The sequence below is a fragment of the Apium graveolens genome, chromosome 7, assembly GCF_009905375.1.
Source record: "Apium graveolens cultivar Ventura chromosome 7, ASM990537v1, whole genome shotgun sequence".
In the NCBI taxonomy this organism is placed as follows: domain Eukaryota; kingdom Viridiplantae; phylum Streptophyta; class Magnoliopsida; order Apiales; family Apiaceae; genus Apium; species Apium graveolens.
Window position 1 is genome coordinate 71,724,914 of NC_133653.1, and position 144,179 is coordinate 71,869,092.

The window sequence follows — 144,179 nt, forward strand, 5'->3', positions numbered from 1 at the left end:
TTGTCCTTTCTCCAGATAGTTCATGCTCATCTCATTCACATTGATTGGCTTGACATGAGAGTGATGGATTGCTGACTGATCTGGTTCCTTGACTAATTGAAACTTTCTCTGTATTTCCTCATCAATCTTTTTCCAGTTGATCAGAGTCAACTCTTCTTTATCAACATCTTTCAAACTTGCTGCTGCTACATTTATAAGATCTATACCATCTGCAACTGGTGGCTTGGAGATAGTAATTCAAGGTACAATTACTTTGCTGATTTGAACTACAATGTTCTCCCCCTTAGTTGGTCCTTTCTCCCCCTTACTTGATTCTCTCTCCCCCTTTTTGTTATCATCAAGTGAATGAGTTAGGCCTTGTGCTTTAGCCAGTTGCATGAGAAGATTTGTCTGAGTCTGTTGATTTTGAAGAAGTAGGGCCACTGAATTCTCAATAACTTGAACTCTGGTCTCCAGCTTGGCTATCTTCTTTTCAGAATCTGATTCTCTTCTCAACCTTTGTAATAAATCATGCATGGTACCATATGGCATTATTGAATCCAGTTTCTCAGAGTTGTATGTCTTTAAGTCAGCTATCTCCTTTTTCAATTCATCCACACTGATATTCTGTCTAGAGTGTTGAATCTTCATTAAGTGCAAGGAGTCTAGATGAGCTTTAAGAACAGCCTTGGTACCAGCATCTAAAACTTCCTGAAGGGCTTGCTGAATAGCTTTTACTTGTCTTACCAAAGACACCTCAAATTGTCCTGGTGTAAAGTCCTTTGCCCATGCCCATTCAAGTAAACTTAAAGCAGAACTTTGGCCTTCAGCTCCCCCTAAGTTCATGCTTCCATTCAAAGAACTAGAGTCATCATCATCAGAATTTACTCCAAATTCTTCAGATGGCTCTCCAGCTTGAGGAGGCATCCTGTTGACAGCAGCTTTATCTCTTTGAAGAGATTCTGTGGTGTGCACTAAGTGTAAAGTCTGCTCTGCCTCCACATTACCCTGAGCAGCCAACAGTTGATAGGCTGAAACAGGGTGAGTAAAAGTGTCAGCATCCAAGGAAATGTTATCAATTACAGCTTTGTAATGTTGCTGAAATTGTCTTTCCTTTTCAGCATCATCCACAATCATTGACTCACTAGCAATGGCTGGCTCCATCCTTATTGCTCCAGTGCCTGCTTTTCTCTCATGTTCTCTCTTTTGTTGCATCAGAGTCTCACCCTGGCTCCCCACCCTCACACCCTCACCTTTACCTACTAAGGTGGGACTCCTCTCACTCACTTTTGCCAATCCTGAATGAATGGATTGCTGAGATTCACTCTTTTCCTCTCCTTTTGCCTGGGAGCAACCCAGCCTCTCACTCAATACACTCTCCTCTCTCAGTCCTAAGAGTGATTGTATTACCACCAAATCTTCTGCACTTGAAATTATTGAAGTTTAAAGTTGTGCAGAGACACTCGACGGATAAATGATATCCGTCGGGTGAGTGGTAAAGCTATCTGACGGATAACTGCTGTTAAGCTTATCCGTCGGGATACAATCACTACTCGACGGATGAGCAATATCCATCGAGAGAGTAGAAATGAATGAGGTGGGAAGAGAAACTATTGTTGACTCTGTGTTGATTGAAGTTATTTGAGGCACAGATGTCACAATAGAATCAGAAAGAATTGGCAAGTGAGCCAACAAATCATCTAAAAGATGATGCTCACTTGCACTAGATTTTGGCTTCCCCAACAGAGTTAAAGAAGGGGAATCAGGAATTAAAGTGTTTATCATGTCCACTTCCAGTGAGTTGGTTGGTGAGTATTATGTTTCAGTGGCTTCTATCAAGAGAGATTTTGGCTGTGACTCCACATTTATTGGAGCCACATCAATCTGAATTTGAGAAGGTGCAGGGACTGTGTCTTTAGCACCAGTTTGCACTAAGTGTGTGTCCTGTGCATCCCCAGTTGTTTTGGATTTCTTCTTTCTAGTGTAAGTTTGGTGTAGGCTTGTGTCCCTAACCCTCTTGGCCTGTGCTCTTGGATGAGAGCTTTGTTCAATAGCCACATCCTTTTGGGAGGATGCAGCTAGAAGTGAGCTTCTGTCCTTTTTAAGCACTGCAGTTTGTTGGGAAACTGCAGTGTGGCTAGGCTGGGATTCACTTATCTCTCCAACCTTATCCTTGGGGTTTCTTTGATGTTCACCCCTTCCCTCACCTATCTTACCCTCCTTCACACTCCCCTCTTTGTGTTTGGTAGAATTTTCAACTGGTAACTTTTGAGAGATACCACAGGGGGTTTTCTTTGATTTGGATTTAAGAATTGCAGTTGTTTTGGCAGCTTTGGTAGGCAACTGTTTGGTCATTGTCATAGTTTCCATAGCTATGCCTGAAGTCAAAGAAATAGAAGGGATTGGAATAGTTGAGAGTGTAGATGAACTTACCTCACTTACCTGAGGTGCCAGCATTACAGGAAAATAGAACATTGGCACATCCTTGTGATGGTTGGCTCTGTTCAAATCTGCAATGATTCTTCTCTCTTGAACCCAACACGCTAATTTGTTGGTTGGGTTCTCAAGTACAATCTCTTCACAAAGATGGTTAGCCAAAAGCATAAAAAATCTAGCATAGTAAATATTCTTTCCTCTTTTGGCTAAGTCACCTAGTTTATAACCTAACTCATACACAACCAGATCACTTAAGTTGTAATATTTGTCTGTAACTAGCATGTATAGCATGTTAAGCGTGGAAATGTTCACAGAATCAAAATTACTGATTTTTCCAGAAAAGACCTTAGTTACTACATCACACAAGTAACTCCATTCCTTCCTAAGACCTAGTCTTCTAATTTCACTTAGTTTTGCAGTAGGAAGTGCATAATGAATGGAATTTAGCATATTGACAATATCAGTGTCAGTGTGTGGTGCAGTAACATTGTCATCAGGAATCTTGAAACATGCTTTTATGACATCACTATTGATACAGAAAACATTACCTTTGATGGTCAGAGTGATGGTTTTGTCAGTAGAGTTATAGATTGCTGTTGTCCACATCTCCTCAATAACTTCACAATAAATTGTGGGTGATTCCAGCATAGCAAAACTTAACTTGCAGTTCTTCACGAAGTCCATCATCTTATGATAGTCTTCAGATTGCTGAATCCCCTTATTGACCAAGACAGTGAAGTTGTTCTTCTCATAGATGAACCCAGTTTGTGACATGATCTTTACTACGGGTGCCATTGTTAGGGAAGAAAAACTTGAAGAGAAAGAGGATTTTTGCTTGAGAGAGAATGAAATAAGACAGTTGAATTTGAGAATGATAAAAAAAATGATTAGAATGAAATAGGCTTTTATACTTTGCTCAAACTCAACGGATAAAAATAATAAAGAGAAATAAATTACCCAATAGAAACTGCCTAAAATTACCGTTTTAAAATAAACTTTAAAAATTCCACCCATTATCCGTCGTGTAATGCTTATAAACTGTAAGTATACTCGATGGATAATGTTCAGGGAATTAACGGTTAAGATTTAGACACTTCGACGGATGAGGATAAAATGTTATCCGTCGAGCTTTAAAATATTCCAGAAAAGTAATTGATTTTTATTTACAATTTGTATATCGACGGATGACTCAACCCGATGGATAATGGTCATCCGTCGAGAGACAAATTTTGACTTAGCCAAAATTTCATCCAAGACTAAAAATCAACTAAATTTCTGGCTTCTTTTCAACTTGCAAAAATAATTCAGATAAATTCAAGAGTAATTAAGCATACCTAACTCACTTACCAACCTAGAAAAGGTGGATTCATCCAGTGGCTTGGTAAAAATATCTGCAAGTTGCTTCTCACTTGGAACAAAATGTAACTCTACAGTACCATTCATTACATGTTCCCTTATGAAATGGTACTTGATGTCTATATGCTTTGTCCTTGAATGTTGCACTGGATTTTCAGTGATGGCAATTGCACTTGTGTTGTCACAGAAAATAGGAATCCTTTCAACTTGCAAACCATAGTCTAGCAATTGATTTTTCATCCATAAAATCTGTGCACAGCAACTGCCAGTAGCAATATATTCAGCTTCAGCTGTAGAAGTAGAATCTGAATTTTACTTTTTACTGAACCAGGACACAAGCTTGTCTCCTAAAAATTGACAGGTTCCTGTTGTGCTTTTTCTATCAATTCTGCAACCTGCATAATCTGCATCTGAATAACCAGTTAGATCAAAACCAGAATCTCTAGGATACCAAATGCCAAGGTTTGGTGTTCCTTTGAGATATCTGAAAATTCTTTTAATAGCTATCAAATGAGACTCTCTAGGATCAGCCTGAAATCTAGTACACAAACATGTAGCAAATATTATATCTGGCCTACTGGCTGTTAAGTACAGAAGTGAGCCAACCATGCCTCTATAACTTGAAATATCCACAGACTTTTCAGTAGTGTTTAGTTCAAGCTTAGTTGCAGTGGCCATGGGAGTTTTTGCAGATGTGCAATCCATTAGATCAAACTTCTTTAAAAGATCAAAAATATATTTAGTTTGACTAATGAATATTCCATCACTAACTTGCTTAACTTGTAAACCAAGAAAGTAAGTTAGTTCTCCCATCATACTCATTTCATACTTGCTTTGCATCAGTTTGGCAAACTTTTTACAAAGTTTCTCATCTGTAGAGCCAAAAATAATATCATCTACATAAATTTGAACAAGTATGCTAGAGCCATTCACATTTCTGAAAAATAAAGTTTTATCTACAGTACCTCTTGTGAAGTGATTTTCCAAAAGGAACTTTGATAAAGTGTCATACCAGGCTCTAGGTGCTTGCTTCAGTCCATAAAGTGCTTTCAATAGATAGTAGACATACTCTGGGAAATTTGGATCTTCAAAGCCAGGAGGTTGACTTACATACACTTCTTCCTCCAAATCTCCATTCAGAAAGGCACTTTTGACATCCATTTGATAGACCTTGAAATTGGCATGGGCTGCATAGGCTAAGAAGATTCTGATGGATTCAAGTCTTGCAATAGGAGCAAATGTTTCATCAAAATCTATCCCTTCTTGCTGACAATAGCCTTTAGCAACCAATCTTTCTTTGTTCCTTACTACTATGCCATTTTCATCCATCTTATTTTGAATACCCATTTGGTGTCTATTGGATTCTTTCCTTTAGGCTTGGGTACCAGCTTCCATACTTTATTCCTTTCAAATTGGTTTAGCTCCTCCTGCATAGCTAAAATCCAATCAGGATCTAATAAGGCTTCTTCTACCTTCTTTGGTTCTTCCTTAGACAGGAAGCTGCTGTATAGACTTTCTTCTTGAGTTGCTCTCTTGGTTTGAACTCTGGAAGAAACATCACCAATAATCAGTTCAAAGGGGTGATCTTTTGTCCATTTTCTTGGTTGAGGTAGATTAGCCCTAGATGAAGAGACCTCAATGTTGTCTTGATGTGTGATTGAGTTTTGATTGCTAGAAACTTCCCCTGAGTTTGTGGATCTTTGATTTGAAATTGGGGTGCTTTCTATGCGTGATCTGCCTTGACTTCCTACTCCTTTTGATAACCCGACGGATGGTGAATTTTGAGTACCGACGGATGAGGCAGGTTGTCTTCCGACGGATAATACAGATTGCCTTCCGACGGATGAAGCATTATGAAACTCGACGGATGTTGAGTTTTGTGCTTCATTTGTAGTAAATTTGTCTGCATTATCTTTAGACACTGTTTTTTGATCACTTTCATCATCACTTTCTTCACTGACCATCTCAACATTGTCGAATTTGAGGCTCTCATGGTAATCTCCATCTTTTAGTCCTTCAATCTTTTTATCATCAAACACAACATGTATAGATTCAACAACAATGTTGGTTCTTAGATTGTAGACTCTATATGCTTTACCAACAGCATATCCAACAAAAATTCCTTCATCTGCTTTAGCATCAAACTTCCCATTTTGATCAGTTTGATTTCTCAGAATATAGCATTTACAGCCAAAGACATGAAGAAAGTTTAGAGTTGGCTTCTTGTTCTTGAACAATTGATAAGGTGTCTTGCATTTTGCTTGATTAATCAGAGAGATGTTCTGAGTGTAGCATGCAGTGTTGACAGCTTCAGCCCAGAAATATGTTGGTAATTTTGATTCTTCAAGCATTGTCCTTGCAGCTTCAATAAGAGATCTATTCTTTCTTTCCACTACTCCATTCTGTTGTGGAGTCCTTGCTGCTGAAAACTCATGCAGGATCCCATTTTCCTCACAGAATGCTCTCATGACATAGTTCTTGAATTCAGTTCCATTGTCACTCTTGATTCTTCTAACTTTGAAATCAGGATGATTGTTAACTTGCCTTATGTGATTGATGATGATTTCACTAGCTTCATCTTTGGACTTTAGGAAATAGGTCCAAGAGAACTTTGAGAAATCATCTACAATTACTAGGCAAAATCTTTTCTTTGAGATTGACAATACATTGACTGGTCCAAACAAATCCATGTGCAACAGTTGCAGAGGTTCTTCAATTGCTGAATCAAGTTTCTTCCTGGATGATGCTTTAATTTGCTTCCCTTTTTGGCAGGTGATAAGTGGCATTTTATACCACTTAGAACGTCTTAAAATGGCTTAAATTGGTGTCTTGAAATCAAGTATTTTGTGTATTTGATGCGTTTTTCTAGTGTTTATGCATTTCAGGGTATTAGTTGCATTTCGGAGGAGGAATCATCAAGAATAATCCTTGGCATGTGTTCACCATTGCGAGAGGAAAAGAACGGGCAGATTACGGCGAAGAAACGGAGCAAACCTGGAAATTTTCCAGTAGGGTCCTGCGCGCCCGCGCAGCAATGCTGAGCGGCCGCGCAGCAGCCTTGCGCGCCCGCGCAGAAATGCTGAGCGGCCGCGCAGGGTCGGGGAAAATAATATATTGTTTTAGACTTCTACCTCTGTTTGGCTTCCAACTTCTATGTAATCTGAGTTTTATGGGACTATTATATAAGTAGATTTGAGACGTTTTTCACAGAGTATTAAGAGGGGATTATGTTTTAGATTGTGTTTTGCAAGAAGCGAAGGAGATAAGGAAGAAGACCGATTTAGCACACAGCAACGAAGAGGAAGCATATATTCTTGTGATTCTTGTTTCGTTGTAACGTTGGATGCTAGTTTTCTTGCTTTGACTTATTTACTCTTGTGACGTACTCTGTTTTAATATAATTAGTTTAGTTGTTATTATCTTGTGTTCATTTATCATGATTTCATATGAACCCATGATGGCGATAAGTTCTATTATGGGCTAATCGTGATCATGGGGTTGCAACGGATTTATTATGGAATTCTTTAGTTAATTGTTTAATACTTTAGTGTGTGATGATTGCATGATATCTAGTATTGGTTGTGCGTATTCGTCTTATGTACGTCGCGAACATATAAGATAGGGTGTTAATCTCTTGTGAAGCGACAGTGAATCTTGAGATTTAGAACTTGCCATGCTAGCATAGGTTCATGTACGTTGTGCATGATTAGTGGGTAACTCTAACAGTTTTATTTGTCCTATGTAATCAAAAGTAATAACTTGTGCTTAAATCGTTGTGTTGTCAATTTCTGTAGACATATAGGAACTCAACATAATTGATGACTATTCAATTTCTATCTTAATTGTGGATGTTTCGTAGAATGGTATTGGTACAATGAAAGTTGGCTTTTATCAGTTTTGTGTTATTCGATTAATATCATCACTGTCACATGCTAAAGGTAATAACTATGGCTATAGAAGGAAGTAATAATGAAGTTGTGATCTCATGAGTGTTTTATTATTGATAAATTGCAGTGTTAGTTAAGTGGTTAATTAAGTAGTTAATTATAGTTAATATTTAATCAACAATTTTAAGTGTTATTATCTTAACATTGAGAAGTAATCATACATTAGTGAGTGAGTTAAATTAGACAATAACTTAGTCTGAGTCTCTGAGGGAACGAACTAGAAAGTATTCTATATTACTTGCGAACGCGTATACTTGCGTGAATATTAGTGCGTGATTTCGCCCTAACAAGTTGTTGGCGCCGCTGCCGGGGACTCGGCGTATTTGTTTAGTTTATGTACTTACCATCATTGGTCATTAGGACTCAGTGATTAGGACGTAGTAGTTAATTACTCTTTTCGGTTGTGTTTCAGGTACTTTAGTGCGTTTATGCAAACTCGTTCTCATGCTCGCAAGAGGACCTTAGATACAGCTGAGGAGAAAGACGAAGTTCTTGATACACCGGAGAAGTTAGATTTTGAGGATTCGGATTCAGGAACTGAGCAGAAAGAACCAGTAAACATGGGAGATCATATTGTTCAAGCTGATCCAGCTCTTATAGATTTTTCTCGGCCTAAAATTGATGACATTCAGTCAAGCATCCTTCATCCGGCTATTCAAGCTAACACCTTTGAAATCAAGCCGAGCACTATTCAGATGGTGCAGAATTCTGTTTCTTTTGGAGGAGCGGCAACTGAAGACCCCAACATGCACATAAGGAGTTTTGTCGAGATCTGCAGCACTTTTAAGTATAATGGCGTGACTGATGAGGCTATCAAGTTGAGGATTTTCCCATTCTCACTGAGGGATAAGGCTAAAGACTGGTTACATTCTGAACCAGCTGGGTCAATCACTACGTGGCAAGATCTTGCGCAAAAGTTTCTGGTGAAGTTTTATCCAATGGCAAAAACTGCTGCTATGAGGAGTGCACTTACTCAGTTTGCGCAGCAACCTACAGAATCAATGTGCGAGGCTTGGGAACGCTACAAGGAAATGTTGAGAAAATGTCCACATCATGGAATGCCGGATTGGATGGTAATCACTGGTTTTTATAATGGTTTGGGGGCTCAATCTCGGCCCATGCTCGATGCAGCAGCTGGAGGCGCCTTATGGGCTAAAAGCTATACTGAGGCGTACAATCTTATTGAGACGATGGCTGCAAATGAGCATCAAAACCCAACTCATAGGATGACATCAGGCAAGGTAGCAGGTATTCTGGAAGTTGATGCAGCCACCGTTATTGCAGCCCAGCTCCAAGCGCTATCAATGAAGGTTGATTCTTTGGCTACGTATGGAGTTAATCAAATAACTATGGTTTGTGAGCTTTGTGCAGGTTCTCATGCTACGGATCAGTGTTCTCTTGTCAACGAATCTGTTCAGTATGTGAATAATTATCAGCGACAACAGCAGCCTGTGCCAGCAACCTATCATCCTAACAACAGAAATCATCCAAATTTCAGCTGGGGAAATAATCAGAATGCTATTCAGCCACCATATCAGCAAGGAGTGAGTAAACAGTTTAACCCACCTGGATTCCAGCAACCACAGCAGTATGCTACAAGACAATCATATCCTCAACAGGGAAGTGCAGCTGCACCTACTAGTGCTGATTTTGAGGAACTTAAGCTGTTGTGCAAGAGTCAGGCGGTTTCTATCAAGACCTTGGAAAATCAAATCGGTCAATTAGCCAATGCAGTGCTCAATCGTCAACCTGGCACTCTTCCCAGTGACACGGAAGTACCAGGCAGGAAGGAAGCTAAAGAGCAAGTCAAGGCTATTACCTTAAGGTCTGGAAAAGTAGCTGATGCTGAAAAGGCAAAAGAAGTCGAAGCTGAAGTTCGAGATGAAGAATCTAAGCAAAGGGAGAAAGCGGCGGAACCAAGGAAGACTACTGTTGAACACACTCTGCCTGATGCTAATACAGGGGAGAAACAGCTCTATCCTCCACCACCTTTTCCTAAAAGATTGCAGCAACAAAAGCTGGATAGACAGTTCGGGAAGTTTCTAGAGGTGTTCAAGAAACTTCACATCAATATACCTTTCGCTGAGGCTCTGGAACAAATGCCTAGTTATGCGAAGTTTATGAAGAATATTCTTTCAAGGAAGGTGAAACTGGATGACCTTGAAACCGTTGCTCTCACGGAAGAATGCAGCGCAGTTCTGCAACAAAAGTTACCACCAAAACTGAAAGATCCAGGAAGCTTCACCATTCCTTGCACCATTGGCAATCTAACTTTTGACAAGTGCCTTTGTGATTTAGGAGCAAGCATTAATCTGATGCCGTTGTCGATCTTTAAAAAGCTGGACCTACCTGATCCAAAACCACATACATGTCGCTACAATTGGCGGACCGTTCCATTACTTACCCAAGGGGCATAGTTGAGGATGTGCTCGTCAAGGTGGATAAGCTCTTCTTTCCTGCTGATTTTGTTATTCTGGATTTTGAGGAAGATAAAAAGATTCCCATAATCTTGGGGAGGCCTTTCTTGGCAACTGGCCGTACCTTGATAGATGTGCAAAAAGGAGAACTTACTATGCGGGTTCAAGATCAGGATGTGACCTTCAACGTATTCAAGGCAATGAAATTCCCTACAGAAGATGAGGAGTGCTTAAAAGTGGATGTGATTGATTCTGCGGTTACTTCGGAACTCGATCACATGCTAATGTCTGATGCATTGGAAAAGGCCTTAGTGGGGGAATTTGACAGTGATGATGAAGATAGCAACGAGCAATTACAATATCTGAACACTTCTCCCTGGAAGCGAAAGCTAGATATACCATTTGAATCTCTTGGTACTTCTGACCTCAAGAACGCTGAAGGGAAGCTCAAACCATCAATAGAGGAAGCGCCTACCTTAGAGCTCAAACCATTACCTGAACACTTAAGGTATGCCTTTTTAGGTGATTCATCTACGTTACCTGTTATTATTTCAGCTGACCTTTCAGGTAGTGAGGAAGACAAGCTCTTAAGGATTTTGAGAGAATTCAAATCGGCTATAGGATGGACTATAGCAGACATCAAGGGGATAAGTCCCTCATATTGTATGCATAAAATTCTGTTAGAGGAAGGTAGTAAGCCAACTGTGGAACAGCAGCGAAGACTGAACCCAATCATGAAGGAGGTGGTGAAGAAAGAAATTCTGAAATGGCTAGATGCAGGCATCATTTATCCGATTTCTGACAGCTCGTGGGTGAGCCCTGTACAATGTGTTCCTAAGAAGGGAGGTATCACTGTGGTCGCAAATGAAAAGAATGAGCTCATCCCTACTCGAACAGTTACAGGATGGAGAGTATGCATGGATTATAGAAAATTGAACAAAGCCACAAGAAAGGATCACTTCCCTCTCCCATTCATTGATCAAATGCTTGACAGATTGGCGGGACATGAGTATTTTTGTCTTCTGGATGGGTATTCCGGGTATAATCAGATTTGTATTGCACCAGAGGATCAGGAAAAGACTACCTTCACTTGTCCATTTGGCACATTTGCTTTTCATAGAGTTTCGTTTGGGTTATGTGGCGCCCCGGCCACCTTTCAGAGATGTATGATGGCTATATTCTCTGACATGATTGGAAATAACGTCGAAGTGTTCATGGATGACTTCTCCGTCTTTGGACACTCATATGATGAATGCTTGAATAATCTGCGCGCCGTACTCAAAAGATGCGTGGAAACTAATTTGGTGCTTAATTGGGAGAAATGTCATTTTATGGTGCGTGAAGGCATTATCCTTGGGCATAAGGTCTCTAGCAAAGGTCTGGAGGTGGACAAGGCCAAGGTGGGAGTCATTGAAAATCTTCCCCCACCTAATTCAGTGAAAGGAATCCGTAGTTTTCTCGGTCATGCGGGTTTTTATCGGTGATTCATCAAGGACTTTTCAAAGATATCTAAGCCATTGTGCAATTTACTTGAGAAAGATGTGCCTTTCAAATTTGATGATGAATGTTTGGCAGCATTCGAGACTCTCAAGGAGAGTTTGATCACGGCACCAGTTATTACAGCACCAGATTGGACATAACCGTTTGAGATGATGTGTGATGCGATTGACTATGCGGTAGGTGCAGTTCTGGGACAGCGCAAGAAAAATCTCTTCCATGTGGTCTACTATGCGAGTAAGACTTTAAATGGGGCCCAATTGAACTACACCACTACTGAGAAGGAGCTTTTGGCTATAGTCTTTGGCTTTGAGAAATTTCGATCTTATCTGCTTGGTACGAAAGTGACAGTATTCACTGATCATGCAGCTATTCGCTATCTGGTTTCTAAGAAGGATTCGAAGCCGAGACTCATTCGTTGGGTGCTTTTACTTCAGGAATTTGAGTTAGAGATCAAAGATAGAAAAGGTATCGAGAATCAAGTAGCTGACCATCTCTCTAGGTTGGAGAATCCCGATTCTACTTCACAAGATAGGACGTTAATCAATGAATCTTTTCCGGATGAGCAGTTGTTTGCAATTCAGGAGGAAGAACCATGGTTTGCAGATATTGTAAACTATCTTGTCAGCAATATAATGCCTCCCAATTTGACATCCGCGCAAAAGAAGAAGTTTCTGCATGAGGTGAAGTGGTATATGTGGGATGAACCATATTTGTTTAGACAGGGAGCTGACCAGATCATCAGGAGATGTATCCCGTTCTGTGAGACGGAGGGGATATTACGAGACTGCCATTCCACGGTTTATGGTGGACACTATGGAGGTGAGAAAACGGCAGCTCGTATTCTGCAAGCAGGTTTTTTCTGGCCCACCTTATTCAAGGATGCTCATTAGTTTGTTTTAAGGTGTGATCGTTGCCAAAGAGTGGGAAATTTGTCAAGGAAGGATGAGATGCCATTAAATGTGATGCTTGAAGTCGAGGTCTTTGATGTATGGGGAATCGATTTCATGGGGCCTTTTATCTCGTCTTGCAATAATCGGTACATTTTGCTGGCAGTCGATTATGTCTCAAAATGGGTCGAAGTTAAAGCTTTACTAACAAATGATGCAAAGGCAGTGCTAAATTTTCTTCATAAGCAAATTTTCACAAGGTTTGGAACACCTTGGGTAATCATAAGTGATGAAGGATCGCATTTTTGCAACCGTAAGTTCACTTCTATGATGCAGCGTTATAATGTGAATCATCGAGTAGCTACTGCCTATCATCCGCAAACAAATGGTCAAGCGGAAGTGTCTAACAGAGAGATAAAGTGCATTCTAGAGAAGGTTGTTTGTCCATCAAGGAAGGATTGGTCTTTAAAGCTCGATGAAGCTGTTTGGGCTTACAGAACAGCATACAAAACTCCACTTGGGATGTCACCGTTTCAGTTGGTGTACGGTAAGGGATGTCATCTACCGGCGGAGCTTGAGCATAAGGCCTACTGGGCATTGAAGAAATTGAACCTGGATTTAGATGCAGCTGGTAAGAAAAGAATGCTTCAGCTTAATGAACTTGATGAATTTCGACTTCAAGCGTACGAGAATAACAAAATGTATAAGGAAAAGGTGAAAATGTGGCACGATAGGAAGCTACATCCTAAGTTGTTTGTGCCAGGGCAACAAGTTCTGTTATTCAACTCTCGGCTCCGACTTTTTCCTGGGAAGTTGAAATCAAGGTGGTCTGGACCTTTTATTGTCAAAATTGTGTTTCCACATGGAGCGGTGGAAATTTTTGAGAATGATTCGGACCAAGCATTCAAGGTTAACGGTCAGCGGTTGAAGCACTACTATGGGGACATGGCAAACCGAGAGGTGGTTAGTGCCATTTTGTTGACTACGTGAGAAAGGAACGGAACGTCAAGCTAATGACGAAAAAGAAGCGCTGCGTGGGAGGCAACCCATGAATTGTTGTTACAGGAACCCTTAGAAGTTAATAACCTATCCAAAAACACAAAAAAATCAGAAAACAGGGGCTGAAAAAAAAAAATTTCCAGAGACCCTCTGCGCGCCCGCGCATAAATGCTGAGCGGCCGCGCAGGGGTCGAGTTCCAGAATTTTTTTTTTACAGTTCAGAAAAAAAAAAACAAAAACACAAAAACCCATTACAGCCCATAAACCCACGAATTCTTTTCCCATTACCCCATGATTTTATCCCTCAACCCCACTCCTAATCTAATTTAACCTACTCCACACCCTATATATACATACACCTATCCTACATATCTCCCACAACTTCCTACACTTAAACCCTCTCATAAACATCAAAAATCAGTTCTTACACACTTTTATTCACAAATCAATGGTACCCAAGAGAGCACGCACTATTGACAGCAGCAGCACAGTTCCTACTGCTGATTCATCAAGGGGTACTGCTGCGAGGCCTCGGTTAACTGACAGAGCCGCGGAGGAGGAGTACACTAGGCTGTTGGGGAAGCCGATTCTGAAGGAGAGGGGGTTTTTACCATCAGGGAGGGATGGTGAGTTGTTGCCCATGATTGCAGAGAAGGGGTGGATAGCTTTTTGTGAGTCACCCGAAGCAGTACCGATGAGTGTTGTTCGCGAGTTTTACGCGAACGCGAAGGCTGAAAAGAATGGGTTTTCTGTAGTTCGGGGGCTGACGGTTGATTATCATCCTGTGGCGATTCGCCGAGTGATTGGAAAGCGAGAGAGGAAGCCCGAGGAGGAGAACTGGAATGAAAAGACTGCTGAGGATTTTGACTTGGATTTGATTTGTGCGACTCTCTGTCAACCGGGCACAGTTTGGAACCGCAGTCCAGCCAATAATGAGTATCGTCACTTTCCGGCGATCGCCATGAACAGGTATGCCCGTGCATGGAACGCATTTATATGTGCTAATATTTTGCCTTCTTCACATGCACACGAGGTCACAGTTGAGAGAGCACAGTTGTTGTGGGGAATTCTGAATGAGGAATACTATGTGGACCTTGGTGAGTTTATCTACCAAGGAATTCTGAAGTTTTTGAGGGGAGCAAAGCATATGAACATCCCTTATGCATCCACGGTTACAAAGCTATGCCGTGCAGTAGGAGTGAACTGGCCGGCTCATGAGCAGTTGCAGTTGCCAGCAGCTCCTATAGATTCTGGCACTCTGAATGGGATGCAGGAGTGGACCGGTGGTGAGCCTGAGGAGCATGGGCTGGGTTATCGTCTTCCAGGAGGGCGTCCAGCACGAGGTGCTACTATGGCCAGGCCAGGGCGTGGTGAGGCTAGTTCTTCGAGAGCTCAGGAGGGTGCTGGGATGGGTGATGCCCAGTATAGGAGGCTTTCACGGCGGATGGATGCCATGTATGAGACGCAGAGCAGGTTTGCTCAGGAGCTCACCCTTGCGTTAGGGACTGCTTTTCGAGGCCTTGGAGCTGATATCCAGTGGCCAGTTTTTGGTGATGACTCTGCATACCCGCCGCCTGATACTCCACCCACTGAGGGTGATGATGATGATGACTCCGAGTAGGTATACCCTGTGTTCCTTTCTACTACCTTCACTGGGGACAGTGAAGATTTTAAGTTTGGGGGTGGTAGTTAAGGAATATTTTGTGTGTGTCATATAGTTACATATTCATGATAGTTAGTTCATATAGTTGCATAATTTTTGCCATATAGTTTTTTTTATATAGCTTTATTTGTTGTCATATCATATAGCTCATGCATATACCATGATCCCTTTTGTAATGATTTATCGACTGAATTGTGATATTGATGCGAGTGTAGTGATAGCATTAAAGTGATATTAAGTTGTGTAGGTTGATATGCATGCTAGAAGCACTTGTACTGTCACTAAGTCTTAGATAATGCTGAAGGACTAGATTGTTGTTATGATCTGATTATTTTCGAGGATAATCTATTTATTATGCTTAGAATTTGATAATAGGTTCTTAGTGGTAAAGGCATGAAAAAGAAAAAAAATGGAGTAAAAATGGAATTTGTTGCTAGTTGTGGCTAGGCGTCAAATGGCTAGTAGCCGGCTCGCATGTTATGCGAGTAGTCTAGGGTTGAGCAAGATGGAGCGAAACGCACTTGCTCAGAGTTAAAAAAAAAAAATTGCGTAATTGATCAAGAGTGGGCTCTTTGGTATTCGAGTTATTAAGTTCTTAGGGGACTTTGTGCCTAGTGACCTAAGGCTTTTAGAGTCTGGGATCCGCTAACCTAACGCTCGTTACATGGATACCATTGTATAAGTCTTTTGTGGACCTCACTCACTGCACGGTCAAATAAGCATTTGCGTTGTAAATAAAAAGCACGATTCCGTAGTAAGCTCTAAAGTTCTTGTAGTGTTGTATATCACTTTGTGCCTAGAATTTTTATTCTTTGTATAATCGTAGGATTGCCTTCAGGAAAGTCTAGTCATAGTAATTGGTCTAGTTCCGAAGCATATCTGTTAAGCATTTGCACACACCACGTTTCTGGCGGTATGTCCGTTTGCATGAGTTTCTTGATCTTTAGTGTCTAACTGCATTCGTTGAGACGTGACAATTTGGTTGGTTAATTGTAGTAAGGGGGATCGTTGCATTTTCATATAGATTGCATTCATGCATATTTTTATTTGTTTTTGAGTCTGTGACGCTTGAGGACAAGCATCGATTTAAGTTTGGGGGTGTGATAAGTGGCATTTTATACCACTTAGAACGTCTTAAAATGGCTTAAATTGGTGTCTTGAAATCAAGTATTTTGTGTATTTGATGCGTTTTTCTAGTGTTTATGCATTTCAGGGTATTAGTTGCATTTCGGAGGAGGAATCATCAAGAATAAGCCTTGGCATGTGTTCACCATTGCGAGAGGAAAAGAACGGGCAGATTACGGCGAAGAAACGGAGCAAACCTGGAAATTTTCCAGTAGGGTCCTGCGCGCCCGCACAGCAATGCTGAGCGGCCGCGCAGCAGCCTTGCGCGCCCGCGCAGAAATGCTGAGCGGCCGCGCAGGGTCGGGGAAAATAATATATTATTTTAGACTTCTACTTCTGTTTGGCTTCCAACTTCTATGTAATCTGAGTTTTATGGGACTATTATATAAGTAGATTTGAGACGTTTTTCACAGAGTATTAAGAGGGGATTATGTTTTAGATTGTGTTTTGCAAGAAGCGAAGGAGATAAGGAAGAAGACCGATTTAGCACACAGCAACGAAGAGGAAGCATATATTCTTGTGATTCTTGTTTCGTTGTAACGTTGGATGCTAGTTTTCTTGCTTTGACTTATTTACTCTTGTGACGTACTCTGTTTTAATATAATTAGTTTAGTTGTTATTATCTTGTGTTCGTTTATCATGATTTCATATGAACCCATGATGGCGATAAGTTCTATTATGGGCTAATCGTGATCATGGGGTTGCAACGGATTTATTATAGAATTCTTTAGTTAATTGTTTAATACTTTAGTGTGTGATGATTGCATGATATCTAGTATTGGTTGTGCGTATTCGTCTTATGTGCGTCGCGAACATATAAGATAGGGTGTTAATCTCTTGTGAAGCGACAGTGGATCTTGAGATTTAGAACTTGCCATGCTAGCATAGGTTCATGTACGTTGTGCATGATTAGTGGGTAACTCTAAAAGTTTTATTTGCCCTATGTAATCAAAAGGAATAACTTGTGCTTAAATCGTTGTGTTGTCAATTTCTGTAGACATATAGGAACTCAACATAATTGATGACTATTCAATTTCTATCTTAATTGTGGATGTTTCGTAGAATGGTATTGGTACAATGAAAGTTGGCTTTTATCAGTTTTGTGTTATTCGATTAATATCATCACTGTCACATGCTAAAGGTAATAACTATGGCTATAGAAGGAAGTAATAATGAAGTTGTGATCTCATGAGTGTTTTATTATTGATAAATTGCAGTGTTAGTTAAGTGGTTAATTAAGTAGTTAATTATAGTTAATATTTAATCAACAATTTTAAGTGTTATTATCTTAACATTGAGAAGTAATCATACATTGGTGAGTGAGTTAAATTAGACAATAACTTAGTCTGTCTCTGAGGGAACGAACTAGAAAGTATTCTATATTACTTGTGAACGCGTATACTTGCGTGAATATTAGTGCGTGATTTCGCCCTAACAGCAGGCATCACACAGTCCATCCTTTGTAAACTCCACCAGAGGAATGCCTCTAACTAGCTCTCTCTTTACCAGCTCATTCATGGTCTTGAAGTTCAAATGGGATAGCTTCTTGTGCCATAGCCAACTTTCATCTTGACTTGCTTTACCAGAGAAGACAAGTTACAGATTCTGCTTTATTTGAGTTGAAGTCAGCTAGATACACATTTCCTCTTCTCACACCAGTGAGAACCACTTTGTTGTTTTGATTATTAATCACAACACATGTTTCTTTGTTGAAGGTTACTGAGTTGCCTTTATCACAAAGCTGGCTGATACTCAACAGATTGTGTTTGAGACCATCCACTAAGGCAACCTCTTCAATGATGACATTGTCCTTTGAAATCAAGCCATATCCCACAGTATAACCTTTGCTGTCATCTCCAAAAGTGATACTTGGGCCAGCTCTCTCTTCAAACTCTGTGAGCAGGGTAGAATCACCAGTCATGTGTCTTGAACAACCACTATCCAAGTACCAAAGATTCCTTCTGTTTCCCTGCACACATCAAAATCAAATCAAGTTGATTTTGGTACCCAAGTTTCCTTGGGTCCTGCCTTGTTAGCTTTCTTCTTCTGTTTCTTAGGTTTTAACTCATTTGACTTAGGAATTTCAGATTCTTCCTTAGTCATTTGGGTTGGGCCTTTGAAACCACTAGATGCTACAAAATTATTATGTATGTTATGGTTAACAGGAAATGGCATGCTTGGTGCAAACATGTTATTCCAGTAAGACATGCTAAATGGCATTTGAGGCATATTGTATGCAGCATAATATGGATTAGGTGCAAATGGCATATTAGCAAACTGTGCATTCATGTTCTGTGTAGGCATAACATTAACAGGCATAGGAGGCATGGCATTCATGTTAGAGAATTGAGGCTGAACAGACATGGGAGTAGGCATGGAAGATTTGCAATTAACAGACAAATGATTTACACTACCACATTTGACACAGATTTTTCTAGGAGCATATTTGTCAGGTGTGTAGTTGTTATGTTTGTTAATCCCTACTTTACCATTCCTATTGTTTTTCCTTTTAGTTTCTGTTTTTACCTCTATCTTCTCAAGTCTGTCACTCAACTGTTTGACAGTCATGTGACCAACATTAGCCTTCTTCCCTTTCTTGGCTTGACTTGACTCCCCTGAAACAAAGTTCTTGGAAACAGACCCATACTTTTCATTTAGCTTGGTTAATTTGGCTTTACTAATGGGTTTGTTCACAGCCGACGGATGAGGATTTTTATCATTCGACGGATAACACATTTTGTTATCCGACGGATAGTCCTCATCATCCGTCGAGTCTACATCTGTCAGCAATCCATCTACCAAAATAGGTTCTAGTTTCTCCTTATTCTTTTTCCAGGCTTCATCACAAAAGGACTCAATTCCTTGAACCTTGGTGATTTGAGCATGAACATCTCTGGATGTTTTCCATGCTTTAATCACCTCCTGTTCACGATCGAGCTGCTTCTTTAAAATTTCTTCCTTTTTCAAGGACTCAGTTAATTCCTCCTTAGCAATTCTACACTCAATTTTTAGTTTCTCAAACTCAACAAACTGAGACTCAAGCACATTATTCCTCTCACTCAAAAGCAAGTTGTTTTCTTTGATTTTAGCATTTTCTTTAGTGATGGACTTAAGTGTAACACGCAAATGATACAATTCTGTAGACATGTCATTTATTGCATCATTACACTCAACTTTAGATAAATGTGCAAGGTTTGTAGTAATTACCTGATTGCTTGAGGAACTTGTCTCTGTTTCATCAGACTTGGTCATAAGGGCTAGATTGACATAGCTGATCTCCTCATCTTCATCCAAACCATCAGCTGCCCAGTCATTCTCTTGTGTAATAAAAGCCCTTTCCTTCTGTTTGAGTAGATCAAAGTATTTTTGCTTATAATCCACAGACTCAAATCTCTTCTTACTGGAATCTGACTTTCTACACTCATTTGCAAAATGCCCTGCCAAGCCACATTTGAAACACTTGAATTTTGACTTATCCACCATGTTTCTATTTGGCTTGGCAGCTCCAAAGTTCTTCTTGAACTTGAGCTTGGCAAATCTTCTTGAAAGGAATGCTAGGTGCTCATCAATGTCCTCCATGTCATCTTGACTCAAAGAATCTTCACTTTCTGCAGCTAGCCCTTTACCCTTGCTTTCACAGGCCTTTGAAGTTGATTCCACAGCTTCCATCTTCACTTCCTTCTCCTTTTCCAGTTCAGCAACTAGTGCAATGGATCCTCCTTTCTTCTTTCCTTTCTCCATTCTTTCATCCTGCTCTATTTCAAGCTCATAGGTCTTCAGAATGCCATACAGTCTCTCCAAAGTAAACTCCTTATAATCTTGTGAGTTTCTCAATGAGACTGTCATTGGTTTCCATTCCTTTGGAAGAGATCTGAAAAATTTCAGATTGGAGTCTTTAGTCTGATAGACTCTTCCATGCAATTTAAGAGCATTTAGTAGCTTTTGGAATCTACTAAAAATGTCAGTGTGTGACTCACTTTCTTCATTGTGAAAATGCTCATATTGCTGAATCAGGAGCTGCATTTTATTTTCTCTTACTTGCTCAGTACCATCACAGATTATCTGTATTGTGTCCCAAACTTCCTTGGCAGTCTTGCAGTTGATGATGTTATCAAACATATCTGCATCAACACCATTGAACAGAATGTTCATGGCCTTTTTATCTTTCCTGACTTGTTCAAGATCAGGATCAGACCATTCATGCCTTGGCTTTGGAACTGATGGTTCATTTCCTGTTGCAGCTCTCATTGGAACATGAGGGCCTCTTTCTATGCAGTCCACATAGGCCTCATCTTGAGAAAGCATATGAAGATGCATCTTTACCTTCCAATGATGGTAATTATCTTTATCCAGAAAAGGAATCTTGACTCCAACGTCTTTCTTGTTCATCTTGCTGAATTGTTTTGATCTTTAAACTCTTTGTAGATTAAGAGCTTGCTCTGATACCAATTGTTAGTCCCTTAACAATATAGCAAGAATTACAGAAGGGGGGTTGAATGGAATTCTTTACCTTTTTCTTGAAATAAAAATGTTCAACTCGATTATAGATATATCTATTTTGATTAGCACAATGCGGAATATAAACTTTAATGAATCAAAACAAGAGTAATTAAAAACAAGAGTCTTTAAAAACTTTCTGGTGGATTTAAACAATTCCACCAGAGATATATATTAATATATCGAGAGAACTCTGTGTGCAGAAATGCTCACATCTGCTTTTACAAGATAGAACAACTAAGAACACAGGAAATGCTAAAGATAGTGCTTACAAAGATTTCTCTGTGTTTGTTTCTAAGCTCACTTAGTTTTCTTAGTTATCTTTTTTTTATTTGCTACTCTATTGGTTTATATATATTACCAAGATTACAAAGTCAAAAGAACTGAATAAATATAAAATCTAACAGTCTTGATCTTTGCTGCTTTTCGTCCTCTATTACCCAGTTAATGGGCTTCCACAGTGTTTATATCCAATCTCGACGGTTGTGTGTCAGCTTTCACTGTTCAACTGATGTTTGAATCTTGATATTATCATCCGTCGACTTTCAGATCATCCGTCGATGACTAACTTGATCATCCATCGACTGCTATTTTGAACATCCGTTGAAAGTCATTTGATCATCCGTCGAAGCTTTGTTAAGCATCCGTTGATAGCTATTTTGGCACTTGACTTCATTTCACTTATACAGAATTACAAGACATTGCTTATGTACAGTTAATCAACCTATTTTGCATATCTAGTTAAAGTCAACATGACTTATATGCTACTACAAATTCTATACAAAGGTGCATACAACACTGTGCTACAAACTTATCATTATATAAGCTACTCACTCGATGGATAATAAATTACTCATCCGTCGGTACTCAAACTGAGTTATCCGTCGGGACTATAATTCTTATCCGTCGAGTGCTACATTATTTCACTAAGTAAAATCTACTTAGATGTTTTGTTTAGGTAATCATCAAGTGCACAACATATTCATAACACTTATTTCTTCTAGCTGAGAATGAAACATGTGCTGAACAAAATGCTTACCAGAAGCAAATTAATTATGCAAATGATGTTTCATGTCTCATGCTTGTAATTATGAGTGCAGAGCTTTAGAAGCAACAAGAGCATAATGATGTTTATGATATGATTGAGCACCTTCAAAAGATGTTTGAAGGATAGGCTCGTCAGAAAGATTTGACAATAATATGGCACCATACTTTTTCATTAATGGGAGAATTATATTCAGTTGGACCACATGTTCTAGAGGTGATAGGCATATGTACCTTGATATTTTGGGTTTCAAGAATGGTCTAGAGACTCAGCTTGATTTGATCAAACGATCTTTGAACAACTTCTATTCTCGGTTTGTTAAGAACAAAAGGAATGAGATAGATAGAACACTCACTGACTTGTTAAGCATGTTTAGAACTGCTGAAAATAACACGATAAATGCATGAATTACGTCCATATTGATGATGTACACATGGAATGCAAATGGGAAAGGAAAGTGGACAGACAAGGTGAAGATTTGATCTTATTCGGTGCAAAACAAAGTCCAATCCCAAAGGGATTTTGAAGCCAGATAGCGGTGTTGCTAAAGGAGATGATTGTCATTACTGTGGAAATAACTGGATGATTGGAAGTTAAATTGTCGAGCTTGTTTGGAAGATCTAAAGAAGAAGACTAGCAATGGTCAAGTTTCAGGTATAGGGTTAGAATTGAAGCAAAAGTTGTTGCTCTAGTTGAAGGAACTCGATACCTAATGTTGCCCATAAGGCGAGATTGAGAACTTGATAAATTGTTATTACGTGCCTGCCTTTAGCGGATACATTAAGTCAATTTCTTGTCAGGACAAGAAAGGTTTTCATTTTAATTAAATAAACAATAGTTATTTATTCTATTTCAATATAAGACTTATAATGTTGCACAATTAGTTAACAATTTATATGTTCTAAGTTGACTCAAATCAAACATTACCTCTAGCATTGTCGTTAAGTCATATTAATGAGAAACGCATTTCTGAGTTACATATAGATGAATACTTGGATAAGTTTGATTTTTAATCATACGAAAGATGTGAACTTTGTCTCATTGGCAAAATGACTAAAGCTTCTTTTACCTGATCAGGTGAAAGGGCCACCGAACGATTATGACTTATACATAATGATGTATGTGGTCGAATACGTATGATGGCAGGGGGGCTTATACTACTTCATAACATTTACTGATGATTTTAGTATATATAGATATGTGGTTCTTATGAAGAATAAATCTGATTCTTTTGAAATGTTCAAAGAATATTAGGCCGAAGTAGAAAAAAAACAAGGGAAAAGTATAAAAGTATACGATCAGATCGTGGAGGACAATACTTGAACCTCAATTTCAAAAGTTTCTTGAAGGAGTGTGATAGTGTATCATAACTTACTCCTTCTGGAACACCTCAATGGAATAGAGATTATGAGAGGATAAATCGTATCTTGTTGGATATAGTACGATCGATGATGAGTCAAGCGGATCTTCCATTTAATTTCTAGGGATATGCTCTAGAAACGGCTGCATATACACTTAACCAAGTTCCGACTAAAGCGGTTCAAAATACTCTGTATGAGATATAGAGTGATAAATGTCATAGCATGTCATTTATGAAAATTTGGGGACGTGAAGCGTTTGTAAAATGTTTAGCCTCTGACAAGCTTGGACCAAAATTAGATAGATGTTATTTCATGGGATACCCAAGTGAGACTAGGTTATAGTTTTTATAATCCTTCCGAGAACAAAGTGTTTGTTGCTCGGGATGGTGTATTTCTTGAGGGAGAACTACTTTCTAAGAAAATCAGTGGGAGCATAATACATCTCGATGAAGATCGAGAACCACATGATAATATTGAACCAGAGTTGGAATAAGATCAGGATGTACATCAAAATGTTGAAAGTAATATTGTCTAAGAAACACAGGTTATTCGTAGATCTAGTAGGATTCACCATGAGCCCCGGAGAAATTATGAATTTATTTTGACTCAAAATGGTGATGTGATGCTTATGGATAATGATAAGCCTCTCACCTACCAAGATGCTATGAACAGTTCAAACTCCAAGAGATGGCTAGAGACCATGAAATCCGAGATGGAATCAATATATCAAAATAAAGTTCTGACTTTAGTTGATCCACTCGAAGGGGTAAAACCTATAGGGTGCAAGTGGGTTTTCAAGAAGAAAACTGACATGGATGGTAAAGTACAGACTTATAAGACGCGACTAGTGGCAAAAAGTTTCAAACAAATTCATGGTATAGACTATGATGAGACTTTTTCATCGGTTACTATGGTCAAGTCCATCAGGATTTTGTTAGCAATAGTTGCTTACTTTGACTATGAGATTTGGCAAATGGATGTCAAAACTGCTTTCTTATATGGGAGCCTTAAAGATGATGTATATATGATACAACCTGAGGGTTTTGTCGATCCAAAGTTTACTAAGATAGTTTGTAAGTTGCTTCTATCTATTTATAGATTGAAGCAATCCCCAAGAAGAATGAATATTCATTTTGATGAAACGGTCAAAGAGTTTGGTTTTATTCAAAATGAAGATGAACCATGTGTTTGCAAGAAGATTAGTGGGAGTCATGTGATATTCCTAGTATTATATGTAGATGACATATAACAAATAAGGAATGACATACCTTCTCTACAGGCTTTTAAGATTTGGTTGAGAAATAGTTTCTCGGTGAAAGACTTAGGCGATGCTACCTAAATATTAGGGATCAAGATCTATAGAGATAGATTGAAAAGATTAATCGACCTAGTCGGAGTACATACATTGATAAAGTATTACATCATTTTATGATGCAAGAGACAAAGAAAGGATATGTTTCGATGTCTCATGGGATAGTGATCTCAAAAGATAATTGCCCCCAAAATCATTAGATGATAAGGGCCGTTTGAGAAAGTTCTAGATGCGTCAGCAATTGGATCTATAATGTGTACAGTGATATGTATTTATCCTGATGTTTCGTATGCTTTGAGCATGACGATCAGATACCAGTCTAATCCATGTGAGGGTCACTTGATAGTTTTCAAGAATATTCTTAAGTACTTAAAGAGGACTAAAGTTTATTTTTGGTGTGTGGAGAAGATAGAGAACTGATTGTAAAGGGTTACACTGATACTAGTTTCTGAACCTAATTTTTGGACAGACAAGGATGATTATGAGTTTATGTCTGTTTTGTGTTTTGTCTAAATATAATTGATGTTAGCTTGAATATTTCACATTAAGAACATTGATGATTCTATGGAAGCCGAATATATTGATATTTTTTTGAAACAACCAGGGAAACTGTTTAGGCATGTCCTTCAGAAATATCGCCTTATTAATGAGATTAATGATTAAGGAGATATAAATGTAAAGTGCATAGTAATGATAGTGTTGCAGACGCACTGACTAAGACTTTGTTGCAGAAGAAGTACGATGGTCATACTAGTTCCATGAGTATTAGATACATGGGTGATTGGCTCTAGTGCAAGTGGGAGATTGTTAGTGTTTGTGCCCTAGAGACAACACTATGATGTTTTAGTTTAAGACATTAGGATTATTAATGTTTTATGTTCTATCGATTATTTTCTTTATAATTTATTAATTCTTAATTTACTGCGATATAAATGTTAGATTAATAAATGTCCTTCGAATATGATATACAATTCTATATCTCTAAGTACGTGACTTAGAAATAAGATTATGAGAATAGTATCAATATTCCTAAAGGTCCCTAGTCGAGTATTATTATTAAGGGATAATAATAATGCATTAAGACTGGTGTGTTTGTTAACTGATGATCACATCTCATTGATCATAGGTATAGTGATACTAAAGTCAAAAACACAGGCAGCTGTATATGCACATGATGCTGGACAGACCCAATGTGAGATTCTACATGTCTGTTGTGTCATAAGTAATTCTTACAGTGATAATGATGTAATGGTCCTTAGACCTAAAGTCATTATATTTCTATACAAGAATTAATATACATTGATTTCATTAAAAGTTATCCTTGACCGGGTAATGATAAAAGTGGACATTGGGTATATTATGAATCGTATGAGAAATATGAATGATCTAGATGGGATTTAACCCTGCTATTTTAGGAGTGATATTATTGGCCTCTTGTGTGAGCTGGACTATGAAATGCGTGGCCACGCTCAAATGTTGATTTGATATGATAGTCTACTTATTGATCAAGGAAACTTTGATTAAACTATGATGAGGATGACACATTACAAGCCTCTAGTTTAATCTATAATATATGGTTAAAGGGATTATATTACATTATACATTATTCACGAAAGGTTTAATCGATCACCGATTCAATTATTATTACTTGGGTAGCAATGATGTATTACTAGATGCCGCTCATTGTTTACGATTTTAAATTCGTTGCCAATGTAATAATAACCTATAGGGTCACACACTAAGAATGCTTGAAGGATTATTTAATTTAAATTGGATTTAAATTATATTAAAGTAATTCAAATTATTTATAATATTAATTAAGTATGACTTAATTAATTAGATAAATATTGATATTCGAATTTACTAATATTAGTTATGAAATTTATTTGTTAATTATGTGAGACTTAATTATAATACAAATAGGAATTTCGAATTAATAATAAGAGTTATAATTCATTTTTCTACTCTCTATATAATATCTCTTGTGTGGCTGATTTTTTGGTGTGCAAGAATTTTACTAAAACCCTAGCCACCAAGAGAGAAGATGGAGAGAGTAAGAAGAAACCGGTTTATGCTAGTACACATCCAATCCTTGAGTTCAAGAATTCGTGTGGATAGCGATAGAGCGTAGATCGCGAGAGCGCGATGTGTGGTGATTGAACAAGCTTTGGATCTCCATTATTCAACCAATCGGTAAAGCTTCTTAAGGTAAACAATCTGATCTATGAATTAAATATATGTTTTTCGCATGGATCCTGCGATGGGTATCGAAAATTCTGATTTTTCACGTTTTTAGTTACTGTTTCCGTTGCGTTTATGTGCTCGAAACCCAACAAACACAACACAAAAATAGAGTTACACATTTAAGAAAGTACATCAAATCTAAATGAGTCGATTTTGTATTTAGCGTTTGAGTACACAATAATATATGACCCGAATGAATTGCTAGGTTTGATTATAACGATGGTTCATTACGAAATATTTACAAAATTTTAAGAGTTTAGTTCATTCTATTTGCCTCATACAATCATACTTTTTATTAATGTTGGACCAATTGTACGCACAACAAAGAGTAATGCTAGGTATCCCGAATCTGTTTTCAATTTTTTTCTCGAATTAAGTGACATGATATTTGTCACGTTTTAATTTATGAGCGCATATATGTAAACATGAGGTCCCATTTTATTATTGGGATGTTACCAAATATGTATCTTATAGATTAACTAGTTTATTAAGCCGCGCTTCGCAGCGGCCTTCTAAAATAATGATTCATTTTTTTTATTTCTTGTATTTCTTATATGATCTTTATTATTATGAAATTATGAATAATAAATAAATATAATAAATCAAAAATTTCAAAAAGTCGTTCTCTCGTTAAACATGTTTACTCCAATGAGTAGCTCTCTCGTTATTCATAAATATAATATCATAAAATTATATTATTTATTAGTCAATAATCAATATAATATTTTTTCTATTTAATAATATAAAAATTTGAAAAATTAATAAAATATACATGAGAGGCGCCATCCCTCATGTTCTCCTTTACTATAACATATATAATATGTAATATACTTATATGACAATTTTAAAAAATATTAAGAAAATATATTTATGGATACTTGTCTTTATAATATTTCATAGGCTAAAAATTAAAAGAAAATTTTAGGGAAAATATAATATGATAAGTTGATTTTAAGAAAAATAGGAAAAATGGTAATAAAAAAGAAATTAGAGCCCGCAAGGGTTGGCTCAGTTGGTTAAATAGGGGATAATTATTCTCTTGGTCACATGTTCGAATCCCATAAGAGGAGAATTTATGATTATGTCTCCTGAGCCCGAGCCTGTCGCTTTAATGCGGTTTACCTTGGTTCATGTGGTTTGCAAGCTATTGCGTGAGCTCGTAAGGTTTACCCAGTGCGCACCCGAAGGGTAGCGGCTGCGGGTTACCAACGATAAAAAAAATAGAAAAATATGAAGATGGTAAGTTTATTTAGATAAAACGTACAATTTTTAGGAGATTATTATGATTACAAAGTTGATTTTAAAGAAGTGGAAGTTTTAGGAGAATATTATGATTACAAAGTTGATTTTAAAAATCTTAATGGAAGACATTGTATAAACTTTAGGAGAATATCATGAATGATGATATATATTTATTGATATCCGTATTTTTAATATTTCGGAGGTCAAAAAACTGAATATAGTAAGTTAATTTTAGGAGAAACATGAGAAATTGTAGTAAAACAAAATTTATGAGAATATCATATGGTAAGTTGATTTAAATAAAAAGTAGAAGTTTTAGTAGAATATAATGATAAATTGATTTCAGAATATTACGGACGATGATAATATATTTAGGAGAATATAAGGTAATTGTAGTATTTGATATTTATTATTTCAAAAAATTGAGAAAATTTGAATAATAGAATGAGACAATCTGAGAGACGCATCTAAACGCCCCGTCTTCTCCTTTATATAAGTATATTGATGATTGATTGATATTTGAGAACGATTTGAGAATCATTTTCGAGTTCTACCATTTCTCATACATAAAAATTACATCAATTAACGAGCTTAATTTACAATTTTCAGATTAGCACGTGCATATAGGATTATATGTATATGCGTGAAAAACACTTGATTAATCATCGATTTTTAGACTAAATATAATGGGTCCATGACGCCAGTATTCTAAAAATTTTCAATTTAATCGATTAATTTCCGATTAATCTTTTGCAAGGTACCCAGTAGATTTAATTTTTTAAATCTGATTAATCCTTACGTATTTTCTTTATTGGAATATATATAATTATTTATCAAAATTAAAATATTATATTCATTTAAATATGAATAAATATAGAAATTATAATATAATAAATATATATTTGTTAATAAATAACTAATTATAATTATAATAATATATTAAATTATATTTAATATTATAATACATCCGATTTTTACTTCGATTAATACTTCTGAGTAATCCCTGATTTTCAATTAATTTAAAATTGATAGATCGACCGATTTTACCCGATTCCGGGATTTAATGACACCACACGACGGTAATTCAAAACAATACAGTATCTTAATCAAATCATGACGGATATCTCTGGATAATGAACCGGGACTAGAGATGCACAAAAAACCCGGGCCCGAAAATCTGGCCCGGCCCAATCCGGTCAAAACCCGGTCAAGCCCGGCCCGGTCAAAGCACGGCCCGGTCCCGGCCCGGGCTTCGGGCCTCGACGGGCCCTATATTTTTAGGCAAAGCCCGGCCCGGCCCGGTTAAAAACCCGGGCTTCGGCCCGGCCCGACCCGATTAAAAGCCCGAAAAAGCCCGGTTATAATCTGATTATTCTAATATATTTTCTTATATATTTATAAATTCACATTTACTATAAATATAAATAATACTTTAAACACATATATATTTACATATTTGTGAGTAATAATATTATGTATATACTTCGTTGCATAAATAATGAAAGAAGATATAATAAGTACACTATATATATTTGGATATCATTGTTATGAATATTTGGATATCATTGTTATCATAACAATGATATCATTGTTATCATAACAATGATAAAATATATTATATAAACATGTTTATTTTTTTCCGAACTTAAATGTTTTCAACGAAGTAATGTTTTCATAAAATATTTCATGTAAATTAATACATTTTTATGATGATCTAGTTGCTAACACATGTATTCTTCGGAATCTCTAATAATACTCAATCCGATTTAAATTAGAAAAAAGCTCGGCCCGATCCGATCCGGCCCGAAAAAAAGCCCGATTAGGCCCGTCTCGAGGTCCCAAACGGGTTTTGACATTTCCGGAAAGCCCGTTCCAACCCGGCCCGGTCAAAGTCCAAAAAGCCCGATCCGGTCAAAGCCCGGATTTTTAAAGACCCGGTCAAAGCCCGGCCTAGTGGGCCTTTTGTGCATCTCTAAACGGGACAAGCAAGTAGCAAGATTCATCAGCTTCGGATTTTATAAACATGGCTAATGAGTATTCCAATATGTACAGTGTGAAATTGCACTATAGTCTATATATAATATAACATAAATTTAGAATTTTCAGTAATTTAGCATCTGCTTCATCAGAAAGAATCTTATTAATTAATCATCGATTTTGGGGCAAATATACTGGGCTAATGATGTAATTCAAAACAATACAGTATCTTATATCAAATCATGATGGATTATCTCTACACAGACATTTGCTCAAATGAAAATAATGTTTAAAATAAAAATTAGAAACTAATTTATATTCTTATATCAATATAATTTAATGGGCCGCTACATACAGACATAATTAATCTACATTCTCCAACATATAATCTCTCACTTTTTCTCTACGTTTTTAATTTGTTTTTTTCTGTCAAATGATAGTGTTTTTTTAAATCCGACTTCAGTGTATTTTTATCCATCTCTCAACGATCGATTCGCATACCGCATGTACTATATTTTGATGTAATTTAAAAGAAAAATTATTTTAAATTTTAATTTTCATTATAAAAATATTTCTAGTGAAATATCACTCTCTCTAAATATTAGATAAATGAAACGGGACTATGAAGATTCATCGGCTTCAGATTTAATAACACATGGCTGATGACTATTCCAATAATATCAAATTGCACTATTATTTTATCACTGTACTTTTGACTTCTCTCTGCAGAAAATTTAACCGGTTAAAGAAAAATAACTTTACAGAGGCATGTTCCTCAAAACATGCAAATTAAAGATTGTTTTAGCAAAATTGACAACCCCTGATCCCATTCACCTATATAGAAAGGTGACAGGAAATATAGCTTCTATTAATAATACTTCCGCGTGCTGCTCTATGTTATCACAATTTTGTAATAATTCTTGGAATTTAATATGTAAAAATTTAGAATTTTTAAAATTTATATATTAAATTATAGAATAAACTATATATTAAACGTGCACCAACGTTATTAATAGGTATAATTCTAAGTAGAATTAACACTACGCGCAACAATGAAACAGTTATATATAACAAATTAACAAAAACATGCAAATTCAACCAAGTAACGAAACAAATACGAAGGCACAGACAATCTATAATTAGAGACCGAATGGACAAGAAATTAGAGAAAATCATTTAACTCTATGAAGCTTTATCAGAATTAAAGAAGCAGCTGAGTCGCCAAGCCATCGAGAAGACTTGACTGTTCTTGAAGAGATTATTGCCCCACTTACGTTGTGATGGGTTGCCGCATTATCACTTGCAAGATAAAATAGCTCACAACGATTCGTTCACAGATACGAGAAGACTCAACAACGATCAGCACCTCAATTCATCAAGAAAATCAATGAATATATGTATGTATATGTGGGAGAGAGCCAGAGAGATAATGTTCTGGGGTTTCTTTCGATTTTCCCCAATCTATCTCCCTCTCAGATTTTCACACACTTCAACTGTTGCTCTTCTCTACAAAAGTAACGTATGTAATCTGATCTATTATATATTGTATAAGAGTCTAATTATTATTATTATTAAAATAATAATAATCTTCACTCAAATATTAATATATAATATATTTATTTATACAAAACATGTTTATATAGTTTTAGCAATTGGCTTCCAGTTCAGGCCCTGAGCATAAGCCTCAGGCCGTAAACAAACCAAAACTTTTCAGCACCTCAGGACCTGAACATCTAGCATCAGGCCCTGAACATTCCACAAACGTTTTCAGCATACCATCACATCTTGAGCTTCCAACCTCAGGCCCTAAACATTGCAGAAACTTATTTCAGCAAATCATCAAGCCCTAAATCTCTAGTCTCAGGTCCTGAACATTGTATAAATTTCATAATATGCTTCTCAGCTAAACCCGAAACAACTCTTATACAAATAAGTATTCTTGCTCTTATTTCTACATGGATTTCACTAAGAAAATGTCTTAGATCCAAATATGAAAGTTTATTTCCTTATAGCAAGAAACAACCTCCACTTGTTATTAACCGGAAATTAAATCAAGAAGACATATTACATGTGTTCTCAAATTTCCATTTTCTAACAGTTACTTATTAAAATAATCATTATCAATCATGTTATTGACGTCAATTTGAAATTTATAGGAGACTGAATTTTTTTAAACCCATGTTTCATTGTTAATTTTTTTTCTAGAAATTTCAAATACCTAAAAAATACCATAATTTTGAAAGAAAAATTATAAATACTTACCATTAACATTCAAAATGATTTTCAAATATACATGTAACAATTTGGTATCATATAGGTCATATATATCTAACACATTACTCCACAATCCTTACATCATTATTTTAAGAGATTAGATTTAAAAAAAATTTTGTGCCCTTGAAATATAAATTCAAAGTCAACAACTTTCCAACAATGAGTTAGATAAAATTTAACCGTCCTATTAGAGCATCTTCAATGGTGTTGGTTATAATTGGTTGGTTAAAGTGGACATGCAGGCACAATATGTAAAATTTGTTGAACCTGTAAGACATTGTACTATTGACTATATTAGTTAGCTATATTTTTAAAATAATATGTTATTAAAATTTTATGTTGTTATAAATAGAATATATTACTTCATTATGTTAATAAATGATTAGAATTTTTTTATAATTTTTTTTATAATTTTTTTACAGTTCGTTCAACAAATATAGCTAACATCAAGGTTGGCTATATTTGTAAATAAGGGGATTGTATCATTGGAGATGAATTTTTTTTACATAATCTCTATATTTTTTATTTATAGTATATATTAAGAGTATCCACAACCACATAAAACTCTTACCTAAAAATCATTAATACATATTATAAATAGAAAATATAGAGATTACATAAAAAAAAATTCATCTCCAATGGTACATTCCCCTTATTTATAAATATAGCCAACACATTCCTCTTTTTTATAAATATAAAGTTGACTATATTGTTAAACCACTTAGGAAATATGTAAAAAAATTAATTATTTATTACCATATTAAAATAATATTTTTTATTTATAACAACATAAAATTTTAATAGCATACTATTTTTAAAATATAGATAACAAATATAGTCAATATCATCAAAATACAATGTCAGATTCAACAAATTTTACAAATTATCATATAGGTCCAATTTATCCAACAAATTATAAGTAATATAATTGCATATCTAAGGGTTCTATATGATTGCATATAATGTCGCCGGGAACATGACCGTTTTTACATATATCATGTCTAGCTAGTATTTTATAACTCAAATTAAGGGTGTACACTGATCGGGTTGGGCGGGTTGGGAGAATTTAGCAACCCAACCCAATTAGTTCGGGTTTTCAAAATTTCAACCCAACCCAAACCGTTTAAATTTATAACCCAAACCAATTTGTATACTTCGGTTTGGTTCGGTTTGGATCAGTTTGATCGGTTTATTAAATATACAAAATTAATATAAAAAATTATAATAAAATATAAGGTTTCAAAATTTAAAACACCTGAAAATAGTTCAAAACAATATTACAATCCTCCATATTGAATAGTCTTAAGCATCTAATTTTCGACATCAAAAGTACTAATAATATTGCTTATGCTTTAAATATTGGAATGAATCATTAATGCAAAAAATATAATACTAATCAAACATATATTGTTGTTACGAAATGAACTATGAACACGGAGGTTATAAGTTACATTTAGAGTTAGATATATATGAATCTATGTAAACGGCCTAAACATAATTTTGGATTAACTTATTAGCATGTACATATATAATTTAATCGGGTTAGGTTGGATTGGTTTAAAATTATCGAAAACCATATCCAACCCAATTAAATCGGGTTGATATTTTTTCAACCCAATTATATATCGGGTTGAAAAAAATCGGTTTGGTTCGACCGAAATAGGGTCGGTTCGGTTTGGATTGGTCCGGTTGACCAAACCGTGTACACCCCTAACTCAAATTACTGTGGCCAAGTACTCAGACTCGTCATCATGATCGACTTTGATATTTTTTAATCATAACTACTCGATTGTTTGTTTGACTTTTATCAAACTTATAAAATAATCAATTTTAGAGTTTTTTTTTTAAAATATGAATAATGATTTTAATTTTTTTTTTGAAAATGAGTACTATTTTATAATTAAAAAGATAATTTTAAATATTTTTAGTGTTAAAATGATAATAAAATGTTAGTCAAAATTTAAAAAATAGTTATGTTGCATGTCATTTATAAATTATTAGAAGTAAAATACGTATTAAAATCAAAAGTTGATAGTTTAAATTTTGGAGTTTTATATTAAGCATTATTTCGAAACAATATGTTGTATATTATTTATAAATACTTTAATTTAAATAAATATTAAAATTAAAAATTAATATTTTATCTTTTCCGGATATATTTTTTACAAATATACCCAAACCGCTGCGAGTATTTATTATTTCATAACTTTGTGGAGTAGAATACCTGTATAATTTATAACGTTACTAATAATAAGATGTTATGTCACATACATGCCTATACAAATTAAAAGTCAAGTAACATTATTTGAGAAATAATTTGAAAATCATTTTGGTATCCGACGCTCAGTCTAGAAAAGATCACCATGACACTAGATAAATAAGCCATATCTGTGAGTTACTTGTAAGTGTTATAAACAGCTACCTTTCAGTTAAATAAAACAATTTACTTCTTAAGAATTTCAAGTAAAAATTTAAATTATTTCTACCCTAATCTTAGTTCACTTTGTATCAATAATATAAATTATTGGCAGGCTTGTAGTGATTTGATATATGTTTATCTCTAACAATTCTTAAATATATTACATATAATTTAATATATTATATATATATTTTGTTTATAATACATTATAACGACACTACAAGAAAACAAGGTTAAATATAACCGTTTAAATACAACCGGGGTCAAATTCAACCCCTTTTTGTTGAATTTAAGGGGTGCGGCTAAATTCAACCGCATGCGGTCGTATTTATTTACGGTCGTAATTACGCGGTCGAATTTAGCAACAAATGCGACCGTGTACTCCTAAATTCAACCGCATTCGGTCGAATTTAGCCTTACCAAAAAAATGGGGGAAATGTTACATTCGACTGTGTACGGTTGAATTTAGCGGTACTCCTAAATTCAACCGCATCTAGCCGAATTTAGCCTTTCCAAAAAAAATGAGGGAAATTTTCCTGCCAACCAATTTTTTGACACTCCTAAATTCAACTGTTTTCGGTCGAATTTGATATCTTGAAATGGTGGGAAATTTCCAGCACTTTTAAAACATTGGTTGCAAAAGTGGGGGAAATTTTTCGTTTTTTTTAAATTGTAATTTTAAATCAATTATATTTATCTATTATGAATGCATTCGGTAATATTAATTATTTTCAGAATTTAATTTTTTTAAAATAAATTATTTAAGAAACTTATTAACTTTGTACAAGTTATTTGCGAACCGAGCTGTTCACGAAACAAACATTAAAATTTATATATATTTTAGTGATATAATATACATTTTAGAAAAAAATTAAATTATTTTGTTTGCTATTTTAACAGTCAATCAGTAGTTTGACCACTACTTCTTGCTAGTGTTTAGTCACAAACTAATTTTTTGATTTTTTTAGAAAAATATTTATGAATGGTCCAACCTAAAGATATCAAAATTTATATATTTTAGTAATCTGATAAAGGTTTAGAAAAAAAATAATATATTTGGTTTACTATTTTAATAATCAACTAGTAGTTTCACCAGTACTTCTTACTAGTATTTATCACATACAGATGTTCAATTTTTAAAAAAATGTTTATGAATGATCCAACCGTAAAGATGTCAAGATCTATATATTTTAGTGATATGATAAAAAATTTAGAAAAAAAAATATTTGGTTTGTTATTTTAACAGTCAACAAGTAGTTTGACCAATACTTCTTACTTGTATTTAGTCACATACTGATGTTCAATTTTTTAAAATATGTTTATGAATGATCCAACCGTAAGGATGTCAAGATATATATATTTTAGTGATATCATAAAAATTTTAGAAAAAAAATAAATGTATTTGGTTTGCTATTTTAATAGTCAACTACTAGTTTGAGCAGTTATTCTTACTAGTATTTAGTCCAGTAACGATATTTCGATTTTTTAAAAAATATTTATGAATGATCCAACTGTAAGAATGTCAAGATATATATATTTTATTGATATAATACAAAATTTAGAAAAAAATAAATGAATTTGATTTGATATTTTAACAGTCAACTAGTAGTTTGACCAGTTATTCTTACTAGTGTTTAGTCCAGTACCGATATTTCGATTTTTTAAAAATTGTTTATGAATGATCCAACCATAAGGATGTCAAGATATATATATATTTTAGTGATATAATAAAAAATTTAGAAAAAAATAAATGAATTTGATTTGATATTTTAACAGTCAACTAGTAGTTTGACCAGTTATTCTTACTAGTGTTTAGTCCCATACTGATATTTCGATTTTTTAAAAAATGTTTATCAATGATCCAACCATAAGGATGTCAAGATCTATATATTTTAGTGATATGATAAAAATTTTAGAAAAAAATAAATGTATTTGGTTTGCTATTTTAACAGTACTCTACTAGTAGTTTGACTAGTTATTCTTAAATGTGTTTAGTCCCGTACCGATGTTTCAATTTTTAAAAAAATGTTTATAAATGATCCAACCATAAGGATGTCAAGATATATATATTTTAGTGATATAATAAAAAATTTAGAAAAAAATAAATGAATTTGATTTGCTATTTTAACAGTACTCTACTAGTAGTTTGACTAGTTATTCTTAAATGTGTTTAGTCCCGTACCGATGTTTCAATTTTTAAAAAAATGTTTATGAATGATCCAACCATAAGGATGTCAAGATATATATATTTTAGTGATATAATAAAAAATTTAGAAAAAAATAAATGAATTTGATTTGATATTTTAACAGTCAACTAGTAGTTTGACCAGTTATTCTTACTAGTGTTTAGTCCCGTACTGATATTTCGATTTTTTAAAAAATGTTTATGAATGATCCAACCGTAAGGATGTCAAGATCCATATATTTTAGTAATATGATAAAAAATTTAGAAAAAAAATAAATGTATTTGGTTTGCTATTTTAACAGTATTCTACTAGTAGTTTGACTAGTTATTCTTACAGGTGTTTAGTCCTGTACCGATGTTTCAATTTTTTTAAAAATGTTTATGAATGATCCAACCGTAAGGATGTCAAGATCTATATATTTTAGTGATAGATAAAATTTTTAGAAAAAAAATAAATGTATTTGGTTTGCTATTTTAAGAGTCTACTAGTAGGTTAGTTATTCTTACTAGTGTTTAGTCCCGTACCGCTGTTTCGATTTTTTAAAAAATGTTTATGAATGATCCAACCGTAAGGATGTCAAGATATATATATTTTAGTGATATAATAAAAAATTTAGAAAAAACTAAATGCATTTTATTTGATATTTTAACAGTCAACTAGTAGTTGACCAGTACTTCTTACTAGTTTTAGTCCAATATCGATGTTTCGATTTTTTAAAAAAATGTTTATGAATGATCCAACCTTAAAAATGTCAATATTTAAATATTGTAGTGATATGATAAAATTTTTAGAAAAAAATAAATGCATTTGATTTGATATTTTAACAGTCAACTAGGAGTTGACCAATACTTCTTACTAGTGATAGTCTCATACCGATGTTTTGATTTTTTAAAAAGTGTTTATGAATGATCTAATCTTACAGATTTCAATATTTATATATTTTAGTGATATGATAAAAAAATTAGGATAAAATAAATGTATTTGGTTTGATATTTTAACAGGCAAGTAGTAGTTTGACCCGTACTTTTTACTAGTGTTTAGTCCCATAATGATGTTTTATTTTTTTAAATATGTTTATGAATGATCCAACATTATAGATATTAAGATCTATATATTTTAGTAATATGATAAAAAAATATAAAAAATAAATATATTTTAATCATTAGATCTCGATTATTTTTACAAATAAAGTATAAATAAACATTATTATAAATTTCACCGCACACTCTTGTTAATGGAATTTATCATAAAATTGATCAAAATCATAATTTTAATTTTTAATAAAAAAACGAGTTGTTAAAATAAATTATAAAATTATAATATTTTAAGAAAAAGATTAACAAATTACAATATATTTTTAGAGAAATTATTCGGATTTTAATTTTATAACAGAAAATACGTAATATATGAATTTATAAACTGACACTCCTAAATTCAACCGATTGCGGTCATATTTAGCATGTCCATGTCAGCGATCCGCGTGATTTAGATCCAACGTGCCAAATTCAATCACTAAACTATAATCCAACGGCTGATTTTACTTTTTAAAAAAAACTAAAATTCAATATCCACCCCCTTTTTCTCCGACCACCTCTTTTTATTTTCTATTCGGACAAACATCCGCCCCCAACACCCATCTTTTATCTTTATTTTCTTGAACAAAATATTAAACGGGTCCTCAAAATTTTGTGTTTTTATATCATTTTTGATTGTGGGTTTGAATTTAGGAAAATTGTAGGAGTATATATGTGAAAATTTCGAATTGAAAACTTGATATTTGTGATTTGGTATTATTTTTGAATCATTTGTTGTGTTCTTGATTGGGTTATATGTTAATATAATTATTGATAATTGATTGTATAGGTTATTGACTTTGTTTTGTGATATTGAGTGTTGAATTTGGCCGAGTTTTACATTATTTCGAGTTTGGCCGGAAAATTGTCATTTTGATCGGAAAATGGATTGTATTGTTGGTGATGTTAGTTTTAGATTTTGGAAATGATTTATTGTGTGAAATTGAACCGAAAAAATCTCATTTTTGGCAATATCAGAGCTATCAGAATGGTTGCCGGATTTTTTGAAGCTCGTCGGAATCTGAGAATTTTCCGGCGAGATTTTTTTTTTCAAATCTGGTGCTCGTAAATTCGACCGCATTTGGTCGAATTTAGAACAACATTTTTAACCATATACGGTCGAATTTATAGTTTAGGCGGACTTTTTATTTTTTTTAAAAAATTCAAATTTTTGGGCGGGATTTTCAAATTTTAGGTGAAAAACAAATTCGACCGCTTTCGGTCGCATTTAAGCGGTCGAATTTAGCCGCGCGTATACTAAATACGACCGATTTACTAAATATGACTCGAGCGAATGCGACCGGTCCAAAAACTGGTCGTATTTAGTTAAATACGACCGAAAACGGTCGAATTTAACTAAATACAACCGATTTTTAATCGGTCGTATTTACCCGTTATTCTTGTAGTGCGAGTAATTTCATGAGATGATGTTGAATTTAAATTATTTATACATTTTAGGTATATATCGCACATGTATATAGTTATGAATTGTAAAATCTTATATATTATATAATTTTAAATGCATAATAAATTTTATATGGGGTTTTGATGTTTTGGGATCTACCTTAAACTTGTAAGTAAATTTTTATTCGACCCAAATCTATATTGTTTATTAAAAAAAGAAACCTCTATGGTATGCATGCATACGCGCATGCTTTTAAAAGTATTAGTATTACTATATATAGAAAGAGAATATATATATATATATATATATTGTATTTTAATTAGTTTCACTTAAAATTCGGGATCAATTACCTACAATTATAGAATTATTCAAATTGATTTCTTTAATTTAACTTATTTGATTTCACGAATTCAAGTTCAATTATCTAACTATATAATTAATGTGTATATATATATATATTAGATGTTATATAAGTTCAAGTTCATAATTTTTAAAACTACAAATCTAAATGATAATTATACTAGATAATAACATGTGTGAAGTACATCCCCAAAAAATTAATAAAAATAATGCAATCATTGTGCTACATTTTATATATGATATCATAAAGAAATAATAACATAACATTGATTTCTAATTTAAAGATAAAAATGAAAATGAAAAATATCAAATAATTATTTTATTAAACTATAAAATTACGTAATTTGAGCAATTCAGCCGGGTTAAAAATAATTGCAATTACATCCGAATTCCAACAATTATATTTTTTTATTAGTAAATATAGAATTTTAGATAAAATATAAATCTAGAGATGAAATAAAAGTAGGGTTTAAACGAACTTAGGTAAAATTTCGTCAAAAAAAGATTTCACTTTTAATAAGGATTATTTTATTTAATGTATTTAAGGTTATTTTATGAAAAATTTGAAAATATAATTATATAATTTTGATGTCAGCAACGATAACGCTCATCATCCTTTAATCTCTCAATTATATCAGGATGATTTTATAATTCTACATTAACGTTGGGGATAACTATTTTCACAAGAATTGCTACTCTCGTTGTCATCCATAAACTTAATTAGAACACACTTTTTTCCATTTAAAACAATGTAAGGGAATTTTAAAAACAACACCTATGAATTTCTAGAAAATAAATAAAAGATATAACATTCGGAAAATGAAATTTTGAAGGTATAAATGCACAGACCACAAAAGATAAGCAACTTAAATTTGCATCCATTACCAAAATAATTGCTAATTTATTTAACGACTGATACAGACTAGATATATATAAATTGGTTTTTAAGATATCGGAGAAGCAAGTTTACGACTTATAATACTGGCAGGTACAGTGATTACTTCAAGTAGGATTGGAGTGTCATCGATCTTATTAATGTCAAATCAGATTCATGGTATAAGAGCCCTCACAATGATTATGACGTTTCCCACTTTATCTCCCAACCACCTGTATGCCACGTGAATTGAAATGGACAAGAGAAGCAAATGGCCCGCTTGGTCCAATGATATCCACTTTTGGACCTTTAAGTTTATTGTATTATATAATATGAAATGTTATTTCATAATTTAATTTTAGTTTGATGAATAATGTTTAATTTTAATAATTAAATTAAATAATTATAATTTTAAAAATATTATCAAAATAAAAATATGTTCCATAATTAAAATACATCATAATATTAAAAAATAATTTAAAACAAAATATTACATTAAAAACATCAAACGAGAAAGCATTAAATTAAAAATATTATAATATGAAAAATTTAACGATTATTGTGAAACTGCGAGATATGCTCAACCAAATCATTTTGCAACTGACGATGTGCCCTTTTATCACGCATCTATATAGTATTTTGAATTTACGTCTCATAAGGTAAAAAGGGTTCCTCGCCTAAATCTAGATTAGATAAACCATTTGTTGCATCATCATAAATTGGTAAGGGACCAAATTGAGTGGCGTATGTGTCCCTATTGTCTTCAACTATCATATTATGTATTATGATATTATGATGTATGCTCTCATAATTCTTCAAAGATCTCCTTTGTCCCAAAAGCGTGCAGGACCACGTACAATCGCGAAACGAGATTGTAACACACCAAATGCCCGTTCGACATCTTTTCGCTGACTTTCTTGATATTTTGAAAATAATTTTCTTTTTCCACTTTGTGGACGTGGTATTTTTTTGACGAATGTTGCCCATTCAGGATATATTCCATCTGTTAGGTAATATCCCATACTATAATTATTGCCATTGATAGTATAATTTACCTCTGGAGTACGACCTTGTAGCACATCATCAAATACTGGTGATCGATCTAAAACATTTATGTCATTATTTGATTCAGCAACTCCGAAAAAAGCATGCCATATCCATAGATCAGATGAAGCTAGTAAAATAGTTGCTACTCCGTTGTGACCACTCATGAACATTCCCTTCCATGCTTTAGGATAATTTTTCCATTACCAGTGCATGCAATCAATACTACCCATCATACCAGGAAAGCCACGAGCCCCACCCATCTGTAGTAGACGTTGTACGTCATTAGAGTTCGGCTTTCGCAAGTATTCACCTTTGAATAACATAATGACATCAGAAACAAATTTTTTTAAACATTCAACCGCAATACTCTCTCCAATACGAACGTAATCATCAACAGCGTCAGCTGAAACTCCATACGCCAACATACGAACGGCTGCAATGCATTTTTGTAAAGGGGATAGGTCTTTTCTTCCCGCCGCATCCACCCGTTGTTGAAAGTAGGGATCGACATTTGAAAGGGCATCCACAATACGTAGAAAAACATGCCTTCCCATACGAAATCTTTGTCGAAAAATATGATCGGGATAAACTGGATTCGATGAAAAGTAATCATTTTCTAGACGTCAGTGACCTGCTTCACGATCTCGGAATATACTTTTCCGAGGCATGAACCTTGAGCTTTGTCCATGTCTTTCATGATATAGCTCGAGACGACGATTGTCTTCAGTATCATCAGAACAAAACTCATCAATAAATTCATCAAAAAAAGTGTCTAATGTATGTGTTTCATCCATACGGAATTGATTTGAAAGAACTGGTACAGGTAGTTTAAATAGAAGGTAAAAATGAATATAATGCAAGACATATAATAACTTCCAACGGGAACAAGACAAATAAGTAAAACAAACACTAGCTTCCAACGGTTACAAGACAAATAAATAAAATAAACATTAACTTCCAACGACTACAAGACAAACAAATAAAACAAACACTAGCTTCCAACAGGTACAAGACAAACAAATAAAAATAATTACTTATTTCTTGCCATAATTTTCTCCAGCGGTAATGAATGAGCCCTCTGCTGAACATCATTCATTCGAGTAGTGTCTACCATAATGACTTGTAAATCCATCTCACTTTGCCTTGCCTCAACCTCTTGTCGCCGAGTCTCAATTTCTTTTTTTTTTGGTTTCATTGATTGCCTCCATTAGATCCAATTTTCTGCGTGTGCTAACTTGTAATTCTTCCCATTCTTCTTGAGATTGTACCATCTTCGCCTTCCCTTTTCCATTTCTTTTAGCCGTTTTTGTACCTTTCGGACGAACAGGAGATTGAACATCCTCATTTGTTGGCGTATCGTTATTTCTCGATGATGAGTAAGCTCCAGAATTGCTTAGTTTAGTTCTTTTTGAACTATTAGTACTTGAAGGGGTTCTCCACTTGGGCTGTCTACGAAGCTCAAAGTAATGCGGTTCAAAATTAGACTTCTTTTTATATCTCTTCAAATGAGTTTCACGAGCTTTCTCATTTATATTATCCAAATTTGAACCACTCCCAGAATTTCGTCGAGTGTCGTCATAGCACACTCCAAATTTTTGAGCACCTTCATTTATTCTTTGCCACCTTTTTCTCATAGCGACAACCCCTCTCTTGATTACACCGGGATTATCTTCTTCACAATATTGCTTGATATGGTCCCAAAATGCTTCACCTTTTTGATCAGTACCAATAGTGGATCAGTCGATACATTCAACTATGCACTTATTAAGAGTTTATCTTCAACCCATTTCCACTGGCCAGTAATTTCACGTATATCTTCATTTTCCTCAAAATCGTTATTTAGATCAAAATTGTTGTTGCTATTAAAAGTAGGTACTTGTGAACATGGAGAATTTTCGAAACTAGTAGGTGATTGTTGGCTTTCAAATTATGAACTCGAAAATGGTGGAAATGGAAAATGATATGAAGAATTTTGAGGGTATGAAAATGGAAATTGAGAATTCTGAGAATGTGGAAATTGATATTGAGAATTTGGAGTTTGAGAATTAGAATTAAAATTTTGTGAGTTTGGAAAATAAGAATTTGGATATGGATATGGATATGAAAATTGAGGGTTTGGATTTTGAGAATTTGTAGGATAGAGATTGTTTGGGTTCATCTTTTGAGTGAAAAAATAAAAAATTTAGAGAAGTAGAGAATATGAATGAGATTGATATGAATATTAGGTATATATAGAAGTAAACTTATTACCGTTAATAATTCGAACGTTACTAATATAAATGTTGGAATGTATACGTTAGTCATAGGCATGCATGTGATAAAGTGAAAAACAGATGCGATAAAGTAACATTGTTCCACTGGCCTGTTAATTCAGTTAATAAAAAAATGAAAAAGCATGTCAAGTGGGTAAGGCCACAACCCCGGTCACAACCTCTTTTCCCTCATTCAATACAATGATAAAAGTGTTGCCCATGTCACTTTACGTGGACCGAGGCAGTGAAATGGCCACCATTGTGGCTGCTCTAAGAGTCTCTTTCCTCGTTTCGGATTGATTGAGTACATCATTAGTTTAAAATGTACTATTATTCCACTGTTGAAGTATTCATAAATATAGTAATTCACATAACTACAATAATATTTTATTAAGTGACCTGACAATTCAAATTTATTGCGATTCACCTAAATTACAGAACATACAGTACACCATCATTACATCATTAACTAATTTAGAAGCCTAATGAATTAGAGGTTATAAGTATTGTGCGGTAAAATCAGTCCCTAAAACCAATCAATAATGCCAATATCTCAAATTCTTCATCTTAGACAAACTAAACAATCCAACACTTTGATTAATTATTACTGAATATTGTTATAACCTCCCATTTAAAAAATTGTGTCAATAGAAATATCAACAATTTAAATTATTTATCAAATTAAATTCATCATAATATCTAGTTAAGTACTATAATCACACAAAAGTTAACCTTCATTACATATCAGTCCCCAAAATTAAGAACCTTAGAATATGAAAAGAAAAAAATTTAAAATTTAAAACTAAAAATTAACAAATTGAATACTCATAAATTGAGATAAAGGTAGAGATTGTCAAAGTGGTTGATAAAATTTCAAGACCCATAAAATTAATTAAGAGAATTCGACACCTAGAACTCTCTATGAAGCCCAGAAAATCAAATTGAGTTTGTCCCGATACAGAGATATCCGATGTCAGCAACTTTTTTGATGATATTGGTGATGAATTTGTTTTGTTGTGGGTTTTCAATGTACATATGTTGGTGAATACAAGGGGGTGTATGTGATTACGGATAGTATTATACTTTTAAACATATTCACTGTATAGCACTTAGTTTAGCACTATATTAATATTTAAAGGTAAATAAAAATGAAAAAATGACTTAAAATATACCATCTTCTACAACACTTTCCTAACTATTATGTATTATCTAAGTTATATTAAAAATTACATAAAATACGCTATCTTCCATAGCCCATGTTGAAACGCCATTTAAGTTGTTACTAGGGGTGTTCATGGCCGGGTTGGCCGGGTTGAAGGCATTTTTACAACCCACTCCAATTAAATCGGTTTGAAATTTTTCGACCAACCCGTAAAATATAAAATCGTAACCCAATCGGGTTGAGTTGGTTTGAACGGATTGAATGATTATATAAAGAAAGTTTTAATACTATATATAATTGCTAATTTCGAATAGTAGAACTTACTATTATAGGACTATTCTTTAAATTTGATTAAATTGAAATTTTAGTAATGTATATCATGTCGTAAATCATATACACATACATGAAATTTAACTATAAATGAAAATATTTATATTGTATAATGTATAATTGCATATAATATATAGATTGTATTTAAATTATCGAAAAAGGCTTAAGTTAAATCAGGTTGGGTTGGTTTGGCCGAAAAAATCTTGAACCCGTACTGTTAAGTGGCATTTATGTCCACTTCAAATGCTTTATAAAGGCTTGAATTGGTGTTTTATACTCCAGTTATTTGTGTATTTGATGTGTTTTTGTAGTGTTTTTGCATTTCAAGCATAAATAAAATACTCAGAAAATTTAGCATTGTTTTGGTGCTAAATTGGTGTTAGGATGGTGTTCAGGAAGATTGCTCGAGGATTGCCAACTCAAACCAGCCAAGACAATAAGAAAATAAAGATTTTACAGAAAGTCAGCGCTCCCGCGCTATAGTAGCGCGCGACCGCGCCAAAGATGCAGAATTGCAGCGCGCCCACGCTGGTGAAGCGTGCGGCTGCGCCGGGTCGATTTCCAGGAATCCTGTTTCTATTAAAATTCTGATTTTATGGACTTCTAATCTGCACGGACTGCTATGTAATGTTAACTTAAGATCATTTTTCAATAACAAGACGTACCAGAGCTTAAGGAGAAGGCGTAAGAAGACCGTATAACACAATTTAACAAAGGCGAAGAGGATCTAGTTTATTCTTGTGATTCTTTGTTTTAAGTTGTAATATTGGATACTAGTTTTCTTACTTGTGAACCTATACTCTTGTTACATACTTAGTTTATTATTTATTTAGTATAAAGACTACGTTTATTATACCATGCTTTCATTGGAACCCACGTTGATGATGAGTCTGATTATGGGCTAATCGTTATCGTGGGGTTCTAGCGGATTATCTTATGGATTTCTTTAGTTAATATGTTTTGATGCCTTAGTGTGTGGTGATTGTATGATATCCTAGTATTGGTTGTGCTTATTCATCTTATGAGCGTCATGAACTTATAAGATAGCGTGTTAATCTCTATTCAAGCGAAAATGAATATAGGGGTTTTAGAACTTGCCATGCTAGCATAGGTTCATGTAATTGATATACATGATTTGTAGGTAATTTTAACCATCTTACTTGCCCTATGTAATCATGATAGATAACTTGTGCATTAAACCGTTATGTTGTCAAATTCTATAGACATATATGTTAGGTCACACACACTGTAGAGGGGGTGAATATAGTGTAAAATACAATCAAATCGAACTTTAATATCTTAAGTAACATAAAATAAACTTTATTGAAACAATAAACTCTGTTACAGTATGGAACTATTACCTCTCAGTGATGAACAAATATCACGAGAGCTGCTAGGGTTACAATGAATAATCTTCTCGAATAATGATAACACTTATAGTGTAAACCCTATGTCTGTGTTTATATATTACATAGTTACAAGATAATCGTTAATTGATATGGAATATAATTCTGCTTCCTAAAATATATCAATCAGATATCTTTTCTTCCAAGTATTCCATTCTTCACGGAACTCCTTCTTCATGCATATCTCTTCTTATGTTTATCTCGATCTTCTTTCCTTTAATCAGCTACTATCCTTATCTGATCGTCCTTCAGCACTTAAGTTCTGATATCCAACTTCTGATGATTATCTCCTGATAATATAAGTACTGATATCCTTAAGTCCTGACTTCCAGTATAAGTACTGATTCCCAGTTAAGTACTGATTTGTCATGTTAAGTAAGATCTGAAAACTAAATATAAATCATATTAGCCATGACATTATCAAATATATCTAACAATCTCCCCCAACTTGTAAATTAGCATAATATACAAGTTTAACAGATATTTGATGATGTCAAAAATATTAAGTACAAATGCATGGGAATTAGACTAGATAACTACAACTTACAGTCCTTAAAGCTTTACCAATATTTAACTTCTGATAACAACTTCAGTCTGTACAAATATCAGAATTTAAGCAGTTGTCGATCTTCGACTTGGCTTCATCTTCTGATCTCTCTAATGTCAGGAGTTGTTCTGAGATAGTTCTTCAACAAACATCTCTCAGCATATCTAAGTTCATCAATCATCCTCCTTTTAACATCTTTAAGCTCTGCAGTATCTTCACCAATTTAAAAGATTGCAGCCCTGAGATCATTAATCTTTGCTTTTCTTATATCCTGATCCAGTCTGATCAAATAAGCTTTATCAGACTCAAGATTGAATTCCACAGCCCTGTAACCTAGAAAGGTAGTTATAATTTTAGCAGTGTTGGGCTTCATTTCAACTATATCACCCTTGTGATCTCTGTACTTTGGAACATATGTGCTGTCAGACTTAACAGAATAAAGCCTTTTCTGTCTCTGAATCTGATCCTTCAAATAGTTTGCAGCAGTTCCTGTCAATCTGTCATCCACTTGAAGTAAGAATAGTACATGCTCCAATTCTTCAAAATACTTCAATGGAATGGCATTTTGCCTTATATGATAAACCCTACCATCTGTCATGAAATACAACAAGATGTATTCTTTCAAGTAGGTATGGTAAACCATTTGTACAGATTCCAGTTGATTCAATCTCTCAGGAGTTGCTCCAATACCTGGTTCACTCAAGGAAGTTGGATCATTGGTAGTGTTTTGTATTCTTCTTTCATCAGCACTTCCCAATCCAGTTTTATCTCTTGCTTCCTTTCCAGTAACTACTCTTGCTTCAAAACCACTTGCAGCAGTCTTCAAAGGTTGAGTCTGTTTTGCTTTAGTGAATCCTGGTAGGAGTGTCTTTGGTCTAACTTCTGATATCAAGTTAACTTGAGCTGTGTCAGAGGTTACTTGCTTCTTTGAAATATCAGAACTTACTTTATCTTGACTCTGAACAACTTGAGCAATGTCAGAGGTTGTTTTAAGAACTTTTCTTGAAGTCAGAGCAAGATCATCCTTTTCATCAGTAATTTTTTCATCCTCAGGAGGCACATAAACCTTGATAGGTTCACCAACCTTTTCTTTACCCTTGGATCTTGGATCTATCTGCGGTTGTGATTTAGCCAATGTTGCTTCAGCATTTGTCCTTTCTTTTATCACAATGCCTTTGAGTTTTGGAAGTGGCTTTTTACCAGAAGCTTCAGATTTAGATGTGACTTTCTCTGATTTAAGTCTGGCTTCTTCTTCCATTAAACTCTCCAAGTCCATTCCTGGATTTTCCTGAAGAAATAACTGTCTTGACATTTCCTCATCAAGATCTAAAAGTTCATCAGAACTTATCCTTTTACCAGTAGCAGAACTTATTCTTTTCCCAGTATCAAGACTTGTCCTGTGACTTGTGATTTCAGTTTTTCTTGATGTGAAACCTCTACCTTGACTATGACCTCTACCCATTCCAGAGCGTCCTTGATCATCCTTTTCATTATCCTTCCCTTTCAGTGTCTTGTCAGTCTTGCATTTGGACTTAATTACTTTCTCCCCCTTTTTGGCATCAGCAGGAAGTAGAAGAGAGACAAGCAATTCCACTGAGGCTTGGATTTCAGTAAGTTGAGATTGCTGAGAAGCTTGATTTGTCAGAATATCATTAATCTGAGCTTGTTGTTTCTCTTGAGTCTTCTCAATATAAGCAATCCTGTCAAAGGTAGGTTGGAAGAACTTTTTCTTATCAATCTTTTGAACTTGTTCCTGTTTGATGAATTCTTCCTGAATCTTGTGTAGCTCTGCATGAGTAATTGAATGAAGACCTTGTAGATATTTAGTACTCAATGCAGTGACTCTAAGCTGGGTTTTGAAATCATCAGAATTTAACATTTCATCAGCTTTAGTCAAGTGCTCAGCAAGATGCTTTTCAGTTGGAACACAGGAAACTGAGTTCCACTCCTTAGTCCACTCCTGTCCTGCAGGAGTTTCACTCCAAGGCACTGGTGCTTCTCTGGTAACAAACTTCTTAACAAGTTCAGACTTAAGATTAGTTTGTTGAGGAGCATGTCCTGAAGGACCTGCTACATTAGCATCTGCATTTGGAGCAGCATCACCAGTATCTCCAGCGTTTGCAGCATCAGAACTTACAGAATCAGTATCTTCGGATAAGACAACAGTGTGAGTAACAATGGAGGCTTCAACATCCTCTAATTGCTGATCTGGTTCTAAGTTCTGATCAACAGCCATATCCTGATGCTCACCTAAATTCTGATCATCAGCATCTAGATGCAGAGAAGGTGTAGTAGATAACTCTGGAGTTTGAACAACATCAGTAATAGGTGTTGTTGATGGATTATATGCTGTTGGAGCTTCTAATAGAATTACTTCAGGCACAACCAAGTTGTGAACATCAATATCAGCATTTGTGCCTGGATCAACAAGAGATACAGATGGTGTGTTGACCTTTTCAGAAACAGCTTCCTGAGATGGAGTTGATGGAGAAGAAGTGACTTTAGCAAATTCCTTTTCTTGTGAGATCAGAGATTTCTGATCCCCTTCCTTAGCTGCTTCCTCTTCATCATCTGAAACTGGCCTATTTGCCCTCTGTTTCTTGTATCTCTGTGTAGATTTGGATTCCTTGGGAGTTTCAGGAACTGTCATTCTTCTAAGCCTCTTGAGAAGCCTAGATCCCCCAATTCCAGAATCCTTCTGAGAAGTCTCTTTCTCAGCTTCATCAATAACAGGTTCTGAAGAAGGAACCTGGTCCTCGGTATCAGATTCATCTCTCAAGGCAGTCCTCCTTCTCTTTTGAGGTGTTTGAGGAACAGTCTTTGTCCTCTTTGGCTTGGAAGATGAAGGCTTCACAGTAGGTACTGAGGTTGAGGGTTGAACTGTCTGTGAAGTGGAGAGATAGGATTTGATATATTGCCTGAGGGTTGGTTGAGTAGAATGGGTGGTAGGTGCTGATGGTTGTTGTGGTGTTTGGGAGGTTGTTGTTGGTTGGACATCAGAATAAACAGATCTATAAGTATCAGGATCAGCATTTACTAAGATCTGTTTTACAGATTGAGGAATCTGTAAAGGTCTAACCACTGATTTCTTAGTGTCAGTATTTATCAGGTCATTAAAGTAACGTTTTGCAACCTTAAAAGGTGGAGTTGAAGAACTGACTAATTGAGGTTCATCAGTACAAAAAGTATATATAAGTTGACATGATCTAGCAAAGTAAACAACATTCCTATCTTCTGTCATCCTATCCCCAATAAAACCAATTATAGCAGTTGCAAAATCAAAATGAGTTTGGTTAATAATAGCATACCCGATGTGCTGACTCATTATAGGAAGAGCATCAAAATTCGAACACTTGTTCCCAAAAGCTTTCGTGATGCAGTCAAAGAAGAAGCTCCATTCTCTTCTGATATGAGCCCGTTTCAACTGCCCAAGCTTTGCCAAACTCTGTTCATACCCCAAATGGGCCATTAAATCCTGAAGAGCTGATTCCTCTAGAATTGAAAAGGTACATCCTTCTAGGAGATGTAGAGCCTTGCGTATTGTACCAGGAGTGACTACATATGAAGAATCACCCACTTCGAAAACAATACTGGGAGTGCCATGTGTACCACCATTATCAAAGTGCCCAGTCCGCCAAAATGTCAGAACTTGTTGGCTCGAAAAGACTGAAGGCTGGGTCAATGCATACCCAATCTCACTATGTGCAAGAAGATCTTGCACAAAATGCAATTCAGATGGAGCTTCAGCATGATCAAGAATTGCAGCATAGTTATTTGGAACAAACTTAGCTCCATCAATGATTAAATCCTTAGGTGCCATGTGAAAAATTGAGATTTAAGAGTGCCTGTGAGGTGTTTGAGAAAATGTCTGTATGAAAAACCAACGTGAGAAGAAGAAAGAGAGTAAAAGCAAGTAGAGAAAAAGTATGAAAGGAAATAAAAGATTTAAAAAATCTTCTCCCTGTCTTACTTATACTCCTTTTTTTTTGAAAAAAAAATGTAACCGTTGGACACCTGTCAGACATGCAGTAATAACGGATAGTTACTGGGCACGAGAAAACAGTAATCATTACTTACCCACTTGCCGTTTTTCAAGGAAAAACCGTTCCACTTACCCAGATATTCCATTAATCAAGGTGAAACAGTTTTAATTCAAAATTGAAATCGTTCCCACTTATTTAATTATTTTTCACTGCAACATTAATATTCTGAAAATAAATCAAGTGAAAATGACCAAAATAAATCAGATGAGTAAGTACTGATAAAGTAAAATTAGAACTTAAATTAAAACAGAATTTATATGGTCATTAGAATATGAATATTTATCAGAATTTATCAATGCATTACAAAATATCTCAGAGACAAAATCTTGAAACAAAAACAAATTTCATTAATATATCAAGAGAATACATTCATGAAATTGAAAGTACATCAGAATTTATACAAGATTTCCCTAAACTGCTAAACCTAACATCAACAGCCTTAGTCCTAGCTCAAGAAGCAGGGCAAGGCTGATGATGAAGAAAAACAGGAAGAAGAAAATAAATCATTGGGCAAGGCTGATGATGAAGAAAAACAGGAAGAAGAAAATAAATCATTTCTTCTTCCTACTCTCGACAAACAGAATGGCGAGTCGAATGATTCACTCTTGCTAGCGGAGAGCTTCCAGCCTTTCCTCCTCCAATCGCTCCAGATGGCGATGGTAATCCATATAGAAGAATAGGAGGTGGGTGAGTACCTCCTGTGGGACAGAGTCCCATATCTCATCAAGAATGGCAGTGACGTGCCATTCCTGCCGCCAATCGGCACAACTTAGCTCCATATTGAAGGTTTCGTAGTTCAAAAACATGTTGTATCTGACCATGGTGTTTTTGATAGAAAAAGTATGAAGGTAAGTTTGTGAGAAAAGATTTGATGGGAAGGCTGATGTGAAGTGGTTGCTTATATAGGCAGGAGAATGCCAGGAGACGCAAAGAAATTTAATGTTGACAGGTAGAATTAATTCTACCTCATCTCCCCAGACTTGAAAAAAGAAAAACATTCATTGGAAAGAGAAAACTTGGTTTAATGCGCACAAGAAGCAAGTAAAAGTTGACTGTTCAAGTACGAATATCACTAACCCTAACCATAGTGACTATTAATCTTCCACTTCACATATTTTAGTTTGAACTGAGACTGTTATTAAATTTTATCCACAGATAAGTCAAGTAAAGAATTAGACTGTAATATCAGAACTTAGACTTATATCAGAACTTAACAGTCATCAGAACATAATTTCTTAACTCGAAAAAGGAATGCCTATCTTAGGAAGTCCTCACACAAATTCTGATTTATATTCTTCACAACTTAATCATCAGAATATGTAATCAGAACTTGTCCTCAGAATTTGTGCAATGAAACATAATGACTGTTCATCTAAAACAACATAGATCACCACAATAATTTTCATCATTCATATAGAGTGATTAGTGTGTTCATTAAGCTAAATATCAGACAAAGAGTAAAGTCTGATTCACTTCAGTACATCTTAGAAATAAGGCATAACTAAAACTTTGCTAAAGAGCTGTCATTATCCTGAAACCTACTGATGAATGAGTTCATGCTTGAGTTCACCTCAACTATTTTGTGCTAATTTTATGCATCTTTTTAAATTCCATTTCACAGTGTAAGTGAGTCACGATTGCTTATCAGAATTTATGCTATTATCAGAATATTTCTCCAGTAATCATAGAGTGTGAAAAGTCAACAAGAAAATATTTTAGTTGCTTTTCTGATGCATATTACTTAATACCAGCAATGCACTTGGGTCGTCCCTTCCACATTTTTACTCTAGATCTCAAAGGAGTACCTGATTTTATTCTTTGATCCTTTTGCTTTTTCTTTTAATAAGTGAGGTTTATCAGCACTTAGTGCATTCAACAGATTTACTAGTATCAGAACTTAACAGATGAGTAGCATTATTCTAATTTGTGACTTAGTAATAAGATAGACAAAGTAAACTCAACTAAGCTCAATTATCAGAATTTGCTTGTGTCAATAGATTTCCACAGAAATAATTACTTCTTACATGTGATCCTTTGTTTATTGAAGACTACTAGGTCAACATCTAGCACAGTTATCCTCATAGGATTGAATAGTTACTTAAACAGACATATCACTTATAAGAGTTTAGAAACATATATCAGACAACAGTCAGTACTTAAACACATTTGTCAATTAAGCACAGAATACACAAAGAGATTAAATTCTGTAAATACTGATCATAAAGTCTGATATAACAGAACAAAACTAAGCAGATTTAGAGAAAGAACCTGAAACCATTCCAAGTTCATTTACCAATCTTGTAAAAGTGGCTTCACACAATAGTTTTGTGAAGATATCTGCTAGTTGTTGATCTGTTGGAACAAAGTGCAATTCCATTGTACCTTCATCCACATATTCCCTTATGAAGTGGTACCTGATACTGATGTGCTTTGTCATAGAGTGTTGAACTGGATTACCTGTCATAGCAATAGAACTTTGATTATCACAGTAAATAGGGATTTTGAAATATGTTAACCCATAATCCAGTAACTGATTCTTCATCCAAAGAATCTGTGCACAACAGCTTCCTGCAGCAATATACTCTGCTTCTGCAGTTGATGTGGAAATTGACTTTTGTTTCTTACTGAACCAAAAAACCAATCTGCCTCCAAGAAATTGGCAGCTTCCACTTGTGTTTTTCCTGTCAATTTTGCAACCTGCAAAATCTGCATCTGAGTAACCTATTAGTTTAAAATCTGATTCTCTAGGATACCACAATCCCAGATCAGCTATTCCTTTAAGATACTTGAAAATTCTTTTCACAGCTGTTAAGTGAGGTTCTCTTGGATCTGCTTGAAATCTTGCACAAAGACAGGTAGCATACATGATATCAGGTCTACTAGCAGTTAGATAGAGTAGAGAGCCAATCATACCTCTGTAATTAATAACATCTACTGATTTACCAGTATCCTTATCCAGTTTTGTTGCAGTGGCCATGGGAGTGGATGTACTTGAACAATCTTGCATTCCAAATTTCTTCAGCAAGTTTCTGGTGTACTTAGTTTGACAAATAAAAGTGCCTTCTTCATTCTTCTTGACTTGAAGGCCCAGAAAATAGCTAAGTTCCCCCATCATACTCATCTGATACCCTGACTGCATCAGTTTGGCAAACTTCTTGCAAAGTCTATCATTTGTAGACCCAAAAATGATATCATCAACATAAATCTGGACCAGAAGTAAGTCATTTCCATGGTTGAGGTAGAACAGTGTTTTGTCTATTGTTCCTCTGTTGAATCCACTTTCCAGAAGAAACTGAGCTAAAGTCTCATACCATGCTCTAGGAGCTTGCTTAAGTCCATAAAGTGCTTTATCAAGCCTGTAGACATAATCTGGATGTTTGGAGTTTACAAAGCCTGGAGGTTGTTCAACATATACTTCCTCCTCCAATTCTCCATTGAGAAAAGCACTTTTCACATCCATTTGAAAGACAGTAAACTTTTTGTGAGCAGCATAAGCTAAAAATATCCTTATGGCTTCTAACCTAGCAACTGGTGCAAATGTTTCATCATAATCAATTCCCTCCTGTTGAGAATATCCTTTTGCAACCAGCCTTGCCTTATTCCTTATAATTATGCCATCACTTTCAGTTTTGTTTCTGAATACCCACTTTGTACCAACAACAGATCTATTCTTTGGTCTTGGCACTAGGGTCCAGACTTTGTTTCTTTCAAATTCATTTAACTCTTCCTGCATTACTTGCACCCAATCAGCATCTTGAAGAGCTTCTTCCACTTTCTTTGGCTCAGTCTGAGAGAGAAAAGAATTGTAAAGACATTCGTTTGAAGTACCTGTTCTAGTTCTGACACCTGCATCAGGATTTCCAATTATCAAATCAGGTGTATGTGATTTTGTCCACTTCCTTGCAGATGGAGGGTTTTCTATAGAACTGGATGCTCCCCCATGATCCATGCTGTCTTCATTTTCATTTTCTGATGCTCCCCCTGAAACTATGCTCTCTGAGTTGGATTCTTCAGAATTTTGATTTTCAGCACTATCAGAACTTGGCTTATCAGAACTTGACGAATCAGAACTTGAAGAGCCAGATGTATGTTCTGATGTTTCTTGAGATGTGGTAAGATCTTGAGTATGCTCCCCCTGCATAGGTGCATCTTCCTTTGGCGTAGTCACCACAGTTTCAATAACATCAGAGTTTAATCCATCAGAGTTTACAGTATCAGGACTTAGACTATCAGGATTTTCAGTATCAGAATTTGAGTCTTCATTTTCAAATCTCAGCTGAACATGGTCAATAAAATCTTCAAGACCAGTAATCTTCTTGTCATCAAAAGAGACATTGATAGATTCCATGACCACTTTTATTCTCAAATTATAGACTCTGAAGGCTTTTATGGAAAGTGGATATCCAACAAAGATTCCTTCATCAGCTTTTAGATCAAACTTGGATAGCTGTTCAGGATGAGTCTTGAGAACAAAACACTTGCATCCAAATACATGAAAGTACTTCAGATTTGGCTTCTTTTTCTTCACCATCTCATATGGTGTTTTTCCTTGCTTGTTAATGAGTGTTGCATTTTGAGTAAAACAAGCAGTCTGCACAGCTTCAACCCAGAAATAGGTTGGAAGCTTTGCTTCTTCAAGCATTGTACGTGCAGCTTCAATGAGAGTTCTATTCTTCCTTTCAACAACTCCATTTTGCTATGGAGTTCCAGGAGCAGAAAATTCCTGCTTTTTGCAGAACTCTTCCATTATCAAATTCTTGAACTCAGTGCCATTATCACTCCTTATGGATTTCACAGAATCTTTGACCAATTTATCCAGATGTTTGACATGATCAATCAAGATAGATGCAGTTTCACTTTTTGTGTGCAAGAAATACACCCATGTGTATCTGGTGAACTCATCCACTATGACCAACGCATATTTCTTCTTTGCAATAGACATGACATTCACTGGACCAAATAGATCAACATGTAATAGATGATAAGGCTCAAGAATTGATGATTCAGTCTTGCTCTTAAATGAAGATTTTCTTTGTTTGGCCTTCTGACAAGAATCATAAAGGCCATCAGGAGCAAATACTGACTTTGGCAGTCCTCTCACAAGATCTTTCTTGACCAGCTCATTTATATTGTTGAAATTTAAATGAGAGAGTTTCTTGTGCCAATTCCAGCTTTCTTCAATTGATGCTCTAATCATCAGACAGATTGCAGAACCATCAGTACTTGTTGAAAGCTTAGCTTCATAAATGTTACCACGCCTGTATCCTTTTAGAACAACTTTGCCTTCGGATTTACTCACAACTTCACAGTGTTCTTCAAAGAAATCAACATGATAACCTCTGTCACAGATTTGACTTATACTCAGCAGATTATGTTTAAGTCCTGAGACCAGAGCTATATCTTTAATGATGACATTCCCAAGATTGATATTGCCATATCCCAATATTTTTCCAATGTTGCCATCTCCATAAGAAACACTTGGGCCAGCTTTCTCCACAAAGTCTGATAGCAGGGCTTTATTTCCAGTCATATGTCCTGAACATCCACTGTCCAGAACTAGAATATTTTTCGTGTTGCCCTGCAATCACAAAGACCACTAATGATTAGTTTTAAGGACCCAGACTTGCTTGGATCCTTTGGCCTTATCAAGTTTGTTAACATTTGCAGCTGATTTAGCATCAGAGTTTATGTTAACATTTTTCTTATCAGAACTTACACTATTAGACTTTGAATCAGAATTTACACTAGAAGGAACAATGGAAACTTTCTTCAAAGAAGGTTTTAATTGATAATAATCATAGTACAAGCTATGATATTCCTTACAAGTATAAATGGAATGCCATAAACTACCACAATGAAAACAAGGATTCTGTGGTTTATATCTAACATACTGACTCTTAACTCCTGATTTTGGAGGTAAGGAGTTAATGTTCTTATTCTTACTGCAAAAAGAAGCCAGATGGTTAGAACTTCCACAGTTATGACATGTTTTCCTAGGAGCATCAGGAACAGGTTTATAATCATTGCTTTTGTTCACACCTTCCTTTCCATTCCTATTTTTCCTAGGTGATTTTACCTTGTTTACATTCTTAACATCTTTCAGCTTATGCTTAAACTGCTTCTTAGTCATTAAGCCTATGTTTACTTCAGCTGTCTTTTCCTGTTTTAGTTTGTCAGAAGTTAATCCCTCTCTAACTTCTGATTTATCATTATCAAACTTTACAGTTACAAACTTAACAGGTTTTAACTTTGGCTTTTGCTTAACAACAGGCTTAATTTCTACAGTTCCTTTATCATTCTTATCATCTCCATAACCTAAGCCCTCTTTCCAATTTTCACTACTTAGCAAATTTTGAGTTGTTCTGCCAGAGTTAGTCCAAGTCCTGATTATCTCTCTTTCTTTTTCTAACTCAGTTTTTAGAGATTCATTCATTTTTAGCACTTCATCCCTAACATAAAAAGCATCATCTCTATCCTTCTGAGTTTGATGGAACATAACTAACTCTGTTTCTAAGAAATCATTTCTTTTCTTAAAAGCAAGATTTTCAGAAGTTAATCTTTCACATGTTAAAGTTTGATTTCTATAACTAACAAACATGGTTTTTAGATATCTTCTCAACTCATTAATATCATCAGTATGAAAAGCATAAGTAGTCTGAGGTACCTTTGTTTCAGCAGCTTCAGAACTGCTCTCAGCACTTTCTTTATCAGCATTTGCCATCAACGCATAGTTCTCCTCACTTTCAGAGTCTGAGGTGTCTGTCCAGCTTTTCTGCTTTGTGACAAGAGCCTTGCCTTTGTCACCCTTTACCTTCTTGCAATCAGGAGATATGTGGCCTTTCTCACCACAGTTATAGCATTTGACATTGGTATAATCTCCTCTATCAGACTTTCCTCCTCTGCCTTCAGATCTTCTGAAATTCTTCTTATCAGAACTTATGCCTTTCCTGGAAAACTTCTTTCCCTTCCTGAACTTCCTGTATGCAATCTTTGTGATCCCTTTCACCATAAGAGCACACAACTTCATCATCTCCTCATCAGCATCAGTCTCAGGCAAGCTTTCAGAATCTGAGTCATCATCACTTTCAGAACTTGATGACTCAGTATCAGACTTTGTGAAAAGAGCTTTACCCTTGTCTTTCCTTGAGGTAGCTGCCTTGGGGGATTCTTCTTCAGCCTTAAGAGCAACTGTCCTTGACTTTCCTCCTTTCTTCTTGCTTCTATGTTCCATCTCAAGTTCATGAGTCTTGAGCATTCCATAAATTTCATCAAGAGTTGTTTCATCAAGATTGTAATTGTCTCTTATTGTTGTTGCCTTCAAATCCCAACATTCAGGAAGAGCTAACAGGAATTTAAGGTTTGAATCTTCAAGATCATACTCCTTATTAACCAGTGACAGATCATTCAAGAGTTTAACAAATCTATCATATAAATCAGTCAATGATTCATTAGCCTTTGAGTCAAAGTGTTCATACTCTTGAGTGAGTATTGTCTTCCTGTTCTTTTTAATCGTATCAGTTCCCTGACACCTTATTTCCAGAGCATCCCATATCTCTTTAGCAGTCTTGCAGTTAATTACCCTGTTTGACATTACATTATCAATGGCACTATGCAGTAAGTGTCGTACCTTAGCATCCTTAGCAATTGATGCGATATCTTCAGCAGTATAATCACTCTTTTCCTTTGGTACAGTCTTTGCTGCCTCACCTGCAACTGCAACAGTGAGCTTGGTTGGTTTGTGAGGCCCTTCCTTGATTCTATCAAGATATTCTGGATCTGTAGCTTCCAGAAACATGGTCATCCTCATCTTCCATATGGCATATTCAGATGGTCTCAGTATGGGAACTCTGATGGTTTTATACCGACTTTGGATTTGTGTCTTTGGAGGTTCTTCAGTTTTGGTAGGCTTAGTTGGAGTTTCTGTGTCAGACATGATTGTGTTTGAATCTTTAACTGTATGTGTGTTAACAGATAGGCTCTGATACCACTTGTTAGGTCACACACACTGTAGAGGGGGTGAATACAGTGTAAAATACAATCAAATCGAACTTTAATATCTTAAGTAACAAAAAACAAACTTTAATGAAACAATAAACTCTGTTACAGTATGGAACTGTTACCTCTCAGTGATGAACAAATATCACGAGAGCTGCTAGGGTTACAATGAATAATCTTCTCGAATAATGATAATACTTATAGTGTAAACCCTATGTCTGTGTTTATATATTACACAGTTACAAGATAATCGTTAATTGATATGGAATATAATTCTGCTTTCTAAAATATATCAATCAGATATCTTTTCTTCCAAGTATTCCATTCTTCACGGAACTCCTTCTTCATGCATATCTCTTCTTATGTTTATCTCGATCTTCTTTCCTTTAATCAGCTACTATCCTTATCTGATCGTCCTTCAGCACTTAAGTTCTGATATCGAACTTCTGATGATTATCTCCTGATAATATAAGTACTGATATCCTTAAGTCCTGACTTCCAGTATAAGTACTGATTCCCAGTTAAGTACTGATTTGTCCTGTTAAGTAAGATTTGAAAACTAAACATAAATCATATTAGCCATGACATTATCAAATATATCTAACAATATAGGGTCTCAATATAATTGGTGTCTATTCAGATCTCTCTTTTGTGGATGTCTGATAGTTGGTAATCGTACAACGAAATTTGGCGTTTACTAGTTTCGTGTTATCTGATTAGAGTCATCACCATTACATGCTAAGATTGAGAACAAAGAGGCTATTGAATGAAGTAAGTAATGAAGTTAGAATCCCATGTTTGTGACATTTAGTAATCAATCCCTTTTAATCTCTTAGTTAATGTTCTTTAGTATAATCTCTTAGTTAATCATAGTTATAAACAATCTCCATTTGTTAATCATCTTAACATTGAATAATAACCATACCATTGTTGCATAAGTGCATTGATTAAAATTAACCTAAACCAGTCTCTGTGGGAACGAACTAGAAATAAATCTATATTACTTGCGATCGCGTATACTTGCGTGAATATTAGCGCGTGTTTTCGTCCTAACAAGTTTTTGGCGCCGCTGCCGGGGACTCGGTGTTAATTTTTAGTTTATGTGTTTTTCATCAGTGGTCGTAATAGTTTATTGACTCAGATATTGTTACTTATTTATTTACTTGTCGTGTTTCAGGTACTCTAGCGAGCGTGTATGTATACACATTCTCGGTCTCGTAAGAGAACACTGGATCAAGATGAGGAAGAAGTTGTAGTAGCTAAGGAAGTTTTTGAGGAAGTTCTTGTCGAGAAGAAAGTTGAAGAAGAAGCTCTTATTGCAATGGGAGAACCAGAAGCGGATACGAAGGCTTTGATGGATTACTCTCAGCCGAAGATTTATGATATTCAGTCTAGTATTGTCCGACCAGCCATCTCCGTTAATACCTTTGAGATCAAGTCGAGCATGATTCAGATGATATAGAACTCAGTTCAGTTTGGGGGTTCTTCGACAGAAGACCCCAACATGCACATCAGATATTTCACCGATATCTGTGATACTTTCAAGTTCAATGGAGTTTCTGAAGATGCTATTAAGTTGAGGATTTTCCCATTCTCTCTGCGGGATAAAGATAAGTGCTGGTTACATTCTCTACCACCAGGGTCTATCACCAAATGGGAGGATCTTGCTCAAAAGTTCCTAACTAAATTCTTTCCTATGTCGAAGTCTGCTGCAATCAGAAACGCACTTACTCAATTTGTTCAGCAATAGGGAGAATCTTTATGTGAGGCTTAGGATCACTACAAAGAGATGCTTAGAAAGTATCCTCACCATGGGATGCCTAACTGGATGATCATTAACTGCTTTTATAATGGATTGGGTGCTACTTCGAGACCCATGCTTGATGCAGCATCATGAGGAGCCTTATGGGTTAAAAGCTATGATGAAGCTTATGAATTGATTGAGCTGATGGCTGCCAATGAATACCAGAATCCAAATCATAGATTACCTCAGGGCAAGGTAGCAGGAATTCTGGAGGTAGATGCAGCTACTGCTATAGCTGCTCAACTTAAGTTTGACGATGAAGGTGGATTCTTTGGCTAATTATGGAGTTAATCAGATCACTAGTGTCTGTGAGCTTTGTACTGGTGCCCATGAGACAGAGCAGTGTGCTATTTCTAGTGAATCAACTCAGTTTGTGAGCAACTTTGAGAGGTCGCAGCAGCCTGTTCCAGCCACCTATCATCCTAACAACTGCAATCATCCTAACTTCAGCTAAAGCAATACTCAGGATGCAGTTCAGCAACCTTATCAGCAGTATGCAGTGAAGCAATACAACCCCCTGGTTTTCAGCAACCGCAATATGCACCAAGACAACAACTCCAGCTGCAATAGTCTAATGAAAAATCTGAATTGGAGGAGTTAAAGCTCATGTGCAAGAGCCAAGCGGTTTCTATCAAGACCTTGGAGAATCAAATTGGGCAAATTACCAATACTTTGCTAAATCGTCAACCTGGTACACTTCCTAATGACACTGAAGTGTCAGAAAAGAGGGAAGCTAAGGAGCATGTGAAGGCAATTACATTGAGGTCTGAGAAGATTGCAAATTCCGAAAAATCTCCAATTTCGGAAGAAGAAGCTGTGGCTGAAGAAGAAGTGTAGAAGGAAGCAGAGGTGGAACCAATGAAGACTACTGTGGAACACACTCCTCCTGAGGGTAATACAGGGGATAAACAAATCTATCCTCCACCACCTTTTCCTAAGAGGCTACAGAAGAAAAAGCTGGATAAGCAGTTTGAGAACTTTTTGGAGGTGTTCAAGAAACTTCATATCAACATACCTTTCGCTGAAGCTCTTGAACAGATGCCTAGCTATGCGAGGTTTATGAAAGGTATTCTCTCTCGGAAAGTGAAGCTTGATGACTTAGAGACAGTTGCTCTTATGGAGGAATGCAGTGCTGTGCTGCAACAAAAGTTGCCTCTGAAGCTTAAAGATCCTGGAAGCTTCACTATTCCTTGTACCATTGGAAAAGTTTCATTTGACAAATGTTTATGTGACTTGGGAGCTAGAATCAATCTAATTCCCTTGTCAATCTTCAAGAAATTGAACTTACCTGATCCAAAGCCTACTAATATGACCTTGTAGTTGGCCGATCGATCTATTACATATCCATGAGGCATTGTGGAGGATGTCTTGGTCAAGGTGGATAAACTCATATTTCCTGCTGATTTTGTAATTCTTGATTTCGAGGAGGATAAGAAAATTCCCATAATCTTGGGAAGACCATTCTTGGCTACTGGCCGAGCCTTGATTGATGTGTAGAAGGGTGAGCTTACTATGCGAGTGCTGGATCATGATTTAACGTTCAATGTTTTTAATGCCATAAAATTCCCGACTGAAAATGAGGAGTGCTTAAAAGTAGAGTTGGTCGATTCTGTGGTTACTTCAGAACTTGATCAAATGCTAAGGTCTGATGCCTTAGAGAAGGCCTTGTTGGGGAATTCAGATAGTGAAGATGATGAAGGTGATGAACAGTTGCAGTATTTGAACGCTTCTCCTTGGAAGTGAAGGTTAGATATGCCTTTTGAATCTCTTGGATTGGAGGAGTTGAACAAATCTCTAAAGCGCCTCAAACCATCTATTGAGGAAGCTCTTACACTTGAGTTTAAACCATTTCATGAATATTTAAGGTATGCTTTTTAGGTGATGCATCTACATTGCCTATTATTATTGCATCTGACCTTTCAGGTAGTGATGAGGAAAAGCTCTTAAAAATTCTGAGAGAGTTCAAGTCGATAATTGGATGGACTATAGCAGATATCAAGGGAATCAACCCTTCTTATTGTATGCATAAAATTCTCCTAGAGGAAGGTAGCAAGCATACTGTTGAGCAACAGAGAAGGCTTAATCCGATCATGAAAGAAGTTGTGAAGAAAGAAATCCTCAAATGTCTAGATGCAGGGATCATCTATCCCATCTCTGACAGTTCTTGGGTAAGTCCAGTTCAGTGTGTGCCGAATAAAAGAGGTATCACCGTTGTTGCTAATGAAAAGAATGAGCTCATTCCTACTCGAACAGTTACAGGGTGGAGAGTTTGCATGGATTACAGGAAGCTGAACAAAGCCACAAGGAAGGATCACTTTCCTCTTCCGTTTATTGATCAGATGCTTGATAGGTTGGCTGGGCATGATTACTACTGTCTTCTGGATGGCTATTCGGGTTATAATCAGATTTGTATTGCTCCAAAAGATTAGAAAAAGACTACCTTCACTTGTCCGTTTGGTACTTTTGCCTTTAGAAGAGTTTCTTTTGGGTTGTATGATGCACCTGCCACATTTTAGAGATGTATGATGGCTATCTTCTCTGACATGATTGGTCAAAATGTGGAGGTGTTCATGGACGATTTCTCTGTGTTTGGTGATTCTTTTGACGAATGCTTGCAAAATCTTGGTGTCGTTCTTAAAAGGTGTGTTGAGGCCAATCTGGTTCTCAACTGGGAAAAAATTCATTTTATGGTGCGACAGGGCATTATTCTTGGGCACAAGGTCTCTAGTAAAGGTCTTGAGGTGGATAAAGCCAAGGTGGGGGTTATCGAAAACCTTCCTCCACCAATTTCTGTTAAGGGAGTTTACAGCTTTCTTGGTCATGCGGGTTTCTATCAGCGATTCATCAAGGACTTCTCTAAAATCTCTAAACCCTTGTGCAATCTTCTAGAGAAATATGTCTTTTTCAAGTTTGATGATGAGTGCCTTGCTGCTTTTGAGATCTTAAAGAAGAGTTTGATCACGGCACCGGTCATAACTGCACCTAATTGGGATGAACCTTTTGAGATGATGTGCGATGCAAGTGACTATGCAGTTGGAGCAGTTCTTGGACAGAGAAAGAACAACATATTTCATGTGGTCTACTATGCTAATAAGACCCTCAATGGTGCTCACTTGAACTATACTACTACTGAGAAAGAGCTATTGGCCATTGTCTACGGTTTTGAGAAGTTTCGATCTTATTTACTTGGGATGAAGGTGACAGTTTTCACTGATCACGCTGCTATTCGATATCTCATCTCAAAGAAGGACTCGAAGCCTAGACTGATTCGCTGAGTTCTTTTACTTCAGGAATTTGAGTTAGAGATCAAGGACATAAAGGGTACTGAGAATCAAGTCGATGATCATCTCTATCATTTGGAAGATCCAAGTGTAACTTTATAGGATAAGACATTAATAAATGAGTCTTTTTCTGATAAGCAGTTTTTTGGGTACAAGAGGAAGAACCGTGGTTCGCAGACATTGTGAACTACCTTATGAGCAATATGATGCCTCCAGACTTGTCTTCTGCTCAAAGGAAGAAGTTTCTTCATGAGGTGAAGTGGTACATGTGGGATGAACCATTCTTGTTTAGGCAAGGGGCTGACCAAATCATCAGGAGATGTATTCCGTACAATGAAACGGGGGGGGGATCTTGAGAGATTGCCATTCGACTACTTACGGAGGCCACTACGGTGGAGAAAAAACAGCAGCTCGTATCCTTCAAGCGGGATTTTTCTGGCCTACATTATTTAAGGATGCACATCAATTTTTTTGAAGTGCGATCGATGCCAGCGTGTGGGTAATATGTCTAAGAGGGATGATATGCCTCTTTATGTGCTTCTCGAGATTGAAGTCTTCGATGTTTGGGGAATTGACTTCATGGGGCCATTTGTCTCATCTTGCAATAATTAGTATATCTTGTTGGCGGTTGATTATTAATAAGTGGATTTTATATCCATTTGGAACGCTTTATTACAAGCTTAAATTAGTGTTTTGGACTCAAGTTGTTGGTATTTTGATGTGTTTTTGTGTTATTGCATTTCAGGTATCAGTTAAATGAAGAAAGGAGCTTTTAAAGGAAATATGATGAAAAGTGATCAGATTTGAACGCCAAGTCCATTGTCAAGTTGTAGAGAATCTCGTTATCTTTGCGTGGACAGTTGAATAGCCTAATTCTAGCGAGTAGAACTCAAGTTATGGGCAAAATAAGATTCATCAGAAGTTTCGAGAAAGGCTGCAGGCGCCCATCTGCTGGTGCCAGGCGACCGCGTGCTAGCAGGCGCCCGCCTGCTGGTGCCAGGCGCCCGCGTGCTGATGCGCGGCTGATTTCGCTGAAAAGGCCTTTTTGAGTGAAATTTGACGATTTTAAGGGTCCAGGTCCAATATGGGATTATATATACTTAAAAAAAGGGTTTACATCATACGGGAAGATTGAGATACCAAGGCGAAGACCTAGAAGCACAAAACAACTCTGAAAAAGAAGATCTTGTTTTCAACTTGTGATTCTTTGAATTAGTTGTACCTTTAGATGCTCGTTTTCTTTCTTGTTGAACCTAGATCTTGTTTATTCGTACTTTAATTATTATTCAATTTATTAAGATCTTGTTTATACCATGCTTTCATTGGAATCCATGGTGATGATGAGTTCGATTATGAACTAATCGTTGTCATGGGATTCTAACGGATTTACTTATAGATTTCAATAATTAATTTATTTCGATATCTTGGTGTGTGGTGATTGATTGATATCCTAGTATTGGTTGTGCTTATTCGTCTTATGTGCTTAGCTAATATATAAGATAGCGTATTAATATCTATTGAAGCGACAGTGAATATAGAGGTTTAGAACTTGCCATGCTAGCATAGGTTCATGTATTTGTTATGCATGATTCGTAGGTAATTTTAACCATCTTACTTACCCTATGTAATCACGATAGATAACTTGTGCATTAAACCGTTATGTTTTCAATTCTTATAGTCATATAAGGACTAAGCATAATTGGTGTTTATTCAACTTCTATCTCTTTTGTGGATGCTTGGTAGTAGGGTATTCGTACAACGAAAGTCGGCGTTTACTAGTTTCGTGTTATCTGATTAGTGTCATCACCATTACATGCTAAGGTTAAGAACAAAAAGGCTATTGAATGAAGTATTTAATGAAGTTAGAATCCCATATTTGTCTCATATAATATACAACCCTCTTTACTCTCTTAGTTATAATTGTTAGTTTAATTCTTAATTATAAACAACCCCAATTTGTTATTTGTCTTAGCATTGAGCGATAACCATACATTGTTGCATAGGTGCATAAATTGAACTTAACCTAAACCCGTCTCTGTGGGAAAGCATCTAATTTATAACTTATACTACTTGTGAACATGTATACTTGTGTGAATATCAACGCGTGTTTTCATCCTAACAAGTTTTTGGCGCCGCTGCCGGGGACTCGGTGTTAATTTTTAGTTTATGTGCTTGTCATTAGTGGTCGTTAAAGTTCACTGACTCGGATTCTTTTACTTTCACGGTTTATTTTTTGTGTTTCAGGTACTCATTACAATGGGAGATCCAGCAGCACAAACGAAAGCCTTAATGGATTTTTCTCAACCCAAGAACAATGACATTCAATCTAGCGTTGTCCGACAAGCTATCACAGCTCATACCTTTGAGATCAAGCCTGGCATAATTTAATGGGTGCAGAATTTAATCCAGTTTGGGGGTTCTCCAACTGAAGATCCCAATATGCATATTAGGGATTTCATTGAGATCTGCGACACCTTCAAGTTCAACGGTGTTTCTGAAGATGTTGTGAAGCTGAGACTATTCCCATTCTCTCTTAGGGACAAGGCTAAGAGCTGGTTACACTCTCTACCAGTTGGTTCGATTACTAACTGGGAAGATCTTGCTCAGAAGTTTCTTACTAAATTCTTCCCTATGGCAAAGACAGCTACACTCAGGAATACTATTACTCAATTTACGCAGCAAACGGGAGAATCACTATGTGAAGCTTGGGAGCGCTACAAGGAGATGCTTAGGAAGTGTCCTCATCATGGAATGCCTGATTGGATGATCATTAATTGTTTTTACAATGGGTTGGGAGCACAGTCCAGACCCATGCTCGATGCAGCATCAGGCGGAGCATTATAGACAAAGAGCTATGAGGAAGCTTATGATCTAATTGAACTGATGGCTGCTAATGAATATCAGCATCCAACCCAGAGATGTCCACAGGGCAAGGTAGCAGGAGTTCTTGAAGTGAATACAGCTACGGCTATCACTGCTCAACTAAAGGCGTTGTCTATGAAGATCGATTCTCTGGCTAACTATGGTGTTAAGCAGATAATTAGTGTTTGTGAGCTGTGTACAGGTCCATATTTGACGGAGCAATGCGCTATATCTAGTGACTCAGCTCAGTTTTTGAGCAACTTTCAGAGATCACAGCAACCAGTTCTAGACACTTATCATCCTGACAACTGGAATCATCCTAACTTCAGCTGGAGCAATAATCAGAATGCGATGTAACAACCGTTCCAGCAGTTTGGAAATAAGCTATTCAACCCTCCTAGTTTTCAGCAACAAATTATACCAAAACAACAAACTCTTGGTGCATGTCTATCCTAGAATGAAAAATCTGAATTGGAGGAGTTGCGGCTTATGTGCAAAAACCAGGCTCTTATATGCCAAAGCCAGGTATCAAGACTCTGGAGAACCAAATAGGGCAAATTGCTAATGCCTTATTGAATCGACCACCAGGAACGCTTCCTGGTGATACGGAAACAAATCCAGGAAAGAGGGAAGTTGAATAGCAAGTGAACGCCATCACCTTGAGGTCTGAAAAGGTCACAAGCCCCCAAATTCAGCAAGACAAAGAGCCTAAAAAATCTCAAGTTTTAAAAAATGCAGTTATGGCTGAAGAAGAAGTGTAGAAGGAAGTAGAGGTGGAACCAAGGAAGACTACTATAGAACACACTCCTCCTGAGGGTAATACAGGGGATAAACAAATCTATCCTCCACCTCCTTTTCCTAAGAGGCTGCAGAAGAAAAAGCTGGATAAGCAGTTTGAGAAGTTTTTGGAGGTGTTCAAGAAACTTCATATCAACATACCTTTCGCTGAACCTCTTGAACAGATGCCTAGCTATGCGAGGTTTATGAAAGGTATTCTCTCTCGGAAAGTGAAGCTCGATGACTTAGAGACAGTTGCTCTTATAGAGGAATGCAGTGCTGTGCTGCAACATAAGTTGCCTCCGAAGCTTAAAGATCCTGGAAGCTTCACTATTCCTTGCACCATCGGAAACTTGTCATTTGACAAGTGTTTATGTGATTTAGGAGCTAGCATCAATCTGATGCCCTTATCTATCTTCAAGAAGCTTGGTCTACCTGATCCGAAACCAACATACATGTCATTGTAACTAGCTGATCGTTCCATCGCTTATCCACAAGGTATAGTGGAGGATGTCTTGGTCAAGGTGGATAAACTCATCTTTCCTGCTGACTTTGTAATTCTTGACTTTGAGGAAGATAAGAAGATTCACATTATCTTGGGAAGACCGATCTTGGCTACAGGCCGAACTATGATTGATGTACAAAAAGGAGAGCTTACGATGAAGGTTCATGATCAGAAGGTCACTTTTAATGTGTTCAAGGCAATAAAGTTACCCACAGCTAAAGAGAAGTCCTTTAAAGTAGAGTGGGTAGACTCTGTCGTGAATTCGGAACTTGAGCAATTGCCAAAGTTAGAGACCTTAGAGAGATCCTTAATGGGGAAATCACTTATTGATGACAAGGAAAGAGCAGAGCAACTGCAGGTTTTGAATGCACTTCCGTGGAAGAGGAAGTTGGATATGCCATTCGATTCTCTTGGGTTAGTAGAGCTGAAAATTTCTCAGGAGCGTCTCGAGCCATCAATTGAAGATGTTTCCACACTTGAGCTTCACCCACTACCAGATCACTTGAGTTATGCATTCTTAGGTGCACCCCATGATAAGGGATTGAGATATATTTTTGATGATGTAGAGGGTAGCCGAACGAATCCTACAGTGCCTAGAGAGGGTTCTTCTCATGTGCAGCAGGTAGTTGATAGGACTGGTATTGGTGATGAGCAGTACATGCGAGTAATTAGGCGTATGGAGGCCATGCACGACATTCACCGTCATTTTGCTGCAGATTTAACACAGGCTCTGGGCACTATTTTCCGAGCCACTGGTGTCAAGGTTGATTGGCCACCTGATCCTCCACCCGAGAAAGGTGATCTTTCCGACGACTAGGTATGCCTGAAATCCTTATTATTAGCTTCAATGAGGATATTGAAAATTTTAAGTTTGGGGGTGATAATATAAGGATTAGTAGTGTGTGTGTCCATATAGATTCATATAGATTCATATTGCATGTTTAGTTGTAGTTCATTCATATTTTTGCATGATTTATTCATTTAGGCCATAGTTGTTTTTTTATGTGATTTCATATAGTTGCATTTGCATGCATATTTAGCATGATCCCTTAAGATGAACTATGATATTTGATAAGTTGATGTTGATTTGAGTGTGGTGATGACGAATAGAGGGATGTTTTAAGTCCTAATGAATTGATTTGCATGCCAGAAATAAATATTTTCACAAAGTCTTATAGGGTTGCTTTTGATCTAGATCATGATCATACTTGTTTGTTGTTGAGATTTAATCACTTGGTTATATTTAGAATTTGTGCTATTCTCGTAATAACGTAAAAATACTGATTTTTAAACTGGAGAAAAGCTTGGATTTCATTGCTAGTTGTTGTAAGGCTAGGCGTCAAATGGCTAGTAGCCGGCTCATATTTTTATGAGTAGTCTAGGGTTGAATGAGATGGAGCAAAACACACTCATTCAGAAATTATTGAAAAAGAAAAAAGAAAAAGGAAAAAAGAGAAAAAAAGAAGAAAAAAGTATGTGTTTATGCATAGTTGATCAAGAGTGAGCTCTTTAATACTCGAGTTATTAAGTTCTAGGGGACTTTGTGCTTAGTGACCTAAGGCTTTTATAGTGTGGGATCCGCTAACCTAACGCTCGATACATGGGTATTATTGCATAAATCTTTTGGGACCTCATTCATTGCACGGTCAAATAAGCATCTTTGTTATGTGTTCAATAATAGTGTGAATCCTTGTATAACTCTAGTAGAAAGGAGGTGTTATGAGTCATAATGCGTTTATTGTCTATTATGTTTATAAACTTTTGATTGTTTCGATGATAGATAAGTTATGGTTATTGATCTAGTATCGAGAGATATCTGTTAAGCATTCCACACACGCACGTTTCTGCTTTGTGAGTTAGTTTGTGGGATTTATTCGAACTCTGTTTTAAGTCATTGCATTCTTAGGGGCATTGGCTTATTCATTTGGTTATGGTTATTTTGAGGGGATCGATTACATTATCATTTAGTTGCATTCACATAGTTGCATTCATGCATTAGGTTTGTTTTGTAGTTTTGAGTCTGTTTATGCTTGAGGACAATCATCGATTCGAGTTTGGGGGTGTGATAAGTGGCTTTTATATCCACTTGGAACGCTTTATTACAAGCTTAAATTGGTGTTTTGGACTCAAGTTGTTGGTATTTTGATGTGTTTTGTGTTATTGCATTTTAGTTATCAGTTAAATGAAGAAAGGAGCTTTTAAAGGAAATATGATGAAAAGTGATCAGATTTGGACGCCAAGGCCATTGTCAAGTTGTATAGAATCTCGCTATCTTCGTGGGGAAAGTTGAATCGCCTAATTCTGGCGAGTAGAACTCAAGTTAGGGGCAAAATAAGATTCATCAGAATTTTCCAAAAAGGCTGCAGGCGCCCGTCTACTGGTGCCAGGCGACCGCGTGCTAGCAGGCGCCCGCCTGCTGGTGCCAGGCGCCCGCGTGCTGATGCGCGGCTGATTTCGCTGAAAAAGCCTTTTTGAGTGGAATTTGACGATTTTAAGGGTCCAGGTCCAATATAGCCTTATATATACTTAAAAAAAGGGTTTTCATCATCCGAGAAGATTGGGATACCAAGGCAAAGACCTAGAAGCACAAAACAACTCTGAAAAAGAAGATCTTGTTTTCAACTTGTGATTCTTTGAATTAGTTGTAACTTTGGATGCTCGTTTTCGTTCTTGTTGAACCTAGATCTCGTTTATTCATACTTTAATTATTATTCAGTTTAATAAGACCTTGTTTATACCATGCTTTTATTGGAACCCATGGTGATGATGAGTTCGATTATGAACTAATCATTGTCATGGGATTCTAATGGATTTACTTATGGATTTCAATAATTAATTTGTTTTGATATCTTGGTGTGTGGTGATTGATTGATATCCTAGTATTGGTTGTGCTTATTTGTCTTATGTGCGTAGCTAACATATAAGATAGCGTATTAATCTCTATTGAAGCGACAGTGAATATAGAGGTTTAGAACTTGCCATGCTAGCATAGGTTCATGTATTTGTTATGCATTATTCGTAGGTAATTTTAACCATCTTACTTACCCTATGTAATCACGATAGATAACTTGCGCATTAAACCGTTATATTTTTAATTCTTATAGACATATAAGGACTAAACATAATTGGTGTCTATTCAACTTCTATCTCTTTTGTAGATGCTTGGTAGTAGGGTATTCATACAACGAAAGTTGGCGTTTATTAGTTTCGTGTTATCTGATTAGTGTCATCACCATTATATGCTAAGGTTAAGAACAAAAAGGCTATTGAATGAAGTATTTAATGAAGTTAGAATCTCATATTTGTCTCATATAATATACAACCCTCTTTACTCTCTTAGTTATAATTGTTAGTTTAATTCTTAATTATAAACAACCTCAATTTGTTATTTGTCTTAGCATTGAGCGATAACCATACATTGTTGCATAGGTGCATAAATTGAACTTAACCTAAACCAGTCTCTGTGGGAACGCATCTGATTTATTTTTTATACTACTTGCGAACGCGTATAATTGCATGAATATTAGCGCGTATTTTGGCCCTAACAAGTTTTGGGCGCCGCTGCCGGGGACTCGGTGTTAATTTTTAGTTTATGTGCTTGTCATCAGTGGTCGTTAAAGTTCACTGACTCAGATTCTTTTACTTTCACGGTTTATTTGTTTGTGTTTCAGGTACTCATTACAATAGGAGATCCAGCAGCACGAATGAAAGCCTTAATGGATTTTTCTCAACCCAAGATTAATGACATTCAATCTAGCATTATCCGGCAAGTTATCACAGCTAATACCTTTGAGATCAAGCCTGGAATAATTCAATGGGTGCATAATTCAATCCAGTTTGAGGGTTCTCCAACTGAAGATCCCATATGCACATTAGGGATTTCATTGAGATCTGCGACACCTTCTAGTTCAACGGTGTTTCTGAAGATGCTGTGAAGCTGAGACTATTCCCATTCTCTCTGAGGGACAAGGCTAAGAGCTGGTTACACTCTCTACTAGCTGGTTCTATTACTAATTAGGAAGATCTTGCTCAGAAGTTTCTTACTAAATTCTTCCATATAGCAAAGACAGCTGCACTCAGGAATGCTATTACTCAATTTACGCAGCAAACGGGAGAATCGCAATGTGAAGCTTGGGAGCGCTACAAGGAGATGCTTAGGAAGTGTCCTCATCATGGAATGCCTGATTGGATGATCATCAATTGTTTTTACAATGGGTTGGGAGCACAGTCCAGACCCATGCTCGATGTAGCATCAGGCGGAGCATTATAGGCAAAGAGCTATGAGGAAGCTTATGGTATAATTGAACTGATGGCTGCTAATGAATATCAGCATCCAACCTAGAGATGTCCACAGGGCAAGGTAGCAGGAGTTCTTGAAGTGGATGCAGCTACGACTATCACTGCTCAACTAAAAGCGTTGTCTATGAAGATCGATTCTCTGGCTAACTATGGTGTTAAGCAGATAATTAGTGTTTGTGAGCTGTGTACAGGTCTGCATTTGACGGAGCAATGCGCTATATCTAGTGACTCAGCTCAGTTTTTGAGCAACTTTCAGAGATCGCAGCAACCAGTTTCAGACACTTATCATCCTGACAACTGGAATCATCCTAACTTCAGCTGGAGCAACAATCAGAATGCGATGCAACAGCCATTCCAGCAGTTTGGAAATAAGCTATTCAACCCTCCTGGTTTTCAGCAACAAATTACACCAAAACAACAAACTCTTGGTGCATGTCTATCCTCGAATAAAAAATCTGAATTGGAGGAGTTGCGGCTTATGTGCAAAAACCAGGCTCTTATATGCCAAAGCTAGGCTATTTCTATCAAGACTCTGGAGAACCAAATAGGGCAAATTGCTAATGTCTTATTGAATCGACCACCAGGAACGCTTCCTAGTGATACGGAAACAAATCCAGGCAAGAGGGAAGTTGAAGAGCAAGTGAACGCCATCACCTTGAGGTCTGGAAAGGTTGCAAGCCCCCAAATTCAGCAAGACGAAGAGCCTGAAAAATCTCAAGTTTCAGAAAATGCAGTTATGGCTGAAGAAGAAGTGCAGAAGGAAGCAGAGGTGGAACCAAGGAAGACTACTATAGAACATACTCCTCCTGAGGGTAATACAGGGGATAAACAGATCTATCCTCCACCTCCTTTTCCTAAGAGGCTGCAGAAGAAAAAGTTGGATAAGCAGTTTGAGAAGTTTTTGGAGGTGTTCAAGAAACTTCATATCAACATACCTTTCGCTGAAGCTCTTGAATAGATGCCTAGCTATGCGAGGTTTATGAAAGGTATTCTCTCTCAGAAAGTGAAGCTCGATGACTTAGAGACTGTTGCTCTAACAGAGGAATGCAGTGTTGTGCTACAACAGAAGTTGCCTCCGAAGCTTAAAGATCCTGGAAGCTTCACTATTCCTAGTGAAAGAGATATGTCCTAAATCCAATCATGTATGAGGAATTAGGAATAACTTTTATGTAATCTATTTTGATTTCATTGATATTAATAAAAGACTTGTTTTGTTTTTATTACGGGCTCTATCTATTTAAATGTTTAAATAAGATATACCACAGTTTAGAGTAAAGCTTTTTATGGATTGTGATGAGATCATAATAATGTGACCTAAAAGATGATAACTCTAAACTTAAATAGTTCCTGGTCGTAGGATTACAAACTGGTAATTAATAATCCGTAAAGATCGGTACATACTATGCTTGCTTCATTATGAAGGATGTCTGTTCTCATAGACATTTGTGTGGTGACACTATAGCTAGTATGTAGGTGCTTATTATAGAATAAGTTCGTTGAACATGACTCACACAGCTGAACAACTGATGGAGTTCACTCACGTGTCAGCAGTTATTCACATAATGATAATTGTACAAGTATTCTTAGACTTGAGGTCATCATAGTCATCTTGTGTACACTGAACTATGCTTTGGTTTAGTTCTTAGTCTCAAGGGACAATTATAAGGGCTCTACTGGGTATAGGAATTTGTACACGAAGATAGTGCATGATCAATAAAGGATCTACCCCTTCCAGTGAAGGAAGAGAATGTTCAATCCTGATCCACTTATGCTAGTTCAGGAATCTCGACCAGAGTGAATGAAATTAGAAAGGAGTTTCTAATTTACATTAAATAGAACTAAGCATAGTGAATGGGAAAGCAAATGATTAAATAAGATAGGCTTGACACAAGTTCCATGCCTTGTATTTAATCGTGACATTGCAGGGTAGAAGGAATTGATTGTACGGTAACTTCTCAATGAATAGGTTCTTGGTATTCTAAGTAGTGAATTCGTATTATCCGGATAGTCGCGATATGCTGAGAAGTATCCCTCACGATGTAGAATAAATATGATTAATTAATTAATCATATTTAATGAATTAGAGAATTTATATAAATAATGATAAAATAGTTTTATTATTATTTATTTCTACTACCGGCTTAATATTGAACCTACAGGGTCACACCATAAAAGAGAATGATTTAATAGTGGAGGAATTAATTAATAATGGCTGATAATTATTTATTTATGAAATAAATAATTAATTGGCAAATTTAATAATTGATTAAATGAGATTTAATTGATTATAAATTAATTAAGAAAAGGTTTTTAATATTATTAATTAAGAATTTAATTTTTGGAAATTAAATCAAGTGAGAGAATTATTTCTAAAGAGTTTAGAAAAAGGATTAATAATTAAAAGGTGTTTTAATTATTAGTGAGAATAATAAAAGGTTATAATAATAATATTTTATGAAAAAATTTTCAGCTGAAAATTTGCCTATAAATATACTATTATAGACCCTATTTTTGAAAAAACCCAAAAAGATTTACAAAACCCTAATTCTCTCCATCTCCTCCTTCATTACATCGTTTTCTTGGTGGATACCGGTGGAGTGCTTCACACTTGAGGAGCAGCTGCTAAGGATCTCCGTTCATCGTTTTTGGATCGCCATTAAAGACGTCCATCTTTCCATTAACGTAAAGCTTCTTAAGGTAAACATACTGAACTACGAATTAAATATTATTTTTCGCATGGATCCTGCGGAGGGTTTCGGTTTTTTTTAAGATTTAAATTTACGTTTTTGCTGCGTTTATGTGCTAAAAACCCTTCAATGGCGTTAAAGCTACTTGTGAAAAGTTTTTAATTCGTTTATGTGTTTAACTGTTTTCGATATATGAGCATGTACGTGATTCGCCATGATTTGATGTTGATATAATATGCTTATATATGTATGGTTTTGAATATATGATATTAATGTGAGTTGTATAATCATAAGATGATTATGTAATCTGTATATATACTGATATATACATGATTTATGTTTGTTCTAATTATGGGAATCATATTAGATACGGATTCTGAATTGGCTGTTGCAGATTTGCTGAAATCCGGGTCTGGTGTCCGATTTACGCAAACGAATACTCTATTCTATAGGTAAACGAGCGTCTGAACAAAACTGATAGCAAAAGCTATCAACGACTTGTCTGTAAGGCGTTTGACGTCGTTTACTTCCCGTAAACAGTGATTCTTGTTTTTCTGATTTGATTCTGATTTTTCTGATTTTTGTCATATTTTCTTTTTATGATTAGATCATGGATAATATGATATGTTAAGATCAGATTATGTGTTTTAACATGCTTTTATGTGTTGTATGAGCATGGTGGATGGTTATGGCCTTTCGACCTTAGTGTAATGATTTTGGTTTTGGTTTTGGTTTTAAATACGACTTGCATGTCGTCAATCTTTGTAATCATAAATCTCGAATGTAACTCGAGTTATTCTTGTAAGTTCATTAGATTGGTTTTACTTTCAATCATGCAATGTAATTGAAGACTCAATAAGGCTATCCAATGGAGGTGATACAAAGAAGAAGACGAGGCATATAAGAAGTCTAAACAAAGAAGAAGACTTATGTAATAAGTAGTTGTATTTATTTCCTTCACCATATTAGATTGACCTTGATCTTTATCATGAGCTTGATAAAGATCATATAGGATGGGGTCATAACCAAACACATTTACTTTATTGCACTTTACATTTACTTGTTTATTTAATTTTATATATGAGATATATGCCTATGTTTACCATGCGATGATAGATTTAGGTGAACTTAAATCAATATAAGGCATGCTCTAGAAAATCTAGAATATGAATCGTTTCTTGCCTTAACAATAAATATTATGAATACGATCATGAGATTCTTGTGTTTATGAAACACGTAATTGAATGTGAATTTTCAATATTGAGAGAAAGGATGATTCTGTCAATAACAGATTTCTATCTGTAAGAAAGGGTTATGAAGTGATGCCTCTTGACAATGCTCCACCCGATCTGGGAATCATCTGATTATCGATTATTGATTTGAAATATTTAATTTAAAAGGAAGAATCTCTTTATAATATGATTATGATTGTAACGTAATATAACCCCTCTAAAATTAAATAATATCAAGTAGTAACTGGCCAATGACACAACGGGCTTGTGTCGGTCATAGCCTTCCAATATTGTAGAAAGTGGTTCTTATTTTTAAATCATTGTCGTTTTGTGCTACAGCCGAGGGCTTTGATTTCGAAATAAGAAATACTTGTCTATTACATAGAGATGTGTACATTGAATTAGAATCTAAAGGTCGGTACGTGCTACAGCCGTGGGCCGTTGGAGACTGATTCAATTTTACGAAATGTTGGGTTAGACTTGACTTAGAATATTGAGTTTGTCGTGCCACAGCCGTGACTCAATTATTCAAGAGGCTAAACTTATATTAGGGAATAACATAAGATGTAATTGACAAGAGTTGTCTGCCTATTGAACATCACATGACGTTTCGTGCCACAGCCAAGGTTGTGTGATGGAATGTAGGATCCCTATTCCCACTAGCATTATGAATGCTTAATTTTCGCTTAGGGGTTGAAAAAAATTAGATAAACTAGTGGGAGACACTTATGAATAAAGACCCGATTCATATAGTGTTTTGAAATGAAATTGAATATTTGCTAAGTGTTGTTATGTGTTTATCATTTACAGATTTACTATATTCGTCATGTCTTCTGCACTATCACTCCGAAACATACTAGATGCTCACAAGTTGACTGGTCCTAATTTAGCTGTTTGTTTTCACTGTAACAAGTTGGGGCACTGGAAGAGGAACTGCAAGGTTTACCTTGCAGAAGTGAAGAAGAAGGGTAGTGAGACTACCGCTTCTGATTCAGGCATGTTCATGATCGAAGTTAATATGTCACTAGGTCAAATTTCTACTTGGGTATTAGATACCGCCTGTGGTTCTCATATTTGCAATTCGCTGCAAGGACTAAAGGGAAGTAGGACTCTTGAAAAAGATGAGTTGATTCTACGTATGGGCAATGGAGAAAGGGTTGCAGCCATATCTGTAGGATCATTTAGTTTACATATGCCTACGGGCAAGACTATTATTTTGAATAATTGTTATTACGTTCCCTCTGTGAGAAATATTGTTTCTATTCCTATGTTGGATGTGGATGGTTTTTCATTTATTATTAGGAATAATGAATGTTCTATCCTTAGAGATAATGTTCTTTTTGGACGTGGCATTTTAAATAATGGTCTGTATGTACGTGACGTAGAGCATGATTTACTTCAAATTGAACAAACTAATAAAAGAAAATGAGATGATGAAAATCTGACCTATTTATGGCACTGTAGGCTAGGTCATATTAGTGAAAATAGACTGCGGACATTGCATAAGGAAGGGTTACTTGACCCCTTTGATTTTGAATCATATCCTACATGCGAGTCTTGTCTATTGGGTAAAATGACCAAATCTCCATTTAGTGGATATGGAGAGAGGGCTGCAGATTTGATAGGATTGGTACACACATATGTATGTGGACCAATGTCTACGCAAGCCATGGGTGGATTTTCGTACTTCATTACTTTCATAGATGATAGATTTAGATTCGGATATGTGTATTTGATGTAACACAAGTCTGAAGCCTTTGAAACAAACCAAACACAGTATTATAACTCTTCGATCAGATTGAGGTGGTGAATACTTGAATGGAGAGTTTCTAGATTATCTCAAAGAAAATGGTATAGTCTCCCAGTGGACTCCTCCATATACTCCACAGTTAAATGGGGTATCTGAAAGGAGAAATCGAACTTTGTTAGACATGGTTCGGTCCATGATGAGCTATGCGAATCTTCCAGTATTCCTATGGGGTTATGCATTGGAAACCTCAGCATATTTACTGAATAAGGTGCCTTCCAAATCTGTTCCTCAAACACCATATGAGATATGGAAAGAAAGGAAACCGAGTCTGAAACACGTTAAGATTTGGGGATGTCCAGCTTATGTCAAGAAAATTGACCTAGATAAGCTGGAATCTCGATCCGTAAAATGTAATTTTATGGGATATCCTAAAGAGACTTTGGGGTATTACTTTTATACCGATCATCAGGTGTTTGTCTCCAGACATGCTACCTTCTTGGAAAAGGAGTTTATCCTTGAAGGAAACAGTGGGAGCAAAATTGAACTTGATGAAGTTCAAGAAGCACAAACTACTACGGATCAAGTGGAAACACCTGTTCAGACTGAACAACCTTCTGTGGAACAGCCCATTCGTAGGACAGGGAGAGTGTCTCGCCAACCTGAGAGGTATTATGGCCTTGTCATTGAGAATGACAATGAGTTGTCAATCATTGATGATGACGACCCTGTGTCCTATAATGAGGCTATGAGTAGTGTTGACTCAGAGAAATGGCATAGTGCCATGAAATCCGAAATGGAATCTATGTATACCAACCAAGTATGGACTCTGGTTGAGGCGCCTGAAGGTGTTAAGCCTATTGGGTGCAAGTGGGTATACAAAAGAAAGATTGGAGCAGATGGCCAGGTGGAGACCTATAAGGCCAGGCTCGTGGCAAAAGGATTCAAACAAAGGCAAGGGATTGACTTTGATGAAACTTTTTCGCCTGTTGTCCTGTTAAAATCAATTCGGATTTTGCTTGCGATTGCTGCTTACTACGACTATAAGATCTGGCAAATGGACGTGAAAACGGCCTTCCTCAATGGGGAACTTGAGGAGGAAGTGTATATGACACAACCAGAGGGTTTTCTTTCCAAGGGAAATGAACACCTAGTATGTAAGATGCTGCGAATCATATGTGGTTTAAGGCAAGCTTCTCGTAGATGGAACATCCGTTTTGATGAGACAATCAAAGAGTTTGGTTTTATCAAAAACATAGATGAACCAGGTGTCTACAAGAAGGTTAGTGGGAGCGCGGTAACATTTCTTGTATTGTATGTGGATGATATACTTCTTATAGGAAATAATATACCGATGCTACAATCAGTCAAAGTATGGCTATCAAAGAACTTCACCATGAAGGACTTGGGAGAAACATCCTTCATTCTCGGTATGAAGATCCATAGAGATAGATCTAGAAGAATGATAGGTCTTACCCAGGGTACATAAATCCAGAAAGTGCTTAAAAGGTTTAGCATGGAAAACTCCAAAAGAGGTCTCATACCGATGAGCCTTGGAGTGTCCCTTTCCGAAAAAATGTCTCCTAAGACACCTGAGGAAAGAGAGCGTATGAGTAAGATTCCTTATGCTTCAGCAATAGGATCAATCATGTACACGATGTTGTGTACAAGGCCTGATGTTGCTTACTCAATTAGTGTGACGAGCAGATATCAGTCCAATCCAGGTGAAGACCACTAGAAAGCAGTGAAAAATATCCTTAAGTACTTGCGAATGACTCAGGACATTTTTCTTGTTTTTGGTGGTGAATCTGAGTTGAAAATAGAGGGTTATACTGACTCTAGTTTTCAATCAGAAAGTGATAGCAAATCCATGTCAGGGTACGTGTTTACTCTGAATGGTGGTGTGATTAGTTGGAAGAGTTCCAAACAGTCTACAACGGCTGACTCCACAGCGGAAGCAGAATATATAGCTGCAAGTGAGGCTACAAAAGAAGCCGTTTGGATGAGGAAATTTGTTTCTGAGTTGGGAGTTGTTCCTAGCATTGAAGAGCCTATTGTGTTGTATTGTGATAACAACGCAGCAATAGCACAAGCCAAGGAACCTAGGTCTCATAGAAATTCCAAACATGTCCTGCGGCGCTTTCATCTGATTAGGGAGATTATTGAAAGAGGAGATGTCAACGTCGAGAGAGTTGACACACATAACAACGTAGTAGACCCTCTCATAAAGCCACTTTCTCAGAGTCACTTTGATCGTCATAAAGACAAGATGGGTATTAGATACCAGAGTGACTGGCTTTAGTACAAGTGGGAAATTGAAAGAGATATGTCCTACGTCCAATCATGTATGAGGATTTAGGAATAACTTTTATGTAATCTGTTTTGATTTCATTGATATTAATAAAAGACTTGTTTTGTTTTTATTGTGTGCTCTATCTATTTAAATGTTTAAATAAGATATACCACAGTTTAGAGTAAAGCTTTTTATGGATTGTGATGAGATCATAATAATGAGACCTAAAAGATGATAACTCTAAACTTAAATAGTTCCTGGTCGTAGGATTACAAACTGGTAATTAATAATCCACAAAGATCGGTACATACTATGCTTGCTTCATTATGAAGGATGTCTGTTCTCATAGACATTTGTGTGGTGACACTATAGCTAGTATGTAGGTGCTTATTATAGAATAAGTTCACTGAACATGACTCACACAGCTGAACAACTGACGGAGTTCATTCACGTGTCAGCAGTTGTTCACATAGTGATAGTTGTACAAGTATCCTTAGACCTGAGGTCATCATAGTCATCTTGTGTACACTGAACTATGCTTTGGTTTAGTTCTTAGTCTCAAGGGACAATTATAAGGGCTCTACTGGGTATAGGAATTTGTACACGAAGATAGTGCATGATCAATAAAGGATCTACCCCTTCCAGTGAAGGAAGAGAATGTTCAATCCTGATCCACTTATGCTAGTTCAGGAATCTCGACCAGAGTGAATGAAATTAGAAAGGAGTTTCTAATTTACATTAAATAGAACTAAGCATAGTGAATGGGAAAGCAAGTGATTAAATAAGATAGGCTTGACACAAGTTACATGCCTTGTATTTAATCGTGACATTGCAGGGTAGAAGGAATTGATTGTACGGTAACTTCTCAATGAATAGGTTCTTGGTATTCTAAGTAGTGAATTCGTATTATCCGGATAGTCGCGATATGCTGAGAAGTATCCCTCACGATGTAGAATAAATATGATTAATTAATTAATCATATTTAATGAATTAGAGAATTTATATAAATAATGATAAAATAGTTTTATTATTATTTATTTCTACTACCGGCTTAATATTGAACCTACAGGGTCACACCATAAAAGAGAATGATTTAATAGTGGAGGAATTAATTAATAATGGCTGATAATTATTTATTTATGAAATAAATAATTAATTGGCAAATTTAATAATTGATTAAATGAGATTTAATTGATTATAAATTAATTAAGAAAAGGTTCTTAATATTATTAATTAAGAATTTAATTTTTGGAAATTAAATCAAGTGAGAGAATTATTTCTAAAGAGTTTAGAAAACGGATTAATAATTAAAAGGTGTTTTAATTATTAGTGAGAATAATAAAGGGTTATAATAATAATATTTTATGGGAAAATTTTCAGCTGAAAATTTTGCCTATAAATATACTATTATAGACCCTATTTTTGAAAAAAACCAAAAAGATTTATAAATCCCTAATTCTCTCCATCTCCTCCTCCTTCATTACATCATTTTCTTGGTGGATACCGGTGGAGTGCTTCACACTTGAGGAGCAGCTGCTAAGGATCTCCGTTCATCGTTTTTGGATCGCCATTAAAGACCTCCATCTTTCCATTAACGTAAAGCTTCTTAAGGTAAACATACTGAACTACGAATTAAATATTATTTTTCGCATGGATCCTGCGGAGGGTTTCAGTTTTTTTTAAGATTTAAATTTACATTTTCACTGCGTTTATGTGCTAAAAACCCTTCAATGGCGTCAAAGCTACTTGCGAAAAGTTTTTAATTCATTTACGTGTTTAACTGTTTTCGATATATGAGCATGTACGTGATTTGCCATGATTTGATGTTGATATAATATGCTTATATATGTATGGTGTTGAATATATGATATTCATGTGAGTTGTATAATTTCGCTGAAAAAGCCTTTATTTGAGTGTAATTTGACGATTTTAAGGGTCCAGGTCCAATATGGGCTTATATATACTTAAAGAAAAGGGTTTTCATCATCCGGGAAGATTGAGATACCACGGAGAAGACCTAGAAGCACAAAACAACTTCGAAAAAGAAGATCTTGTTTTCAACTTGTGATTCTTTGAATTAGTTGTAACTTTGGATGCTCGTTTTCGTTCTTGTTGAACCTAGATCTCGTTCATTCGTACTTTAATTATTATTCAGTTAATTAAGACCTTGCTTATACCATGCTTTCATTGGAAACCCATGGTGACGATGAGTTCAATTATGAACTAATCGTTGTCATGGGATTCTAACGGATTTACTTATGGATTTCAATAATTAATTTATTTCGATATCTTGGTGTGTGGTGATTGATTGATATCCTAGTATTGGTTGTGCTTATTCGTCTTATGTGCATAGCTAACATATAAGATAGCGTATTAATCTCTATTGAAGCGACAATGAATATAGAGGTTTAGAACTTGCCATGCTAGCATAGGTTCATGTATTTGTTATGCATTATTCGTAGGTAATTTTAACCATCTTACTTGCCCTATGTAATCACGATAGATAACTTGCACATTAAACCGTTATATTTTCAATTCTTATAGACATATAAGGACCAAACATAATTGGTGTCTATTCAACTTTTATCTCTTTTGTGGATGCTTGGTAGTAGGGTATTCGTACAACGAAAGTTGGCGTTTACTAGTTTCGTGTTATCTGATTAGTGTCATCACCATTACATGCTAAGGTTAAGAACAAAAAGGCTATTGAATGAAGTATTTAATGAAGTTAGAATCCCATGTTTGTCTCATATAATATACAACCCTCTTTACTCTCTTAGTTATAATTGTTAGTTTAATTCTTAATTATAAACAACCCCAATTTTTTATTTGTCTTAGCATTGAGCGATAACCATACATTGTTGCATAGGTGCATAAATTGAACTCAACCTAAACCAGTCTCTGTAGGAACGAATCTGATTTACATCTTATACTACTTGCGAACGCATATACTCGCGTGAATATTAGCGCGTGTTTTCGCCCTAACATGTTTTTGTTTTGAAATGGGTTGAAGTCAAGGCTTTTCCAACAAATGATGCGAAGATAGTTCTAAATTTTCTTCATAAGAAGATATTCACAAGGTTTGGGACTCCAAGAGTCATAATCAGTGATGAGGGATCACATTTCGGCAATTGCAAGTTCACTGCTATGATGCAAGGATATAATATGAATCATCACATTGTTATAACCTACCATCCTCAGACTAATGGTCAAGCTGAGGTGTCTAATAGAGAGGTCAAGCGTATTCTAGAGAAAGTTGTGTATCCATAGAGGAAGGATTGGTCTTTGAAGCTAGATGAAGCTGTTTGGGCGTATCGAACAACATTTAAGACTCCGTTAGGTACGCCGCCGTTTCAGTTGGTCTATGGTAAGGGGTGTCATTTGCCTCTGGAACTCGAGCACAAAGCATATTGGGCTTTAAATAAGCTAAACCTTGATTTGGATGCAGATGGTAAGAAAAGAATGCTTCAATTGAATGAACTCGACGAGTTTCGGCTTCAAGCGTTTGAGAACAACAAAATGTATAAGGAAAAAGTCAAGAGGTGGAATGATATGGGTCTAGTACTCAAATCATTTGTGCCGGGGAAACAAGTTCTGTTATTCAACTCTCGTCTCCGTCTTTTTCCTGGAAAGTTGAAGTCGGGGTGGTCAGGGCCGTTTAATATCAAAACTGTGTTTCCACATGGAGCGGTGGAGATTTTTGAAAATTATCCAGGCCAAGCATTCAAGGTGAATGGACAGAGGTTGAATCATTACTATGGGGATACGGAAAACCATGAGGAATTTAGTGCCGTTTTATTGTCTACTCGATCTCGAGTTTCTACGTCAAGCTAACGACGTAAAACAAGCGCTTCTTGGGAGGCAACCCAAGTTTCTTGTACATTAGTAGGTAGAGGAAGAAGAAAGGAGAAAAACAAAAAAAAATAAAAAAAAAAGAGAAAAAAATTCAGTGTCAACTACAGTAGCACGGCGCGGCCGCGCTGAGAAGCGGGGCGGCCGCGCTGATTTTCCAAAGACCGCGCGCGCCCGCGATGCCTGACGGGGCGGCCGCACTGGATTGACAGAAGCACGGCGCGCCCGCACTAGGGTAGCGCGCGACCGCGCTGGCTCCCTAAAGCTGAAAAAAACATAAAAAATCAAAAATAAAAAACAATAAAAGCTTGCACACGAATTTTACTCTTCCACTTCCCATATTTCCCTCTCCAAATCAATTTCAATCAACTCCATTACCACCATTATTCCCAAAATTAATTCTCACTTCTTTTCTATGACTAATTCTCTCCCGAATTCCTATATATACACACACACACTTATACATAAACTCTTTCATCACTTCTCAAATTCTCAAACACAAATCTCTTTTATACACTTGTATTCTCTCAAACTTATTCACTTTCAATGGCACCCAAAAGACAATGAACCCAAGTTAGCAGCAACACTACTGATTCTTCAAGTGTTGTTGGTGTGAGGCCTAGGTTTTCAACTCTGGAGGCTGAGGCGGAGTATGCGAGGCTGCTTTCGAAGCCCATAGCCAAGGTGCAAGGTTTTCTATCATCCGGGAGGGATGGTAAGTTGCTGGAGATGATCGTAGAGATGGGTTAGATAGCTTTTTGTGAGGCACCCGCAGCGGTACCGATGAGTGCGGTTCACGAGTTTTATGCGAATACAAAGAAGGTGAAGAACGGTTTTGTAAAGCATAATGTAATGTAACATGTAATCAAGGATTTATAACTCAACATGAAAACAGAAACAGATAAACAATATTAAACTGTGAAGCACAGGAACCCTACAGATGAAGACAGGATAAACACAAAGAACCAAATGGTGTGATTGACACTTTAAGTCCTCTAACAAATCATGGGAAGAAGTTCATTGTCATGTTCAAGCAGCCATGAAGAATAAGACAACAAGGGACTTTAAGCATCAGTTTCATAAATTGATTTCAAGTGTTACAGATCAAGGGTTCAGTGAGAGAAGCAATGTATAAACACCAATTTGTATCAGCTCAGAAACACAAGACAAATTGAATTAGGATTCTCTCAATGCTAGTTGTTTGTGAACCAGACCAGTGCACCAAACATCAGTATTCAAGAAAGAATTTTGATTCAGTTACAGAAGGAAATGTTGAAACATTGAATAATGGGTTGACAAGAGCAAGAATATTCTAAGCCAGGACAGTCCTCTCCCAGGTCGCCAAAGAAGTACAAAGATTATGGTCGCCACAGAACTGGTTGCCATAGAGATTATCTAAGGCACCAATGGTCGCCATAGACTCTAGTCACCACAGAAGAAACCCCTGTCACTACCTGGTCACCATAGATCCTTAACGGATATACAGGACTTCAAGTAGATCTCTTGGTCGCCATAGAATTCATATGGTTGCCATAGAGGTTCTCTTGGTCACCATAGAATTGATATGGTCGCCATAGGAGTTCACTGGTCGCCATAGAGCATATGCAGTCATGATAGAGCTCTACAGAGACACTGGTCGCCATAGAAGCTTGCCCTGGTCACCATAGGAGAGTTGTATTCATTGATTTTAATTGCAGCAAAGTTAAATAGAATATGTGGACACAAACATGCCACCTATCCATTGAATTTGGAAGTCTACAACAGAAGCTGAATGAATGTAATTCATTATCAGTCATCTTCTTCAGCAACACAATTCAGTTTATGAGAGCTCCATTAAAACCCCTTATTTATTAAGCTTGCAAACATATTATTATGCTTCTGAATTTATTGTAGCTAATCAATTTATTGATTAGATTATAGCAACCTCAAGGATTGTATTAATAAAACAATATCTTCCTCGAATTGTTTTGTGTCCTATTTGATTCCGTACTTTTAACGAAGAACTTGTAAACGAATCGAAAAGATTGTAGGTATCGTATTCAATCCCCCTTCTACGATACTTTGGGATTAACAATTGGTATCAGAGCTTGTTGATTGACATACAAATCAAGATTCGGAGAAAGAAACAAGTTCTTGAATTTTTTAATTTTCAAAAATTCTCATTTCTTGAAATTTTTGAACTTTAAATAATTTAATTCCACCAAGATGATGAACAACCAAAGAATTGGAAGTATAAAGGTTCCCCCATTCAATAGAGATAATTACAACTTATGGAAGAAAAAGATGATGCTGTTTATGAAAGCTTCGAATCCACTTTACATTGAGATACTACTAAATGGCCCTTATGTTCCGATGGAAGTAGTTGCTGAATCCACATCCACAACTGGTATGAGAATTCCTTCCTCATCCACTCTCAGGGATCCGTCTAGATATACAGAAACTGACAAGGAGTTGATAAATCTGGACACAAGCCTTCAACTCATAATTGTGGAATCGACCGATAAAGATATGAGTCATCAACTTCTAGGATGTAACTGTACAAAAGATATGTGGAATACCATTGAGCTTTTAATGGAAGGTACAGAAAAAGCCAAAGAAAATAGGATGGATATTCTAACGACTCAGTATGAGGCATTCAAACTTCAACCTGGAGAAGCACTGTCTTCACTCTTTGAGAGATATACAAGAATGTTAAGTGAATTAAAGCTGCAAGGAAAAGTTTACCCTATACGAGAGTCTAACAAAAAATTTATGCTGACGCTCCCAGTTCACCTAGAACAAAAGAACACTTCAATAAGGGAAAGGGCATATTTTATTACTATATCCCTGGATGTGATCTATGGAAAGCTAAGAACACATGAGCTGGAGCAAGAGTAGAGAGCTATTATCTATGGACCTGGTTCTATTGACAGTAAGAGTACGACACTTGCAAAAACCACTGCACTTGTATTTCATGAACCTGAAATCCAAGAAAGTAAGGTTGCACCCTCCTCACCAATTAAAGAAATTGTCGTAGCTGAAATTGCTCATGGTGAGCCAGAGGATGAAAATAAGTTTTACACTCAGGAAGAACTTGAACAGTTGGAGGACAAATCTATGGCATACATGGCTGCAAAATTTAGTCATGTTAGATTCAAAAGAAAGCCCAACTATAAACCAAGGGGTTCATCAGGAAGATTTCAGAAAGGAAGCTACTCATCAGGGTCAAGCTCTAGAGGAGGCTACAAGTCAAGTTGGATAGACAAGAGCAAAATTAGATGCTACAACTACAATGAGTTAGGGCACTTTCCATCTGATTGAAGAAAGCCCAAAGAAGCAAAATCAAATGACTCCTATGAAAAGAAGGAAACTTATGAAGATTTGAAAAGGAAGAATGAGAAGCTAAAATAAGAGCTGAATGCTTATGTGGTGAAGGAAAAGGGAAGAGCATACATTGCTGAAGGAAAAAGATGGGATGATACTGATTCGGATGAAGAGGAAGAGTACGTGAATCTGGCTCTTAAGGAAGACTTTGCAGAGGAATCATTACAATCATCTTAGGGTAAGGTAAGAAAGGAAAAGATCATGTGGATTCTGGACAGTGGGTGTTCTAGGCACATGACAGGAGAAAAGTCCTTGCTCACAGGAGTGGTTGAGAAAGCTGGCCCTATAGTTACTTTTGGAGATGACAACAAAGGATTTACTAAGGGATATGGCAATTTGGAAATTGGGAATGTCATCATTGAAAACATCTCTCTTGTGGAAGGAACAAAGCATAATCTTTTGAGCATAAGTTAGTTTTTTGACAGGGGATACAATGTTGATTTCAGATCAGAAAGATGTTTGATCTCTCACAGGAAAGATGAGAAGCTTGCTTTACAGGGAGTAAGGAAAGGTAATTTGTATGTAGCTGACTTGAAGTCTACCTGTGATGGAGTAATCAGATGTTTCTATAACAAAGCTTCATCAGAACTAAGTTGGCTATGGCACAAGAAGCTCTCGCACTTGAACTTCAAGAAAATGAACTCTTTGATCAAGAGAGAACTAGTGAGAGGACTACCACATATGGAATTCTGTCAAGAAGGACTCTATGAAGCATGTGAAAAAAGGAAATCAAAGAAAGCATCACACAGAAGCAAGGAAATGACAAGTACAACTGAACCTCTTCAATTGATTCACATGGATTTATTTGGTTCAATGAATGTATTGTCACTATTAAGGAAAAGATATGCTTTAGTGATGGTCGATGACTTCTCCAAATACACATGGGTGTTGTTTTTACAATCTAAGGATGAAACACCTCAGCTGATAGTGGATCATATAAAGAAGATTGAGATGGAAGTGAAATTACCTGTTAGGAAGATCAGATCAGATAATGGGACATAATTCAAGAATGCATTTCTAAATGAATTCTGTACAGAGAAAGGTATTTCGAGACAGTATTCAGCTCCAAGAACTCCACAATAAAACGGGGTAGTAGAAAGGAAGAATCGTACCTTGGTTGAAGCAGCAAGGACTATGCTAAGTGAATCATGACTACATACTTACTTCTGGGCTGAAGCTGTCAACACAGCGTGTTACACTCAAAATCATACCTGTTAGTCCCTTAACAATATAGCAAGAATTACAGAAGGGGGGTTGAATGGAATTCTTGAACCTTTTTCTTGAAATAAAAATGTTCAACTCGAATATAGATATAAGTGTTTTGATTAGCAAAATGCGGAATAGAAACTTAATTGAATCAAAACATAAGTAATTAAAAACAAGAGTCTTTAAAAACTTTCTGGTGGATTTAAACAATTCCACCAGAGATATATATTATATATCGAGAGAACTCTGTGTGCAAGAATGCTAACAACTGCTTACAAATTGAACTACTGAGAATACAGGGAAATGCTAAAGATTCTGCTTACAAAGATTTCTCTATTTTTGTATCTCAGCTCTCTTATTTCTATTTGCTACGTTCTTGGTTTATATATTACCAAGGTTACAAAGTCAAAAAGACTGAATAAATATAAAAACTATCAGTCTTAAGCTTTGCTACTTTTCGTCCTCTATTACACAGTTAATGGGCTTCCACAGTAGATTTGTATACATCTCGACGACTGTGCCCTATTGTCACTGTTCAACTTCTGTTTGAATTCTTTATATGATCATCCGTTGGACTTTATGAACATCCGTTGGATATATGATCATCCGTCAACTTTATAAACATTCGTTGATGGCTTTATTGATCATCCGTCGACTGCTATATTAAACATCCGTTGATAGTCATTTGATCATCCGTCGGTAGCAATTTTGGCACTTGACTTCATTTCACTTATGCATAATTACAAGTCATCATTTATATACAATTAATCAACCTATTCTGCATATCTAGTTAAAGTCAACATGACTTATAGGCTACTATAGAATCTATACAAAGATGTATACAGACCTGTGCTACAGACTCATTATTACATAAGCTACTCACTCGATGAATAATAAGTCAACATCCGTCGGGACTATAATGAGTTATCCGTCGGGACTATAATTCTTATCCGTCGAGTGCTACATTATTTCACTAAGTAAAATCTACTTAGATGTTTTGTTTATGAAATCATCAAGTACACAACATATGCACAACAATCTCCCCCAATTTATGTCTACTGGAATTGTAGCCATAAATTAAGAGATACTTGATGATAACAAAACATCCTAAACATATAGCTTTAAAGACAAGTAGATAATACTGAAAGTGCTTCAGATAATCAAAATGTACAAAGTTTGGCTCACAGTCATTTCAAGATGCTCCTCTAGCCTGAGTAGATTTTTCTAGTTTCTTGAAGGTCTGGATCTTCTTCCAAGCTTCCTGTTGTTTTTATCAATCTGATTTTGGAGCTGCCTGTGGAATTCCAGTTCATCAGATTCTGAGAGATCTAGCTTTTCTTGCATTTTCAAGAGAGTCTCATTGCTAGAGATACTCAATTGGTCTTCTAACCTGAAGAATCTTCTCACACCTTTGTCATCCATGAACTCCATCAGCCAGTAGGGCCTTAGATGCACTCTTCTCCCTGTGTATGGGATGATTAGAGTCTTTGGGAGTGCATCTTTAGCTCTAATACTCCTTAGTTCTTCAATCTTCTTCAATACTAGTCTTCTTGCAGTTATATTGAACCCAAAGTTCTTCTTGAAGGATGAATAAACTTTAATCAGTACAACTTGGCTTTCTTGAAGAATCCTGTAAAGTGGCCACTGAACCTCCCTTCCTCCTTTGTACTTGAACACTAACCTTTCAGGTAGGTTCCTGTATGCATCAATTCCCCTTACTTCATCCAGTTCATCCAGATAGAGGTTTAGATCTGAAAATTCTTTGATGTCACACAAGTACAAGTAGTCTCCCTTGTTGACTTTGGGTTGAGCTTTAACTACTGATTTGGATTTGAGAGGTGACAACTTCACTTTCTTGACTGCCCTTGACTTTGTCCTTTTTGGCTTGCTAAGGATTGGTAAACTGAAGTCAGGAATTGGTATGTTATCCCACTCTATTGGCTCATCTTTGGGCATAATAGGTTCACCATGAATATGCCTGTAGGGATCCACCACCCTTATATCTTCAAATACCATAGAGGGCTTTGATGCTTGAGTTGTAGCTGGTGTGGGTACCTTAGGATATTGATCTTCGAATTCCTTGTCAACAATATCCAGTTTCCTTTTTGTTCTTCTAGCCAATTCTTTCTTTCTTGGAGATTTCTTTTGTTCTTCAATTTGCTTCTTTGATTCAGCAGCTTCAAATGGTTGAGAGGGAATTTGTTGAGATGAATTCACAGCCTGTAGCTTGGCCAAGATAGCAATCTACTCTTTCTTTTATTTAGTCTTCTTTGCATCTAGAGCAGCTTGCTTCTTTTCCTGCTATAATATGGCTTTTTCTTCTCTCTTTACTTGAGCAAATTGTGGATGTCCAGCTACCACACAAATTTCCTTTCCAATTCTGAATATCTTAGCAATTCTCCTTTTTGAAGCTGAATCAACTGGATCTTTATAGAAGACAATTGATCTTGATAGAAGCTTCTTCTCATCAGGCTTGGGTGTCTCATACACAGTGTCCAAGGGGTTCTTCAAAGATGATTTTGGATAGTTTTCCCTTGCTTTAAGAATTTTTTCAGCCTTTGTAGACTTGATGCAGGAAGATTGTCCTCTTTCCAGATAATTCATGCTCATCTCATTCACACTGATTTGCTTGACTTGAGAGTGATGGATGGCTGACTTAACTGGCTCCTTGACAAGTTCAAACTTTTTCTGTATCTCCTCATCAATCTTCTCCCAGTTGATCAAACTCAACTTTCCTTTCTCAGCAACTTTCAAGTTTGTTGCTGCTGCTTTAATTAGATCTATACCATCTGCAACTGGTGGGTTGTAGACAGTAATTGAAGGTACAATTACTTTGCTGATTTGTACTTGAAGTTTCTCCCCCTCACTTGGTCCTTTTTCCCCCTTACTTGGTTCTCTCTCCCCCTTTTTGTTATCATCAAGTTGACGAGTTAGGCCTTGTGCTTTAGCCAGTTGCATTAGAAGATTTGTCTGAGACTTTTGATTTTGAAGAAGGAGGGCCACAGAATTCTCAATAACTTGAACTCTATCTTCTAGCTTGGCCAGCTTCTTTTCAGAATCTGATTCTCTCCTCAGTCTCAGTAATAGATCCTTCATGGTACCATATGGCATGACTGAATCCAGCTTCTCAGAATTGTAGGTCTTCAATTCAGCTATATCCTTTCTGATTTCATGTACACTCAAATTTTGTCTTAATTGATGTATCTTCATGAGATGTAGAGAATCTAGGTGAGCTTGAAGAATAGCCTTGGTACCAGCATTTGAGCTCTTCTTGAATGGCCTTTTGGATAGAGATGATTTGTTTGACCAAGGATACACCAAATTATCCTGGTGTGGACTCCTTTGTCAAGGCCCATTCAGGTAAATCTGGAATAGAACTGGGGCCTTCATCTCCCCCTAAGTTCATGCTTCCATCAAATGAAATAGAGTCATCATCATTAGAATTTACTCCAAATTCCTCAGATGGCTCATCAACTGTAGGAGGCATTAAATTGACAACAACTTTATCTCTTTTTAGAGATTCTGAAGTATGCACCAAATTTTATGTCTTTTCTACCTCCTCATTGCCCTGAGCAGCCAACAATTGATAGGCTGACACAGGATGAGTAAAAGTGTCAGCATCCAAGGAAATGTTATCAATTACAGCCTTGTAATGTTGCTGAAATTGTCTTTCCTTTTCAGCATCATCCACAATCATTGACTCATGAGCAATGGCTGTATCCACCCTTATTACTTCTGTACCTGCTTTTCTCTCATAATCTCTCTTTTGTTGCATCAGGGTCTCACCCTAGCTCCCCACCCTCACACCCTCACCTTCACCTACTAAGGTGGGACTCCTTTCACTCACTTTTGCCAATCCTGAATAAATGGATTGCTGATTTTCACTCTTTTCCTCTCCTTTTTCCTGGGAGCAACCCAGGCTCTCACTCAATACACTCTCCTCTCTCAGTCCTGAGAGTGACTGTACAACCACTAAATCTTCTGCACTTGAAATAATTGAAGTTTGAAGTTGTGCAGAGATACTCGACGGATAAGTGATATCCGTCGAGTGAGTGGTAATGCTATCCGACGGATAACTGTTGTTAGGCTTATCCGTCGGGATACAATCACTACTCGACGGATGAGCAATATCCATTGAGAGAGTAGAAATGAATGAGGTGGGAAGAGAAACTATTGTTGACTCTGTGTTGATTGAAGATATTTGGGGCACAAATGTCACAATAGTATCTGAAAGAATTGGCAAGTGAGCTAACAAATCATCTAAAAGATGATGCTCACTTGCACTAGATTTTGGCTTCCCCAACAGAGTTAAAGAAGGGGAATCAGGAATTGAAGTGTTTATCATATCCACTTCCAGAGAGTTTGTTGGTGAGTATGGTGTTTCAGATGCTTCTATTATTAGAGATTTTGGCTGTGACTCCACATTTATTGGAGCCACATCAAACTGAATTTGAGAGAGTGCAGGGACTGTGTCTTTAGCACCAGTTTGCACTGTGTGTATGCCCTGTGCATCCCCAGAGGTTTTAGATTTCTTCTTTCTTGTGTAAGTTTGGGGTGAGCTTGTGTCCCTAACCCTTTTGGCCTGTGCTCTTGGCTGAGAGATTTGTTCAATAACTACATCCTTTTGGGAGGATGCAGCTAGAAGTGAGCTTTTATCCTTTTTAAGCACTACAGTTTGTTGGGAAACTGCAGTGTGGCTAGGCTAGGATTCACTCAACTCTCCATCCTTATTCTTGGGGTTTCTTTGATGTTCACCCCTTCCCTCACCTGACTTTCCCTCCTTCACACTCCCCTCTTTTGCTTTTGTGGATTTTTCAACTGGCGCCTTTTGAGAGATGCCAGAGGGGGTTTTCTTTGATTTAGATTTGGAAATTATAGAGGGTTTGGAGGCTTTGGTAGGCAACTGTTTGGTCATTGGCACAGTTGCCATAGCTACTCCTGAAGTCAAAGAAATAGTGGAGGTTGGAATAGTTATAGGGATGGATGAACTTACCTCACTTACCTGAGGTGCCTGCATTACAGGAAAATAGAACATTGGCACATCCCTGTGATGGTTGGCTCTGTTCAAATCTGCAATGAGTCTTCTCTCTTGAACCCAACAAGCAAGTTTGTTGTTTGGGTTCTCAAGCACAATCTCTTGACATAGATGGTTAGCCAATAACATGAAAAATCTAGCATAATACACATTCTTTCCTCTTTTAGCTAACTCACCTAGTTTAAAACCTAACTCAAATAAGACAAGGTCACTGAATTTATAAAATTTATCTGTAACTAGCATGTATAGCATGTTAAGCATGGAAATATTCACTGAATCAAAATTACTGACTTTTCCAAAGAAAACTTTAGCAACCACATCACACAAGAAACTCCACTCTTTCCTAAGACCCAATCTCCTAATATCACTTAGTTTAGTAGTAGGAAGTGCATAATGCATGGTGTAACACCCCCAAATCCGGGGTCGGGGATTCGGGTTGTCACGAGTTCCATTTCCCTTATCAATACTTAATCTTAACAGTCAACCAACTACTGCGTACTGTGACCCCACAATATACACACACACACCACAAGTTATAGTCTCAGAGATGAATACCAAAAATAACAGAAGTCGTTTTATTCCACAATTATAAGTCATTACATCTCAAAAGGGTTTCTGAATAAATTTACATATTATTTGCCATTATTACAATTCATAATATACATAAGTCTGGTACATCAATAGTTGAAAACCTAGCCTATTGGTAGTTCCTACCTCAGCTACGACGGCATCAACGCCTACAGGAAACTGCAGAACGTTTCCTATCCACTCACGAATTGGGATCTTGGTCCTGTTCATCTTGTCTATCTGTTGTTGTGTGATGAAAGAAGAAAGCAAGGTTGAGCAACAAGCCCACCAAAATTATATGTATAATGATTAACAATATATGAGCATTCTCATAGCACTCATGAAAGTCTTGGTCAAGAAGAATTGAACAAAGTTTGACCTTTTAATGCGACCAAGTCGCAAAATTATTTAGTATATATGTATATATACTTTTCAAAATCTTTGCAATCCTCTGCCAAGCATAATATACGCAGAGTTCCAGTTTATAACTGTATAAAAATATCGTTGCAAGGTGATCTCATATATCTAACCTTGTCTCAACGTTTTTCTGAAAATCTATGTCATGTAAAAGATAATCATTAACCAGATATAAGTTGAAAAGGTGAAGTTACGAGATACTCCAATATACTTATATCTTTTCCGAATACTACTTGAACTACCACCGTTCAAGGTATAATCCGTTTCAAAAGTTCACCACATAGATGAGACTACAAGATAAGATTTGAATAGATTCAATCCTTGAAATATCATTATAAATAATAAAGTTACGAGATACTTCATTAAGTCCCGATATATATATACACCTATATATATATATATACATTCATACACTGCTTGAAAACCTCTGTTATGAAAATTATAAACAGAGTTGTAATATCCAATGAATTTGGAAAGGAGAAAACCTTGGCATAAACCTGATATCTTGCTGATCAGGCAAATATACCAATAAGTAACCTTTTCTACTAGTAGATGCACGAATTCCCCACTGGTCATCACCCTGGCCACATTAGGACCTATGCTGGACTGCCACTCAGCCACTTACGCATTGATGGACTCCCACTAAGCTACTTACACTTTCATGGACGCCCACTGAGCCCATGTTGCTTATGCCGACTCAAATAGATGAACTTACTTCCTGAACGATGGGCAAGTAATCAAGATGCTTTCTCAAAACAGCAACCTCGTTACGAATATAAAATACACCACTGAGCCGGATCCCTCAGGTTTTGAGCGAGTATTTAAATCCCCTTCGAAAGGAAGATCTTAAATATAAAAATGAGTTTTGGGATCTGCTCTAACTTTTAAAAATTATTTTGAAGACTCGAAAACATTTTTAAGAATATTTGGACTAATGTTGATTTAATGAAATATATCAGTCCCGATACATTTAGAAAATATCTGAATATTATTATTTAAATAATATTCCCATAAGGATAATCCTTATAAAAATAATTGAAGTAGAAGTTTTAAAACACATACTTGAAATGAATAATAAATAACCAAAGATATACTTATATGAAAGTACGATCTTTATTTGAATAATCAAAAATAAGTTTGATTATCAAAACATCATTCTTTAATAAAATAAAGAATATTATTTAATAAAATAAGCGGAGTCATAAGTCCTCGAATGAATATTCAAAATAATATTCATTAAAAAAATAAAGTTATCGAATAAACCTTATTCGATTAATAGTTTTGAAAACTATATATATATATATATATTTAATAAATATATATATATAATATATTCGGGAACATCGACTCCCGGTTTAGAAAATGTTCACCTTTGGGTCCCCTATACTAAGGGTATACACAACTACTGCTTATCTCTAGCATAGGTATTATGCAGTTTATAAGAAATTGAATCAACAATTAGATATCAAGATTACGAAATAGACATGCATATATACCATATCACATGCTCCAATATATCGCAAGATTTGCTAATAACAATCATGCACTTATCACAAGATAATGCATATACATATATACATCACAACAACAGTATAACGGGTAGAAAACTTGCCTGAGTGTTCCCGGATAGACATAAGCTTAGAGTGGGTCCGATAACCTATGAACAACAACATAAGTCGGAATTAAACCCCGGTCGCTTAAGAAACTAGACTTTAACCAATTGAACCCTAACGTTCGCTTATGGTCACTTCTACGCTTAACGAATCACATAAGTCATTCGAGTACCCTCGGCTCCACCATTTTTAATAAATTAACCATTAAGAATTTTAAGGCAATTCTTTCACGAGTACTCTACCAACTACCTAATCCACTTTACATATTTGTTTCATACTCCAATTAGTCATTTAAGGGCCTTAACAAAGGATTCAAAGTAAGGCGAGGAGTAATGGTTCGTTCGCGAAACGCCGTTACTAAAACGGTCGTTTCTCGTAAACCGTACATCGGATTCAAGCGAACCACACATCAAAACGAAGCTCGTAACATGAACTATCTAAAAATGGCAATGGTCAGAATCTAACAGTGAGTTCACGGGTCCTGAAGTTAAGAACAAAACAGTCTAAGGTAAATCGGGCATTACGACGGCTATGTTTACGCGATTTCCCAAATTTTACCATTCCAAATCATATCAATCCAACTACCAATCAACAACAACTCAAGATACACATCAATGCTACTGATTTCAGTCATAATAAGCCCAAGAATCTCAATTTAATCCAATATCATACTATCTTCAAATTCAACCAAACTACTAAATCAAACAAGGTCCAATTCATGCTTAAACATTTAAACTACTACTCCTCCATTAACAATCATCAACACCTCAATTAAATTCCAATCACAACAAACCCAACCAAACTTTAAACACACAAGCATCATGCTTCTCATAAACTATATTAATCAAAACCACTCATAAATATTCAAAGTAAAACTAGGGTTTGAAGTTTTATACCTTCCTTGAAGCTTTTAATCCATGAAAGATCCTTGGAATGCCCATGGAAGCCTTAATCTATGCTTAAGCTACCTTGACCTTACAAATAAAATCAAGAATCAAAAATTTGTTCTTGAAAGTTACTATTCACCCTAAACTAAAATGATTTATTTGAGCTAGCAAACCTTGGATTCAAGCACTCAAACTACTTGCTCTTCTTAGTTATGAAATATAGAATCCAAGGAAACAAACCTCTTGAATTATGATTGAGTGGAGCTTGGGTTTGGAATTTTTTCTTCTTGTTTTTCTTCAAAAAAACCGTGAGCAAGGATGGGGGGGGGAAGAAATGAATGTGTTTCCTTGGTTGCTTAAAAGGTAACATGATTAAAAGGATTTTTGTTTGTTAATTAACTTTTTACCATGGTAAAAATTGTGTGGCTCACATTCAACCAAACAACCCTTCCCATTTGGTCATGCTTATGTCATCTTGTTACACTTGTCTTCCTCTTGTTGGTGTGATGACATCATCATCCACTAACCCCTTTGATTAACTCCTAATTACTTGGCTAATGATCGCTGATCTGTTATACGGTTCGCTTAACTTTCATTCGCGTTTATCATTTGAGGGATCATATCCGGGATCTTATTATTTGGGTTCCCCTACCCTTTCTCAATATTTTATATTCCTTTTATAATCCCCTCTTATAATCCTTGAATTAAAATCCTTTTAATCATGTTACCTTATACTCAATTTTTTCGGTATCTGGTGGATTTTCGGGAAAAATCAAAGTGTTCGAATTTGGATTCTGACGATCTTTACATACACATATTTACTTTATGGAATACTAATACAATCTTAGAATTTCCATAACAGTACTCCTATATAGTGTGGTTTGATAATTTTCCTTAATCAGCATCATCAGCAAAAGTTATTATTCATCAGGGTTTCAAAAATTCCAAAAATTGGGGTTATTACAGTCTCCCCTCCTTAAAAGGATTCCGTCCCGGAATCAGATAGAAAATGAATAGGGATACTCTCATAGCATTGCACTTTCTAACTCTCAAGTAAATTTTCCCATATTATGGTTCTACCATCAAACTCTGACTAGTTTGATAACCCTTCTCCTAAGCACTTGTTCCTTTTCAATCTATAACCCTTCCTGGTTGCTCCATATAGGTTACGTCTGGTTGCATGTCTATGCGCTCATATGCCCCTATTTGTCTGGCATCCGAATTACACTTCCTTAACATTGATACGTGGAACACGTTATGAACTTGCTACAGGTTCGGGGGTAGGGCTAGCTCATATGCTAACTTCCCAATACATTTTAATATCTTCAAGGGTCCAATAATTCGTGGGCTTAGCTTTCCTTTCTTTCCGAACCTCATCCATCCTTTCCAAGAGAATACCTATAACAGCACTAGGTCCCCTACTTCCTATTCTTTGTCCATCTTGGGCTACTACCAGCCGTCCTCTGATTAGATCTATTATATCCTTGGTCCTTTGGATCACTGCTGGTTCGAGCATCTTGCGCTCTGCAACATCATCCTAACATAAGGGAGATCGACATTGTGTTCCCTCAAGGATCTCATAAGGCGATATCTCGATACTGACATACAATCTATTATCGTAAGAAAACTCAATCCGTGTTAAGTGATCATTCCAAATTCTTTCAAGTCTATTGCACAGACTCTCATCATAGCTTCTAGCACTATAGCTTTTGCTTCTCAATACTCCTTCTTTTCTTGTTCGTAAGCGTTACTATCTTCCGTACAGAATACTATTCTAGATATACCTTTACTCGCTAGAGTTTTATAACCTTTTAATAACAACGTCAACCTTAGTATCACGAACGTGTTAGATTCGGAATACCACCGCAGTGGTACCACTCCTTTCTAGCTGCTTCTATCTTCAAAAGCTTGGTCCTTCATATAGAAGTAATAAGAATTTATTGAGAGATCACTACGATCATGAACACTTGTTATATCGCATAGTTAGTACAGAAGGTGGCCAACCTTTAGTACTTGACAAGCAATTAAACAACATGTGGTATCCTACTAGGCTTCTATCACACAGATAGATAGTCATTCGGCAATACCTCCCCTTCTGGAAGGGTTGTTCTTCTCAGCTTATACAAAATAAAAAGGAGAGAAAAGAATGAATTGAAGAGAATTGTATATATATAAAATATACTGCCACAAAATATCTGGCTTGGAATCTACCTCTGAACTATAGAGGTTTGTCATAGGAGAACAAAACATATACGTATATATATCAACATAAGGTATTATAGCATCATATTTCACATGCCTAAATATTTTTTGATATTCTGTCCATCATTCTATGGACCCATGCTCTTGCTCGAGCTTATACACAATCACCTTTGAAACTCCCTCGATATCGAAAATCGAATCTGGGATTTCATTCTAGACATCATCGTTACTAGAATTCTATGCTTGCACCGCAACCTTCCTCGTATAGTAATACGACTCTCTATTGATTAGAAGGAATAAGTATTCAATAGGTAAATAATCGACTTAATTAGTCTATTAATGATAACTTATACATCACCACAACCCGATTAGTGGTACCCAATCTCAACATCCATTACACTACAACTCTCACGGTTGTAATCGACTCATTATTCAAAGAATCGTTGCTGCATTACTATGATCCACCACTGACCTACTGTCGTCATTCGTTTTCCTTGGAATCTTAATAGCTAACCATACGGAGTCCATACCTGTCGTATCAAATTCTTCTAAAGAGTTAACATAATCACCATTCATAATTCATGAAGAACACTCCAGATCCTGACGTACACATGACATGAAGCCGATAAAATTGCAGAAGAGTTTCAATCAAAGAAACGATAGCAGGTTAATACCATTCTAAATCATATGTCTTTATCAGGAGACATGAAGCTCAAAGGTTCATTTAGTCCTTTCGTAACATGGTCCTGGCTTATCTCAGGATATGTCCTTATAAGATAGATAGCCCGCTCACGGCGATTACATAAATTAAATCTTTACCAAACTACTATCACGGTTGAGTATTGCACAGTCATCAGAAGGAATGTCAATCTTCCAAACCATAATACAACCTTCACGGCTTCAACCATCATTACTGTATTCCTCTGGCACGAGCGCCTATAATTATCCTCTTACATTTAAAGTGTCGGCCACCTCTTTGGCCTTTCCTGATAGTAAAATTTCCTTACAATCAATGTCATTTTAACCACCTCCAACTAAATTTTCTACCTCATTTCAATCACTGCTTATGTGAAAATGCTTTTCTTAAATCCTGGTGAGAAAAAAAAAATCACCATTTTTCCATAAGTCATTGCCTTAGTCTTTAGATGTGAACATTGTCACGACTGACTCTCGATCATACTTAGGACGTCTCTTATCATGGGTCCTTCTCATTTTCACCAATGTCGACCTTCATTGGGTCGATCTATACTTTCTTATGGTTTAGCACGTGCCCACCTGGCATTATTATAATTATGTCATATTTTCTTTATCAAAATATCTATTCTTGAGAACTTTGAATATTACCTTTTTCCTTGTAAAACCTCTAAGGTTATCCTTAAATTCTTCATCCGGTACTCCCTAGGTACAGGGCATATCAAGATACCATTTACTATTACTAGAACCATTGTTTAAGTACTTCTAAAAAATTTCTCTACTGATCTTTAAAGGTTGTTGTTACCTTAGTCCTTCGTTCCATACTACCCAACTCATAATGTCCCTATTAAGGGTGAAATGCCAACCTTTATGCATTCCTCTATGGTTCATCTCAAGTTATCGAGGTTCCATCCATAATTCCACCTTTTTTAAAAAGGTACTTGCATCCTTCCATAGATAAATCAAGTCATGTATCCCTGATAAGGGTGTCTTATTCAATCATTCCCATCTCGATAGTATATGCCTAATTTCACAATAACATCTGTATTCAAAATGAGGTCAATCAATATGGCCTCCAAAAGATAACAATGGTTATCTACTTTTCTTGCCTGATTCAGTAATGATAACAGGGATGTTCTAGAAGATATTGGCCGTGTTCAACGTGAACCTTTTAGTTCTAACTACTCATTTACCTCTTTTATTTATCTCAACAGTCATCTCAACGCTGGGATATCTTTTATGCCTGGCGTCCCCCTTTTTGGGTATCAATTCACATGCGTTACTTACACTTCACATTCTTGAAGGTCACTTCCTTCATCCAATTTTCCTAATTTCTTACTTTCTTGTCTCCTCAGTCCATCCGTGTTTCCTTATTAATCAATCGATCTATCTCAAAGTTTCATCAAATACTGTCAACTTCAAGGGAATTAACTATACATATCGCTTACGCCTTCAAACCTTGAATTTATCTCATGATCAGTCACCATTGCGCTGATGATGACACACTTCTCTATATTTATTGCAAGGGTTTCTTAGGGTTTCCCATACCTAACTCCCTTATCACTTCTCAACTCTATTTCCTTTATATCCCTTTATACTCCTGCCCTTTTCAGTCTTTTATTTTTGTTTCCAATACAACCATTACATGAACTAACACAACATAAGCATTGATTTCAAACATCCCGTCATTCTAGATTCCTATCCTCAGAACGAATCTTGATAACTTTTATAACTTAGATTCATAATTCATCATACTTTTCCGCTTTTATTTTGGCTCTAAAGCTTTTACACTACCTTCATAACCTTGGGAAGTACTTTCCTGAAAACAATTGTCTGAACTTTAATCAATTTATTATAACCTCTGGCTCCGTGCCTTTCTTGGCCTTTCACCAACAGGTGGCCTCTCTCTTAGGAGGGTAAGTGACAAAAACAGTCTTTTGTGATTTGTCAATCATTTAGAATCTCAAATGATTCCTATATTTCCTTTAGCCAGGCTCTTGCCTCGACTGGGTCAACCTGTTCCTTGGAACTCTTAGCGATTTAAAGGTCATGAAAGAATTTCCTACCATATCGTTTCCTCAAGGTGGTGGTTGGTAATAAAAGTATAAGTTTTGTTTAGGCAGGTCCATGAATTGCCCCATAGGAGTACCGTCCTGGTTCTCCCTATCTTGCTCGACTTATGTTTTCTCAGTATGAAATGTTTTCTCATCCTCCCCATAATCGGGGTCATCCTACATGTTTTAAATCCTCATTTTCCGCTTCATTATGTTATGGGTTCCTTCTATCTTGATGGCGTCCTCCCTGACTATCACATTCAGGGTTTTCCCTAAATCTTATTCCTCGAACTATGACTTTCATCTAAGATCCAGTCCTTAAGCTCTTGAACATTTGGAACCCAAATTCTGTAGGGATACCTCATTATTCCCTCATCATCTTTCTAGGTATTAATCTCTTCTCCGATCATTGGTTCTCTGCCTCTATTCATCACTTTTTCTTGGCACAATATGATCTTCTCCAATAATTCGGGCTGTATTGCAATCTCAAACAGCTTTTCGGTACCGGCTCCGGTTACCTTCACTTCTATTTCCATTTTCTCAAAATCTCTTGTCAACTCTCCCAAAGATATTTTCATCTTGAGTCTCTCTTTTATACTAAGGGAATTAGCCACCATTTTGGCTTTCCCTGGATGATAAAGAATCTCATAATCGTAATCCTTGATTAGCTCTAACCACCTCCTCTGGCGCATGTTGAGCTCTTTCTGCGTGAAAATGTACCAGAGAACTTATGGTTTATGTAAATCTCGCACTTTTCTCCATACAAGTAGTGCCTCCAACCTTTAGGGAAAAACTATTGCCACGAGCCCAAGCTCATGAGTGGGGATATCGAAATTTATATTCCCTTAATTGTCTTGATGCATACACGATTACCTTGCCGTGCTGTATAAGAAGCACCCTAATTCCTTATGTGAAGCGTCACTATAATTCACAAAATCTCCTTTTTCATTCGGCAACGCCAACATAGGGGCCGCCACCAACCTTTGCTTTAGTTGTTAAAAGATTTTCTCATATTTCTCTGTCCATTCAAACTTCTCAGTCTTACGAGTAAGCCGTGTTAAAGGGGCTACTATCTTTACAAACTTGAACGAACCTCCGGTAGTGACCGGCCAATCCTACCTCTGGTAGTTTCCCTAACCATGGTCATCAATTCCTCAGTGGTCCTTTATTCATTCTTGTCAGGATCCTCCATGGGATCCTCCTCAGCCACAATCCATTCTAGGACAACATCCTCAACCGCTAGATCCTCAATATGAACATCATCTGGTCCTGTGTTAGGACGCTCTATCGGATCCACAATCCGATCTCCAATTAGTAATAAAACATCATCGCACTGTTGCTCCTCAACCTCAGGGTTCGGAGTCCCGCTACCATATATGATAACGAACTATGCTTTTATCACGATATTTATAAGGGTTCCCATAAGGGTTTTAACTGTCAGTACTACGTTAGGTAGCCCGACTATGAACTTGTCAAGAGTTCATATTATCTTAGTGAACTTATTATCTTAACGCCACATCATCTCTGAGGTTTATAACTCTTAGCTCTGATACCATTTCTGTAACACCCCCAAATCCGGGGTCGGGGATTCGGGTTGTCACGAGTTCCATTTCCCTTATCAATACTTAATCTTAACAGTCAACCAACTACTACGTACTGTGACCCCATAATATATACACACACACCACAAGTTATAGTCTCAGAGATGAATACCAAAAATAACACAAGTCATTTTATTCCACAATTATAAGTCATTACACCTCAAAAGGGTTTCTGAATAAATTTACATATTCTTTGCCATTATTAAAATTCATAATATATATAAGTCTGGTACATCAATAGTTGAAAACCTAGCCTATTGGTAGTTCCTACCTCAGCTACGGCGGCATCAACGCCTACAGAAAACAGCAGAACGTTTCCTATCCGCTCACGAATTGGGAGCTTGGTCCTGTTCATCTTGTCTATCTGTTGTTGTGTGATGAAAGAAGAAAGCAAGGGTGAGCAACAAGCCCACCAAAATTATATGTATAATGATTAACAATATATGAGCATTCTCATAGCACTCATGAAAGTCTTGGTCAAGAAGAATTGAACCAAGTTTGACCTCTTAATGCGACCAAGTCGCAAAATTATTTAGTATATATGTATATATACTTTTCAAAATCTTTGAAATCCTCTGCCAAGCATAATATACGCAGAGTTCCAGTTTATAACTGTATAAAAATATCGTTGCAAGGTGATCTCATATATCTAACCTTGTCTCAACATTTTTCTAAAAATCTATGCCATGTATAAGATAATCATTAACCAGATATAAGTTGAAAAGGTGAAGTTACGAGATACTCCAATATACTTATATCTTTTCCGAATACTACTTGAACTACCATCGTTCAAGGTATAATCCGTTTCAAAAGTTCACCACATAGATGAGACTACAAGATAAGATTTGAATAGATTCAATCATTGAAATATCATTATAAATAATAAAGTTACGAGATACTTCATTAAGTCCCGATATATATATACACCTATATATATACATTTCATACACTCCTTGAAAACCTCTGTTATGAAAATTATAAACAGAGTTGTAATATCCAATGAATTTGGAAAGGAGAAAACCTTGGCATAAACCTGATATCTTGCTGATCAGACAAAGATACCAATAAGTAACCTTTTCTACTAGTAGATGCACGAATTCCCCACAGGGTCATCACCCTGGCCACATTAGGACCTATGCTGGACTGCCACTCAGCCACTTACGCATTGATGGACTCCCACTGAGCCACTTACACTTTCATGGACGCCCACTGAGCCCATGTTGCTTATGCCGACTCAAATAGATGAACTTACTTCCCGAACGATGGGCAAGTAATCAAGATGCTTTCTCAAAACAGCAACCTCGTTGCGAATGTAAAATAAACCACTGAGCCGGATCCCTTAGGTTTTGAGCGAGTATTTAAATCCCCTTCGAAAGGAAGATCTTAAATATAATAATGAGTTTTGGGATCTGCTCTAACTTTTAAAAATTATTTTGAAGACTCGAAAATATTTTTAAGAATGTTTGGATTAATGTTGATTTAATGAAATAAATCAGTCCCGATACATTTAGAAAATATCTGAATATTATTATTTAAATAATATTCCCATAAGGATAATCCTTATAAAAATAATTGAAGTAGAAGTTTTAAAACTCATACTTGAAATGAATAATAAATAACCAAAGATATACTTATATGAAAGTACGATCTTTATTTGAATAATAGAAAATAAGTTTGATTATCAAAACATCATTCTTTAATAAAATAAAGAATATTATTTAATAAAATAAGCGGAGTCATAAGTCCTCGAATGAATATTCAAAATAATATTCATTAAATAAAATAAAGTTATCGAATAAACTTTATTCGATTAATAGTTTTGAAAACTATATTAATATATATAAATATATATATATATATATATATATATATATTTAATGAATATATATATATATATAATATACTCGGGAATATCGACTCCCGGTTTAGAAAATGTTCACATTTGGGTCCGCTATACTAAGGGTATACGCAACTACTGTTTATCTCTAGCATAGGTATTATGCAGTTTATAAGCAATTGAATCAACAATTAGATATCAAGATTACGAAACAGACATGCATATATACCATGTCACATGCTCCAATATATCGCAAGATTTGCTAATAACAATCATGCACTTATCACAAGATAATGCATATACATATATACAGCACAACAACAGTATAACGGGTAGAAAACTTGCCTGAGTGTTCCCGGATAGACATAAGCTTAGAGTGGGTCCGATAACCTATGAACAACAACATAAGTCGGAATTAAACCCCGGTCGCTTAAGAAACTAGACTTTAACCAATTGAACCCTAACGTTCGCTTATGGTCACTTCTACGTTTAACGAATCACATAAGTCATTCGAGTACCCTCGGCTCCACCATTTTTAATAAATTAACCATTAAGAATTTTAAGGCGATTCTTTTACGAGTACTCTACCAACTGCCTAATCCACTTTACATATTTGTTTCATACTCTAATTAGTCATTTAAGGGCCTTAACCAAGGATTAAAAGTAAGGCAAGGAGTAATGGTTCTTTCGCGAAATGCCGTTGCTTAAAAGGTAACATGATTAAAAGGATTTTTGTTTGTTAATTAACCTTTTACCATGGTAAAAATTGTGTGGCTCACAATCAACCAACCAACCCTTCCCATTTGGTCATGCTTATGTCATCTACTTATGTCATCTTGTTACACTTGTCTTCCTCTTGTTGGTGTGATGATATCATCATCCACTAACCCCTTTGATTAACTCCTAATTACTTGGCTAATGATCGTTGATCTGTTATACGGTTCGCTTAACTTTCGTTCGCGTTTATCGTTTGAGGGATCATATCCGGGATCTTATTATTTGGGTTCCCCTACCCTTTCTCAATATTTTATATTCCTTTTATAATCTCCTCTTATAATCCTTGAATTAAAATCCTTTTAATCATGTTACCTTATACTCAATTCTTTCGGTATCTGGTGGATTTTCGGGAAAAATCAAAGTGTTCGAATTTGGATTCTGACGATCTTTACATACACTTATTTACTTTATGGAATACTAATACAATCTTAGAATTTCCATAACAATACTCCTATATAGTGTGGTCTGATAATTTTCCTTAATCAGCATCATCAACAAAAGTTACTATTCATCAGAGTTTCAAAAATTCCAAAAATTGGGGTTATTACACATGGAATTAAGCATATTGATAATATCAGTGTCATTGTGTGGTGAAGTCACATTATTATCAGGAATTTTGAAACATGCTTTTATCACATCACTATTGATACATAACTCATTTCCTTTGATGGTTAGAGTGATGGTCTTGTCAGCAGAGTTGTAGATAGCAGTGGTCCACATCTCTTCAACAACTTCACAGAAGATTGTGGGTGACTCCAGCATGGCGTAATTTAGCTTGCAATTCTTCACAAAGTCCATCATCTTGTGATAGTCCTCTGATTGCTGAATACCCTTATTGACCAAAGCAGTGAAGTTGTTCTTCTCATAAATGAACCCAGTTTGAGACATAATCTTTACTACAGGTGCCATTGTTAGAGAATGAAAGCTTGAAGAGAAAGAGAATATTTGCTTGAGAGAGAATGAAATAAAAGCAGTTGAATTTGAGAATGATAGAAGAAAAAAATTGGAATGAAATAAGCTTTTATACTATCTAAAAAATAACTGATAAAAATAATAAAGAAAAGTAAATTAACCAATAGAAATTCCCTAAAATACCCGTTTAAAAGTAAATTGTAAAAATTCCACCCATTATCCGTCGTGTAATGCTTACAAACTGTAAGTATACTCGATGGATAATGTTCAGGGAATTAACGACTGAGATTTAGACAATTCGACGGATGAGGATAAACTGATATCCGTTGAGACATAAAGTATTCCAGAAAAATAATTGACTTTTATTAGCAAGTAGTATATCAACGGATGACTAAACTCGATGGATAAGGGTCATCTGTCGAGTTGCAAATTTTGGCTTATCCAAAATTTCATCCAAGACTTAAAAATCAACTAAATTTCTGGCTACATTACAACTTGCAAAATAACTCAGATAAATTTAAGAGTAATTAAGCATACCTAACTCACTTACCAACCTTGAAAAGGTGGATTCATCCAGTGGCTCGGTAAAGATATCTGCAAGTTGCTTTTCACTAGGAACAAAATGTAATTCCACAGTACCATTCATCACATGTTCCCTTATGAAATAGAAATTCATGTCTATGTGCTTTGTCCTTGAATGTTGTACTGGATTTTCAGTGATGGCAATTGCACTTGTGTTATCACAGAAAATAGGAATCCTCTCAACTTGCAAACCATAGTCTAGCAATTGATTTTTCATCCATAAAATCCGTGCACAGCAACTGCCAGCAGCAATATATTCAGCTTCAGCTGTAGAAGTAGAAACTGAATTTTGCTTTATACTGAACCAGGACACAAGCTTGTTTCCTAGAAATTGACAAGTTCCTGTTGTGCTCTTTCTATCAATTCTACAACCTGCATAATCTGCATCTAAATAACCAGTTAGATCAAAACCAGAATCTCTAGGGTACCAAATGCCAAGTTTTGGTGTTCCCTTGAGATATCTGAAAATTCTCTTAATAGCTATCAAGTGAGATTCTCTAGGATCAGCCTGAAATCTAGCACATAAACATGTAGCAAACATTATATCTGGCCTACTAGCTGTTAAGTACAGAAGTGAGCCAACCATGCCTCTATAACTTGAAATATCCACAGACTTTTCAGTAGTGTTTAGTTCAAGCTTAGTTGCAGTGGCCATGGGAGTTTTTGCACATGTGCAATCCATTAGATCAAACTTCTTTAAAAGATCAAAAATATATTTAGTTTGACTAATGAATATTCCATCACTAACTTGCTTAACTTGCAAACCAAGAAAGTAAGTTAGTTCTCCCATCATACTCATTTCATACTTACTTTGCATCAATTTGGAAAACTTTTTGCAAAGTTTGTCATCTGTAGAGCCAAAAATAATATCATCTACATAAATTTGAACAAGTATACTAGAGCCATTAACATTTCTGAAAAATAAAGTTTTATCTACAGTACCTCTTGTGAAATGATTTTCCAAAAGGAACTTTGATAAAGTGTCATACCAGGCTCTAGGTGCTTGCTTCAGTCCATAAAGTGCTTTCAGAAAATAATAGACATATTCTGGAAAATTTGGATCTTCAAAACCAGGAGGTTGACTAACATACACTTCTTTCTCCAAATCTCCATTTAGAAAGGCACTTTTGACATCCATTTGATAGACCTTGAAATTGGCATGGGCTGCATAGGCTAAGAAGATTCTGATGGCTTCAAGTCTTGCAACAGGAGCAAAAGTTTCATCAAAATCTATTCCTTCTTGCTGACAATAACCCTTAATAACCAATCTAGCTTTATTCCTGATTACTATGCCATTTTCATCCATCTTGTTTCTGAATACCCACTTGGTGTCTATTGGATTCTTTCCTTTAGGCTTGGGTACCAGCTTCCATACATTATTCCTTTCAAATTGGTTTAGCTCCTCCTGCATAGCTAAAATCCAATCAGGATCAAACAAAGCTTCTTCCACCTTCTTTGGTTCTTCCGTTGACAGAAAGCTGTTGTAGAGACATTCTTCCTGAGTTGCTCTTCTTGTTTGAACTCTAGAAGAAACATCACCAATGATAAGCTCAATGGGGTGATCTTTTGTCCATTTCCTTTATTGAGGTAGATTAGCTCTAGATGAAGAGACCTCATGGTTGTCTTGATGTGTGATTGAGTTTTGATTGCTAGAAACTCCCCCTGAGTTTGTGGATCTTTGATTTGAGAAAGGGGAATTTTTTATAGGTGATCTGTCTTGACCTCCTGCTCCTTTTGATAACCCGACGGATGGTGAATTTGAGTACCGACGGATGAGGCGGGTTGTCTTCCGACGGATAACACAGATTGCCTTCCGACGGATGAAGCATTATGCAACTCGACGGATGTTGAGTTTTGTGCTTCATTGGTGGAAGATTTGTCTGCATTATCCTTAGACACTGTTTCTTGATCACTCTCATCATCACTGTCATCACTAACCATCTCCACATTGTCGAATTTGAGGCTCTCATGGTAATCTCCATCTATCAGTCCTTCAATCTTTTTATCATCAAACACAACATGTATAGATTCCACAATAATGTTGGTTCTTAGATTGTAGACTCTATATGCTTTACCAACAGCATATCCAACAAAAATTCCTTCATCTGCTTTAGCATCAAACTTCCCATTTTGATTAGTTTGATTTCTCAGGATATAGCATTTGCAGCCAAAGACATGAAGAAAGTTTAGAGTCGGCTTCTTGCTCTTGAACAATTGATAGGGAGTCATGCATCTTGCTTGATTAATCAGAGAAATGTTCTGAGTGTAGCATGCAGTATTTACAACTTCAGCCCAGAAATATGTTGGTAGTTTAGATTCTTCAAGCATTTCCTTGCAGCTTCAATAAGTGATCTGTTCTTCCTTTCCACTACTCCATTCTGTTATGGAGTCCTTGGTGCTGAAAACTCATGCAGAATCCCATTTTCTTCATAAAATGCTCTTATGACAGAATTCTTGAACTCAGTTCGATTGTCACTCCTGATTCTTCTAACTTTGAAATCAGGATGATTGTTGACTTGCCTTATGTGATTGATGATGATTTCACTAGCCTCATCTTTAGACTTTAGAAAATATGTCCAAGAGAACTTTGAGAAATCATCTACAATTACTAGGCAAAATCTTTTTCTTGAGATGGACAATACATTGACTGGTCCAAACAAATCCATGTGAAGCAGTTGCAAAGGCTCTTCAATTGCTGAATCAAGTTTCTTCCTGAATGATGCTTTAATCTTCTTTCCGTTTTGGCAGGCATCACACAGTCCATCCTTTGTAAACTCCACTAGAGGAATGCCTCTTACTAGTTCTTTCTTTACCAGCTCATTCATTGTCTTGAAGTTTAAATGGGATAGCTTCTTGTGCCATAGCAAACTTTCATCCTGACTTGCTTTACTGAGAAGGCAAGTTACAGATTCTTCCTTGGATGAGTTGAAATCAGCTAGATACACATTTCATCTTCTCACACCAGTGAGAACCACTTTGTTGCTTTGATTATTAGTCACAACACAGGCTTCTTTGTTGAAGGTTACTGAATTGCCTTTGTCACAAAGCTGGCTGATACTCAACAAATTGTGTTTGAGACCATCCACTAAGGCAACCTCCTCAATGATGACATTGTCCTTTGAAATCAAGCCATATCCCACAGTATAACCCTTGTTGTCATCTCCAGAAGTAATACTTGGGCCAGCTCTCTCCTTAAACTCTGTGAGCAGGGTAGAATCACCAGTCATGTGTCTTGAACAACCACTATCCAAGTACCAAAGATTCCTTCTGTTTCCCTGCACACATCAAAATCAAATCAAGTTAATTTTGGTACCCAAGTTTCCTTGGGTCCTGCCTTGTTAGCTTTCTTCTTCTGTTTCTTAGGTCTTATCTCATTTGACTTAGGAATTTCAGATTCTTCCTTAGTTATTTGGGTTGGACCTTTGAAACCATTCAATGCAACAGAATTATCATGCATATTATGGCTAACAGGAAATGGCATGCTTGGTGTAAACATGTTATTCCAGTAAGGCATGCTAAATGGCATTTGAGGCATACTGTATGCAACATAATATGGATTAGGTGCAAATGGCATATTAGCAAACTGTGCATTCATGTTCTGTGTAGGCATACCATTAACAGGCATGGGAGGCATGGCATTCATGTTAGGAAATTGAGACTGAACAGACATGGGAGTAGGCATGACAGATTTGCAATTAACAGACAAATGATTTACACTATAACACTTGACACAGATTTTTCTAGGAGCATATTTATCAGGTGTGTAGTTATTGTGTTTGTTAATCCCTACTTTACTATTCCTATTGTTTTTCCTTTTAGTCTCTATTTTTACCTCAATTTTCTCAAGTCTGTCACTTTAACTGTTTGACAGTCATGTGACTAACATTAGCCTTTTTCCCTTTCTTAACTTGACTTGACTCTCCTGAAACAAAGTTCTTGGAAACAGACCCATACTTCTCATTCAGCTTGATTAGTTTGGCTTTGCTAATGGGCTTGCTCACAGCCGACGGATGAGGATTTTTATCATTCGACAGATAACACTTTTTGTTATCCGACGGATAGTCCTCATCATCCATCGAGTCTACATCTGTTAGCAGACCATTTACCAAATTGGATTCTAATTTCTCTTTCTTCTTTTTCCAGGCTTCATCACAGAAAGACTCAATTCCTTGAACTTTGGTGATTTGAGCATGGACATCCCTGGATATTTTCCATGCTTTAATCACCTCTTGTTCACGCTCGAGCTGCTTCTCTAAAATTTCTTCCTTTTTCAAGGACTCAGTTAATTCCTCCTTAGCAATCTTACACTCAATTCTTAATTTCTCAAAATCAATAAACTGAGACTCAAGCACATTATTCCTCTCACTTAAAAACAAATTGTTTTCTTTGATTTTAGCATTTTCTTTGGTAAGAGACTTAAGTGTAACACGCAAATGATATAACTCTGTAGACATGTCATTTATGGCATCATTACACTCAGCTTTAGATAAAGGTGCAAGGTTTGTAGTAATTACCTGATTGCTTGAGGAACTTGTATCTGTTTCATCAGACTTGGCCATTAGGGCTAGATTGACATAGCTGACATCTTCATCTTCATCCAAACCATCTGCTGCCCAGTCATTCTCCTGTGTAATAAAAGCCCTTTCCTTTTGTTTGTATAGATAAAAGTATTTTTGCTTATAATCCACATACTCAAACCTTTTCTTACTGGAATCTGACTTTCTACACTCATTTGCAAAATGCCCTGCCAAGCCACATTTGAAATATTTGAATTTTGACTTATCCACCATGTTTCTATTTGGCTTGGCTGCTCCAAAGTTCTTCTTGAACTTGAGCTTGGAAAATCTCCTGGAAAGAAATGCTAGGTGCTCATCAATGTCCTCCATGTCATCTTGGCTCAATGAATCTTCACTTTCTACTGCAAGCCCCTTGCCCTTGTTCTCACAGACCTTAGAAGTTGACTCAACAACTTCCATCTTCACTTCCTTCTCCTTTTCCAAATCAGCAACTAGTGCAATGGATCCTCCTTTCTTCTTTCCTCTCTCCATCCTTTCATCCTGCTCTATCTCAAGCTCATAGGTCTTCAGGATGCCATACAGTCTCTCCAAAGTAAACTCTTTATAATTTTGTGAGTTTCTTAATGAGACTGTCATTGGTTTCCATTCCTTTGGAAGAGATCTAAGGAATTTCAGATTAGAGTCTTTAGTCTGATAGACTCTTCCATGCAACTTAAGAGCATTTAGTAGTTTTTGAAATCTACTAAAAATGTCAGTGAGTGACTCACTTTCCTCATTATGAAAATGCTCATATTGTTGAATCAAGAGCTGCATCTTGTTTTCTCTAACTTGCTCAGTGCCATCACAGATTATCTGTATAGTATCCTAGACTTCCTTGGTAGTTTTGCAGTTGATAATGTTGTCAAACATGTCTGCATCAACTCCATTGAACAAAATGTTCATGGCCTTTTTATCCTTCCTGACTTGTTCAATGTCAGGATCAGACCATTCGTGCCTTGGCTTGGGAACTGATGGCTCGTTTCCTGTTGCAGCTCTCATTGGAACATGATTGCCTCTTTCTATGCAGTCCACATAGGCCTCATCTTAAGAAAGCATATGAAGATGCATCTTTACCTTCTAATGATGGTAATTATCTTTATCTAGAAAAGGAATCTTGACTCCAACGTCTTTCTTGTTCATCTTGCTGAATTGTTTTGATCTTTAAACTCTTTGTATATTAAGAGCTTGCTCTGATACCAATTGTTAGTCCCTTAACAATATAGCAAGAATTACAGATGGGGGGTTGAATGGAATTCTTGAACCTTTTTCTCGAAATAAAAATGTTCAACTCGAATATAGATATAAGTGTTTTGATTAGCACAATGCGGAATAGAAACTTAATTGAATCAAAACATAAGTAATTAAAAAAAAGAGTCTTTAAAAACTTTCTGGTGGATTTAAACAATTCCACCAGAGATATATATTATATATCGAGAGAACTCTGTGTGCAAGAATGCTCACATATGCTTACAAATTGAACTACTGAGAATACAGGGAAATGCTAAAGATTCTGCTTACAAAGATTTGCTACGTTCTTGGTTTATATATTACCAAGATTACAAAGTCAAAAAGACTGAATAAATATAAAACTATCAGTCTTAAGCTTTGCTACTTTTCATCCTCTATTACCCAGTTAATGGGCTTCCACAGTAGATTTGTATACATCTCGACGACTGTGCCATGTTGTCACTGTTCAACTGCTGTTTGAATTTTTTATATGATCATCCATTGGACTTTATGAACATCCGTTGGATATATGATCATCCGTCAACTTTATGAACATCCGTTGATGGCTTCATTGATCATCCGTTGACTGCTATATTAAACACCCGTTGATAGTCATTTGATCATCCGTCGATGGCTTTGTTAATCATCCGTCGGTAGCTATTTTGGCACTTGACTTCATTTCACTTATGCAGAATTACAAGATATCATTTATATACAATTAATCAACCTATTCTGCATATCTAGTTAAAGTCAACATGACTTATAGGCTACTACAGAATCTATTCAAAGATGTATACAGACCTGTGCTACAGACTCATTATTACATAAGCTACTCACTCGATGGATAATAAGTCAACATCCATCGGGACTATAATTCTTATCCGTCGAGTGCTACATTATTTCACTAAGTAAAATCTACTTAGATGTTTTGTTTATGAAATCATCAAGTACACAACATATGCACAACAATACCCTGATTAATAAAGATCATGAAAAGACTCCTTATGAGATAATGGCTGACAAGAAACTAACACTGAAATACTTTCATGTGTTTGGTGCTAAATGCTTTGTGCTGAAGGAAGGAAATGAGCATCTAGAAAAGTTTGATGCTAAGGCAGAAGAAGGCATATTTCTTGGCTATTCTCTGGAATCTAAAGCTTATAGGGTATATGATTACTGATAAGATGTTATTAAAAGCCTTAATATAACATTCGACGATACCAAATTAGCAAGCCTGCAAAGAGAAAAGGATTCTGAATCTCTGGAATTTTAAAATATATCAGATGATCCTTTGGAGATAATAGAACCTGAGATTGCTAGAACTACATCTACAGTATATGGCAATGCTGATTCAGGATCAAGTGGTGGTAATGGTGGAAATAATGTTTATGATAATTATACAGGAACACCTTCAAGAACCACTACACCAAGATCAGAATCATCCAGTCATGGTGAAAGTAACTCAAGGGGAGCAGGAAGAGGATCTACAGTTCACACTCAACATCAGAATGAACAAGGGGAACCATCAAGATCTTATCTGCCTCGTCAAAGAGTTTGGAACAGAGACCTTCCCTTTGAGTTGAGCATTGGTGATCCTGACACATGAGTAAGAACTACACATGCCACTCAGAATGAATGTCACTTTTCAGGGTTTCTTTCAGAAATGGAACCTAAGAAAGTGGATGAGGCACTGGATGATCCAGATTGGGTTATTGCTATGTAAGAAGAACTCAATCAGTTTGAGAGGCAGAAGGTATGGAAGCTGGTACCCCGACCAAAGGACAAGTCAGTGATAGGCACTAAATGGGTATTCAGGAACAAGCTAGATGATGATGGCATTGTAACGAGAAACAAGGCTAGACTGGTAGCTAAAGGTTACTCTCAAGAAGAGGGTATAGATTATGATGAAACTTTTGCACCAGTGGCTAGACTTGAGGCAATCAAGATGTTTATGGCATTTGCAGCACATTCAGAATTCAAAGTTTATCAAATGGATGTGAAGAGTGCATTCCTGAATGGGGAGCTAGAAGAAGAAGTGTATGTAGAACAACCTCCAGGTTTTGAAGATCCAAATCTGGCTGATTTTGTATACTTCCTATTCAAAGCTCCCTATGGTCTTAAACAAGCACCAAGGACATGGTATGACACGCTCTCTGAGTTTTTACTTGAAAATGGTTTTACTAGAGGTGTCATAGATAAAACTCTGTTTTATAAAATGCATAAATCTGATATGATATTAGTTCAAGTATATGTTGACGATATTATATTTGTAGCTAATAATGATGATCTTTGCAAGAGATTCTTTAAGCTAATGCAGAGTAAGTACGAGATGAGCATGATGGGAGAGTTGAACTACTTTCTTGGATTATAAGTGAGTCAAAAGAAAGATGGTATATTCATTTGTCAATCCAAGTATATCAGAGAACTTCTCAAGAAGTATAATCTAGAAGATTCAACTCCAGCAAAGACTCCCATGCCAACAACCTCCAAGCTTGATCAGGACAAAAATGGTAAGAAAGTTGACATCACAAGCTACAGAGGTATGATAGGCTCATTACTTTATCTCACAGCAAGTAGACCAGATATTATGTTTGCAACATGATTATGTGCTAGATTTCAAGCTGAACCAAAAGAGTCTCATCTTGTAGCTGTTAAAAGAATATTTAGGTACCTTAAGGGAACTTTAAATATTGGAATTTGGTACCCTAAAGGTACAGGTTTTGACCTAGTTGGCTATACAGATTCAGATTTTATAGGTTGTAAGATTGCCCGGAAAAGTACATCAGGAAGCTATCAGTTTCTTGGGCGAAGATTGGTATCCTGGCATAGCAAGAAGCAACACTCAGTAACTACATCAACTACTGAAGCTAAATACATAGCTGCTGGAAGCTGTTGTGCTTAAATCTTGTGGATGAGGAACCAACTCCGGGATTATGGTCTGTTAGTATCAAAGATCCCAATATTCTGTGACAATACAAGTGCAATAGAAATCTCAAACAACACGGTTCAGCACTCAAGAACAAAGCACATTGATATCAGGTATCACTTTATCAGAGAGCATGTCACAAATGGCACTCTGGAGTTATATTTTGTACCCATAGAGGATCAAATTGTAGACATCTTCACAAAACCACTTGATGAAAACACTCTCTAAGTTGGTTAGTATAACACCCTCCAAATTCGGGGTATAGATTTGGGGCATTATTAATATCAACCACAAACTAAACCTGCACAAGCGGAATATAAATATAATAATTACCCCGAACTACTGCTACTCAGGATCTTTTAAGGTTAAGAGTTGAAAACAAGAATGACACACTAACTTTATTACAAACCCAAATAAAAATAATTTGTCTCAAGAACTCTCTTTATTATAAAAATTTATTCTATCTACATTCTCACCACACAACTTTTATTCAAACCAACATTACTACTTATCCCGTCACACCTGATATGGTAACTCAAAGCTCTCTTCTGGGATAGGGATGAACACTCTTGGTATAAGAGGGTCCCGCTGCTTGACTCACTTCTTGACTATACGGGTTCTGATGGGTTTCATTCTCTACCTTAACTGTAAAATAATAGGAATAACAATAAAAGGGGATGAGCCAAAATTGCTCAACAAGCCTGCAACAATATATGTAGTATAAAGAGAGAAGAATAAATGAATCGATGAGCTGCTGGTTTGAACAACCATCTGTTTCTGTATAGAATAATAATTTGCCAATACTGGCGAGTGCCAAATGAACAAGACTGGAAACAAGAACCAACATATGCACTATAACCTGCTGATCAGTCAGGATACAGTGCGGATCTATACCCAACTGCATAGACCCAACCAACATAAGGAGTACTCATGCAACTATGGCCTATTAATTAAAGGTCTGGGTAAAACCCAGCCCGTATCGTAACCATCCAGTCCAAAGTTTAGCATCCGGAATAATCAGAATGCTTTTGATGTATCCCAACATCAGGATATATCAGAGTATATGTAACAAGGGTAAAAGTATTGGAATATGAATAGGGAATTCAATAAATTGGGAGAAATCAAGAATCAAAATGAAATAGAAACAAGAATCAATAACTGTGTAACAGTGTATATGAACAAGAATTATCAAAATGTAACTGATGTGAAAAATGGGTTATAATTCACTTTTCTGAATTTAGAATAGGGGAAAAAAACTTGCCTTGCGCGTACTTAACCTGGTTCAACTCACCGCCTTCTATCTCCTGCTTGATCTACCTTGCTGATACTGAATCAATCATAGAAAGATAGTCATTTAGATAACTTACTACATACGCGTATCTCGAATTTATACCACATAACCCTATCACTCTACCCATGCGTTTCTAACTGACTCGCATATATACATATTTAATTATATAGCACATAAGGTTCATATAACCACGTAAAGCATATAACACATCAAGCACATAATTGATTTTTGGACTCATAAATATTTTTAGAATCGATACTAGACTCATACCTGAATTAACTAACCCTATTTGATTTTATTATAATTTTTCGGAATTTATTTGGCTCAATTCTACCCCTATTAGGGCATATAAACAATTAACTAACACAAGACCACTCTTTTCCGGAAGAAATTATGACTTACAATTATTTTTATTGGATTCGTTTCATTTTTCTGAGTCTAAGAGTCTTCGTTTCGCTCAAATCGGACTAACGGTTTAATTATTATGAATTAAATAAGATTTAATTAATTAATAATTAATTATAAATAATTAATTATAATTAAATAATCCTTAATTATAATTTTAAATAATTAATTAATAATTATTGTATTTTAAAATTATTAATCCCTAATTATTTGGATTAATTACAATTTCTTACCATTATTTACAAATTATAATCATTTACTCGATTAGATCGATTATTTACAAATAAATAATCGATACAACTAATTGATACGCTATTTATCGAATAAAGAATTATTATTCGCACCATAATCTAACTCAACGATCAACTACTCGTATAAATACGAGCTACTCGCATTCCTCGTATAATTATCGAACTATTATTATTATTATAACCTATACAATCAATTAATCATTTATAATTAATTATTCGTTACAAATAATTATTACGACATTCTTCTAATAAATTATCGCTCGAAGAATAATTCTAATTATCGAATCACTACTCGAGTTACTCGCAATATTCAACTAATTATATTATTCGATTAATTTTTAATCCTTATTTATTAATTAATTACCTAATTATTAAATAATAGATAAATAAATAAATAATTAGATAAATAATTAAATAATTAAATAAATAATTAAATTCAAATTTCTAAATTAATAAAATAATCCTGAAATTATTAATAATATTTTTCAGAATTAAAAACTGATTTTTATTTAATTTTTAGAATTATTAAAATCTGATTTTGATTTTATATAAAAATAATTAAATAATTAAATTCTAAAAACAGGAAACAGAAAACAGATTGGGGCTTTTGGGGATCAAACCCGGGTCGAAACCGGGTCGACCTCGGGTCACCAAGAACACGTCGGGCTGCCCAGAAAATCAGACGACGACGGCCGTTTTCGGCGATTCGATAACGAACAAACGGCGAACAATCGGCCTCGTTCCTTCTGCAGCTTCGTTCCCCTTCGTTCCCAGGCCTCCCCTGCCTTTCTTCTCCTTCGTTTCATCGTCCTCGACGCCGGGATGCTCAAGAATGCCGCCGCGACGGCGGTTCTCCGGCGACACAAAAAACGAAGCCAAAATCAACGAGACTGGTACGAATCGATAGGAAACTCGACGATCTACTCATTCCCAACAACAATTTCATCAAACAATTACTTAAACATAAAACCCGAATTCGAAGTTAAAACCCGAAAATACGAAATTAAAATCGATTAAACAAACAGCAAAAACAGTTACATAATCATAAACTACGATTCACCAGCTTCAAAACGACTACTTACATGTTCGATTTGGATGCCGTAATCACCTTCAAAATCTGATTTGGTTCTCTGCTTGTTCTTCACCAACACAAACCCTAATTCCTAATTTTCTGAATTTTTATGATTAATTAGTAATTAATTAATAAAAATTAGGCTATTTATATTCTGGAAAATAAAACCCCTAAATAAAATTAAGGGGCTAATTTCACATCTAATAAAAATATTTGGCCCCAATTTTTATAATTTTTGGGTATTAATAATGAATTTTTAAATATCCAATAAATACAAAATAAATGTTGAAAATTCCCACAAATTATGAATATTACAAAAATGCAAAGAAAAATGATGTATGATAATTTCATGATCATATAAAAATAAAAATATGACTTTTTGGGATTTTTGGTACCCAAAGGGGTCCGGAAAAGTCATTTTTCGCGAAAAAGGTAAATTTGTAAAACGTCTAGGGGTTCAGAATAGCGATATGGTATAGGTCATTTTTTGCAAAACAGGGCCAATGATTTTGTTTGAAATACGGGCTTTTAAAACACTGTTTGAGCTGTACGGGTTTTGGTATAAAAATATATAACTTATGATAAAACACTCAATAAATATCCAAAACACGTTCGGATCGAAATAGACAACATGTAGCACATAGTAATTAGGGTTTAACGAAAACACATTTAATCACATAATAATACACATAATTTATCTTTATTATAATATAATACAAGCGTAATTTCTCGGTCGTTATATTCTCCCCCCCTTAACAGGATTCCGTCCTCAGAATCACACTATGTAAATAACTGAGGATACTTTTCTAACATATCACTCTCGAGCTTCCAAGTTGATTCTTCAACCACTGGGTTTCTCCACAAAACTCTCACTAATGGTACAAACTTATTCCTTAATACCCTCTCTTGCCGATCTAGAATTTTTATCGGCTGCTCTCCATACGACAAATCTGCCTGAAATTCTATCGGCTCATATTCTATTACATGCTTTGTGTCAGGGTTGTACTTCTTAAGCATACATACATGAAATACATTATGAATATGCTGCATATGGGGTGGTAAAGCTAACTCGTACGCAACCTTTCCGACTTTCTTCAAAATTTCAAATGGTCCGACGTAGCGAGGTTTCAATTTGCCCTTGTTGCCAAACCTGGTTAGTCCCTTCCATGGTGATACATTTAGCAATACATGTTGCCCTTCTTGATAGTCAACATCTTTTCTGGATTGATCAGCATATTTACGCTGTCGATTCTGCGCTGCTTCAAGTCGCTTTCAGATAAGTTCTACTTTTTCCTTGGTTTGCTGAATCAGTTCTGGACCTAGAATCGTGCGTTCTCTAATTTCATCCCAACATGTAGGTGCTCTGCACTTTCTCCCATATAAAGCTTCATAAGGTGGCATTCCGATACTTGCTTGATAGCTGTTATTGTAAGAAAATTCCACTAGCGGTAAGTGCTCGTCCCAATTGTCTTCAAAGTCTATTGCGCATACACGTAACATATCTTCAATTGTTTGGATTGTCCTTTCACTTTGCCCGTCCGTTTGTGGATGATAAGCAGTACTCATGTTCAACTTGGTTCCTAGACATTCTTGAAATTGTCTCCAAAATCTTGAATTGAAACGGGGATCTCGATCCGATACAATGGATACGGGTACTCCATGACGCATTACGATTCCCTTGAGATATAATTGCACTAACTTGTCCAGTGAAAACCTTTCGTTGATCGGAAGAAAATGTGTTGACTTCGTTAATCGATCAATGATAACCCAAATTACATCATGATTCGCTTTCGTCCTTGAAAGTCCCATAACAAAATCCATGGCTAAGTGCTCCCATTTCCATTCTGGAATATCTAGTGCTTGTAGTAGTCCACTTGGGCGTTGTTGTTCAGCTTTCACTCTTTGGCACGTATAACACTTGCTAACCCATTCCGCTATTTCTCTCTTCATATTTGGCCACCAAAAGTTTTCCTTCAGGTCTCTGTACATCTTTGTGCTTCCGGGATGGATCGAATATCTTGAACTATGAGCTTCTTGCAAAATTTCCGCTTTTAATTTCGGTACGTTAGGTATCCAGATCCTTGAAGCAACTCGAAAAATTTCTTTGGCATCCTTTTGACTGGTAATCTCTTCTCCTGTCAAATTGTCGATTTCCTGGTCCATTACTTCTTCTTGACACCTTCTTATTTTCTCCAATAGTTTCGGCTGAAAAGTCATAGCATAAATCATTTCAGTAGAGCTTTCTGGAACACGAACTTCAATTTCCAGTTTATCAAATTCCTTGATTAAGTCTTCTGAAAAGGTTAACAGATTCAACCGTTCCTTTCGACTCAGCGCATCTGCTACCACGTTAGCTTTGCCTGGGTGATAATTGATTGAAACATCGTAATCCTTGATTAACTCTAGCCAACGTCGCTGTCGCATATTGAGTTCTTTCTGAGTGAAAATATATTTCAAGATTTTATGGTCCGTTTAAATCTCACATCTTTCGCCGTATAGATAGTGTCTCCAGAGTTTTAGTGCGAATACGATTGCTGCTAGTTCGAGATTGTGCGTCGGATATTTTTGTTCATGCGGCTTTAGTTGTCTAGAAGCATATGCGATCACGTTGCCATGTTGCATCAAAACACATCCAAGTCCTTGATACGAAGCGCCGCTATATATGACAAAGTCTCCTTGATCATCAGGTAAAATAAGCACAGGTGCGGTTACTAATCGATTCTTCAATTCTTGGACACTTGCTTCGCATTTCTCGTTCCATTCAAACTTTTCATTCTTTCGTGTCAATTTCATCAATGGTGTGGCTATCTTTGCAAAATCTTTAACGAATCTTCTGTAATAACCTGCTAATCCCAAGAAACTTCTGCCTTCCGTTGGAGTCTTCGGTCTTTCCCAATTTAGAATAGCTTTAAAATTCCTTCAATATTGATGATGTGTCCTAAAAATTGCACTTCCTTCAACCAAAATTTATATTTTGAAAATTTCGTATAAAGCTGTTCCTTTCGTAACGTCTCCAATGTCGTTCTTAATTGTGCTGCATGTTCTTCTTTCGTCTTCGAATAAATCAAGATGTCATCAATAAATACAATGATAAACTTATCCAGGTACTTCTTGAATACTCGATTCATCAAACCCATAAATGCTACTGGTGCATTTGTCAGTCCAAAAGCCATCACGAGAAATTTATAATGTCCGTACCTCGTTCTGAACGCAGTCTTTGGAATATCTTCTGCCTTGATCTTTAGCTGATGTTAACCTGATCGTAAGTCGATTTTCGAAAACCATGCTGCTCCTTTCAGTTGATCAAATAAGTCGTCGATGCGAGGCAAAGGATATTTATTCTTGATAGTTAACTTGTTGAGCTCACGATAATCAATACAAAGTCGCATGCTACCGTCCTTTTTTTCACGAACAATACTGGTGCGCCCCATGGGGATACACTTGGCCTTATAATTCCTTTGTCGAGAAGTTCTTGCAATTGCTTTGCTAATTCCTTTGTTTCAACAGGTGCCATTCGATATGGAGCTTTCGAAATTGGTTCAGTCCCTGGTGCTAAATCAATAGTGAACTCGATTTCTCGATCCGGAGGGAGTCGTGGAAGTTCATCTATAAAGACGTCGTAAAACTCACAAACTACAGGAATATCTTCAATCTTCGGGCTTTATTTTTCGGTGTCCAACATATAGGATAAATAGGCTTGACATTCTTGACGCAACAATCTTTTCATCTGTATCATTGTTAAGAATCTCTGCTTATGTTTCTCACCTTTAAATATTACCGTTATATTTTCTTCAGTCTGCAATTTCATTTTCTTATTTGCGCAATCAATCTGAGCATTATTACTAGCTAGCCAATCCATTCCTAAAATAACATCAAATTCTCCTAACCTGAAAGGTATCAAGTCAACTGAGAAATGACATCTCCCTATCTCAATATCACAACCTGGACATACTCGATCTACTGTAACCTGATCATCATTTGCTAATTTTATGACTAGCACTTCATCTAACCACTGAACCTCACAATCTATCTTAGAGATAAAACTTTCAGAAATAAAAGATCTCGTAGCTCCTGAATTAATCAATACTTGAGCATTTATGAAATTCACAGGGAGCGTACCTGCAACCACATTCGGACTCTGTACAGCTTCCTTCATTGACATGTTGAAAGTCCTTGCCCTGGGCTGATTTTGTGGTGGTAGTGGAGGCGGAGGTAATACTAAAACCCTTGAAATACTAGCGACCATTGCAACTCCTCTGCAGTCCTTGGCAATATGTCCTTTTCTTCCGCACTGGAAATAAGTAACTTCTGCCATTTCCATCGGACATTCTCCAGAGTAGTGTCCCCTCTGCTTGCACTTGAAACACGTGACATTTGGCTTGTTGCAAATCCCAGTATGCTTTTTACCATATATTTTGCAATCAGGTATAGGCGGTTGGATAGGTCTTTGTTGATTCGGGGCTGGAAGTCGATTACCCGTCCTCTAGTTGCCTTGTTCTGGTCTCCTGAAGTTTACCTTTCCCCGGGCTTGAAATCCCGACCTTCTGTTGAAACGGTTCTGGGAATTTCCTGGTCCCTTCTCTTTCTGAGCTGCTTTACTTTCACCTTCAATGATCATGGCCTTCTGAACAACAGCCGTATAAGTCGTCAGCTCAAATACGGCTACCCTCCTACGAATTCATGGCTTCAGTCCCTGCTGGAATCTTTTGGCCCACTTTTCATCCATATCCACTTGCTCAGGAACAAATCTGGTCAATTCAGTGAACTTGGTCTCATACTCCGCGACCGATAAGTTGTCTTACTTCAGTTCCAGGAACTTGATCTCCATCTGATTCTTCATGTAGCGAGGAAAATATTTCTCCAGGAAAAGATCAGTGAATCTATCCCAGGTCACCATACCTTCTCCTTCCAAAGCTTTCTTTGATTCCCACCAGTAATTGGCTTCGCCCTTCAGAAAGTAGATGGCAAAGTCTGTCTTCTGTTCTTCGTCAACCTTAACCAACGCAAAAGCCTTTTCTATCTCCTTCAGCCAAGCTCTCGCCTTTGTAGGATCTGTGGAACCGGCAAATTCTGGAGGCTTTACTGCCTGAAATTTCTTGAAAGTAACTACAGGTGCTGCTGGTGGTACTTGATGTTCTGGATGAGCGGATTGCTGTAACATTTGTTGTTAAAACTGCTGCTGTTGCTGCTGCATCTATTGCTGCATCATCAGCATCTGTTGTTGCATGAGATGAAACATCTGATCCATCTGATTATTATCGTTTTGGCCCTCGGTATTTCCGTTAGACGAGCCGGGTCGTGCTTTTCTTTTGGGTGCCATATTTCTGATAATAAAAGAATGGGTTCTTTTAATAACAATTTACTAAACAGGTGTTATGGAATAGAAACAGTCTTTATAATATTAAAATAACTTTAAAACAGTTGATATGGGGAAAGAAAACAATTTATTAAATATATAAATAAATGAGTAAAAACAGTGCGATGTTTAAATAAATCCTTTAAAAATAATTTTTAAAATTTTGAAAACATAAAGGGTACAATATGATTGTAAATAAAACAACATTTTAAAATATGCAACAGTAAAACAGTAAAATAAATGTAAATGCTTAAATAACTGGAAAAAAAATAAAGAAAACGTGAAAAGGTTCATCTTATATATATATATATAGGTAGGACACCAGATGCAGGTGTCAATGCTTGATACAAAAGTCTATAATATGTCAGTCGTACTGCTACTGCTATCAGTCAAAACTAGTAGCTACACTCATACAAACTAGTTATACAATACTACGCTGCATCTATCTACAGATAATATACAAGATACAACACTCCTCCGTCTGCTAAGATTAGAATCCTGGTGGCACACGGCTCAACACCTCCTGCAAAGCCTCTAGCACTGCCTCTATGAGTCTCATCGCCCTGCGATGCTGCCTCTATACTAATATCCTGCTGCCTCAAGTTAGTAAGCTCCTGAGAATCAGCCCTATGGATCTGGCGTAATCTCTCCCTCAAGATGTAATCTGGTTGGAGTGCTCGAACTGGACCATCCTCCTGTGTCTCAAATAACCCAAGAATCTCTCTACACTGATCCTACCATCTGACCCTCTCCTCTCTCTCTAACTGGTACCGCTGATATGTAACTGTGCGATGCTCGTGAAGATCTGTGCGGGAACCTCGAGAAGGCAATGGTAATGGCTGATCCACCACTACCTCGTCTATAAACTCTGGCTGCGGGAATTGGTATACTCCGGGCACAGAGGCATAGACAGCTAGCGGTGCAGGAAACAAAACAGACTGCTTTATGGGTGCATATACCGGTGGCTCTAACTCTGGCTCCATATGTAGAATCTCTGGAATATCAAACTGTGGCACATGAACCTGTAGCTCTAAGTCCTCCCACTGTGGAATGTCAACCATATCAGGAACATCAAACATCGGAAACTCCAGAGGTGGAAAGTCAGGTATCTCCGACTCAAAATAAGGGAAATAATCAACAAATTCTGGTACCTCTGGTGGAGGGGGTATCTCTGGTGCTAGTCCAGGTGGCAATGGTGGAGGTGGTGGTATTGGAGGAAAAATCTACACTGATGTTGGGGCTAGTACTGGTGCTGCTACTGGGTCTGACTCAGTCCGCTCCGTAGATGACGTCGAATAAGCCATCTAATATACATAACAATAATAACACAAGAACAATCAAATCACAATCCTAGATTTCATAACTTCTAATCACATAAACAAACAATCCTAACATTTTTACTTCTATCCTATATGATCTTCCTATCTTATCTTAACCCTAATGTTCTTATTTTCAAGGGTCAAAACCTATGCTCTGATGCCAACTATAACACCCTCCAAATCCGGGGTATAGATTTGGGGCATTATTAATATCAACTACAAACTAAACCTGCACAAGCGGAATATAAATATATTAATTATCCCGAACTACTGCTACTCATGATCTTTTAAGGTTAAGAGTTGAAAACAAGAACGACATACTAACTTTATTACAAAAATAAAAATAATCTGTCTCAAGAACTCTCTTTATTACAAAACTTTATTCTATCTACATTCTCACCACATAACTTTTATTCAAACCAACATTACTACTTGTCCTGTTACACCTGATCTGGTAACTCAAAGCTCTCTTCTGGGATAGGGATGAACACTCTTGGTATAAGAGGGTCCCACTGCTTGACTCTCTTCTTGACTATGCGGGTTCTGATGGGTTTTATTCTCTACCTTAACTGTAAAACAATAGGAATAACAATAAAAGAGGATGAGCCAAAATTGCTAAACAAGCCTACAACAATATATGTAGTATAGAGAGAGAAGAATAAATGAATCGATAAGCTGCTGGTTTGAACAACCATCTGTTTCTATATAGAATAATAATTTGCCAATACTGGCGAGTGCCAAATGAATAAGACTGGAAACAAGAACCAATATATGCACTATAACTTGCTGATCAGTCAGGATACAATACGGATCTATACCCAACTACATAGACCCAACCAATATAAGGAGTACTCAGGCAACTATGGCCTATTAATTAAAGGTGTGGGTAAAAACCCAGCCCGTATCGTAACCATCCAGTCCAAAGTTTAGCATCCGGAACAATCAGAATACTTTTGATGTATCCCAACATCAGGATATATCAGAGTATATGTAACAAGGGTAAAAGTATTGAAATATGAATAGGGAATTCAATAAATTGGGAGAAATCAAGAATCAAAATGAAATACAAACAAGAATCAATAACTGTGTAACACTGTATATGAACAAGAATTATCAAAGTGTAACTGATGTGAAAAATGGGATATAATTCACTATTCTGAATTTAGAATAGCGGAAAAAAACTTGCCTTGCGCGTACTTAACCTGGTTAAACTCACCGCCTTCTATCTCCTGCTTGATCTGCCTTGCTAATACTGAATCAATCATAGAAAGATAGTCATTTAGATAACTTACTACATACGCGTATCTTGAATTGATACCACGTAACCCTATCAATCTACCCATGCGTTTCTAACTGACTTGCATATATACACATATAATTATATAGCACATAAGGTTCACATGACCACGTAAAGCACATAACATATAAAGCACATAATTGATTTTTGGACTCGTAAATATTTTTAGAATCGATACTAGACTCATACCTGAATTAACTAACCCTATTTGATTTTATTATAATTTTTCGGAAATTATTTGGCTCAATTCTACCCCTATTAGGGCATATAAACAATTAACTAACACAAGACCACTCTCTTTCAGAAGAAATTATGACTTACAACTATTTTTATTGGATTTGTTTCATTTTTCCGAGTCTAAGGGTCTTCGTTTCGCTTAAATCGGACTAACGGTTTAATTATTATGAATTAAATAAGATTTAATTAATTAATAATTAATTATAAATAAATAATTATAATTAAATAATCCTTAATTATATTTTTAAATAATTAATTAATAATTATTGTATTTTATAATAATTAATTACTAATTATTAGGATTAATTACAATTTATTACCATTATATACAAATTATAATCATTTACTCGATTAGATCGATTATTTACAAATAAATAATCGATACAACTAATTGATACGCTATTTATCGAATAAATAATTATTATTCGCACCATAATCTAACTCAACGATCAACTACTCGTATAAATACGAGCTACTCGCATTACTCGTATAATTATCGAACTATTATTATTATTATAACCTATACGATTAATTTATCATTTATAATTAATTATTCGTTACGAATAATTATTACGACATTCTTCTAATAAATTATAGCTCAAAGAATAATTCTAATTATCGAATCACTACTCGAGTTACTCGCAGTATTCAACTAATTATATTATTCAATTAATTTTTAATCCTTATTTATTAATTAATTACCTAATTATTAAATAATAGATAAATAAATAAATAATTAGATAAATAATTAAATAATTAAATAAATAATTAAATTTGAATTTCTAAATTAATAAAATAATCCTGAAATTATTAATAATATTTTTTAGAATTAAAAACTAATTTTTATTTAATATTTAGAATTATTAAAATTTGATTTTGATTTTATATACAAATAATTAAATAATTAAATTCTAGAAACAGGAAACAGAAGTCAGATTGGGGCTTTTGAGGATCAAACCCGGGTCGACCTCGGGTCACCAAGAACACGTTGGGCTGCCCAGAAAATCAGACGTCGGCGGCCGTTTGCGGCGATTCGACAACGAACAAACGGCGAACAATCGGACTCGACGCCGGGAAGCTCAAGAGCGCCGCTGCGACGGCGGTTCTCCAGCGACACCAAAAACGAAGCCGAAATCAACGAGACTGGTACGAATCGATAGGAAACTCGACGATCTACTCATTCCCATCAACAATTTCATCAAACAATTACTCAAACATAAAACCCGAATTCGAAGTTAAAACCCGAAAATACGAAATCAAAATCGATTAAACAAACAGCCAAAACATCTACATAATCATAAACTACGATTCACCAGCTTCAAAACGACTACTTACATGTTCGATTTGGATGCAGAAATCACCTTCAAAATCCGATTTGATTCTCTGCTTGTTCTTCACCAACACAAACCCTAATTCCAAATTTTCTGAATTTTTATGATTAATTAGTAATTAATTAATAAAAATTAGGCTATTTATATTATGGAAAATAATACCTCTAAATAAAATTAAGGGGCTAATTACACATCTAATAAAAATATTTGGCCCCAATTTTTATAATTTTTGGGTATTAATAATGAATTTTTAAATATCCAATAAATACAAAATAAATGTTAAAATTCTCAAAAATTATGAATATTACAAAAATGCAAAGAAAAATGATGTATGATAATTTCATGATCATATAAAAATAAAAATGTGATTTTTGTGGGGTTTTTGGTACCCGAAGGGGTCCGGAAAAGTCATTTTTCGCGAAAAAGGTAAATTTGTAAAATATCTAGGGGTTCAGAATAGCGATATGGTATAGGTCGTTTTTGGCAAAACAGGCCAATGATTTTGTTTGAAATACGGGCTTTTAAAACACTGTTTGAGCTATACGGGTTTTTGATATAAAAATATATAACTTACGATAAAACACTCAATAAATATCAAAAACACGTTCGGATCAAAACAGACACGTAGCACATAGTAATTAGGGTTTAACGACAACACATTTAATCACATAATAATACACATAATTTATCTTTATTATAATATAATACAAGCGTAATTTCTCGGTCGTTACAGTTAGTGAGCTGGGGATGTTAAATCTTTCTAATTAATTTTAGACGTCAGAAACTGCAATTTTTCTTGGTTAAACTCACTTGTTATTTAATTTCAATATTTTAAGGACATTTGAATTTACATGCCATTAATTATTTCTCATAATTCAATCATTTATGTGCTTGCATCCAATATATATATATATATTAGCACATTCATATTGATAAAGCTATGTAATTTAATTTCAGTGGATTATAAATAATTAATATTTAAGGTGGTTCATTGAGATTAATATTGAAAATTTGCAGCATAATCATTTTTCACAAAAATATAGTGTTATCAATGTAATGATAATATTTGTATAAGTAGTGAAAAATAATTATGATTTATTATTTTTAAACATTCTTTTCAATGAACAAATATTTAAAAGATGTTTAAAATAAATTATCAGCAGCACAAAGGGTGTTGGTCGCCACACAGAGGCTCTAGACTTAGAAAAATTCTAAGTGACTCTACTGTGGTCGCCACAAAGAATGGACTTAGAAAAATTCTAAGTCACTCTACTGTGGTCGCCACAGAGAGTATGGACTTAGAAAATTTCTAAGTACCTCTCCTATGGTCGCCACAGAGAGTCACAGAGTACTCTAAGTCCCTCCTGTGGTCGCCACAGAGAGCATACTCTGCTCCCTGGTCGGCACAGGAGCCCCTAGTCGCCAGACAACACCTGGAATTTGTGATATTCTTTTGTGAGTATATATATACACATATTGACTTTGTTCAATTATATATACACAACACAAATCGCAGGAGAGGAAGAAAATTTCACTTTGATCAAATCCTTAACAAAACTCTGTCAAAATTTGTAATTTTTGAAGATTTTGAAAGCCCAGAAAACAAGGACTATTTTGAGACCAGTTTCAACAAATTCCACCGGGTGTTTGTAGAGATCGAATTGCCCTTGTTTTTGTGATTAAGGCTTTGTTTGGCTAATCAAATTTTTATTTATTAATTGGATTGATTTCTTTTTATTTTCTTCTTAAGGTCTCATTTGGTTATATCTTTTAAAAAGTGTGTTAAAAATATTTTGGTCTATTTGATTTATCTTATAATTCGAAGGGCACAATTTTATTTATTTTAAATCCAAATTTTATTCTCATTTTTAATTAAATAGAGAATAATATTCAGATTCCAAAAATAAATTTTGTTTCTATTATTGAACGTGATCCAGTTAAAATGGCACATTTTGAGACATTGATCCATTCCCTAAATGAACAATCCATTGTGTGCTTCGCATTATCTACTAATGTGAAATTGAATGTCGAGCTTCTCAGGCATGTGCATAGAACAGCTACAAACTCCTCTGCTGATGAACAACTGGCTTTTTCCTTTGTTATTGGTGATGATACAATCAGAATCACAGAAGACGATTTAAATGAACATCTTCAGCTACCTCGTGATAATTTTGATGACATTCCAGAAGACTGGGAATTACTCAGCTTTTTCAGAGTAATAAGAAGCACATTGACAGGGAATGACGATTTTCCTAAACACTTCAACAAAAGTCATCTTCCAAAGGAATGTAGTTTCATTTTCAACATATTATTTCACTGCTTGGCTCCCAAGACTGGTGGATTCCTTGGACTCACTAATTTCAATCAAGTTGTTGGGGTTGCTGTCGCAAATAATCTTCGCATCAACTTTGGGCATTTATTCATGAAGCATATCTTGGAGAAACAATCTCAACATTAAAACTTTATCTTAAACGCAAGGTTTCTTCAGATTGTGCTCAATGGAAAACTATCAGAAGCACAAAAGGCCTCAACTCACAGTGACATCTTGGAAGATCCTTCCATCTTGTCCCCGTTGATAGTGACTAAATTGCACAAGAAAGGAAACTATTCAAATGCAAAGGCTGCTTTCCTAACAGACCACATGATAGATGTCTTTGTTACTATCAATGCTCAATATGAAGATGAAGACGATGAAGGTGAAAGTCAAGCTGAAAATGCACCACATGAAGACATTGCTCATGCACCTGAAGAGAATGTGGATGAAGAAGCAGATCAACCTGAGCCTGAACATGGTGATCAAGCAGAGGATGAGGTTGAACCACAACAAGAAGCTGAACCTGATAATTCTCCACAACCTCAACCTGAAGCTGCTAGACAACCTCTTCAAGCTGCTGAGTCTACTCACTTTAATACATCTGTCTACAGACCAGCTTTCTCAGGTATGGGTACATTTGCTATGAGTAATACTTATGAAGCATGCTCTGATTTCATTAGTATAGATCAATTACATCTTGACCCACATCACACACAGCTATTTATTGAACAAGTAGATAGGAGAGGGAGTGAATTTGGCATACCACAAATTCATAATCACCCTCTAGAGCCCAATCAAACACCTTCAACTCTCTTAGCCCAAACCCTGGAGTATAAGGACCCTATGCATATAGAGGGAGAAACTGCACTAGATACAACAAATAAGGAAGGTACTTTGAGAGAACCCACGACTCCGTCTCCTTTGAAGCAAGGAAGTAAATTTCCTAAGACAACTGTAAACCTCCAGGTATCTTCTCAAAAGGATTCTCTGGCCAAAAAGGCAACTAAACAGTTACTAGATCTATCTTCTCAACAAGATAGGTCTATTGAAATTCGCCCGTCGGCCAAGGCATCCTATAATGAGTCAAACACACTATCCGATATTCAAGCTCTTGAAGCATTAAATAAGTCGATTAGAAGAGAACTCTTTGGTGAGGAAGTATTGACAGAAACAGGGCATTCAACCATTTACGGTTAGAATATCCTGTTCAAGGTCCTTTAATGGATCAACTGCCATCACAAGTGTTAGGAAAGAGTGCTGTAATTGCTGCCAAACCTAGCACACCACTTATCTCCCCAGGACTAATAAACCTGGATGCATCTGCGGATAGTGGATCCGACGTAGGCGCGGATCGGCGACCCATTGGCGATGAACTAGATTTAACTAGTGAGCCTAAGGGGAATGTATCTTCACAGATACAAGGGGAAGCTGGGGATCAGATACTAAATATGACGGCCTCAGTGCTCCTCCCAGAGATTCTAACTTTGGATGAGTCATCTCCTGATGACAGGCAACTTGTCTCAGACAAGGATCAGGAATTGCGAACTCCCATTGCACCACTTCTGACCTCCTTAAGGATGGCTTCAGTGTCTTCTGTAGGTACACTGGGAACTCGGAGCTTTTAGCGGAGTGAACATGTGAAAATGAGTGACACACATGACCCTAAACCGAGTGATAGAGTGCTGAGTGATACACTGCGAGAAGCCTGTGAGACACCTACCATCCAAACTACACCTATAGATCTCTCAAACTATGTCACCAAATCCTATCTTAAAGAGAAGCTAGCTTTCAAAGATAACTATCTCAAAGAATAGCTGGCTCTTAAAGATCAACATTTTCAGACAGAACTATCTCTCAGGGATCATTAGATCGCCAGTCTTTCCGATCAACTTGAACATCAACAAGCAGCATTTGCTAGTTTACGGGAATTCGTTGAGCGATCTCTCTCTCATACAGGAAAAGGAAAAATAATTGCCAACACTGAGCCAAAGCTCTCAGTTAGCAAGCAAGCACCGATCTCGGTCTCATCTGAAGTAGCTCTTGCCAGTACTGGACCAATGACCTCAGTCAGCAAGCAACTGCCTGTTTCTCTTGAGATCCCTGTCTCAACCTTACATGCTCAATCAACACCAGCTCTGAAGGATAACCCAACTGAGGGGGAGAAAAGGGTAGTTGTTGGGTCCCAATATGTTTGTAGAAGGGGGGTTGAATACAAATAGTACCGAATAATCGAATAAATGCGGAATAAAAAATGTGAAACAAAATTCAAGTTAAATAAAAATATTATTAAACTTGAAAGGTGTTACAACAACTGTATCGATTACAAGGAATTAATCTCAAATTAATTATCACAAATTTAGAATAAATTCGACATGAACTTTTTCTATTTTTGCAATAATTAGAATCAAATGCTAAACGCGATTTGAGATTAAGTTCTAGGGATTTTGATCCGCTAGATTGTTATACAAGAACAAGATAAAGATTTCTAGTTGATTGGATTTAACTTTACAATCTAGAAGTTGATCTTGAAGTTTTGCAGATGAAAATGAAATATTTGTTGCGGCTGCTGTGTTCTTGTTCTTGACTTGTGTATTGGATAATGAAGAATGAATGCTTCTGCTTCTTTTAATCAATTCAGCTGAATGAAAATAGAGCTGGCATGACAATCTTTTGGCTCAGTAAGACAATCGGTAGGACTATCTTTAGAGCTAGCAAGACAATCAGAATGAACTAGCAAGACTTTCGGTATTACAATCAATTGTCATACCGATTGTCATAGTAGTTCAAACAGATTGTTTTTGCTGAATTAATAAGTGATTTTAATCTAATAATAATTCTGGTAAGACAATCAACTGAATTAGCATGACTTTCGGTATGACTATTGATTGTCATACTGATTGTCATACTAATACAATCAGTTGTCTTTTTGGAATTAAAACAGATTTTAACCAATTAAAAATTCTGAAAAACCTTAATATTAATTCTGAATTAATTAATCAATTAATTTAATTAATCAAATAAATTAATCTTTTGTAGATATAATTTATTTTCTTAATTAAATTATATGACTTAATTAATTAATAGAGAATTAATACTAATCTTGAGAAGCATCAATTCTTCTGTATATCTTCTGAAAATCACTGAAATATATGAATCAATTCCACCACTTCAACGTTGACACTCGATGTACTGTCTGGTTCATGAGTGACTAACTTCCGTGATGTTTCTTTATGTCTTGACTTTGATATTTGATTTTCTTCAGATTAAATCCTTGTAATTAATGATACTATGACGAGATCTCTGTCACTTGATTAAATCCACACTCTTGATTTATGTCACTGAGGCATGATCAATTTCTTGAACTTCTTCCAGTGAATTAATTCCTCAAGTCTGTAGATGAACCTTATTTCTGAATCCTTTGACAGATATTACTCTGTGAGATCTCTTTTGACGGTAGATCCACTATTTACTTATTACATTCTTATTTGAGTTGAGTTGAATCGTCGAATATACAAATAGGCTATGACATATGACTTACAATCTCCCCCTATTTGTTTGTTAGACAATAACACACAAATACCTAGAGGATAACTCAACTAACAAATAAGAAAAAGATATAAAAAGAAATGAGAAGTAAATAGTAGAAAAGTTCTGGACCAGATTTAACATTTTCCAGATTCCAAGTAGATGTTCCTCTAGACTGAACATATCTTCAAGTAGTTCCATCTTCATTTGTACAACCACATTTCCTGTTGAGAAGCCCATATCTCTCTTGCTTCTCCCCCTATGAGAATCAACTGATTAAAGAAGATCACCTTCGTTTACCACCTCTCCCGTATAATAGGATCCGCAGATAAAAGCCAATGGTACTCCCCTTTTGAAAACAGCTTCTTCCCTTACTAGAAAATCACCTTGTGTTTACCACCTCTCCCGTACAATAGGATCCGTAGTTACAAACAACATGGTGTGGTGTAGTGTACATATGTAGGATCTTTTTCTTCCTCCCTGCTACTTCTCCCCCTTAGTTGAGGAATCCTCCAAACTATTACTTAAGCTTTTATCTCCCCCTTAAAGAAGGAATTTATGCCGTCGTCTGAAGGAGTTCTCATATTTCACTTGGTTGGAAAAGAAATAACAAGTAGTTTCTCTTTCTTCCTCACTGTGAGTGTGTGATTCTGTTTAGTGTACCTCACATATGTTTCACTCTTCTCTCCACTCGTGTTTACACTCATTCTCACAAGTGTATCACTCTTCTCTCATAGCTCCATAATCCAGCTGTACCTGCAAGGAAAATCACCTGAGCCATCCTTAAGGAGGTCACAGGTGGTGCAATGGGAGTTCGCAAATCCCCATCCTTGTTAAACTCGTCAGATGAATCTGAGTCATAATTTACAAGTTGCTAGTTTCCCTTTTAGGGTTCCAGATTTGAATTGTGGGAAGGTAAACAATGATCCAAAGAATTTAGCATAAAGATCAAGGTTCCCTTCTAATGTCTGTGAAGACATTTCCTTGTGACTCATCAGGTAATATCTGAATCATTGTCAACAACTTGTCGATCTGCACCTATGTCAGATCCACTATCCGCAGATGCATCCAGGGGATTTAAGCCTGGGGAGGTAGACACTGACCACTGACATATGGCTTTTGGATCAATATACTCTCCTAACACCTGTAAAGGCAATTGGTCCATTAACGAACCTTGAACAATCGCATCTGACCTTAAAATGGTCGAAACTCTTATTTCCGTCAACTCATCCTTTGTGTGTGTAACCTCTCCTTGTGCATCAAGAATTGTTTATGTTTGAAGTGGTGACACTACATAGGATACCTTGGCCGACAGGCAAAATTCAATTGACGCACCCTGTTGAGAGAATGAATCTAGTAACTGTTTTTGTGCCTTTTCAGCCATTACATCTTTTTGAGAAGATGTCTGGGGGCTAGCAGTTGTCTCGGTTTAAATACTACTCATCTATGTATGAGACAGAGCTACTGGGTTGACTACAGAACCTTCCTTATGTGGTGCACTAGGCACTATCTCCCTCACGCTCATTCATACTACATTTAGTGGTAAGAGAGTGTTGGTTGGTTCTGTATTTGTGTTTGTCTTTACAGTCTGGGATAGACGTTGTGGGTTTTCAACCTCATGACTGTCAATGAAAGAAAGTCATTGGAGACTGAACCTGTAACACATAATATATGGTAATAGAGAGAAAATGATTTACAATAGTGATTTCAAAAGATTTTACATGAAATAAGAAATCACTAATGTAGAAAGAAGTTTGATTTTGTTTTTCAATATGAATGAGTTTTTGATAAAACATTGATCACTTAGGGTAAAGTCTAAGTAATTCTCATTCATGTCAAAAGCTTACAAATATCTGCAACATAATGTTAACAAGATATCATTGACCGATACTTGTCAAGTACTTTAGATACTAATTGTTATGTTGCATAATCAATATACCACTGCACATATAAAACAATATGATTGTGCCTAGTGATAAGATAGTTATTAATATGACGACTCTACTTATTCATATAAAATTATAACTTCTGTTAGAGTGCCATACCATGTCCTTGACGATTGCTTGAGCAGTATACTAGTTCATACCAACCTGAAGTGAGATTGTGAAGAAGAGATTGCATAGTCCAATAGATCTGCAGCTGCAAAGTCCATGAACTGTGGTGCACTGACTTCCTCTTTTAACTCACCAACCAGGAGTACACTTGTACACATCTTACTAGAGTACAATTCCAAGTGTAATGTGCAGCAGGTGCTTGATATGTCGTAATATTCCCAAGTCTCGTCACTGGTGCTATATGTTGGATACTGCTTCCTGATAATAACCTAGCACAATATACAAAATTACAATGATAACATTCCCAGCTTGCAAACAGTTATATCCCTCAGATAAACCTTTGCTGTTATCTCCAAAGGTAATCAGGGGGCCAGCTTTCTCAATCCACATTCGATAGCAGGGCTCTATCTCCGGTCATATGTCTTGATGATCCACTGTCAAGAATCCACACTACCGGTTACACCTGTTTAATGCCCTGCACTACAAATGGATTAGATCTTCTTCGGAACCCAAACTTGGTTGGGCCCGACATACTTGTAGAACTGTCCTTTGTCAGGCAAAACAACATTTTTTATTTTAATTGCCTCAACTTTCTCAATGACTGAACATTTGACCTTGTAAACAGCCTTAACAAATTTCTGTTTAAGCTTAGGCACAAATGTCTCCTTTCTAGTCTTAGAAGGACTAGCAGTCTTAGACCTATCATGCTTCTTGTTATTCACATGCTGACGAGGAGTAGTCTTATCATTAGACACATGCTTACCATTAAAATAAGCATACATCATATTAAAAGCACAAGACATACAATTAGCAATACTACATGCTCTATGAGAGTGATTAACATCAGGCAATTTATGCATGGTAGACATGGTATTATTGTTATCCAACTCATGTGTGTCTGAGTTAATCTCAGTTGCTTTCACAACTTTGACTGGAACTTTCGACTCACATGACTTGGAAACAATCTTCTCATAAGCATGATCCTCAGCACGTATTTCTTCTTGAATAACAGAAGAGGTCGCATCAAATGGTTCAGCAATTGATGCTTTATAGAGGGGTTCATCAACACCCTTAAGCACATGTGGTACTTCCCTCCCTTTAGCACAGACATGAGGAGGGGAGTTTATGCCTAATTCTCCAATAGCAGCATTGTAATCATAACCTATTCCAGATGTTTGATTAACAGCTTGCTTACTGTAGAACTCTTTAGCCTTCGAACAAGAATTGAAGTAGGCTCTAACCTTAGTCTCAAGACCGGTGATCTTGTCTTTGAGAATAGTTTCGAGTTTTCTATAACAGTCAACTCTATTCTCTAGAAAAGATACCTGTTCTTTTAATTTGTCTTGATTAATGTGCACAAGTCTTAATTCATTGACCTCTTTCTCAAGGTCTGTGATCTGTAAACCTAACAGTTCATTATCACGACGTGCACAATCTAAGTTACCTCTTAGATGATAAATCATTTCAGCATCAGAAAGTTTTACCTCTATTCTTGACGATGAAGCTTTTCCATCAATAGCCATAAGAGCAAGATTTCCTTCTTCTTCATCTTCACTGTCAGTATCATCCCAGCTTCTTCCCTTTGCCAGATAAGCCCTTTCAGAGTTCTTTCTTACTTGCTTTGGCTTCCTACATTCTGTGGCAAAGTGTCCCAACTCATTGCAGTTATAACATCTGATGGTGCTCCGATCAACCATCCCTGTTTTGTATCCACCACTGCTGGTGTTAGAGGATGAAGATCCACCTTTCTGGAATTTGTTATAGTTGGACTTGTACTTAAGCTTGGGATTCCTCTTGAATCTGACATGGGAGAATCTCTTGACAATTTGGGCCATTGACTCGTCTTCCAATTGCTCCAGCTCTTCCAAGGAATAAAAATCATCACTTGATTGATTTGTAGTAGGAGGATCATATTCTGCTACTAACATATTTTCCTCAGCCTTGGAACACTGTACCATTCTCTCCAATTGTTGAGATTGCTGTTGTTGTTGACCTTCAGCTACAAGTGCAGTAGATGTGCTGACCATTCTATCCTTCCTGTAGACTTCCTTCTGTTGAATCTGCTCCAACTCATAGGTTTTTAACACTCCATAGAGCCTGTCCAAAGAAATCTCACTCAGATCTCTAGCTTCTCTAATGGCAGTGATTCTATGTTCAAGATGAGTTGGCAGTGTTAAAAGGAACTTTTTGTTGACCTCTCTGATTGAATAATATTTCCCATTTATGTTCAGGTTGTTGATCAACGCATTGTACCTCTCAAACACTTCAGTAATTCCTTCTCCTGGATTTGATTTAAAATATTCATACTCGGAGGTTAGGATCTCCAACTTGTTCTCCCTAACTTCCTCTGTGCCTTCATTAATCACCTCAATAGTTTCCCACATGTGTTTGGAATTTTTACAGTTCATCACATGTCTGTTCATCAAGGGATCAAGGGAATCAATTAATATTAATTGAAGGCTGGCATCCAAGGAGGCTTCTTCCTTCTCAGCAGGAGTAAAATCTTCAGGCTCTTTTGGATATGTTCTAGCTTTGGTAATCACAACATCATCTACTATCACCTCTGGTTCAATAACCATTGGAGTTTTTAGACCCTTCTTTAACAAGTTCAGATATTTGGGATTTGCAACTTGTAAAAATAATAGCATCTTCTTCCACATGATATAATTTTCTTTATCAAATAGTGGAATTTTAACGGTTCCAACTTTTTGTGAAGTCATTATGAATTTTTGAATAAATAAAAATTCAAGGAGTTGAAAAATCACAAAAGTCTAGGATCTAGATTTGTTCGTTAATCAGAAGGCTCTGATACCAATTGTTGGGTCCCAATGTGTTTGTAGAAGGGGGGGTTAAATACAAACAGTACCGAATAATCGAATAAATGCGGAATAAAAAATGTGAAACAAAATTCAAGTTAAATAAAAATATTATTAAACTTGAAAGGTGTTACAACAACTGTATCGATTACAAGGAATTAATCTCAAATTAATTATCACAAATTTAGAATAAATTCGACATGAACTTTTTCTATTTTTGCAATAATTAGAATCAAATGCTAAACGCGATTTGAGATTAAGTTCTAGGGATTTTGATCCGCTAGATTGTTATACAAGAACAAGATAAAGATTTCTAGTTGATTGGATTTAACTTTACAATCTAGAAGTTGATCTTGAAGTTTTGCAGATGAAAATGAAATATTTGTTGCGGCTGCTGTGTTCTTGTTCTTGACTTGTGTATTGGATAATGAAGAATGAATGCTTCTGCTTCTTTTAATCAATTCAGCTGAATGAAAATAGAGCTGTCATGACAATCCTTTGGCTCAGTAAGACAATCGGTAGGACTATCTTTAGAGCTAGCAAGACAATCAGAATGAACTAGCAAGACTTTCGGTATTACAATCAATTGTCATACCGATTGTCATAGTAGTTCAAACAGATTGTTTTTGCTGAATTAATAAGTGATTTTAATCTAATAATAATTCTGGTAAGACAATCAACTGAATTAGCATGACTTTCGGTATGACTATTGATTGTCATACTGATTGTCATACTAATACAATCAGTTGTCTTTTTGGAATTAAAACAGATTTTAACCAATTAAAAATTATGAAAAACCTTAATATTAATTCTGAATTAATTAATCAATTAATTTAATTAATCAAATAAATTAATCTTTTGTAGATATAATTTATTTTCTTAATTAAATTATATGACTTAATTAATTAATAGAGAATTAATACTAATCTTGAGCAGCATCAATTCTTCTGTATATCTTCTGAAAATCACTGAAATATATGAATCAATTCCACCACTTCAACGTTGACACTCGATGTACTGTCTGGTTCATGAGTGACTAACTTCCGTGATGTTTCTTTATGTCTTGACTTTGATATTTGATTTTCTTCAGATTAAATCCTTGTAATTAATGATACTATGACGAGATCTCTGTCACTTGATTAAATCCACACTCTTGATTTATGTCACTGAGGCATGATCAATTTCTTGAACTTCTTCCAGTGAATTAATTCCTCAAGTCTGTAGATGAACCTTATTTCTGAATCCTTTGACAGATATTACTCTGTGAGATCTCTTTTGACGGTAGATCCACTATTTACTTATTACATTCTTATTTGAGTTGAGTTGAATCCTCGAATATACAAATAGGCTATGACATATGACTTACAGTAGTAGAACAAGAAAAAGTAGACACTGTTGTTAATCTACTTCAAGATGCCTTTCAGACTACTGGTACTTATGATGAATTTGGAGATGAGATGAAGGAAGAACTAGAAAAAAGGATTGATGAAAGGGTGCTCCTCAAGGAAAGATTCTCTAAGGAAAGTGCAACATCTCAGGGGGAGCAATCAGGATATCTGAGCCAAATCATTACAACTCAGAGAAATCCGTTATCTCAAATATATGCTCCAAGACCCTTATTCTCTGAAGAGGATCTAAAAGAAGGTGAAAAAGATGAAAGTGATGTTCCGATGGGGCGTGAGCCAAGATTTGAAGAAGTGGCTACGGAAGAGAGAAAGATAATTACTGAGGATGAAGAGTTTGAAGATGAAGATGCTTTCTCAGACGACTGTTTATTCTATGGATTGCCAGAGAAAATCAATCGCTCTTATACAGAGATTCAATAGGAAATGGAAAGATCAAGAGCAAAAATTCAGATAGCTATTTCGAAGAAAAGAGAACATGGAAGCGAGAGAAGCATATCTTCGAGCTGATAGGAAAGGAAGAAAATGGGAAGAAATAAAGAAGAAAATGGACAAAATAATCACTGGAACTACTGTGAACATTCTGAAGAATGCATGGAAGATCACTATCAATCACAGAGATGGTCTACAGATGAAGGTGTCTACCAGTGTGTTGAAGAAGTTGAACATTGTTGAACTGTTCGTCCTAGCCTCAAAAATCCCATGGTTGAAATCGAATGAGAATGAATATTTCAGAGACAAACTTTGGAAAATGATGATGAATGTATCCCCTCAAGCCTTTATGAATCAATTCGTGATCAAAGTAATTGCGGATGGCAGGATGCAAAATATCACTATGTCTGACCAACATCTAAGATCCATTCGATATCTACAACTCACTTTTCTTGAAAGTCAACTCAGGAGCAAAAGAGCAAAACTGGATGCACCAGGAGTTAAAAGATCAGAAGCAGACCTTAAAGCTACTGAAGTTCTATATGCTTACAAACTCAATGACAAAATGATCAGGGATACAGAGAAGGACATGAAGAAAGTTGGAAGACCTTATAATGAGATAGTGTTATTTAATGGAGAGCAAGAAATGAATCTTCTAAAAGATAGTGAACCTATCATCAGCACTAATAGTGAAAGGGAACTAGTCTTTCAGATTAATCAAGCAAAGATTAAGATCAATGATTTTAGAACAAGCACATCAGAATCAATTTATCAAGCCTTAATGGACGTCAAGCTCTCCACATGTAAAGAGGATAAAATTGCATTGATCCCAATCATAAGGATACTTGATGAGGTATTGGAAGAAGAGTCAATCAATGACACCAAGAGAGTACGAGGACATCCTAAAAGGATAACAGTCGTCGTAATGTCCAGAAAATCATCACTATTGTTTGATCATGTTCCCAAATGCACCAAAGTCAAATATCTTGAGATAATGCTTCATGAGCTGAATAATCCACCTCCAGTCAATGCACTTGAGATCGAAGCTCGTGATTGTGTGCAATCTAGATTGAATGAGCTGAAAGAGTCTCCTCCAAAACCTTCAAATCCCAAGAAGAGAGTCTCTAAGAGAAAATCTGATCAGCCTCAAGAAGGAGAAGGAAACAGGAATCAGAAGAGAACAAAGACAAAGAAGATATAGAGTATATGTTCAGGCTAGAGGAACACTTCTTTGTAATTTATATCTTAAGAAATCTGGAATTGAATATGTAATCCAGAATGTATTTAATATCATTATCTATTTTGAGATTGTACTTTTTCTTATTATCAGTTGAGTTATCCTTAGGGATTTGCTTGTCGAACTCTAACAATCAAATAGGGGGAGATTGTAAAGCATAATTAATATAACATGTAATCGAGGATTTATAACTCAATATGAAAACAGAAACAGATAAACAATATTAAACTGTGAAGGATAGGAACCCTACAGATGAAGACAGAATAAATACAAAGAACAAAATGATGTGATTGACTCTTTAAGTCCTCTAACAAATCATGGGAAGAAGTTCATTGTCATGTTCAAGCAACCATGAAGAATAAGTCAACAAGGGACTTTAAGCATCAGTTTCATGAATTGATTTCAAGTGTTATAAATCAAGGGTTCAGTGAAGAAGCAATGGATAAATACCAATCTGTATCATCTCAGAAACACAAGACAAATTGAATTAGGATTCTCTCAATGCTAGTTATTTGTGAACCATACCAGTGTACCAAACATCAGTATTCAAGAAAGAATTTTGATTCAGTTACAGAAGGAAATGTTGATACATTGAATAATGGGTTGATAAGAGCAAGAATATTCTAAGTCAGGACAGTCCTCTCCCAGGTCGCCATAGAAGTACAAAGACTATGGTCGCCACATA

General features: G+C 36.0%; 3 protein-coding genes and 4 non-coding genes across 7 annotated transcripts; all 7 read right to left on the minus strand.

Annotated features, from left to right (window-relative positions):
• Nucleotides 1-8,671: 8,671 nt before the first annotated feature.
• Nucleotides 8,672-8,778, minus strand: LOC141675325 (small nucleolar RNA R71). The gene has a single exon (XR_012555983.1). It is a non-coding gene; the product is annotated as a small nucleolar RNA R71 (small nucleolar RNA).
• Nucleotides 8,779-41,393: 32,615 nt separating this feature from the next.
• On the minus strand, nt 41,394-41,789 carry LOC141673729 (uncharacterized). Its single transcript, XM_074480471.1, has one exon. It carries the CDS (start codon nt 41,787-41,789, stop codon nt 41,394-41,396), a length of 396 nt encoding a protein of 131 aa, XP_074336572.1.
• A 36-nt stretch (nt 41,790-41,825) lies between these two features.
• Nucleotides 41,826-42,419, minus strand: LOC141673730 (uncharacterized). The gene is made up of 2 exons (XM_074480473.1): nt 42,257-42,419; nt 41,826-42,214 (listed from the first exon to the last, which is right to left on the minus strand). Exons 1-2 carry the CDS (start codon nt 42,417-42,419, stop codon nt 41,826-41,828), a joined length of 552 nt encoding a protein of 183 aa, XP_074336574.1.
• Nucleotides 42,420-42,794: 375 nt separating this feature from the next.
• Nucleotides 42,795-43,259, minus strand: LOC141673731 (glutathione S-transferase T2-like). Its single transcript, XM_074480474.1, has one exon. It carries the CDS (start codon nt 43,257-43,259, stop codon nt 42,795-42,797), a length of 465 nt encoding a protein of 154 aa, XP_074336575.1.
• Nucleotides 43,260-61,071: 17,812 nt separating this feature from the next.
• On the minus strand, nt 61,072-61,178 carry LOC141675854 (small nucleolar RNA R71). Its single transcript, XR_012556484.1, has one exon. It is a non-coding gene; the product is annotated as a small nucleolar RNA R71 (small nucleolar RNA).
• Nucleotides 61,179-67,091: 5,913 nt separating this feature from the next.
• Nucleotides 67,092-67,198, minus strand: LOC141675837 (small nucleolar RNA R71). The gene has a single exon (XR_012556468.1). It is a non-coding gene; the product is annotated as a small nucleolar RNA R71 (small nucleolar RNA).
• Nucleotides 67,199-72,661: 5,463 nt separating this feature from the next.
• Nucleotides 72,662-72,768, minus strand: LOC141675612 (small nucleolar RNA R71). The gene has a single exon (XR_012556255.1). It is a non-coding gene; the product is annotated as a small nucleolar RNA R71 (small nucleolar RNA).
• Between the last annotated feature and the right edge of the window lie 71,411 nt (nt 72,769-144,179).

Bases quoted from the DNA above. Each gene is read 5' to 3' on its own strand.
- LOC141673729 (XM_074480471.1), bottom strand. From the start codon at position 41,789: ATGAGTGGTCACAACGGAGTAGCAACTATTTTACTAGCTTCATCTGAT.
- LOC141673730 (XM_074480473.1), bottom strand. From the start codon at position 42,419: ATGGATGAAACACATACATTAGACACTTTTTTTGATGAATTTATTGAT. The intron at 42,215-42,256 runs GTCACTGACGTC...CATCGAATCCAG, and splicing joins ATTCCGAGATCGTGAAGCAG to TTTATCCCGATCATATTTTT.
- LOC141673731 (XM_074480474.1), bottom strand. From the start codon at position 43,259: ATGAGAAAAAGGTGGCAAAGAATAAATGAAGGTGCTCAAAAATTTGGA.